This window comes from Chelonia mydas, chromosome 1, assembly GCF_015237465.2.
Source record: "Chelonia mydas isolate rCheMyd1 chromosome 1, rCheMyd1.pri.v2, whole genome shotgun sequence".
NCBI lineage: Eukaryota > Metazoa > Chordata > Testudines > Cheloniidae > Chelonia > Chelonia mydas.
In genome coordinates, this window is record NC_057849.1 from 95,340,943 (window position 1) to 95,445,961 (window position 105,019).

General features: G+C 43.1%; 1 protein-coding gene across 2 annotated transcripts; it reads left to right on the top strand.

Annotated features, from left to right (window-relative positions):
- The first annotated feature begins 22,029 nt into the window (after window positions 1–22,029).
- On the top strand, window positions 22,030–87,253 carry DNAJC3 (DnaJ heat shock protein family (Hsp40) member C3). Of its 2 annotated transcripts, none has more exons than XM_037895900.2 (12): window positions 22,030–22,371; window positions 33,840–33,950; window positions 38,955–39,079; window positions 41,698–41,772; window positions 60,303–60,455; window positions 62,812–62,993; window positions 65,522–65,641; window positions 68,050–68,155; window positions 68,240–68,360; window positions 79,742–79,874; window positions 81,497–81,645; window positions 86,183–87,253. In XM_037895900.2, exons 1-12 carry the CDS (start codon window positions 22,290–22,292, stop codon window positions 86,335–86,337), a joined length of 1,512 nt encoding a protein of 503 aa, XP_037751828.1. In that variant the 5' UTR covers window positions 22,030–22,289; the 3' UTR covers window positions 86,338–87,253. The 2 variants fall into 2 exon arrangements, with proteins under 2 accessions (XP_037751828.1, XP_037751850.1); XM_037895922.2 differs by having other exon boundaries at window positions 22,076–22,232.
- Window positions 87,254–105,019: the final 17,766 nt, after the last annotated feature.

Sequence of the window (105,019 nt, forward strand, 5' to 3'; positions counted from 1 at the left end):
ATTTAGACTCCATTTTATATGTATAGTTGAGATTATGCTTTCTAGTGTGCATTACTTTGCATGCATCAACATTATATTTCATCTGCCACTTTGTTGCCCAGTCACCCAGTTTTGAGAGAGCCTTTTGTAGCTTTTCACAGTCTGCCAGGGTCTTAACTATCTTTAGTAATTTTGTATCATCTGCAAATTTTGCCACCTCACTGTTTACCCTTTTTTCCAGATCATTTATTAATATGTTGAATAGGACTATTCCCAGAACAGACCCGAGGGATACCACTATTTACCTCTCTCCATTCTGAAAACTGACTGTTTATACCTACCCTTTGTTTCCTATATTTTAACCAGTTATCAATCCATGAGAGCACCTTCCCTCTTATCCCGTGGCAGCTTACTTTGCGTAAGAGCCTTTCGTGAGGCACCTTGTCAAAGGCTTTCTGAAAATCTAAGTACACTATATCCACTGGATCCCCTTGGTCCACATGCTTGTTGACCCCCTCAAAGAATTCTAGTAGACTGGTGAGGCATGATTTCCCTTTACTAAAACCATGTTGACTCTTCCTCAACAAATTATGTTCATATATGTCTTACAATATTGTTCTTTATTATAGTTTCAACCAGTTTGCCCGGTACTGAAGTCAGGCTTACAGGCCTTTAATTGCCGGGATCACCTCTGGAGCCCTGTTTAAAAATTGGCATCACATTAGCTATCCTCCAGTCATCTGGTTCAGAAGCTGATTTAAATGATAGTTACAAACTACCATTAGTAGTTCTGCAATTTCACATCTGAGTTCCTTCAGAATTCTTGGGTGAATACCATCTGGGCGTGGTGATTTATTGCTGTTTAATTTATCAATTTGTTCCAAAACCTCCTCTAATGATAGCTCAATCTAGGACAGTTCCTCAGATCTGTCACCTAAAAATAATGGCTCAGGTTTGGGAATCTCCCTCACATCGTCAGCCGTGAAGACCGATGCAAAGAATTCATTTAGTTTCTCTGCAATGGCCTTATCGTCCTTGAGTGCTCCTTTAGCACCTCAATCGTCCAGTGGACCCACTGGTTGTTTAACGTAATTTATTAGCCTGGCTTCACCAATCAGTTTCCAGATATTAGCATGATTGCTATTTTTGTCTAGTTCCTCCCCGTTATGTCATACTTATTTTTAGATAGCTATGCTCCTCCCCCGACACCATATTGGTCAGAGCTCCTTCCCCGATGCCCTCTTGGGAGAAATGCTGAGTCATTCCCCAATAGTTGCTGGAACTTTCCATACACTAATCCTGTGTCTTTCATAGAGGATTATTGCATCTGTCATTTTGGATTTCTACCTTTAAACTATCACTAATTACTATTTATCTAACGTCTTATTCTTAAAACTAACTGCTGTTTTATGCAAGTCAAAGTGTCCTGATACTGTCACCACCTTAATTGTATCAATGGGGAGGTGTGAAATTTTTACGATAATTAAACTCCCTTTGCAATTTTCCTCTATCAAAATGCTGCAAGGTTTTTCAAAACAGCTAAATGCAAAATCTCTCATTACACTGGATTGATGTGAATACCTCTAAACATTCAGAGGAGAAATTACACTTCTCTCCCACAAGATGTGAAGAGGAGTATAGATGGGACTTAAGGTGATATCAATTAAAACCAAGATTTTAGGATAAAATAATGAAGACTTGACACTGCATGGTGATGTGTTCCTGGCAACAGATGTGGCACTTTTTTTTTTTTTGGCAGTGCTTTTCTAAAGAGCCTCACAATAGGATACCAGGCTTTTGAAAGCATGATCCCCTTTCCATTGATGGGGGCTCAGCTGCACAGGAATTTCCCTAAACCTGTACGGGGAGACTTTGGCAAATCAGTAAAGTGCCTGAAACCACTATGGCTTATTGCTAAAAGCAGCCAAGTCAGCAGGCTGTAAATTGGCCATTCAGCAGTCTCAGTTTAACCACGGGGGCGGGGGGTGGGGTTGGCTGCCACAGAGAGGGCAGCTTGACCCCTGTCCTTCCTGATAAGAATTGTGTTGAAGTTGCTGATACATGCATTTTAGAAGAGCAGGATGTGCCCCAGGAACATCTATTGGGGCCTCAAGGCTGCAAACTCTGGAAAAACCCACACCTGGTTAATCAATAATCAGAAGAAAGCCTCTTACTTTACCATTGAAACTGCTTACTTGACAAGTTTTCTTTAGGGGACATGTCATTCTATTACTAATGTATAAATAAAGGGGGGAAAGTTTGAGGTGGGGGGACTCTTCAGGACTGGACTCTCCCTCTGGATGCACCTTGTGTTCCCCAGCAGCAGACAGGCTGCCGCTGTGCCACTCAAGAGCCACACTCAGCTTTGGTAATTACCAAAGGTTGGGGGTGTTTTACGAACCTGTTGTGGACGTGTGTGTAAGTGCGTGAGACTAAGTAAAGTTTAGCTTTAAGTGAAAGCACTCTTGTGTTGTCTTGTTTGTGCCAGCCATCTATCGGTCGGATGGCTGTGTCTCCCCTGATTTATTTCCTGACACCACCTTGCAGAGTAAAAGTTACCAAGAGCTTTGGGTTGAAAGAACTCCAGGTAACAAACCCTCCTCCTCCTGAACTTCTCTGTACTCCCTAGTGGTCAGCTAGGTACATTAGAACCTCAGAGTTATGAACAACCTCCATTCCCAAGTTCATAACTCTGAAATGTTTGTAATTCTGAACAAAATGTTATTGCTGTTCTTTCAAAAGTTTACAGCTGAACATTCACTTAATATAGCTTTGAAACTTTACTACGCAGAAGAAGAGGGCTTCTTTTAATCATCTTAATTGACATGAAACAAGCACAGAAAACAGTTTCCTTAGCTTGTCAAATCTCTCTTTTTAGTAGTTTACATTTACCACAGTGCTGAACTTTTTTTTTCTTCTCTCTTTTGGTCTCTTCTGGTGCCCGATCACAACTGAAGTGCTACTGTATATGCAGCATTCCCAGTATAGATATTTTCCAACCCCACCCCACCCTCTGTAAATTCGAACAACCTCTCTAATTTCAGGACATTCAGGATTGTTCTGGTGATAGCTAAGCCCACTTATGTCTTGGGGAAAGAGTTGGTGCAAGTAGCAATTTTACTGGTCAGCACAAGTAAAAATGGAACCACCAGGAAATTGATACAATATCATCAACGGTCTCCAATTATCTATGTACCCATGAGGGAGCTCTTCCACTTCGCATCAATCAGAACCCAAACATGCAATGCATGTCTAGAGAGAGAAAGGGGCATAATAAAGCTAGAGGGCCAAGTTTGCTTTCCATTACACTGGCACAGCCCCACTGATGAGTAGGATTTGGCCCTGGGAATGGAGAGCATTGACTACAGTGAGAGATCCAGCAAAATGCAGGAATGTTCCTTGAAGATGTGACCCAGGAACCTCTTTGTAACCAACGGGCAAGGGGCACTGAGGGGATGCATGGGTGTTACAGGGATCTCCTGACTCAGTATGTGCATTCTAGTTCACTAAAGAATGTGAGGTCTCATAAAAGTGTGTCTCACAGGTCATCAATATCATTGTGAAATGTATGTATGTATGTATACACTGAAAACATTCTTAAAGTCTGTGTCACAGTTCAGGGCAACTGCTCCTGTATTTCCTCTTAGTGGTCCAGCAAGAGCACCCACACTCAGGCTTCCAGTTCTCCAGCTGTCGCCTTGCTGGGTGAAGACCCGCATGTGTCTCCTTTCAGACCAGAGTATTTCCAGGCTGCACAGTTCCCTGCCTTCACTGAGTTATTCCCAGCACAGACAGGGGGCCTAAGGACACCTACTTGCTTTCTTTTCAGAGATGGCTAACAGGTGTAATTGTTCTGATTATAAGTACTATTCACCTCTGTCATAAATATAAAGGGAAGGGTAAACCCCTTTAAAATCCCTCCTGGCCAGAGGAAATCTCCTCTCACCTGTAAAGGGTTAAGAAGCTAAAGGTAACCTCGCTGGCACCTGACCAAAATGACCAATGAGGAGACAAGATACTTTCAAAAGCTGGGAGGAGGGAGAGAAACAAAGGGTCTGTGTATCTGTCTATATTCTGTCTTTGCCGGGGATAGACCAGGAATGAAGCCTTAGAACTTTTAGTAAGTAATCTAGCTAGGTACGTGTTAGATTATGATTTCTTTAAGTGGCTGAGAAAAGAATTGTGCTGAATAGGATAACTATTTCTGTCTGTGTATCTTTTTTGTAACTTAAGGTTTTTGCCTAGAGGGGTTCTCTATGTTTTGAATCTAATTACCCTGTAAGGTATTTACCATCCTGATTTTACAGGGGGGATTTTTTTTTATTTCTATTTACTTCTATTTCTATTAAAAGTCTTTTTGTAAGAAAACTGAATGCTTTTTCATTGTTCTCAGATCTAAGGGTTTGGGTCTGTGGTCACCTATGCAAATTGGTGAGGCTTTTTATCCAACATTTCCCTGGAAAGGGGGGGGTGCAAGTGTTGGGAGGATTGTTCATTGTTCTTAAGATCCAAGGGTCTGGGTCTGTAGTCACCTAGGCAAATTGGTGAGGCTTTTTACCAAACCTTGTCCAGGAAGTGGGGTGCAAGGTTTTGGGAAGTATTTTGGGGGGAAAGATGTGTCCAAACAGCTCTTCCCCAGTAACCAGTATTTGTTTGGTGGTAGCGGCCAATCCAAGGACAAAAGGGTGGAATATTTTGTACCTTGGGGAAGTTTTGACCTAAGCTGGTAAAGATAAGCTTAGGAGGTTTTTCATGCAGGTCCCCACATCTGTACCCTAGAGTTCAGAGTGGGGGAGGAACCTTGACAACCTCTTTCTATATAAGCCTTTGTTATTCTTAAGGTAAAAAAATACAGGAAAAAACATTAACAAAAAAATCCATATGCATGCTAATAAGCTTACCAGAGTTCACCCAATCCTAACATGGATTCTGGCAGGAGCAGTCCTTGTGTCCACAAGGAATCCCCTTGGGGGTGGTTCAAGTTAATCACAGCCTCAATTTAGACTTAGCACACTAACATGTTTAGTCCACCCTTCTATACAGTCCAGGGGGTCTTTGATCTGAAGTTTCCAGGAGCAGGTAGACAATGGGTTTTCCTTCCCAGGGCATAGCTTCAAAAGGGTGAATTTGAAGTGGGTCACTTGTTTTCTCCAGGTATTGTCCCCAAAATTCCTTTGAAGTTCCTAATATCTTCAGAGAAAGTATATACATACAATACCATAACACATACATAATTGCATTTTAATACAATGAACCCCAGCAATGTTAAACTTAATTCAGTAAAGTTTGTCCAGGAAGTTGTTAGTCTGTCACAGTCTGTGTGTATGGACTGGTCCCAAGCAAAGGTGAAAAACAGGTTCTTTCAGGTAAGAGATATCTATCCAGCTATCTGTTTAGATGTAAATTAAATGTCTCATTAACATTTGACTTGAACTGGTGAGTGGTGACCCATTGTGAATGAAGAACTGGCAGGGAATTCAGAAAGAAAGAGGAAAATAGCAGGAGAGGAGAACAATATCTCGGGACACACCTCAAAGGCTACTCTACTACTGTCAGCCTTAACTGAGGAGGTTGGAGGATAGTGAGTTAGCTTCATGAAAAGGATCTCAACCAGGCCTGGTTGAAAACACTGGAGACATCTTTGGGTGAGATAAACCTCTTTACAGAGGACGTTCAACTGTTAGTGAGTAAGAATGTTAGAAACATGGTGTTGCATATAAAACAAAATCATAAGATGCTTTCTAGAGTCTAAGCTATCACCAGAATCTGTTCTTTGATTAGAAACTTATTCTTGTTTTCACTAAAATATATTTAAGTGCTGTGGTGTTAACTGAAGTGGTGATCCTCAGCTGACTCCTACAAGCTGGTGTGTACTATTTCTTTGTGAGCAGCAGGCCCAGTCATTCGGAGAGTGTTCAAGTGGATTGGGGGGCTGGACACTGCAGAGAATGCTCAGAAGACTCAGGGAGTGGTATGTGCCTATCACTACCTGTACAGAGACAGCAAGCCCAGCAGGGGCCTGGAAGGCAATGCTTGTGTTGCCTAGGGCTGCCAGGCGTCTAGTTTTTGACTCTGGTCAGCACTGCTGAACGGGCCATTAAAAGTCCTGGTGGTTCAGTGGGGCTGGTAGGCTCCCTACCTGGCTCCCAGGAAGCTGCCAGTGCAGGGGCAGTCAAGGGGGCTTCACAACCCTGGATACTGCTTGGAAGCATTACAAAAGAAATTTCAGCAGCCCCTGTGTACTGTGTCATTGACTACTATTTGTCCTTTGAGTGGATGTTACTGACACTGGCTCCTATTGTGCACTCCCACACGGTCATGTTTTTTGGCTAAAATTTGCTAAACAGAACTGTGACCTCCTGGACTTCCCTGTGCCCCTTTTTTCTTGTGAGCTCCTACCTTGTTACAGTTAACTCCCTGACCAACATGAAACCGTTACTGTCCTACTTTATCTGCCAGAGCGTCTCAAATACCATCTGTCTCCTTAATTTAAGCCACACAAATTCCTTCTCCCTTGTTGTTAAGCAGCACCCGAGGTTTCCTGGCAGATATGGTGAAAGACCCTAATGAATGAACACATTTCACTATGCTAGCTCAAAAGGGGGTATTTGAGCGGTTGAAATCAAGTAAGACTCAAATTTTGTTGATCTAAAATGCAGAGATTAGTGTTAACATTTGGAACTTTTCATGTACTCAGTGCCTCATAATCAGTGTGCATCAAGTGTGAGGAGTCTAGCTCAGTGGGAATATAGAAATTGTCAGAAAATTGATTCCTCATCTGTATCGTATTTTATAAACAGCCAATATTAGTGATGACAGCCTACTTTTCTCATCCACTCTAGTTTTCCTGCACCTATGTCAAGGTGGAGCTGGAAGTATAAAGGGTTGGTGATAAAGGTGGTAGGCCTGTAGGGTGAGTTAGGAATTGTAGGGCCCAGGCCTCAGAAGGATTGGAACCATAGGCCGTGGTCTACTCTGGAGTCTGGGGCCAGAGAATTGCTAGGTCAAGTTTTGGAGCAGGATTAGAAAGACCTGGAAGCTTTGCTTGGAAGCACTGGGTTTCTGGGGTTTGAGGGGAAGATTGATTATGGGCAGAAGCAAGATTGACAGTGGTATAGCTGTTTACGTTCAAGAAAACTTATAGGTACAAAAAGAAAAGTAGTACTTGTGGCACCTTAGAGACCAACAAATTTATTTGAGCATAAGCTTTTGTGAGCTACAGCTCACTTCATTGGATTTGTTGGTCTCTAAGGTGCCACAAGTACTCCTTTTCTTTTTGCGAATACAGACTAACACGGCTGCTACTTGGAAACCTGTCTGATAGGTACAGTGACACTGGTAGGCTAGGTGCCAGCTCTTGCCAAAGCTCTAGGTGTGTCAGCTGAGTATTGACAAATTCATAGCTGGAAACCAGACCAGTTCACCTATATATTAGTATTGTTCAATATAAGTGTTAGACTTCTAAGAATGTGTTTAGACTATAAAACGCTTGTAAATTGCTGCATGCATAATCTGACTTGTAATGTCTGTATCCCATGCTATAAAGGTAATATGAAAGTTGTTTTATAACTGTAAAAATACCTGCTCTGAACTTGTGAACCAGGCAGAAAGGGGTTCCCTGCCCAAAGAGGACTATCAAGACTAAATGGGCCATTGTAGGATGAAAACTTCATTGATTTCCCCATCCACCCATGAAGAAGTTGGTGCAGAGTGCTCATCCCCAGAGTTTGAACTCTGGGAGATGGGCACATAAAGATACTCACAAGAAGAAATGGGGATTTCTTTACTGTTCCAACTCTTACAAGGGCTGGAGCTAAGAAACAAAAGCAGAGATCCCCAGGTTCAACCGGGGTTACCACTAAAAGACATTCAGTGGACAGATTACTACATTTGTCACCTTTTGGAACCATAAACTAACTCATTGGTGCTGATATGTTAGATGCTTTAACCTGTAAATAATACATTTATTTTCCCCAAGTTAATAAATCCTTAGTTAACTATAGAACTGGCTACCAATATTGTCTTTGGTGTGAGATTTAGGGTACCAATTGATCTGGGACAAGTAACTGGGAACAACCTGAATATTGTGTGATTTTTTGGAGCAAGTGACCATTTAATCACTAAGTCCAGCTGGCCTGGGTGACCAGATAGATTGGAATGCCCAAAGGGACTGTCTGACTCCATGGTAAGACTAATACAGTGATCCAGGAGTTCACATTTGTTACTGGGTTGGTGAAATCTAATTATAGAACACAGCCAGTTAGAAGTGTCTGCCTTCTTTTTTTGTGGGTCTTCCCTGAGGATGGTACTCATGGTCATGAGCCACTCCAGACTGCATGACAGGTACAATTCTCCAAGTAAATTTGGGTGTCTGGGGTATACCACATCTCTAGATGCCAGAGGATAGTGCATGTAATCTAATGAATTAGGTATTTTAAAAATGTTTCTCTTAAATGTTAGGGCCTCTAAACATTTGGGATAAACACCTAGACGACTCATGAAATTGCAACGCATTCTGTACTGAGCCATTTAGAGCCCATATCTGCATTTCCCTAATTTCACTGGATCTAAAAATGTCTATTTGGCTTGAGCTAAGGTTTAGTCAACCTTCCTTAGCAGTTTGTAATTCAGGCCCTGATAAGCAAGCAGACAGAGGGTTCTGCCCAAATGGAGGAAGCTACAGGTTTGCAGTCTTGGTCACTTATAGGTAAGTCTGCGTGTGTCATGGATTCTGTGACTGTCTGTGACTTCTGAAGTGGAGCAGCACATGGGCCAGCAGCAGCAGTTTGGATGTGGGAGGGGGGTCAGGGCTGGGGGTTGAGGTGCAGAGGGTGTGCTTACCTGGGGAGGGTCCCCGGCTCCCACTGACATGGCCCTGCAGCTCCTAGGCGGAGGGGCTCCACATGCTGCCTGCACCTGCAGGCACTGTCCCCAAAGCTCCCATTGGTCAATGGGAGCGATGCCTGTGGAGCGAGCGCTTGTGTCAGGAGCAGCACGTGGAGCCCTCCTGACCGGAGCTGCGGGGACCCACCATGCAGAGCCTGCGAGCCCCACCAACCCCCTTCCCCCGCACCAGCAGGGGCCTGCCCCCACCCCAGAGCACCCATGGGGATCCTGGGCCGCCCCCACCATAGCACTCCCGGGCCAAGTTTTAGTAAGGGGTATATAGTAAGAGTCATGGACTGGTCACAAACCATTAATTTTTCTTTACTGCCCGTGACCGGTCCATGACTTTTACTAAAAATACCCAAGACTAAAACAGAATCCGTGACACACGCAGACTTACCTATAAGTGACCAAGACTGCAAACCTGTAGCTTCCTCCATTTGGGCAGAACCCTCTGTCTGCTTGCTTATCAGGGCCTGAATTACAAACTGCTAAGGAAGGTTGACTAAACCTTAGCTCAAGCCTTATTTATAGGTAGTCATGGTTTTCCAGATTCACAACTTTAAGTTTGAAGCTAGTCCCATATGCATCAAGTGAATCAAATTTCCGATGCTTTATACGAATAAAACAAACGTCACTTGTACGTAAAGTCTTGTTTACTAAAATCTCCAAGTTTATCTAAAAAGTTGTATCAAAACTTCAGTTTTCCTTCTCCTACTATATTACTTTAAAGCTGCTGGGTCTGCCATGAGGAAAACTGTCATTGCCTACACTATCTATAGCCTCTGTGGCAATGAAGAAAATTTCAAATTATTGTGATTTATATCAGCTTGTTACAGTATGGGGTGCAATCCAGACCAGTGAACAATTTGTCATCTTTTACCCTATAATCTTTAAGTGCATTAAAGCTTTGCTATCGTACCTCTTTGCCTGGGATGGTCACAGTCCACAACAAGCGTGCACTCTATGTCTAAATATTTGGCAGCCTTCAATACCACAGACTTCTATTTGTCTCCACCAGAACTGGCAGGGTGACTCCACACTCTCTCCAGTCCCAAATTTCCCCCAAAACATGTGTTCTGAAATGCCCAGCCCTGGTCCTGGAATAATCAGAGGAATGTTAAGGTTTGTTGTTCCTTTAAAGAGTTAACTTCCAAAAGTTTGTTACTTTAACTGGAGTTACCAAACAGTTCAGTTCAAACACAGCACTGGACTGGTTTAGATTAAAAATAAAACAAGTTAATCTATCTCTGTGGAACTAAATAAAGAGAGTACAAGTATAAGGATCAAAAACAGAAATGGTTACAAAAATAAAAACAAAATGCTTTCTAATAGCTAAACCTTAAGAAAGGTTAGACACAAGGTAAAATCCTCACTACGTTTCCATCAAGATGGCTGACCAAACTCTGGGGTCAAGCTCTATATCCCAAAGTCAAAGGGCTGGTACCTTTGTCTTAGGTGAAATATACATAACTTGTGGTTTCTTTGCCTCTCTTTTATGGTCAATGGTGCTGGAACAATTTTTATACTGGGGGTGCTGAAGGCAGAAATGACGTATTTGGGTTATTACTGCTTCAGGCCGGGTGTGTAGTAGTAACCCCAGCACCTATGTTTATAGTCCAGTGACCACTTAAAATGGATTCTTCTGAGGGTTACGCCTGGATAAAGCTCATTCAAGCCATGAGGAAGGTGACCTGGAGTCTCCTGGTAAAGAAGTTTTCTGCTGGGATTATCTGCTAAAATGCAAGTTTTTGTTTCTGCCCCCTCTGCATGAATATTAAACATGTGATTGTCAGTCTCCTCCCCCACCATGATGGTGTGAGGTTTACTTTGGCATTAACTCCCAGGTGAAAAAAACAAAAACTACACTCCTTGGTCCAGCGCGGAGCAACTCCTGCATGGCGGGCAAACACATTTTAAGAATTATAATTTCAGTTTATGTTCATAATTTTGTATCAATTGCTTGCGCCTACATTACACAATAACCAGTGAGTCATGAGCTTTTCATTGACACTTTGAATGACACTTACCAGAAATATTTCAAGACGTTAATGAACCGGGGTACACTTGAACTGGTTATACCAGCTCCAATACATTACCAGCTATCTGACTGCCCTTTGCCCTTGCGCTGTTCTGAATGTCAACAGTTTCTTTGTAAAGCCTGTGAATTTGGAGAAAGTAACTACTCCACTTTCATTGGATATAATTTCTCACATCAATAGTGTTTAGCAAAGTCCTGAGGAGTCCAGTTTGTCAGGAGGGGAGACAACACATGTCTACTAACTGCATAGGCATGAAGCTAACTCACTCCATTTAGGTTTCTGGAAATATTTTGGTTCATTAGGCATGCTCAGAAGTTTAACAGATATTTGTTAACATGATATCCTATCATTAGATAGTATTGGTATGAGCACACAACACAGGGGCAAAGATTTTCAAAAGCAAGTAGAAATTTTTAGTGCTTCAATTTTGGGGTGCCCTACTTGATACACCTTGAAGGTGTCTGATTTTTAGAAAGTGAGTGTTCTTAAGTTCCAATACACGGGTTCTCTCACTGGTCACTTTTGAAATCTTGTCTCTGTTAGCTGAAATGTAGTATAAAAAAGAAGAGCACGTGGGGGCAGGGCTAAAGAAAAGTGTGGGAGCACAGAGAACTCTGAAGATGGAATGCTCTTAATGTTACACCCTGATCTTGGCTAACAGCAGGTAGCAAAAGGGGGAAGTCCAGAACTAAAAGCATAAATCTCCATAGCTTGTGTTAAAGAGTTAGGCTCTACAGGTGGGAGATATAACAGACTCACATCCTCTGTTACTCAGGCTTAGAGGGGGATGCATAACACTGACCACTGGATTACATTAACAGTTGGAATACATTACTTTCATTGAGAGACTATTCCTGTGGTGGAGCTGGCAGGGTCAGATACACCACCTGGTGCTGTGATTTGGCCAAGTGGAGGCCATTGCCTTCCAGAAAGCTTCTGTAAATAAGCTGTGACCACCGAGGTACCTCAGATCTCTAGTTCTCAGCTCTGACCCCCAGGCCCTTCATTCTTCTCATTTCCCAAACTCTAATATCCTTGTTCTTTTACTACTTTACAGAAGTGCATTTAAAATATACTCTGCCCATTAAGTGGCATTAAAGTTCACCCCAGCACTACAGTTACATTCCTCAGTTTAGTAATTTTAGAAAAAAAAAAAAAAAAGTCATCACCACTTACTTATCTGAACTCATTAGATCGTGTGGATTTGGGGACCTCTAGTGGCAGTATGAAAGCATTACTGGTATGTTAAATTTGAGGTAGCTGGTGTTGTAGGTTTTTCTACACTCTTTGAATATCTTGAAGTGTTGAACACTTGTACTATTTTAACAACAATAATGCAGAAGAGAGAAGTGGAGTAATTGATTGTGTGGTTGAGGGTAGGGAAGTTCATTTTATTAGGGGAATGAATGGTTGTAAGGAAAGCTATGAGCCTTGCGGCTAAGAACTGAGGAAACAAATGTGTGTTGAGCAAGACAATTTAGCTCCAGCGAGGTAAAAATCAGTGTGTTGCATGTATAAATTATTTATGAGGTTTATGAAGGATATTCTCAGCTAGTGAACAGTGTTGTGTGCGGTTTTGGGGTGTGCGCATGTGTAGACTGGGAGAATTTTTTAGGGCTTGGGAAATTTATCTTGCTAGTAGTGGGGGAGGGTGTTTTTGTACATTGAAAAGGGTTGAATAAAAGTTATTTGTACATTCTGTGGAAAAGAGGATGTTATCTGTCTCATAAAAGATTTTTTTCTTACGTTAAATGGAGAACATTGAGTCATCTTGGGCTGTGTCTGCACTGAATGCACAAAGTAAGCAAAAATAGACTGTAGTCTTTCATTTATATAATTTTAGGTTTCAGAGTAACAGCCGTGTTAGTCTGTATTTGCAAAAAGAAAAGGAGTCCTTGTGGCACCTTAGAGACTAACCAATTTATTTGAGCATAAGCTTTCGTGAGCTACAGCTCACTTCATCGGATGCGTACTGTGGAAAGTGTAGAAGATCTTATTATATACACATAAAGCATGAAAAAATACCTCCTCCCACCCCACCCTCCTGCTGGTAATAGCTTATCTAAAGTGATCACTCTCCTTACAATGTGTATGATAATCAAGGTGGGCCATTTCCAGCACAAATCCAGGGTTTAACAAGAACGTCGGGGGGGGGGGGGAGGGTAGGAAAAAACAAGGGGAAATAGGCTACCTTGCATAATGACTAAGCCACTCCCAGTCTCTATTCAAGCCTAAGTTAATTGTATCCAATTTGCAAATGAATTCCAATTCAGCAGTTTCTCGCTGGAGTCTGGATTTGAAGTTTTTTTGTTGTAAAATAGTGACTTTCATGTCTGTAATCGCGTGACCAGAGAGACTGAAGTGTTCTCTGACTGGTTTATGAATGTTATAATTCTTGACATCTGATTTGTGTCCATTTACTCTTTTACGTAGAGACTGTCCAGTTTGACCAATGTACATGACAGAGGAGCATTGCTGGCACATGATGGCATATACCACATTGGTGGATGTGCAGGTGAACGAGCCTCCGATAGTGTGGCTGATGTTATTAGGTCCTGTGATGGTGTCCCCTGAATAGATATGTGGGCACAGTTGGCAACGGGCTTTGTTGCAAGGATAGGTTCCTGGGTTAGTGGTTCTGTTGTGTGGTATGTGGTTGCTGGTGAGTATTTGCTTCAGGTTGGGGGGCTGTCTGTAGGCAAGGACTGGCCTGTCTCCCAAGATTTGTGAGAGTGTTGGGTCATCCTTCAGGATAGGTTGTAGATCCTTAATAATGCGTTGGAGGGGTTTTAGTTGAGGGCTGAAGGTGACAGATCTTAAACATAAAAAAGAAACTTACAAGAAGTGGAAGGTTAGACATATGACCAGGGAAGAGTATAAAAATATTGCTCGGGCATGTAGGAATGGAATCAGGAGGGCCAAATCGCACCTGGAGCTGCAGCTAGCAAGAGATGTCAAGAGTAACAAGAAGAGTTTCTTCAGGTATGTTGGCAACAAGAAGAGAGCCAAGGAAAGTGTGGGCCCCTTACTGAATGAGGGAGGCAACCTAGTGACAGAGGATGTGGAAAAAGCTAATGTATTCAATGCTTTTTTTGCCTCTGTCTTCACGAACTAGGTCAGCTCCCAGACTGCTGCGCTGGGCATCACAGCATGGGGAGTAGATGGCCAGCCCTCAGTGGAGAAAGAGGTGGTTAGGAACTATTTAGAAAAGCTGGACGTGCACAAGTCCATGAGGCCGGACGAGTTGCATCCGAGAGTGCTAAAGGAATTGGCGGCTGTGATTGCAGAGCCATTGGCCATTATCTTTGAAAACGCGTGGCGAACGGGGGAAGTCCCAGATGACTGGAAAAAGGATAATGTAGTGCCAATCTTTAAAAAAGGGAAGAGGAGGATCCTGGGAACTACAGGCCAGTCAGCCTCACCTCAGTCCCCGGAAAAATCATGGAGCAGGTCCTCAAAGAATCAATCCTGAAGCACTTACATGAGAGGAAAGTGATCAGGAACAGTCAGCATGGATTCACCAAGGGAAGGTCATGCCTGACTAATCTAATCGCCTTCTATGATGAGATTACTGGTTCTGTGGATGAAGGGAAAGCAGTGGATGTATTGTTTCTTGACTTTAGCAAAGCTTTTGACACGGTCTCCCACAGTATTCTTGTCAGCAAGTTAAAGAAGTATGGGCTGGATGAATGCACTATAAGGTGGGTAGAAAGTTGGCTAGATTGTCGGGCTCAACGGGTAGTGATCAATGGCTCCATGTCTAGTTGGCAGCCGGTGTCAAGTGGAGTGCCCCAAGGGTCGGTCCTGGGGCCGGTTTTGTTCAATATCTTCATAAATGATCTGGAGGATGGTGTGGATTGCACCCTCAGCAAATTTGCGGATGATACTAAACTAGGAGGAGTGGTAGATACGCTGGAGGGCAGGGATAGGATACAGAGGGACCTAGACAAATTGGAGGATTGGGCCAAAAGAAATCTGATGAGGTTCAATAAGGATAAGTGCAGGGTCCTGCACTTAGGACAGAAGAACCCAATGCACCGCTACAGACTAGGGACTGAATGGCTAGGCAGCAGTTCTGCGGAAAAGGACCTAGGGGTGACAGTGGACGAGAAGCTGGATATGAGTCAGCAGTGTGCCCTTGTTGCCAAGCAGGCCAATGGCATTTTGGGATGTATAAGTAGGGGCATAGCAAGGAGATTGAGGGACTTGATCGTTCCCTTCTATTCGACATTGGTGAGGCCTCATCTGGAGTACTGTGTCCAGTTTTGGGCCCCACACTACAAGAAGGATGTGGATAAATTGGAGAGAGTCCAGCGAAGGGCAACAAAAATGATTAGAGGTCTGGAACACATGACTTATGAGGAGAGGCGAGGGAACTGGGATTGTTTAGTCTGCAGAAGAGAAGAATGAGGGGGGATTTGATAGCTACTTTCAACTACCTGAGAGGTGGTTCCAGAGAGGATGGTTCTAGACTATTCTCAGTGGTAGAAGAGGACAGGACAAGGAGTAATGGTCTCAAGTTGCAGTGGGGGAGGTTTAAGTTGGATATTAGGAAAAACTTTTTCACCAAGAGGGTGGTGAAACACTGGACGTGTTACCTAGGGAGGTGGTAGAATCTCCTTCCTTAGAAGTTTTTAAGGTCAGGCTTGACAAAGCCCTGGCTGGGGTGATTTAATTGGGGATTGGTCCTGCTTTGAGCAGGGGGTTGGACTAGATGACCTCCTGAGGTCCCTTCCAACCCTGATATTCTATGATTCTATGACGGCTAGTGGCATTCTTTATTTTCTTTGTTAGGCCTGTCCTGTAGTAGGTGACTTCTGGGAACTCTTCTGGCTCTATCAATCTGTTTCTTCACTTCCGCAGGTGGGTATTGTAGTTGTAAGAATGCTTGATAGAGATCTTGTAGGTGTCTGTCTCTGTCTGAGGGGTTGGAGCAAATGCGGTTGTACCGCAGAGCTTGGCTGTAGACGATGGATCGTGTGGTGTGGTCAGGGTGAAAGCTGGAGGCATGTAGGTAGGAATAGCAGTCAGTAGGTTTCCGGTATAGGGTGGTGTTTATGTGACCATCGTTTATTAGCACTGTAGTGTCCAGGAAGTGGATCTCTTGTGTGGACTGGACCAGGCTGAGGTTGATGGTGGGATGGAAATTGTTGAAATCATGGTGGAATTCCTCAAGGGCTTCTTTTCCATGGGTCCAGATGATGAAGATGTCATCAATATAGCGCAAGTAGAGTAGGGGCGTTAGGGGACGAGAGCTGAGGAAGCGTTGTTCTAAATCAGCCATAAAAATGTTGGCATACTGTGGGGCCATGCGGGTACCCATAGCAGTGCCGCTGATCTGAAGGTATACATTTTCCCCAAATGTAAAATAGTTATGGGTAACGACAAAGTCACAAAGTTCAGCCACCAGGTTAGCCGTGACATTATCGGGGATAGTGTTCTTGACGGCTTGTAGTCCATCTTTGTGTGGAATGTTGGTGTAGAGGGCTTCTACATCCATAGTGGCCAGGATGGTGTTATCAGGAAGATCACCGATGGATTGTAGTTTCCTCAGGAAGTCAGTGGTGTCTCGAAGGTAGCAATAAACAACTCCTGTTGCAGTTCTGAGCCAGACATGCACCACAAGACATATTAAAAAGAGTCCAGTCAGATTCTCAGTTGGATTAATGCCCCTCCCCTTTTCAATTTTAACACCTTTAGTTACTTCATTCTTTCAGTCTCTCCCTCACTTGCATGGAGAGAGAAACTACAGTATATTTTTTTCTACTTCAGGAAATTACTGCTACTCAGTTTACACTGGAAAAATTCTACTATGACTCAGTTTCTCAGGGCTTATTTGTTATCAGAGTGAGTCCAATACACTCCCAGCTTTCTTTCCCACCATGCAGTTCACAAACAAGTGCAAAAAGCAAAACTTCAGTTTGAAGAGAAGATTCCAGTTCTACAATCCCATTACTGGGAAAGAGGGGAGCAAGTGGATATTTTGAGGCCCTCTGGATGTCACTAGTAAGTAAACAAAACCTCCCAGGAGTCCAAGGTCTAGTTAAACCCTCAGAAAAATCCTGGATTTTAAGAATTTTTTGAAAAGTAAACTTTGAGTAATATGTCAATATTTTGCTGTGATTTATAATTTATAGAAAGGATGAAGACTACACTACTTAACATTGGATACCTTTGTACAATAATTTGACGGGAAATGCCCCTTCTCCCCCTTTCCCCCCAGTACTGGGCCTGCTTTAGACTTCTCTGTAACTAGATCCTCTTTTTCTAAGGCCCAAGTGTCTTTTCAAGGCTTGTTTTCAGTTAAAGTCAGCTGACCTTACGGAGTCAACAATAAAGCTCAGCTGCTGGGCATTCCCTTACTCTCAGACGTGCCAGAGAGGCAGGCAATTTCCATTTATTTTTCAGAAGTATCGTGCAGAAGACTTGAGAGTTTTAATTTGGGATTTCATACCTAGGTATTAGCGATAGATCCATTAGAAGTGTTTTGCTTCCAGGGACTACGTCAGCAAAATCTGAAAGCAAGATTTGTTATGAAGCCTGTATTTCCTGGGAGTAGCAGGGCCAGTGTTTTCTGGCAATAAAAACAGTAATTTTCAAAGCTGTATATTTTGGAAGTTTCAGATATGCACTGTAGTAATACAAAAGAATATTGTATTGTAATACTGAGGGCAAGAGCCAGCAGTGTGCTGGGGGGAAGAGAGCAGGGGAGAAGCACTATGGATGCTGCCAAGAGAAGGTGCAAGTGCCATCTGCTCTGCAGCAAAGTGAGGGAGCCTGGCATCAGAGTCTGGTGCCCTGCCCACCACGGGGAAGTTCTGCAGTGGTTTTGCCAAGCCCAGGCATGTGTGAGGAGGGGAGAAGTTGGCAGCAAGTCTCACCAGCAGCTAGCCCCCAGCCTCTGCCCTGCACCCTGGAGCTGGGGGGGGGGGGGGAAGGGGAGGGGAAGTCAGGTGTCATCTCTTAAAAGCTAACCCAACCTATTTACTGAAACAAAGTAGTGGGTGCTGGAAGGTGTGCATATATTGGGAGTGGGTATTTGGAGGGTGTTGGAGGGAGTACCTGCAGCCTCACGTTCAAGGTGGAGGGGCAGTCATGTTCCCTGTCACGGTGAAGCGCAGATCTGGGACGCAGCACCAGCCCATCAGTCAGTACCTCCTTGTGGGCCTCTTCTCCTCCCCAGGACAGGGAGCCATGGCCTGGCCTGTCACCTCTCAGGCAGAAATCAGGAGGGGTGGGGGGAAGAGAATGAAGTGACCCTGCATGCTCTGCCCATGTGTTGCCTCTGCCCCAACCTCTGTCCTACACCCTGGATATGAGTCAGGTGTCTCCAGGCAGAAATCTGGGGTGGTGGGCATGGCCCCACATGACCCACCCACCTCTGATTGGGAATTCTGGAAATGAAGAGTCATTTTGGTGGTGGTGGTTGGGGGCCAATAGCAGCAATTTTCAGAAGACACCAGCCCTACTTGGGAGGGTCCCTGTGCCATGGCTGGTATTCTTCCTGCAAGAATGACAGGGAATTACAGAAATTTAGAACAGGAAGAGCAATACGAGTGAACCCCAATGGGCAAATACTATTGATTCCTGAGATTTTTTTGTCTTGTTTCACCCTCCTATTGAATACCTGTTTCCAGATCCCCCCTACTCCATGTTTCATACTTTAAACTTTTACAGGTTGAACCTTAGTTATTTCACGCTAGTGTTGCCAACCTCCCAGATTGGCTGGAAGTCTACTGGAATTGGCTTCAATCTCCTGGTGACTACTGAAAGCAATCCAGGAGATTTTAATAAGTACAGTACAGTTGACATTACATCATGCTGGGGGGGGTGGGGATGGGAAATCTCCTGGTATAGTTTCAGTCAGAGTTGGCAACCCTAAGCATGAAGTCTAGAATGAGGCAGAAGAGAAAGGGTGAGTAACCTCCTGGAGGGAGAAGTCTAGATTATCAGTGTTACTGTAGTGCCTAGGAGCCCTAGCTATGATGCTGATATAGAGCATGCTAGCAGAAAGAGTTAGTGGCTGATCATAAAAGTGGCTTTTCTGTTTCTTCTTAACAAGAAGATCTAACTAGACCTTGATGTTTGTATTCCTCTTGCTGAAGAAAAAAAACTGCAATGCACAAGATTCCGTGGCTCATACAGAGTGAGTAACCTGTATAATGTACACGTTCCTTTGTAGCTCAAAACTTGACATGTATATTGTATTTGAAACATCTAGCCTTCCTGCTGTGTGGTACTAGTATTGGAACTAGTGTAAATCTCAGTGATGTTTTGTTTGGGCTTTAATATACCCCAGAAGGGGTGGCGTTTTTAGTTTGGCTGAGGGCTAACAGCGAGTAAGAGAGATTTCAGCATAGCTGAATCACAACAGCAAGAGGTAAGAGACCCTCGCATGTGGTATTATAATTGGGATTGGCAAATACATCTCAGAGGAGAAAAAGAATCAACTTTGAACAGCTCTCACTACTTAATGCAGATAATACTAAAAAGTGAACTGTTGCAAATACCCATGAAGACAGAAAATTAAAAAAACCTCAGCAGAAATACGGTGTTGCCAACTCTCACAAGTTGCTTGCAAGTAACAGGATTTTATCTGGAGCTGGAACCACTCCAGAAGTCCAGGCCTCCCCCAGATTTCAATCCTGCTTGGATGGAAAAAACACCATCTGATTAGCTACCTTCCGCACTCACCTGCCTTCTAGGGAAAAACAGCCAATCAGAGCTCTGCAGGAGGAAGACAGAGCTCTCCCAACTCCCCTCAGGAGCTGTCACAAGCAAGACATAGGCAGTCAGACTAGTGGTCAAAGCAGGAGCTGGGAGTCAGGCCGGGTCACAAACCAGGAGGTCAGAGTCCAAGACAGTCCAGAGGGAAAACCAAGAGTCCAGTGTCAGGAGGCAGGCAGGATCAGGTTACCAAAAGATCAGAGGCAGGAGACAAACCTGAGAGCAGATCCACAGATTGATAACCAGAGTCAGGATACCAGGAAATCAAGCCATGGGAGTGAGTGCAGAAAGCACAGAGTCCACAACAGTGTGAATACTAGTTGCACAGACAGCGTCCTGTTCCTGTGCTGGGTTTATATAGGAGCTGTGGACCAATCAGGATCCCCCGCATCCTGCCAGTCAGGTTCCAGGACTGAAGTCCACTATTGGGTTTCAGCTTTTATCCTAGCAACTGTTACCAGGTAGCAGTTTGGTATTTATGAGCATCTAAGAATCCTGTAGACCCAGGTTCTAGACCCATGGTCCCGGACAGGAACCCAGAGGCATTTTAGGGAGGGCTGAGGAGAGGAAGCAATTGACACCATTCTCACAGGAGGGGAGACACAAGGGAACAGAAAGAGCTCCATTGTTACCAGAAGAAAGTAGGGAAGATATTTTAATAAGGACCCCTGCCTAGAAAATAAGCCCAAGCCCCTGAATTAGGGTCTATCACCTATTACTCGCAACAGGAAACTAAAACAAACAAACAACAACAAAACCCCATTCTTAAAGGGATGAACCAAGAGGGACTTATTAACTGAGCAGGATAAAGGATAGACAGAGTGGTAAATGCAAACAGAAAAAAAAGCTCAGTGGTTTACAGAATAAAAGTAGGCTTGAAGCCTAGACTCAACTAGAACCAAAATGGACTTAAATAAAGTTTCAACGTTACTCAGTTCGTTGCTGTAAAGGGCTGTAGACTGGATGGAGTCAGCTCACATTTCCTCTCATTCAAGGGAATCAGGATTGGGTCCTCAAGGATCATGTCACCAGAGATCAGGACCATTCGATGGGATGGAACAGGTAAGTGGTTGACATTTCCTCTTGACGATCGCCTAACTGAATCTAGGCTGCCTTCTGAGCGGACAGCAGCCAGCATATATATCTTGTATATATCTCCTGTTGCCAGACAGATTACCTCCTGGTCATGTGACCCTTTCTCACCCTTTTCCTTCAGACTTTCCTGCCTCTGCCTTGTTACCATGCAGGATAGTTCAAGCCTTATTCAATTGAAGACAAGCACCTCTGAGAGGGTGCTAAACTATAATACAATAAGGTAAACCAAATTTAGAGGGTGAAAGACAACAACAAAAAACCCAAAATGGCAAAAATCCTTAACACCACAACTCAGGGATGTGCAAAATGGGTCATTGTACTCCACTCCCTTCTCTATCCCTGCAACTCCAGGCTCAAAAAGGGGAGAAGAATCCCTGGAGTTGACCCCCACCAGCCTGAAGCCTGAAAAGGGGGACCCTGTTGTAGCTGCCTCTCTGGGCCTGGGATGTGTGTGTTACAAAATCCCTAGAGCTGCAAGAGGAGCAGAACTGAGGCTGAGAGGAAGTGCATAATTAATTGATTTGGGGATAGGAGGGCATAATTGATCTGGGGGGTAGGCTGAGGGAGCAGAATTAATGAGGTCACAGGAAGTAAATAATTAATTATTTTGGGCTGCATAATTAATTGATGGGGTGGGAGATGGACAGATGGCGGATACAGAATTAATTAATTAGAATTTGGGGGTTTGGTGAGAAGTGGGAAGCTCTGCACCATCAGACAGTGAGAGCTCCTGGAGCATGGCCAAATCACCTGAATACATTGGAAGAGTTGGCAAATGGCAACACTAATTCTCCCCCCCACACACACACACTTTGGGGGTGGGGTTGGGTTCATAATCATGAGATAGACCAAAAAAAAAAATCCAATATATCTTTTATAAAAGAAAGTTGGAGTGGTGTGTGGCTCATGATTTCCGAGTTTGGGGCTGGGAATACTGCTTTAGCTGGTAATGGCATTCCCACGGCTCTCTGTCCTGAGGACCCAAATCCCACAATCCTGTCCACTCAAATAACTGTAGGATATTTTCCCCCCCTTTCTATGGGTCCTGGCCCAAGAAAGACTGAGTACCTCTGAGCTAAAGTTTTGGACCAGATTGAGGCTTTAACGAGTCGTCCCTGGACAAGCTGCAAAGCATTGACACACTGAGCACATGCACAAGCCTCTCGCTCCTGCTCCCCCTGCCCTACTCTCCCCCACTTACTGCCCCTCACACGTCCCCATTCATTCCGCCCCTGCTACCCGCCCACGAGGAACGAGCACATTCTCTTGTCGGGAGAGGGCAAAGGCAGGGCAGCAGCCTCAACTGTGGGTCCTGCGCATGCTCGGGTCACGCCTAGCGCGCAAGCGCAGTACCGTCAGGGGAGCGGCGCCTGACACTAGTCCGCGGGCTCTCCACGTTTCCCTAGAAGGGGGCCGGGCAGGCGGCGGCGCGGCCAATCGGAGGCGCCCACGACCCACCCCACCGAACTTGGAAGTGGAACCGCGCTGAGAGCCCTGCCAGAGGCGCGTGGCGGGGTCCGCAGTCGCGCGGGGGGTTAGGGCGCGCGTGGCCGTATCGCCATGGTGTCGGCCAGCGCCTGCGCCGGCCAGGTGGGCGCCGTGCTGCCTCTGCTGCTGGTGCTCTTCGACCTGCTCGGCGAGGGTGAGGGGCTGCGGGGCGAGCCCGCGCTGGTGCACGGCGCTGCACGCTGCCGGGGGGAGGGGACAGGGCTGCTGTTGCTGGCGGGGCGGGACAGGGCAGTGCCAGCCTTCTGCCGGGGGAAGCTGCTGCCCAGCGTGCAGGGGGTGATGTGGTGCTGGGACGAGGGGCTCGGAAGTGTGGGTGAGCTTGGGGGAGGTTGGCACTGCGGGGTGCGCCGGGCTGGTGGGGGGACGAGGCGAAGGTTAGAGTTGGTGCCTTGGTTTGGTTTTCAGTGATATGTAATCATGCTCACCACAGAGAAGCCCGCACTTACCACATCACAGGGTTATTTACCATCACAACAGCACCGTTGAGTGGTTTTGAATATTATGCCCCCTACCCCTCAACGCGTCAGGAGGTTATCACCGCAGCAGCGCTGTGCTGGGCTCTAGTGCCAGGATGCCACCTGGGAGGGAGAGCAGATCTGTGTGGACTTGGGGGCAATGCCAGCCTGTGGGTATTGAAGGGAGATAAATCTGTGATGGGCAGGGAATGTCAGCCGGAGTTGGGATTGTCAAAGGTGCACTGTCATTAATTCTGGGTACAACCAGAGAATGATGGCAGTAAAAAATACAAAAGTTTGTAACTTTTCTAGTTGGGGGCAGTGGACAGTCACTTTGAAAAGAATAAGTGTTTCTGAAAGTTCTAAATTCAAATAGATTTTAATACAAATATGATGACTAGAAATAAATGCAGCCATCACCATTAATTGTTGCTTTTAAAAATCCTAGTATTTAATTAATGATATTTCTAGTTTTGTGTTGTAGCTTTGTTTTGTTGAAACTGCAGCAAGTGCAGTTCTATTTATTTTGGTTTCTATTCTTAGACCTTCTTAATCTGTTTTCAAAAGAAACTAGGGAAATTGGTAGGATGCTAATTACTGTATGATTTTAAAACTGTGGATCTAGCTTAAAGAATGGCCATGTGGAAATGGTATTATGAAGTTCCATACTTGTGGTGTCTCACTGATTTCCATACAGATTTGCTCAGTTTCCAAGTAAAAATCTTTTTTTTCTAACTTTTAGCCCTGTAAGGTTGCTCTGGGCTCTGAAAATCAAGTTAAGTTTTGTTTTGGGTTTTTTTAATCATTCATTGCTGCCAAGAATAGTGGTTCTGCAGAACAAATTATTCCCTCAGCTAATGGGGTTGCACAGGTGTTTGTGAGGGCATATTTGAAAGCTGGTTGTACAGATGTATCAGAAGACACAATTTGGCCTGCAAAACTCGCATTATTGCTTGTAATGAGTGAGATAGAAAGAAAGAAAGAAAAAAAAACTGCTTTACTGTCACAGCTCAGTGAATCTGGACCTTTATGAGGGCTGTGTCACTCTGGAGGTTAGAAATGTACTTTGAAGTTGTATTAAATGAGAAGTCTAAAAAGTGGAGTGTCCTGGCTGAATGACAATTTAATATTGAATGTAATGTGGCAAAGATACATTGTACTGTATAAGTATATGCTGCAGGATTGTATTGGTTTTCCCCCAGCTGCTTCTGCTGTAATGTTAAAGGAAGAGTACTAACACCAGATGAATCAGTCTAAGCCAGTGATTCCCAAGCTGCTTCCAGCAGCTCCCATTGGCCTGGAGCAGCAAACCATGCCTACTGGGAGCCGTGATCAGCTGAACCTGCGGACGCGGCAGGTAAACAAACTGGCCCGGCTTGCCAGGGGCTTTCCTTGCACAAGTGGCGGAACAAGTTTGGGAACCACTGGTCTAAGCATTTGTACTTGTTTTTAAGCATCTGTAGATAATTCATCTTCCAAATATGTTCCCTATAGATGCAAGGAGCATGGATGACCTTGGTGCTTTGTTGATTGTGGCCTTGGTAGTTGCAAGTTTACTTTCTAATTTTGTATATATTTTCCTAATAGCAAACTTTAGTAGATTGTGAAATATTCTCCCAGGAAAGGGTGCCATTTAAACCTAGACTGGTCAAAGCACTCTAGACAAGGAACAGTTCTACAGATACTTGGCAAAATATGATCTATTAGGTCTTTTTCGTCTCTAATTTCTATGTCTTAATATCTCTTATGAAGTAATATTTTATTTTAGTATATGAGTGGTTAATGTAATACATGACTCACATTTTCCATAGCTGTGGATCATTTTGTACATGTACATTTTTAGTTTCTTCTTACTCTTTCTATAGTGCTGAAAGAGTTAAATAATGAAATGGAGATTTGTAAATGGGAATGGTGTATTACTGTGAGGTTTCAACCCTCCTGCAGGCTGTGTTCATCTCTTCTTCTCTTGGAACAGAAGCAGTATTTTAAGTCACAATTTCCCTGGTTTTAAGAGGAGTTTGAGATTCTCTTGGGGGAAGAGATGATGCTGGAGTTTACTATTAGAACTAGTTAAAAAATAACTATTTCACCAGCTCATCTTCCAAGAAAGTCAGTCAGTGCATGTTCTTCCAATTCCACACCTAATACTTTCTGGTGTTATACCAATAAAACAAAACCCAACAAGATCTTTTAAAATGCCGCGTTTATTGTGAATACAAAAAGAGGCACAGTAAACAAGTAATCATAAACTTTCTATCCTATGTACTCACACAAAATACCAAAAGAGGCAAAGCAAGTAAACAGTCATATTTACTACATCCTATTCACTCTTACACATATACACATACAGGTTCTGCAAAGTTGTTACAGTTACCAGCCTAGAGGTTGCTCATGCCAAGTTACTGGCCAGGTAACCTGGGCATGAGGGTGGAGCCGAGTCTTTGTCAGATGCACATCCGATGCTCCTGGAGGGCGGTTGTAGAACCAGACTCAAAGTTCTTAGTCTTTAGGGTCTGTTTTTATAGGAGTTTATTCCTATGCTAGTCTGTGGACAGGGCCGTCTCTAGGCACCAGCAAAACAAGCAGGTGCTTGGGGAGGCACATTTCTAGGGGCGGAATTCCAGCGCCAGCCATGCGGCCCCTAGAAATGCTCCCCAGCTCGCCTCCGCCCGCTACCCTGAGTGCGTCACCGCCACTCCACTTCTCCCCCTCCCTCCCAGGCTTGCTGCACGCGAAACAGCTGTTTTGCACAGCAAGCCTGGGAGGGAGGGAGGGAAGGAGGAGAAGCTGAGCGGCGGCACGCTCGGGAGAGGTGGTGGTGGTGGAGTGGAGGTGACCTGGGGCGGCGAGTGGTTCCTCTACCCCCCTTCCCCCGTTACTTCCTGTGGTCCCCCCCCCCCCCACCCTCACTCACCTCCGCTCCGCCTGCTCCCCTGAACATGCTGCCTCTCCCTCGCCTGGGAGGGAGGGAGGAGAAGCTGAGTGGCAGCGCGCTCAGGGGAGGCGGTGGTGGAGCGGAGGTGAGCTGGGGCGGGGAGCGGTTCCTCTAAATCCCCCCCATTACTTCCTGTGCTCCCCCCCCCCCGCCGCTCACCTCTGTTCTGGCTGCTCCCCTGAACGAGCTGCCTCTCCTTCACCTGAGGGGGGGGGGGGAGAAGCGGAGCGGCGATGTGTTCAGGGGAGCAGGCGGAGTGGAGGTGAGCTAGGGCAGGGGGTTGCAGGTGGGGGGAGCCGCAGGAAGCAATGGGCGGGGGGGAAATGCGGCACGCTCTGGGGAGGAGGCGGGGCTGGGGATTTGGGGAAGGGGTTGGGAAGGAGTGGAGTTGGGGTGGAGCCGGGGGCAGGGAGGCATGGGAAAAAAGTGGGGGTGGCCAAAAATTTTTTTGCTTGGGGCGGCAAAAATCCTAGAGCCGGCCCTGTCTGTAGAGGTGGCTTCATCCTGCTGTTGCTGAATCAATCAGCAGATGACACATCCCTGATGGCTCCATGCTGCCATATGTTATCTTGTTCTTCGATTCTCCAATCCTTGAAGCTGTTGGGTGGATTCCAGTCTGCCCTCTGGGGGTCATTCTTCGGCCAATTGATACTGAAGTGGTAACTCTAAGGCTGGCACTCCTAACCATCTATCTTTTATTTACGCACAACATCCATTCACACGCATTTTCGAGCTTTATTTCAACATATATTGCTTCTAACTTTAACAACTCTTAGGGTGTAAGGAAACTGCTTAACCCCCTTACCATATAACATACATAACAAGCAAGATAAAGAAGGTGAGAAGGGTGGGAGTCTCTGTGTGCTGTTCTGAGGAACAGTTGGTTTTGAAAAATCTTATCTCTTCTGAGAACAAACTCTCTGTCCCAGGATGTGCTGAGCAGTTTGGCCTTGCAAACTGCTCACAGAGAAAAAGGAAAGGCCTTCTAATTAACATTACTTTGGGATCTTTAAACTATATAAAATTAAAAATCATACAGAAATTCTCTGGTATATTAACATTGGTACCACCAGTCGAACTGTGACTTTTAAATGATGTCAAGTATCAGAAGGGTGGCCGTGTTAGTCAGTATCCACAAAAACAACGAGGAGTCTTGTGGCACCTTAAGACTAACAGATTTATTTGGGCATAAGCTATTGTGGGTAAAAAACACCCACTTCTTCTCCTCATGGTTTCTGTGACTTTTAAAAAGTTCCCTTTGCAACTTGTTAACTTGCTGTAGAAGTTCATATTAGCTGTGTAAATATCTGTAGGACGAAGGAGCGTATTTTAACCTAAAGTCTGACATGGCTGCTGGTATTGTACCTCAGATGTCTATCTCAGGGTTATGAAAAGGTTCCAGAACTTTTGGAGGTGAACTGCAGCTTGCACTGCCATTTCCCTAGTATTCTAGTACCTGACTGAAAATGAGCCCCAGTCTTCCTTTGGAATTCTTTTGACTTAAGAACATGAGAATGGCCCTACTAGGTCGGACCAAAGGTCCACCTTGCCCAGTATCCTGTCTTCTGACAGTGGCCAATGCCAGGTGCCCCATAGGGAATGAACAGAACAGGTAATCATCAAGTGATCCATCCCGTCGCCCAGTCCCTGACTTCTCCAGCAGAGGGGCCTTGTGCCAGATTAAAGCCTTGTGGATCAAAGATATTCGTCCACCCCAGGCTAGAGCTGGGAAGAGAGGACTAGATGGAAATGCCCTGTTTCTCTTCTGTCCCTCCATCCAAGTAGAAAAGCAAATTGGTCATCAGGAGGGGGAGAAAAGATGGGCCAGCTCTGCCGGCAGCTTAGCACTCAGAGCTGGCTTCATTCTCCGCTAAGCTTCTGGGAACTGCTTCTCCTTATCACCCTCCTTTTTCCTTCCCCTCTCACTAGATTCCTCTCACTGATCCCAGGCTGCTGCAGATTCTGGAGGGGAAGGAGGGTCACTGGTGACTTTCTTTTGCCCCCCACCCCTTCCCAATGTCACTTCCATCTTTGGGAGTGGAGGGGATTTCTGCTCAGTTGCTACTATCGAAAGTTACTCCGTATCCCTAGTGAGTGGCACAGGTGTTCCTTTCTCAGTCTCTTCCCTTCCCAAACCTCCTTTGCCTAACTGCTTTTAGAAGCAGCTGTGCCTCCCTGCTACTGAAAGGCAGACCTACCTGAGTAGGGGCAGGGCTCTGTGAATGGGGGAGGGTTCCAGACCCTGGCTCGAGCCGGAGCCCAGCTATCTACACTGCGCTGTTGATGAACATCTTTGTGCTATTCCTGAAAGGTCCTTGTGGTGGGCGCTCCTCTTCCTGTTCTATACACACTAGAGTTTCACCTCAAAAAAACTTTCCACAATACGTAGAAACATTAGAAAAAGAATCAGCAGTTAATAGCAAAATGTCAGACTGTCATTTTAAACATCGCACTTTCATGTAAAATTCTTTTAACCTTTTCTAGTTCCATGTAACAACTTAAATTAGTGTTACTGAAGATGTATACATATTTTCTTTATTTTTATGGCCTCTTACTTTGTGTACAGTCAACTTCACTGTTTTGTTTGTATAGTCACATAACTTCCCTTGTTGTTTGCATGGGCCTTTCACATGCCACAGGGAAGAAAGGTACATTTTGGAGGAAGAAAAGAAAAATGCTATGGAAAAATCTCAAACTTAGCAGGGAGACTCGGACATGTCCTGCTTTGAGCAGGGGGTTGGACTAGATGACCTCCTGAGGTCCCTTCCAACCCTGATATTCTATGATTCTATGTGAAACTTGAACCTGCTTTAAGGTGGGTTTTTTTTTTTTAAATGGACTAGATTTCAACTTGACTGAGTCCCTCTTAAGGTTATACATAGAGATTTAGGGGATTTTTAAAGTTTGTACATTCTAAAATCTAGCATCAGACATTCTAATAATAATTCTCTGCTCCCAGGATACAGCTACCAGGAAACCTAATATTTAGTTTCTTGAGTTAAAGCAAGTAGAAATAAACATTACTGGCAGGGTTACAGGGCTAATTGCACCTCGCTTGCCTTCTGTCTCTGAGTGCACCCCCTCAGCTATCAGGCCTGATGCCTTTACCTCTCTTTGGGTGGCATTCTGCAATTCTCCCACTCCTACTCAGTTTGGCCTGAGCTACCCTATCAGTCATCCTTACCCTGCAGGTCCAGCTGGGTTTGGCACCTGCAGTTCTTCCCTTCAAAAGTCTGTGACCAGTGCTGCCTATAGTGACAAGACAGCCTTCTTACAAATCAAATCATTGCTTTGTTTCACTGTTGAAATTAAACAATTAGAAAAAATGAAAAAAACTAGAAAAAAACAGCAAATAGACAAGCTCATGAACTATCTTAACTATAGGCTTACCATTCCTTGATGGTAGCCTAGTCAGGTCTAGTTTCTTCAGACACCCCAGAGGGTCCTGGATGTCAGTCTGTTCCCCTCCAACATCTTTCCAACAACTGCCTTACCCAGGGGGAGAGGAAGGGAGGGGGGGAGAGAGTGAGTGAGTGTGTGTGTGTGTCAGTCTCTCTCTCTCTCTCTCTCTGTCTCTCTCTCCAGCCAGAATCTTAATTACTATCAGTTCTTGTGCTTTTATCCATCTGGACCAAACCGGTCTGGTAAGCTCAGCAAGAGATCGAATCAGACTCCTCAGAGCCAATATAGCTTTTCCACTGTCTCATAACAATCCTCCAGTTTTTACCTTGGGTGGCTTGTCAGGGGCCATTGTTTCCTTACTGCACGTTATTAAACTAACCACTGTATTCATACAGTAAACATTCCAGTAACCAAGTCAGCATACAGTATTCATAACTTATTATGCTGCTGCTCCATGTCTTTCACAGGTGGCACTAAGGGTTCCATTCTGTGTCCCCTTCCCCCACCCCCTAATGGAGCTGATTGTGCTATGATACTTTCACCTTGCAGGTCGGGTTGCCAGAGCCCTCACCACCTCCCACACCTCAGCCACCTGCCAAGCCTAGATCCCCATTCCATTCCCCGAACCCTTCATTTCTGGCCCCACCCTGCAGTCCGCACCCAGCGCCCATATCCCCTCCCATACCCCACTGCCCTTCCCCAGCGTGGAGCCCCCTCCTGCACCCCAAACCCCCCACCCCAGAGCCTGCACCCCCAGACAGACCTCAACCCCTCCCGCACCCTTGGGCCTTAGAGAGGGAGTGGGGCAAGGGTGTTCGGTTTTCTGCAATTAGAAAGTTGGCAACCCTACTTGCAGGATCAGGCTGTAATCTGCCTACAGTAACTGTATTGTAGCAAAAAAATACCTTAAAGGTTCAACATGCACATACATAAGGTTGGAGGTGTGGAATTGTGTTGACGCTACACAACTGTATTCTGTGTCCAGTACTGGTATGTTCCTAAGCATAACTTCTTGCAGTACATCCCTTCTATGTTAGGTTTACGTGATCTAAAATAGCAGAATACCTGCATTAATCCTTCCCAGAGTGAGTAGAAATTATGGTCTTCTGAGTGGGGCTTGGGTTCTGCTGTCCCTTTCTGTTGAGGTGATGGGGAGAGAAGGATCAGACCAGTCTGCATGCTGCTTGTTCTTCTTGAGGAGAAAGCCAGCACTTTCCCAGAATGACAGAGAAGACAGAGAATGGAGTAACTTCTTTGCCTTTGTCTAGACTAGGATTTAAAGGTGTGTTAGAATGTATTGGCTAATAGGTTCTAAGAGCCTAATGAAGAAAGGCAATATGTACTTCAACACATGTTAAGGTTTAACTCGAACAGCTAAGCGGAAGCACATGTTACTTTTGTCTACACTTAGCTAAGGCAGTCTAATGTTTACTTCTGCTTAGCTGTTTGAATCAAACCTTAACGTCTTGAAGTATACGTTGCCTTTCTTCATTAGGTTCTTAGAATGTATTGGCTAATAGGTTCTAACATACCTTTAAATCCTAGCTTAGACGCAGGCCAACCTGTTCTTTTCACAGGATGGAAAGGGGGATCAGGATCACAGCATCCTCTCACCTGTTGCTTCTTTAAGAGCAGGTGCTGGAACTAAGGAGATCAGTGGGAGTGGGCCCAGAAGCTGCAGGCTTGAAGTCCTGTAAGGAGTTGGAGAGCCATCACTAATTAATTAACAGCAAGAAAGAAATATCATTGGAAATTAAATCCCCAAGGCTTTGGGGACTTTACTCTGGGTGTGGCTGTCCCTGCTCAGAACTTTCATTTGCTCCTATTGTACTACTCTTGGTGTAATTCTCCATCACCACATCTCATCTCTGTTCCTTACACCAATGCTGTCAAGATTTTGAATGTGCTGCTTCTTTCAGTTGAACTCTGCTGAAATCCTTGTGCATGCCTTCATCTTCTGTATGCTGTACTGCATGTCTCTTCTTGGTAGTCTCCCCAAGTTCCAGTTCCGCAAACTTCTGCATTTATGTAATGTTGCACTGTTTTTCTCAGGTATACAAAGAATTATCAAATCAGCCCCATTCTCAAACAATTTCACTGACTTCCCATTTCAGAATCCAGTTCATAGTTGTCGTCTTTGATTTATAAAACACTCTGGACTTACTTCTGCGTGTTTCACACCTTGTTTTTCCACTCTCCCCATCCAAGTTCCTTCTGCTCATCTAGCACTGGGCTCCTCTGTCGCTTCTGACAGTGTGGTTACTGTAGAGAACTGTCCTTCACATCTCTTGCATTTGGAACAGCCTTCTTATATTTCTCCTTGAATATATTTGTTTGCCCTTGTCTGTTCCTTTTAATTTTACTCTCTCTGGCATGATAGCTGAATTGTATTATATAACTCTTCTTAAAATTATTTTGAGACACTTTATATGAAAGATACTACCTAGAACAAGTAAGTCTTACTGTATAAACTCTATTCTTGGAGCTGTACTGACATGATTGATGATGAATCAGGAACAAGGAAGTGAAGAAAGCTGGTTCAGATTCAAGCACCATTCCAAAGACCAAGAGAAATCAATCTTTTCTGAATTAGAAAGGATAAAGCTGGTAGAGAAATGTTGTGTTCGTCATGCAAACAAAATTGAAGTGTGAGGACAAGGGGGTGAGGGGGGAGCCCCTGAAAAGTGCTGTCTCCATTTAGAGCTGTGTTATTGTGAAGGACCCTATTTATTATGACCTGCTGCCAGTGTGGTTTTATTGTTAATGAATGTATGTTCATTTCAGTGCTGTTTGTTTGATTCTGCTGTTGTCCATAGCCAAAACTGTCTTTTGACCTCAGCTGAAATGAAATGTGATCCAGTAGAATATCTGACTTTTCAAAAAGGGCTTTCACACTAAAGCAAATTTGAAGTGGGACATTCTGTACAAGTGACTCACTCTCACTAATTGTCTCTGTACCATTTGTTGCTGCTGCAGCAGGTATTTATAGTTTATTAAGTACCTCCTTCCAGTTGACCAGCATCTGCTTGATCCTGCAGTGACATCAGAACCCTGCCTTTATTGATAGGCCCACCTGTCTAGAATCCCCATCTGAGTGTTGGACATACCTGTAGTTTTTGTTAATCTAGTGATATGTTTGAGGTATCAGTTTTTTGAGTTAGTATTTCAGGCCAGTGAAGTTTTCTCAGTGACCTGGTAGAGAGGGGAGATTTGTTGGTAGGAGGGGATCAGAGCCATGGAGTGGAGCTACTTCAGCAGTGTAATGAGGGAGCACAACCCAAATTCCCAGATGATGATCTGGTTTGCAGAAAGTCAGTTCACAAAGAGGCCAAAATCTTGTTTTTTAAACAAAGTGGCTCTTCTCTCCAAGAGACTTCTCTCAGAATTTGGAACAGAGAAAAGGAGAGTGACCAGCCATTGTTCAACTTTAGAAATTTCCATACTGGCTCTGACCACTTGTTCATCAATCGCTGCATCTTGTCTCTGAAACTGACTCGTATCGGATGTTCCAGAGGAGGGCACAAGAAATTGTGTGGTTAATAATTATGAAATAACTTGCCTATAGGGGAAGTTTCTCCCCATTCTTGCCATATATTCTTATGCCCTGAGACATTAGTGTTCAATTTTCCTCACGTTCTAAAGCCTCTCTTACGTAGCTGTGGATGTCATACATACAGATGTCTAAACCTTTTCTAAAGATAGAAGAATAAAGGACATTCAATTAAATTAAAAGGAAACACATTTAAAAATGATGTAAGGAAATGCTTTTCACCATTACACATGCTGGGCTTGATCCCGCACCATGCAGTTGATTGGAGTTCCCCCATTGATTTCAGTGGAAGCAGGATTAGATACAGAGTCTCTGCAGCAATAACAATTATAAACTCAAATTATACTGTAATAATTATACTGCCTGCGTGATTGAAAGTGCTTGGCTTTGTTCACATTTCATAATATACTAGGGGCTGACGTCTCTTGTACAACTTTGCTCTATAGGTGTTACTGTACTTGAATATTGCATAAGGGAAGTCTGACTCTTGGCAAACAGTTTGCCTTGGAATATGACACATTGTTCTTGTCCGTGTTTGTTTAAATTCCTTTTATAATATCAAAATATGTACAATAACCTGTATTTAGGACTTGAATTTGTAAAGATCCTTAAATAAAAGAGCATGAAATAAAGTTAAAGGGAACTTCAAAAATTTCTGTGTGGACGCTCAGTGAAGAGAATACAGAGTTATCCATCACACTTTCATGATCAGGTTATTGAAGTAAATTTTATATTTAAAAAAAAAACTGCTCATGTTCATTCTGTTATGCACAGCATGTGATCCTTGTATTTAGGATTTTAATTACAACAGGAGAGAACAATGTATTTTGCTACCTTATATGGATGTAGAGAATCTTGTATGTGCAAAAGCTAGGTAGAACGTAGCTAGTGATGCATATTCAACAGCTGCTTTTAAAATGGTGGCTTACAGTATTTAGACTTTCTTCATTATAACTGGGTCTTTGGAGAGGGGCAGAAGAGTTAAGTCCGAAAGGAAAGTAAGATGAGAAATGTAGCATTTTATTTTCATGTGCTTCTGTATCAGCAATTTATTTTTTGGGTAGGCAGCTCTTGCCTGGTAACAAAATATGAACTGTCCCTTATGATTTTTATGTATTATGGAGGGAGGGGCAGAGAGAGAGAGAACACTCTATCCATCCCTGCCCTTTCTATTTATTTATTTATTTATTTTATTTAGGTAGTGTCAACTTTGCTAGAATCAAACTGTGTGATTAAAAATGTTGACTCTTCTATTTTAGGAGTCGAATGTGGAATAAATGCTGAAGTAGAAAAACAACTTGAAATGGGCAAGAAGTTATTGGCAGCTGGACAGCTAGCTGATGCCTTGTCTCACTTCCATGCTGCTATAGGTGTGTATCTGAAGATAAAATTATTTGACTGCTTGTGGTGCAGAATTTTTGTATTGAAATGCTCTATCCTTCACTCTTCCTCATAATTTGCTTAATTGATAAGCCTGCAATTCACAGTGTGTGGTTGGACTGCCGTGCCCATGTGGGACCACATGGAGCCCTACTGACCTCATGGATGCAGCAAATGGGACCCCACATGGGTGAGGAAAATTCCAGGATCAGGGCTCAAACCTAGAACAGCCATAGAGTATGTGAACACCAAGTCTGGGAGGTGTTGCAAAGCATGAGGCAAACTAACTGCTTGTAACCACCTGGATTGGTATATACCTTATTACATACGAGGGCACATAAACCTAAGCACAACATTGTGTAGGCCAAACAGATTTTACATATTTTGAATAAGATTTACTCACCTGTATTTATATTTTAAGTAGGCTGTTTCTAGGTGCAGTATTGTGTATTTACCCACTTGTGTAAATGTGATGACAAAATGCTAAAGAATCTGCTGTTAGTATATTGTTTTGAAGCAGGCTGTGGGCCTTATGAAGTGTTCTGGTGGGCCTTGTATGGTCCATGGGCCGTAGGTTGGGCACCATGGGTATAATCTGGTAACATGTCCCTGCTATTGTCTTGTCAAGATTAGAAAAGAAAACCAAGTTCACAACAACAAAAAAACGGGGGGGTGTATGGGAAGGTGGGGTGGGACTTATCCCTGTTTTCTTCCTCTACCCTTCCTTCCAACCCCATAAAAAATCAAGCACATACTTTTTAAAAATACTACATATTCCTTGGGTGGGGTAATCTTCCTGATTTAAGAGAAACTGTAAAGTGTTTTGAGACCTCTAGTACTGGAATGTATTTTCCATAACTTTTAAATTCACACACATCCACTGGTGGAATGGAAGACAAGGATCGTTGCAAGTTCATGCATTTTTGAGTGTGTTCATTGCTTGGGTTGAATGCAGACTGTGCTTTGGAATTTTTATAATCTTAAACCTGCTATTAGTTATGGGGACCAGATGTCCCATTTTTAAAGGGACAGTCCCGTATTTAAGCCCTCCTGCAGGTATCCTGACTTTTTCTTAAAAATGGCCAAATTGTCCCATCTTTTCTGTCTCCTTCCTCCACCCCCCTCAAAATCAGTACTGGTGGGTCCTGCTGCTGGCGGATCCCTACTCGCCAGCTGCCCGCCCACCAGTGGTGGGGGCACGGTCCAGTGGCCGATAATGGGGGTGGGTGTGCAAGGCTAATGGTGGGGCAAAGCTGCAACACGTAGGGCCGGCTGCTCCTCCTGCTGGTCCATCAGCACGGTCCCCGCTGCGTGCTGGCTCTTGGCCAGCAGGGCTCCTCCCTGCTCTCCCTCTTTCTGTCTTCTCCCTGCTTTGCCTCTTTGAACCCCAGCCCCGCAGCTCCTCCATATCATCCCCAGCGGGGCGTGTCCCGCTCCCAGCGCCGGGCACAGAACCAGCCCCTGGCCAGAGTGCTCAGCTCATCAACAGCCTGGCCGGCAGGCTCCTTCCTTCCCCCGCACTGCCTCTGCCCGGGCTGGGCCAGTGCCCCGGGAAAACTCAAGACCCTCTGACCCAGGGCGCTGGCTAGGAGGAGCCAAGCCCTGTTTATGCCAAAGACCCGCACAGCACTGGCACTGGGAAGCCTCTCCACCCGTCACCTAAGCTCTGGAGTGGCGGAGGAAGCGGGAAGCGTTTTCCAGACTGTTCGTGCCCCGACCCTGCAGGCTCCAGAGCATCCCCCCAGGCAGGGGCTTAGCACCCTCTTCACCTGCCCTCCGCCGCCCAGGGTCCTGCCCCGGGGAGCGTGGGGCTGCCCAGTCTCCTAGGCACCCTCCACTGCTGAGCCACCTCTCTGGCTGGATACGCTGCAGCCCCTGCAGTCAGGTTCCCTGGGCCCTGGTACACAATGCATCCTTAGAACTTAACCCCTTCCTGCCTGCGCTGTAGCCGGGGGACACAGGGAGTCTGGGTTATGTCGTCCCGTTTCCCCCCCCCGCCGCCGCCATTGTGTTGCCTCGGGAAGATGCAGCACCAGGTACCAGGAGAGACGGTCCCCGGGGCCCAGCCAGGCATGGAGGGTGGAGAGCCAGTCAGCCCCACTGTGGGAGAGAGGTGTACGGGAGTGTGGGTGTGTCCCCATGTGTTTGTGTGGGGGAAAGGGTTGTGTCACCCCTCCCAGTGTGAACCCTAAAGCCTTAAAGATAAGATAAATAAAAAGAATCCCACTAGGCAGTAGTTCTTTTTAACGGGCTCATGAAACTTCTTGTTAGTTTGAATGTTTGTACTGCATAGTTCTGATTGATTGCTGTTTGCTTGAATATTAGTAATTTTACCAGGTGTCCCCTATTCAGCATAGGGAAATATGGTCACCCTACTGTTAGTTCTGTTCTTTCCTGCTGCCAATCTCTTATTTTCATGTTATTCACACCATTGTATAGGATGCATGCATACTACAGTTTTCCACTCAGACTTTTTCAAATGGAATTAATTACACAATATAACAAAATGTAGCATTTTGTGATCGTGAAAAGAATAAATATCCATATGTGCACCTGCAGTAATATCAGACCTTTGAGATTTAAATTTTCATTCAGGACTACATGCAAAAGTGTGCAGACAGCATGTGTATCTAAATATTGTTGGCTTAGTATTTGCTTTCAGTTTAGTTTGGATAAACTATCATTCATCAAAGTAGGAGAGTGGGGAAACTTTTTAATTCTAGATCATTCCATCCAATTACTCTTCATGGTTATAAGTGAATTTAAACTTTTATTGGGTTTGTTTTGAAATATATAGTGATAACTATAGTAATAACTAATCTCTTCACTCTATGTGACTAGGGATTAGTAATTATTCATTGCTACCAATGTAAAACTTGAATCTCTTGGTTAGAATTTGTTGGCTGGAAAGGAAAACAAAACTAAAGTTTAAATATGTGAGATTAGTTGTCTAAAGCTTAGTGGGTTAACATTCTATGCAATATTGTGTTCTGTGTTTCAAAGGATCAGAGTCCCATCTAAAAGTCTTCGACGAGTGTTTTGATCATTTTATCCCATTGGAGTTATTAATACAGGAGCAGCCTTGAGCTAATCTTCACCTTCCAAATCTTTTATTGTCTGTAGTTTTTGAATCTTCAAATTTTCTGAAATTTTTTTGGGGGAAGTATAATTTACGTATTACTTGAGGTAACTTTGCCAGGTGCACTAAGACTAAGACTGCTTTTTTTTTTTGTTACCAAGCAAAGAACCTCTCATTTCTCCAAGCTTTTTGCTTGCTTTGCATGGCAGGACTAACATGTGGGCAATAGCTTTTTTTTTTTTTTTTTTTTTTTTTTTTTTTTTTCCTTCTTCTTCCTCTTTAGATCACAGCCATTGCAATGTTCTGGTCGCAGACGTCTAACATGGTAAAAAATCAAGCTGCTTCCTGCTTTACTCTCTTCAGTTCTGGATCTTAACATATGCTTCAGGCTGTGACTGATTGTGTTCTCTGTATGGATATCAGAGCTATTCATTGCTGTACTGGGGGCTCTGAGGCAGAATCATTTTCTGTCTGCCAGAAGTTTTGTATCTGGTCGTGGGACAGCTCTCTCCTGCCTCGGTTGTTTTAACCCCTAATATTTTGTGTGTGTGTGTGTGAATAGTGTATTTTGCTAGGTGTAAGAATTACAACTTGAGCTCTACATTTTTTTACATAATCTTATTTTGTAACGGGATATGTAGTCTATGGAGTAGTCTGTGGTAATGGATGATGACTATTTTGTTTTGGATAATAAAAATAAATGTAGAAGTCCATAGCACTAATGCAGAGTGGCCTACATCATCAAGGAAAGTAAGTAACCTTTAGGCCGCTGTCATTTTTCCACTTTAGTAGCCAAATGATTTTAGAACGAAACGGAGAATGTCTCTCCTTGGTAAGACGGCCTCTGGAACATTGCTGATAACAGATGAAAGCTATGAAGCTCAGTTGCATGCCTTGAAGTTTTACAACAGTGTTCTTAGATTCATTTGTTAAACTTTGCATTTTACCCTTAAGATCTACTAAGTGAGGGTCACAGGCATCTATTTTGTGCTTCAGATGTGTTTTATTCTTGTATCCAAACCCTAGATTTGTTTTAATAATACATTTAAAAAGTTTAGTGTCCTTTAGAAGTAGAAGATACCGTTCACTAGTGAGTAGGCTGTGGTCCCATCACTATTCTCCTCCTCTTTGAGCTAAGGACATAGCATTATTTTCCTGTATCCTTTCAGAGAAATATGCCCAGAAGTTCCTCAAATGGGTTTCCAAAGCTGGTCAGCATGGTGGGATTCAAACAAGAGTGAACATATCCTGAACAGCATTGGCAAAGAGAACACTGGAATGGAGCCGCAGAGTCACATAGTTCCATCACGGGCATCACTTTGACACTAAGCGGATAGCTCTATCTCCAGTCCCCTAAATGTCTGTCTTCCATTGGGATAGAAATAACAGTTCAGTTAAACGAACTTAAAGTTAAACAAAATATGAAGTTGCTACTGTCTACGTGTAAATTATAAAGTTATGAAAACATTGGACTATGTAAAACAATGCTGGTCATCAGTGGAATGATGTGTATGGCTTCCTTATTTTGTGCATCTAGTATCAGATGTAGAGACCATGGCAAACAGTGAAAACATTAAATATGCATCCGAAAGTAGGCCTGCAATTTGAGATAAAAAGGGCTAGTATGTTTTAGCTTAACTCCACTGCAGAGCTGAAATATCCTTACACATTCACCTTCAAAACCCTTAGTAACATTGCTAATATTTATGTTCACATCCTATTTTCAATAATGTTAACACGAGCAAATTACATGTGATGTAAAATATTATTGTCTATAAATGTTACTTTTGCTAATTGTTAAATATAATTGTCAAATTGCTTAAAATCAGGTAATGCTGCTCTTATTATGGTTGCAGCTTAACTGTACCCAAAATACATTGAGGCGGTTTTGTGATTATTTCTTCTTTGCTTGCAGAAGGGGACTCTGATAACTACATTGCCTATTATAGAAGAGCCACAGTGTATTTGGCCATGGGCAAATCTAAAGCTGCAATTCGTGATTTAAGTAAAGTGGTTGAACTAAAGCAGGATTTCACATCAGTAAGTAATGATTTTTCAGGATTCCTTCAGAGTAAAAGAAAATGGTGTTCCTTTTTGTTTTCCTGTTTTGTTTAAAAGGCAGACTATTTTTTAGCTGGTGGTATAGTAAAAAAGAGAATTTAAATATCCCATATTTCAGGAAGTTTAAGATTAGATACCACAAGATACTAGTGCATGTACGATATTGAACACTCTTACACTGGATGAGAGAGAGACTAGTCTTGTCTCACTTTAACTTCTAATTTTATACCTGGCCTACAGTAAAATGCCCAAATCCTCTGCTAGCATATCTAAGGGTTCGTAATGAATTATGAGTAAGGCTAAGTTTTATTCATGGGTATTTTTAGTAAAAGTCGCGGACAGATCATGGGAAGTAAACAAAAATTCACAGCCTGTGACCTGTCTGTGACTTTTTTACTGAAAATACCCGTGAATAAAACTTGGAGGCTGCCTGCGGGTGCTGGGGGGAGCGTTAGCGCTGGCAGGCTCCCTACTTGACTCCACGCCTTCCCTTCCAGCAGCAGCAGAGTTTGGGTGTGGGAGGGGGCTGGGGGTTGGGGCACGGGATGGGGTGAAGTGGGCTCTGGGTGGCACTTACCCTGGGGGGGGAGGGGTCCCCGGAAGTGGCGACATCCCCGTCGCTCAGCTGCTAGGTGGAGGCATGGCCAGGCAGCTTTGCACGTTGTCTCTGCCTGCAGGCACCACTCCTGCAGTTCCCACTGGCTGTGGTTCCCAGCCAATAGGAGCTGCGAAGCCAGTGCTCCGGGCAGAGGCAGCCCACAGAGCTGCCTGGCCACACCTCCGCCTAGCAGCTGAGTGAGGGGGATGTCGCTGCTTCCAGGGAGCACCACCAGGTAAGCGTTGCCCAGAGCCTGCCTCACCTTGTCCCATGCCCCAACTCCCTGCTCCCTCCCACACCCAAACTCTGTTGCTGGGGAGTGTGGGGGACACGGGTGCATGGTGGCCCGAGACTGCCCCAGCAGCGGCTAGTGCGCCTGGAGCAGGGGCTGCCTGAGCTGTCCCTGAGCCAGCGCACCGGCTGCTGCAGAAGTCACGGAAAGTCATGGAAAGTCACAGAATCCATGACTTCCATGACAGACTCGCAGCCTTAACTACGAGTCATCTATAAGCAGTAACAGTGGTTGCCAAATCAAGAAATAAGTTACTTTTTAGGATTACCACCTACTTTACCAAAGCTCTTTCAGGCTAATTACTGGGAGATTTGTGACGCTGGAATTAGCCATTTGACCAGCCTCCCTACCTGCAACCCAATTTTTTGTTCTGAACTGCAGTTTATCTCCTCAAATTTTAAAAATAACTATTTGGAAAGATTGAGTCTCACACAGTTTGAAAGGTAAAGATTGACTATCTATTTCTCTTAACAAAAATGATAGTTTATATAATGTTTACAGTCTTGTTGTAGCCATGTTGGTCCCAGGATATTAGAGACACAAGATGGATGAGGTAATATATTTTATTGGACCAACTTCTGTTAGTGAAAGGGACAACTTTCGAGCTTTCTCAGACCTGAAGAGATTTATGTAAGTTACTCTGAGCTAAATACAAGGTGGAACAGATTTGTTATGTAGTTAAATCTGTTCCACCTTGTATTGAGCTGTCACACTCGGAGTACCTTTTCCTGACCTGAAGAAGAGCTCTCTGGAGCTTGAAAGCTTGTCTCTCTCTCACCAACAGAAATTGGTCCAATAAAAGATATGCCCCCCACTTTGTTTGTTTTTATATAATATTTGCTACTATGACAAATTTGTCAAGTTCTCTCCTTTAAGAGATGAAATAATTTTACAACAAGATGATGCCTTTTAAATGACCTTGTTCTAGTGAACAAATGGAAAGAGTTTCTGTTTTCCTCTCCTCCCCACCAGATTAAAACATTTGGTATAAGAACGGTCTTTAAAGTCCCAGGACTAGTTTAGCAATGTTACTATCAATAAATTGTCTTGTAGTCATTAGATTTTTATTTAACTAACTTATTTAAGAAAGGGGGACTGCAAGTCTTAATTAACATTAATAGCGCATCTAAATTAACTTGCATGAAAACTTTCTTATCCTGAATAATCAAAATTTCAGTTAAGATCCTTCCAAAATAATCTGCACTGACTTTTACAGTGACTTCTGCTAAAGAGTCTTCATTAAATTTTCAGGTTAATAGAAGTATTAACAATAAGGACTTCCATACCCTTTTGCTGCAATCTATTGAAAAGGCTGTGAATTAAGAAAATCAAAACAGCGTAGCAGTGTTGACTAGTTATCTTACAAGTTTAAACAGTTGTTTTTCTTGGTGCAGTTCTCTGATGGAGGAGTTTGGGTGGTAATTGGAGCTACACCTACATTTGCAATGATGGGTAATTACTGATCTAAAACCCTGATGTAAAAGGCCATAATCATTTTTGCTAAAGCTGTTCTTGTAAGAACACAGTATAGAGAAGGGATGGAGTGAGCAGACAGCTTCATATCTGCTTTTGGTTCAGTTTGTTAAATGTGGATGGGGGCTGAAATTTTCCATTTTATTAAATTTGGGGAAATTGGGTTTTAATTTTTCTTTTTGGCTACAAATAAGAACCAAGTAAAGTACAAAACTGGTTACTGTTCCATTTCAGGCAAGATTACAGAGAGGCCATTTACTTCTTAAGCAAGGAAAATTTGATGAAGCAGAAGACGACTTCAAAAATGTGGTAAGTAGGAAGCATAGAAGACTACACCGTTGGCTTTAAATTCAGATTATAAGATTCAGGTATGGAATTTTCTCAACCTAAATCCATTGTCGACCACATACATATGTAGCTGAGTTGCAGACTGCTTTTTTTTTTTAAAGATGTTGCAGCAGAGCTGAGCTAGTTTGTATGAACAAACAATGGAAAAAGTAGTAATAGAATAATTGTAGCACCTTTTTAATGAAGCTCACAATACTTTAATTTTTCTGTTATAAAGAAACAGTTCAGTTGCAAATGCCACTGCATATAAGATGTTTTTCTAAACAATATAATGAAAATAAGGCTGCCTTTGTATGGTTAAGTTGATTTTATTCTGTCCCATTTTGTGTGTCACTTCAGTTATTTGACATGAGAACAATTGTGTAGTGTAGCATTTTGAAAGATATTGTCAGGTTTAAACATGTTTACCCCTTCATCATTCCTTCTTGACATCCACACCAGGGAAAAATGTGTGCCCACAGAGAGGAAGGATGGTACAGACGTTACTGTGCTAGCCTGGGACTTGGAAGATCTAGGTTCAGTTTCTTGTCCACAGACTTCCGGTGTGACCTTTGCAAGTTACTCAGTGTTTCTGTGCCTCAGTTCTCCAGCTGTAAGATGACCTCCTTACCTCACATGGGTATTGTGAGGTTCTCAGATACTGCAGGAATGGGGGCCGTACAAGTACTGTAGAGGGTTTTTTTCCCCCTAAAAACACGTTTGGTTTATTTTTTATCTTGTCAAGTAAAAGGTATTTATAAACCTTAAGCACACTTACAAAAAGTAAACTACTTAATCTCAAATTAACTGAACTTCCATTCTGATATAACATACTAGCCTCTTCCTTCTCTTCTTGTCACATCAGGCAGGTTAGGTCTAGGCCACTGAGCAAAATTCCAAAAGGTATGGGAATAGGCTGTGTTTGCTTTGCTTTTCTTTCTTACGTAGAGTTGTGTATTTTAATGATCAAGCACTTAAAGCTGTAAGGGATAGGCATTTTTTTATAAGACAAAGTAAAGAAACCCTATAAATGAGTGTAACTATATACTGTGGTTCCAGCTTTGTTCATGGAACGTGTGCATGTACAGAGATTTGATGTTTAATGGAGACCCTACCCATGAGTGCTTAAGACAAAAAACCTGGTGGTCATATTCAACAATCCTTTAGTGGTATGGAAGAGAGGAGAGAGACTGGTTTTACTCTGGTTAGCTGAGTGTCTTGTCATTGTAATGGATTTTAATACTATCAGTGATTAATTACTGGTTTTGTGCATATGCCTGTGTGTGAAATTTAATGTTTCTCCAGACATTTGCTGCTAGCACCACATTTGGAAACTTTTTTTGTTTTTTGCCACTAAATCAGCAAAATAGTTTTTATTCCCAGCCAAGCTTCAGAGCTCTAGAAGAGCAACAGAACACAAAGCTTAACTTTACTTTTCAAATCCTGGCTAATATAAAGTTGTGTTTGGCTTAAACCTATTGAGTATCATATTAATAAAACTAAATGACTAGCAATTACTGCTGATATGATAGAGTGGACCATTATGCTGGAAAAGTACAGTAGTATCAAGCCTATTACAAACTAGTTATGAATATCTGTAGAAACCCATTTCAGTTAACTAAAACATCCCACCAGAATATGATCATCAAATAATAATTATGAAAATATACACGTTTTAAAATATTTGGGAAGCTTCAGACTCCTATGGTCTCTACAAGGTAGTTGTACGTGTTCTATTTCTTTAGTTCTATAAATAACACAAACACAATGGATTTGCTTATGTGCATATAATCACTTTTACTGTTCTCTGAATTTACTGTTAAAAGCACAAACTTCAGTTAAATATGACACAGTATGTTCCTGACTTTTTTTAACCTAACAAGCTGATAATTGTATAGGATAGTTTAGAAGTGTTGCTTGAGTGAGTTTTAAGCTGTTTTTTAGCTGATGTTCTGTGTTTGTGGGAGGCTGGGAAAGGGGGGGAATTACCTAGCTCTCTGAAGCTGGGGGGTTTAGACCACCCTGGTGGTTCTGCCAAACGTTTTGTGTAAACTATTTAGTGTTATTGTGTAGACCTATATAAACTAAGCTTCTCAGAAGATGAGGGAACACACTTATTAATACTATGCATTTTTTTTCTGTTGGTTTGTTTGTTTAGGAGTTTGTATGGAATGTACTTAGACGGGATAGTCTTTCTGAATGACTTCCAAGACTTGTGTATGGTAATTCCACTTTATGACCAGGGGAATGGGGAATATCTGTTACATTCATTATTAGAGGGCTGTGAACCATAGCATTAAATCAGCTGCTGAGCAGCAGAAGAGTAACCAGTTGGACCTTGATGCTGCTGTTTGAAGGCGTCCTATTGAATATGGATTGGTGCAGTCCAAGGGAACACAAAGGAGGACCTTGGGGTAACTTTTACAAAAGCATTTAAGTGACTTCGGCGCCTAAGTGATTTGTGTTGGAAAATTTTACCACTGGTCTCATCTGTCCTTTTCTCTCCCCTCCCCCCGCCCCCACCCATTTCCTCCTTGGAAACAACCATTGGTTCACCTTCTAAAGCAAGATCCTTCCCCTTCCTTTAAACATCATGGGGAAGACCATATCCCTCAGTCAGAATGTCCTCTACAAGGGGACAGTCATCACAGAACTCGTGGCTCTGTGTCAGGAGTCATATACCATACGAAGGCACCTTCTGACTTTCAAAAAAAGTTGCTTTGGCTTCTTTTCCTCATTCGGAAGCTGAGGGTGGGAAAAGTTTTGTCCTTATGCAACCAATGGTATTTTACCAGCAGGAGTGTTGTATGGAGGAATAGAATTTTCTCCCCAGGAGAACAATTTCCCTAGCATCCTTGAACTGAGGGGGAATCTATCCCAGCTGACTCAAACCATGGAAATCTGAGTGATGACTGGAATGTAGAACCCTTTTTGATTCCCTGTTCTTAAGGATGTTTTCTCACTGTGAATCAAAGAAACCAGTCTTTCAATCCCTCCAGGTAAGGGTCGGGGGCTCAGGGGGAGAGTCCCTGTCTAGGCTAGTCTCGTGATCTAACTACTCCCACCCCTTTATCCTCCTCAGGGAACTGTCGCTACACCTTTAAGGGGCGAGGGAGAGAAAAGCAGGAAGACCCTTCTGGATACTACAGTGACAGTAGGGGCTGCAGAGACATAAGGCCCAGCCTAAATTAATTCAGTTGGGGTTTGGATGTGCAGGGAAGACACTCTTTTTGTGGGGAAGCAACCTCATTTTCCCCCTCCCCTTAAAAAAATCCAAAACAAACCAACAAAATAGCAATGCAGGCTGCTCATTCCTCCCTTCCTTCCTTATAAAACAACTGTTGGCTCCTCCTGCGCAGCTCAGATCTCTCCTTTGGAAACTCACTAATGTGTGATCATTAAATATTTATACCCATGTTGGCACCTGGTAAAGCCTATTTTCTTGTGTGAGTGTGGGCAAGACAGAGCCACATGTTAACCCAGGGGCGGGCAAACTTTTTGGCCTGAGGGCCGCATTGGGTTTTGGAAATTGTATGGAGGGCTGGTTAGGGAAGGGTGTGCCTCCCCAAACAGCCAGGCGTGGCCTGGTCCCTGCCCCCTATCCCCAACCTGCTTCTTACCCCCTGAGGACACCCCCCCCCCGGACTCCTGCCCCATCCAACCCCCCTGTCCCCTGACCGCCCTGGAACCCCCACCCCGACTGCCCCTCACCACCCCATCCAACCCCCTTGGGACCCCCGCCCCATCCAACCACACCTTCTCCCTGACCACCCCCAGAACCCCTGCCCCTTGCTGCCCCATCCAACCTCCCCTCTCCTTCCTGGCTGTCCACCCCCCCCCACTGGGGACCCCTGCCCCCATTCAACCCTCCTGTTCTTGACCCCGAACTCCCCTGCCCTCTATCCACACCCCCCCCCCCCCCCCGGCTCCCTGCCCCCTTACCGCGCTGCCTGGAGCACTGGTGGCTGCCGGCGCAGCTGCACCAGGACAGGCAGCCGTGCTGTGCTGCACAGAGTACCGGATCAGGCCAGGCTCTGCCGCTGCGCTGCCTCAGGAGCTTGCAGCCCTGCTGCATAGAGCATTGCGCTGGCCGGGGGTAGAGGGAACACCGGGGGAGGGGCCGGGGACTGGGAGCTCAAGGGCCTGGCAGGAGGGTCCCGTGGGCTGGATGTGGCCCACAGGCCTTAGTTTGCCCACCTCTTGTGTTAACCAGAGGTCCCTAGTTAGCTCTAGAGAATTATTGTTCAGTGGAAGGCTATTCTGTCTCTTTGTACAGCTCCAAGGTGTTGAATAGTCAGTAGGGTTCCTCAGATGCTTCATATCTAATGTTTCCTTAGCAGACACAAAGTGAAAGTCACTAGGAAAAGAGTTGGAGGATATGTCAGCGCCCTCTTCTGGGCCCTGATCCAGCACTGCACTTAGTCAAGCATGTGATTAATTGTATTGATATAAATGGGAATATTGATGTGTTAAGTGGTTTGCAGGATCAGGGCCTCTCTGAAAAAGGGAGGCTTCATTAAATCACATGGTACCTTTCTCCATGTGTCTTTCAGCCGCCCCGGAAGAATACTTTGGCACTAGTGTGAAGAAAGTCTTTCCAAAAGCAGATGGATGATATGTGACAGATATCAAGTTTGCTGCACCTGAGCCACGCAAAAAACTACTGCAAAGGGCCTTGCTGACAGACTTGTTTAAACTGCTTCCAATTGTGGACATTTCATTGCACTGCAATGAATATGTTGTGAATAGAGATGCTCTGTCTCTCTTAGAGATGAATTTATGGGTTTTTTTGAGCGTGGAGGAATTATAGATATTTAAAAGCCATATATTGAAGATTCTTATAGTTCCACTAGGTGTCAGCAAAGACTAACCAACTTTGAACGTTGTGTGCTTACAAATTATTTTTATATTTTCCTAATTTAGCCCAGGCTTCAGTTATAAATGTTACAGTATTTATCCATGGTCATCCAGTGTGTGTGTAGGTCTATTTTAGTTGTGGATGAAGCAAACCGTCCTCTTCTAGTCAAATACAAACTCTAACACCATTATTTCAGGCAGCATTAGAGCAGAGGTACCAAAAGTGCTATCTTCTCTTTCTCAGTCTCTGAGAGGTGCACCCCATGTTGATATTAGACTAGGTCCCCAAATTATTTGCTCTGTAGTAAGAGTGGTAGCAGCAAATAGAGAAGGCAGTCTAATGCGCAATTTTTGGGGAGAGCCATTCTCCCCTCACTTTAATAATCTAGCATTATTGTAAATATCATAGATGGGAAACGGGGAAGGGAATTTAATTAAGTTGTGTGTATCCCCCTGCCAGTTCAGGACTTTCCCTTGGAGTATATTCTAGTGTGTTTCATAATTTTTAGTAACTCAAACAGTGGGGTTTCTTCCACTTTCCTTGAGACTGTTCCACAGCCTAACAGATCTCCCTGTTAGATGAGTTTTCCTTCCATCCCCCTGATATTCAGCCTGCATTTTTGTTTGCTCAATGTCATTCCATTACTCCTTGGACCTGTCAAAAACCGTTCCTCTCTCTGTGCTTGGCAGCCTGTTGCTGCCTCTACTAGGCACACTGCCGTCTGTCTCTGTGCAGTTGTACAGTATGGAGGCCCTCTCACCCTGACTGTGTCCCTCCTTTTTAACGTTCACAAATGCCTTCCTCTGTCTACAGTGTCACTGTAAGCCACACAATGCAATCTAATCCATCCACCTTCTCTTTAGTGACTTAAACACCTCTGTATTTATAACTCTCTTCCAATAAGGATTCCAGATCCCAACCCACTTAGATATGAGAGATCCTCCCTCACCCTACCGTTCTCTAGGTACAAGCCATACCTACTTCCCTATAGCTAGGTAGACAGGCCATGGTATTACCTGTTCCACACAGAGGAATTGACCTGTACATTCAATATGCTGCTTTAATTGTTAATTTCAAACATGTGGAAAGCAGTTGCAGTACTTGCAGTCATATATCTATGAGGTTGGATTATAGTCTGGCCAGGTGCAGAAGCATAGCAAAGTTCGTGAGTGAAACCCCAACTTTGGATTTTTTGACTCTTCAACATTTTGTGCTCTAATCAAACTTTGTGTATATATAATATTTAGGCTTGGCAGAATTTTATTTTTATTTTTTATAATTTTGACAGATGTTTAAAACATTTGTTCCATTTTTACTGGTTTTTTTTTTTTTTTTTTAATTTTTGCAGTTGTGGGAAATTTATGGTGGGGGGGTCAGGTAATGGTTGTGTATCAGAAGAATTATTTAATGATGGTAGATTCTGAGATTTCAAAAGTGTAAAACTTTATAACCGTTAAAACACAACTTGTCAAAATACACAAATTAAACATCCTTAGGTCAAACTCTAAGTTCTCAAGCAGATTTCTTACTTTGCCTATCAGTAAATTTTGATTATTATCAATGGAAATATTTTTTCATCAATTTGCATATGTGGTGGAATTGATGTTTATTGATATTTCCCAATAAAATCAAATCGTCCCAAGCTGCCTAATATTACTTTCTCACTCACACTCACACACTCACACACACACACACACACACACACACACACACACACACACGTTAAAAACTTTACTAAGGTTGCAAAGTCAAGCATACAAAAGTTAGGAAATACCAGAATTAAGGTTGCCTGTGCAACTTTTAATTTGGCCCTTTATGCATATGCATTATGATATAATTAAAGACTGTAAGATCACATGCTATTTTTTATAGAATCCCTGCCTCATTCAGCACACAAGATGGATCACGTGCACTGAATGAGCAGCTGTATAATATTTTGTTTCTTCCTCATAGTTCAGTGGGTGGCCCCAGGCATTATTTACTGCATATTGTTCAAACCCTCCTCCAAATACACAATTATTAGTTTACCCATGGGCTTGTCTATGGTGCTTATCAGTGTAATGTCAGGTGCTTCACAAATATTGGACTTATATTTACAAAACCCCTGTGAGGTGAGGGGGAGTGGTATTACCCCCATTTTACAGATGTGGAAACTGATGCACAGAGATTAATGGGTATTTAATTTTGGAGGCCCAATTTGAGATGCTTAGGACCTGGTTTTTTCAGAGTACCCGGCATTCTATAGCACTTCATGTATTCAGGCACAGCTTCCATTGACTTCAGTTGCAGTTGTGAGTACTCAGTAGTACTACTGTACATTGGGCCCCAGGATCCCAAGTCAGGCACCCAGAAAATGAGGAACACACAATTAGGGATTAGCTGTGAAAAGTCTGGGTTGTGTGACTTAACTAGCATCATGTAGAAACCCAGACACAGTCAGGGATAGGATCCAGTTCTCCAGGGCATCATTAAACTGTCTTAACCCTGAGACCATCCTTCCTCTTCTTGCAATCCCCTGCCTCGTTCAATATATGCCTTCCAACTTAAGGCACCCTTTATTCTGGCATTTCCTAACTTTTGAGTGCTTGACTTTGCAACTTTAATAATGTTCTTTTAACATAGGTTTTTGGGTGTAATTTTCTACCTTTTTTAAAAAAGTAAACTGAAATAAACCTAATTCCATCCTGTCGTTTCATATTGAGACTGACATGGGTCATTAGCAGGGCTAGACCCTTTAGGTCCACCACACCAAACCTCTGCTGCTTAAGGTAATGGAGTAACTGATAGCAGTAGTAGGTTGTTATCCTCTTTGTGGTGCGGGAGTAGAGTGGGATGGGAGACTTCGCTGGTGGGTTTCACAGATAGTTGCTGAAGGCAAAGGGATGGTGAAAGTCAAGAATCTTGAGTTCCATTTGAGGCTCTGGAGAGTCTGCCTGTTCTTCTGCCCCATCCCCTCTGACCTATCAGTGTCCCAGTACTGTCTCTTCCTCACCTCTGGCTTCTTGTCCCAGTCTCTTTGTGCAGCAAGTCCTAGTCTCGCTCCTTCAGACTCCCTTCCCTGACTACTCATCTAGTCTTTGTCACTCGCCTTGGCCACAAGTCATGCCCCTCCCTGCTATGCCCAGGTTTCCTGTCCCCATGAGTTCCCAGTTCCAATCTTTCTTCCTAGGTTCCTCATCCAGTCTTCAGGTCTTATCTCCCCACCACACCGCCCCCACACTTCGTTCCTTAACTCAGTCTCTTTGCCCAGCCAGTCCCAGTTCTTCCTCCACATTCTGCCTCCTCATCAGATCTGTCTCCTCTCTCTTCCCACCTCTTACTAGTTCTCATTCCCAGTCTCCTTTCCCAGTCAGCCAATATTAGCTTTCTCTGCTGTTGTTCTGATCTCATTCCCCCTATAGTTCCCCAGATCACCACCACCTACTGGCTCCCAGTAGATTTCCCACTGCCCAAGCTTCTTGTCCCAATCCACTTTCCCACATCCCTTCCCCCTGGCAGGTTTTATCCCCTCTGCTTTCAGATAAGATGGCTTCCTTTTTCATGCTATGTGGGTCCAGGAGGGGGATCTTTGAGGAAGCACAGGAGAGGCAGTTCAGGCACCTGGACCTGGCATGATCCACAGCAGCTCAGAGCTGCAGTTGCTTCAGACATAGGGTAAGCAGGGAAATTCCTGCTCAGCCTGTGTCTGAAGCATGCTCAGTGTGGATGGAATTTTCAGGGACTTCATTTGCTAAAAATCTAAGACATCTGTACTGAGTGTGTGTGAATTTGACTTCTCTCCCCGCTCATCCCCAAGAGGCTTATCACTTGGTCAAATTTGAGCAGATTTTCATGGGGAAGGCAAAAGACACATCCCTGACAAAGGCTGCCCCCAGCCAAATTTCAGGTATCTACTCCAGAGCATAGGGGTGCTAGAACTCTTCAAAGAAAAGATTGCCAATTCTTTTTGACATGAGCAAACAATGTATTTTTCCCTACCCTGATCTTGGAAAGGGCTGAACTGTTCTGACTAAAATTTTCCACAGAAATCAACCTGAGGCAGATGCCTAGCATGGAAAATCTCAGCCCAAGTGGTTAAAGTTTAGCAAAAGTATACGCAACTGAAAACAAGATGTTATAATGGGAATCATTGGGCAACGTTAATAGGTAGAGTGGTAACATTTCCTACTTCAGCTACTGTAATGGAGTTTTGGGATTTAGAGAACTTTTTTGTATAGCACCATAAAAGCTATAGTGGCATAGCTTTGCCGAATAAATAACACAATCCTAACCCAAATAATTTATAATTCCAAGGAGCAAGTGGATTCTACACAGTGCAATAAATGGTTGAATTGCCTCGGGGTGACACATGATCACTTTATGCACTGGGCTTGCTTAGTTAAACTAAAGAACAAATGGTTTCCATGTAGTTTATTTCTAAAATCATTCTAGTGCATTTGTGCTGCTTTAGTTTTATGGCACTGCTAACATACTAATTAAACTGTAATAAGAGATATCTTGATTACCTACATTATCCTATGAAGGTAATAGAATCATGAAAATGTAGTGTTGCAAGGGACCTTCACAGGTCATCAAGTCCAGGCCCCAGCACTGGAGGCCAGACCAAGTCAATCTAGACCATCCCTGACAGGTTTTTGTTCAAACTATTCTTAAAAATCTCCAGTGATGGTGTGACACGGAGGCCCAGTGGTGGTTCATGACTCTGTCAGCAACTCTTGTCACGCTTGACATACTCATTACACCTAACACACTTGTCATGAGATATACCCAAATGGTGGCATGGAAAACTAATAACTCACTGATCTTTAATATTCCTGCATGATGTATGTGTGGGGTGTGTAGACCAAGTTATGGATTTGTGCTAGAATTTTATGTTCTTAAAATGTGTTTGGCACATTCATAAGCCCAGTCTGCTCTAGATAAAGGAATGTGTATTTGCTTGTCTGACCAGCATGGCCATTAGGCAGAGAGAATGAAGGTACACATACATGCAAGGTAAAAAAGCCATCAGGAGAGCAACCCGAGGGAAGATGACCACTTAACAGTCTTCCCCCACTTAACAAATGGAGGATGGAGACTGCACTACCAGGAAGTCTTCCTGCCTCTTAAAGCAGGGTCCATGTACTTGGGGAAGATATAAGGAGAGAGAGAAAATGCCATTTTGGCATCCTTCACAGGAAGAGACAATGGAAATGAGCACTATGAGATTTGTGAAGGTTCCTGGCCAGAGACTCTGGTCAGCCGTCGTGGAAAAGACTTGGTGAGAAACACTTCTTTGAACAAGACAATCTAATCTGTTAGGTTTTAGTCTTAGAAGCATATTTTTATTCTTGTTTGTATGTAACCCTTTCTATCATTATTCCTTATACTCGGTATCACTTAATCCTATGTCCTTTTGTTAAATAAACTTACATTATTTTTACTGTGTTCAGTGCACTGATTGAAGGGAACAGTGTGTTAATACCAGTTAAGCTAACAGGTTGCAGTGTATTGTCTCTTTAAAGGAGCAACAAACTTAATTACTTTTGTGAGTGTTCAGTAAGAGGGCTGGATGGTGTAGAGAGACGTCTCTGGGGAACTTCAGTTGGGGTTCATTGTTCCTTACTGGCAAGACAAGGTTTGAACTGGGAGAGTTCTAACGAGTTTGCTTGCAAGGCAGATAATCTGGCAAATCATGGGGTTGTCACACATTTTAGCAGTAGTAAAACTCTTACCTGCTGACCCTGAGAGGGGCAACGCAGTAACTCACAATTCTGGAAGTTTTTGCAGATGGGGATTCCACAGCCTCCCTGGGAAGCCTATTCTAGAGCTTAACTATCCTTATAGTTAGCAAGTTTTTCCTAATATGTAACCTTAGATACCCCTTGCTGCAGATTAAGCCCTTTACTACTTGTCCTACCTTCGGTAGACATGACAGGTGCCCCCCTGTCCTCATTATAACAGCCCTTAACATATTTGAAGACTGTTATGGGTCGTTGTCCTTCCCCCTCCCCCCGTCGTCTTTTCCTCAAGAGTAAACATGCCCAGGTTTTTTTAACCTTTCTTTATGAGCCGGATTTTTGAAAATTTTTATCGTTTTTGTTGCTTTCCTCTGGACTGTCTCAAGTTTGTCCAGATCTTTCCTTAAGTGTGGTACCCTGAATTGAACACGATACTCTAGCTGAATCTTCACCAGTGCTGAGTAGAGTGGGACAGTTACCCTCCATGTCTTATATATAAAACTCCTGTTAATAAACCCCAGAATATTAGCCTTTTTCACAGCTGCATCATATTGTCGACTTGTATTCAATTTATGATCTACTGTAACTCACAGATTATTTTCAGAAGCACTGCCCCCTAGCCAGTTACTTCCTATTTTATGGTTGTGCAGTTAATTTTTTTCCTTCCTAAGTAAAGTACTTTACACATGTTTTTATTGAATTTCATCTTGTTGATTTCAGACCAGTTCTCCAATTTCTCAAGGTCATTTTGAATTCTAATCCTGTCCTCCAAAGTGCTTGCAACCTCTCCCATCTTGGTGTTATCTGCATATTTTTTAAGCATACTCTCCACTCTGTTATCCAAGTCATGAATGAAAATACTGAATAATACTGGACCCAGGACAGATCCCTGTGGGACCCCTCTACATGTGTCAGTGAACCATTGATAACTACTTGTTTGTTTTTCAATCAGTTGTACACCCATTTTACACTAATACCATTTAGAGTACATTTCTCTAGTTTGCTTATGAGAATGTTGACAGTCCCACTTGATAATCTTACTAAATAAAAATCAAGACATATCACATCTACAACTCTATCCCTATCTGCTGGGACAGTGACCCTGTCAAAGGAGGAAATTACGTTGGTTTTGCATGATTTGTTCTTGACAAATCATGTTGGTGATTCCTTATTACACTATTATCTTCTAGGTGCTTACTGATTGTTTAATAATTTGTTCCACTATCTTTCTATGTATTGAAGTTAGGCTGACTGGTCTCTAATTGTCCAGATCCTCTTTGTTCCCCTTTCTACTGTTAGGTACCATGTTTGCCCTTCTGTAGTCCTCTAGTTACCTTTTTAATGAAGACTGAAGCAAAATAGCGATTAAACACTTTGCCTTTTTGTTGTCCCTGCTAAGTAGTGGACCTATGCTTCACTTAGTCTTTCTCTTGCTCCTGTTGTATTTATAGAATCTTTTCTTGTTGCCTTTTATGTCCCTTGCTAGGTGTAATTCATTTTGTGTGTTAGCCTTTCTGATTTTCTCCCTACATGCTTGTGCTATTTCTTTGTACTCCTCCTTAGCAATTTGTCCATGTTTCCACTTGTTGTAGGATTCCTTTTTGATTTTCATTAAAGAGCTCCTGGTTGGAGCCATATTGGCCTTCTGCTAGTCTTCCTTTCTTTTCTTTGCAGAACCGTTAGAGTAAACAGGTAAACAGCTGTCCTTTGCATCCCTAGTTCTGATAGGGATCTGGATGTATTCCTTTCCTTCCCCAACCCCCTCCCTCTTATCTCTTCCAAAGGAGGAAAAGGTAGAGAAAACTGTCCATAATTCTTGGCTTGCTTGTTAGGTGGAGTGTGGAGGATGACTTCGTTCTCCTAGTCGTCTCTTCACTTGGAGAAAGTTTTTATTTTTTTTTATTTTTCAGTTGTACTGTGAACATTACATATAAATCCTGTCTAGTGCACCTAGTGGGGAAACCTTATGATGAAAAACATTGTTTCAGTAATGCTTAAAGCCTGCTTTTGTCTCATTGTGTATGAGGGGGAAGGAAATAGTTGTCACTTGGTAATCTGTATCTGGTTGGGTGAAGTTATCGTTAAACATGGCTGTCACTTACCACCACAACTCCAGCTGCAGTGCTCTTTTGCCTGCAGTGGATCAGCATCTGAACTGTGTAGCTATAACACTGATGCTTCAGATTTATTCACCGTTTACTTTAGCATCAGCTATGTGTCTCCAGGAATTTTGGTTTGCATTACGTGCTCTGTAATAGCTCATAATGCAATAGCGGGGTGAGGGTCAAGGAACAATGCTATAACTGCACCCATTTACTATAATTAATTAACAAAAACTTCTATAGTTAGAAATTCAGTTAAACTCATTTAAAATTAATTAACTAGTGATTTTTTTTTTTAAGGCAACATTAGCATCTTGGGCAACCTTGATTCACATGCCATGGAGGGGTATTTTGGGGGAAGGAAAGAATGGGGACCTAGAGGATGATTAGGTGGGGTGAAAAGCGGGGAGGGCAAAAGTATCAGGCAGCAGAGGGATAGGCAGAGGTGGTAGAGAAAGAAGGACCCAGAGGTGGGGAGTGGAGGGCACTGGTGAGGGAAGCAGGGACTCTTTGTATAGTGTTTATTGGCTTAACCTTTGTAATATAGACTGTGGAAGGAAAAGGGCCTGTGTGCATGTTTGTAGAACTTCCTAGCCAGGACTTGTGGGGCAGGAAAGGGAAGGGAAGTTGTCATAAATATAAAGGGAAGGGTAAACACCCTTAAAATCCCACTGCTGCCACCATGTCAAGGTTTCTTCCCCACTCTGAACTCTAGGGTACAGATGTGGGGACCTGCATGAAAACCTCCTAAGCTTATTTTTATCAGCTTAGGTTAAAACTTCCCTTATCCTAGCTTCTTAACCCTTTTACAGGTGAAAGGGTTTTTCCTCTGGCCAGGAGGGATTTTAAAGGTGTTTACCCTTCCCTTTATATTTATGACACGCCCCCCAAATCACAGATAGGGTGAAATGCTGGCTGTGATTTCTTCTTGGAGCTCTAGGAGAAAACAGAGTTAATAAGACAAGTGCACCTCTAAATATACTACCAAGTATATAAAGGCTAACAATATATTCCACATCTCAAGGACGATTTTAACCAGTTGATTCTGGGAAACTTTCACGGGAGAGTGCATCAGCCACTTTGTTAGAAGCTCCTGAGATGTGTTGGATGTCAAAAATCAAAATCTTGGAGAGCTAAACTCCACCGAATAAGTTTTTTCTTATTTCCCATGGCGGTATGAAGCCACTGTAGCACAGCATGGTCGGTTTGCAGGTGGAAACGCTGTCCCCAAACATATGGATGTAGTTTTTCCAGAGCGTAGACAATGGCGTAACGTTCTTTTTCACTGACTGACCAGTTGCTTTCCCTCTCAGACAGCTTCTTGCTAAGAAACACTACAAGATGGAATTCTTGATCCGGTCCTTCCTGCATTAAAACTGCTCCCACACCATGCTCGGACGCATCTGTGGTTACTAGGAACGGTTTGTCAAAGTCTGGGGCCTTTAGTACAGGGTCAGACATGAGTGTCGCTTTAAGCTGGTTAAAGGCCTTCTGACACTCTTCGGTCCACTGAATGGTGTTTGACTGTTTCTTTTTGGTTAGGTCTGTCAGTGGGGCGGCGATTTGGCTGTTTTGTGGTACAAATCGCCTATAATAACCGGCCAAGCCTAAGAGGGATTGAACCTGTTTCTTTGACTTGGGGACAGGCCACTTTTGGATAGCATCCACTTTGGCCTGTAGGGGGTTGATAGTTCCTTGACCCACCTGGTGTCCTAGGTAAGTCACTCTGTTTTCTCCTAGAGCTCCAGGAAGAAATCACAGCCAGCGTTTCACCCTATTTGTGATTTGGGGGGCGTGTCATAAATATAAAGGGAAGGGTAAACACCTTTAAAATCCCTCCTGGCCAGAGGAAAAACCCTTTCACCTGTAAAGGGCTATGAAGCTAGGATAACCTCTCTGGCACCTGACCAAAATGACCAATGAGGAGACAAGATACTTTCAAAAGCTGGAGGAGGGAGAAAAACAAAGGGTCTGTGTCTATCTGTGTGATGCTTTTGCCGGGGACAGAACAGGAATGGAGTCTTAGAACTTAGTAAGTAATCTAGCTAGATATGCGTTAGATTCTGATTTCTTTAAATGGCTGAGAAAATAAGTTATACTGAATGGGATGTAGATTCCTGTTTTTGTGTCTTTTTGTAACTGAAGGTTTTGCCTAGAGGGATTCTCTATGTTTTGAATCTAATTACCCTGTAAGGTATTTACCATCCCGATTTTTCAGAGGTGATTCTTTTTACTTTTTCTTCTATTAAAATTCTTCTTTTAAGAATCTGAATGCTTTTTCATTGTTCTTAAGATCCAAGGGTTTGGGTCTGTGTTCACCTATGCAAATTGGTGAGGATTTTTACAAACCTTCCCCAGGATTTTGGTGGGAAAGACTTTTCCAAGCGGGCTCTTTCCCGGTTATATATCTGTTAGATGCTTGGTGGTGATAGCAATAAAGTCCAAGGGAAAAAGGAAAATAGTTTGTACCTTGGGGAAGTTTTAACCTAAGCTGGTAAAAATAAGCTAAGGAGGTTTTCATGCAGGTCCACACATCTGTACCCTAGAGTTCAGAGTGGGGAAGGAACCTTGACGGAAGTATAAGAGGGTCCTGGTGGGAGAGGAGCATTGAAATTCTGAGGTCAGGAGGGATCAAGAGCAGGTTAAAGAATAATTGGAGGATAAAGGACCAAACAGATCTGAGTGCAGGGGCTGGAGAGTGTCTGTAACCCTCCACAACCCCTGTCTCTGACCCCTTCCAGTTCTGTTATGCCTCCCCCACTCCGTACGCTTTCCCTCCATCTATCAAATTGCTTCAGGCAGAGGCATTTCTCTGGTACCTTCTGCTGCTGCTGGCACATCACTGGCAGCAGCTTCATATGTTGCTCTCTCATTGGGTGTGTAGTTTGGCCTTCAGACCCTCTAGTGTGCCACCCTCTAGTAATGCCCACATGAATTTGCAGGAACCTGCACTCCACAACAAACTCCCTTATACCTCCAGTATACAGCCACCCATGCTGAACACCTCCAGTTGTGCAAAATTACTCTTTCAACCTCTGCTCTAACCACAGCATTTTGTAGGTAGTAATAATAGATTAGATTTTTGGAAATAAAAAAAGTATTTCAGTGCATAAATACTTTGACGCTGCAGTTGTGACCTCTAGTGGCAGCAGAGGAATCAAAGGGCATTGCATGTTATGGTAATCAGTATTTGACCTGGAAATATATATTAGAAACTTCGCTATGTAGTGAAGCAAGTATGTGGCAGGTGAGAAAGATATATAAAGTTAAAACAAACCCTATGAACAATACTCCTCTCACACAAGTTCCTGACGTTTACCTTTGTGTGCATTATATTTTTGTCAGATTTTGCTAAATTGTGTGTGCTATGAGTTTTGACTTCTGAAGTAGTTATGTAATCCTGAGAAGCTGAAATACGTTTCCAGTCCCAGCTTGAATTTTAAAGCCTATTGTTTCATTCATTCCTACTGGAAGAGAAGAGATTACACCAGTACCTGTTTTTTTTTTTCTTGATGTCTCATTCATAATGCATCAAAAAGGCATTGTTTATATACTTGGTAGGGTCTATTCCTTGCTAAAGTAACCATAGAAAAGATACAGGTTTTGTTAACCTGACAAGCAGTCTGCAAAAGGGAACATGTTGTAAAATGCTTTCCCTCCCTTTTCCCTTTCTTCATCCCCATTCTGCACCCACCTTGAAGTCAGGCTCGTTTTGTTGGGTAATCCCAATACATATTAGGACTTGAAATAAAATAAATGATTCAGTGCAGAAAAATACTGAATTGGGGTGTGTACTGTTTTGGAATGTCTGCATTGATAGAAATGTACTCGAGGATCATCCTGAGTTTTTAGCCGGTTGTATACAATGATTTAATGTAGTCAGGGCCTTGCCAAAGCGCATAGAAAACAATGCGATTTGGATCAGACCTTTAGTTTATATCACTAATCGACAACTCTTCTCTCACCACACAATATGATGATCAGTTCTTGTGATCTCTGAAGCTTTATCCTTCCCCCTACCGATCTGAACTCTGTCAGGGATTGTTTGTGATCCCTCACTTGCTTGTCCCTGCATTCAGTTGGTAAAGGGAATGAGGAAGATGCCCGGCTATTTCATTCTTGCTGGCTGTAGAGGAATTCCCTAATCATAGAAAATTTTTTCAAACTGGGAGAATAAAAATATATTCTTTATGACCACAAGCTCAGACTTGTTGAGACCTCAGAATGTTGGAAGCAAAAACAAAATAACAATGGCAAACAAATTATATTTTTCTAATTTGTTCCAAAAACCTGAATAATTGATGACTAACTCTACCACTATATCTCATTGATGGGTGACAATTATGTCTCCTCTTCAGAAAGTTTTTGGGTTTGGATACATTTCACCTAACTGCACTACCTGAGCAAATCAGTGTGTCTCACTTTGAATGATTACTTACCTCAGAAAAATATTTTACTTTTCTGTGGACTCAAAATAGTAATTTGATTCAGTTGTTTGCCCAGTTTACACTACCGATAACTCTCCAAGTTGCTGCATTTGGATGGTGTTCTTTACTACCCTCTACTAAAGCCTTTTGTTTAGTGTTCTGCATAGAATGTTTGCTTGCCTTTTTTCCAGTTATGTGATCTGTTTAGAGAAATGAAGATTTCCCAGCTAATGTAGTTGGCCTATTTTTTGGCAGATGAAGAGCCCAATCTCCCTACTGAGATAAAAAAGAATCTGGATGTTGAGATTAGGGGAAGAATGAATGGGTCCAAAAGAGTTTTGCCATTGACTTCAGTGGGGCCAGGATTTAACTCCTGGCCTCTGCCTTGATGAATCTTTATCAGGATTTAGGTAACAGAATAAAGAGGCCTCTTCCCCAGTGCAAAATGAAATGTGTCTGACATTGGGTTTGGATTCTTATATACTTTGGAGTATAACCTACATGACTTAATGGCAAATCTGATCACATCCACCTGACGACATTGTGTAAAAATCTGTTTTGTCATTGAGTGCTTTGGGACCACTCATCGTGATCCATCCCTCTCCAGCTCTTGTTGTACGCTATGATCTTCATTCCTGCCAAATGCAAAGCCCCAACCCCACATATGGACAGATTCTTGGGATAAAAGGGGACAGCCAAAATACACCCTGTCTCTTCAAACAATAAATTGTCACAATAGTGTCCGAGAATCTGTATTGGTTGTTGTCTGGTCAGAAGGAGAGCGTCTGGGAACCAAGGGCCTTCAGGCTTTGTCTAAAAGAAGCTTTATGTGAAGTCTGACATTTCTTGGTTTCCAGAGTCCAGGAGTTCTCAACTGACCCATATGAACCCTCCCTGGATTTAAAACATCTGTATCTATTGCTATGGCATCCTTTCTAAGGAGGTGTGAAAATTGCATCTCTACAGTAACATTGAACTAGTCACAATAAATTCATTATGTAAATATACCTGATTTGCAGTGAGGCTTCTAATACATCAGACAGGTAAATCCTCTACTAACCTTGAAGTACTGTATAAAATAATCCTGTATTTTGTGTCTGCCTAATGGAAGAGATGGATTAAGTAGAATACAGTTGAGGGGGTATACTACATAGGAATGAAGTGTCAAAGTGATAAACTTTTAGTACAGAGCAAAAGGAACTGGACTTTTCTGGATTATAACAGTTTATGTAGTGGCAAAGAACTCTTTCATCCCAACTAGAAACATTTCAAAGGGAGTTTTAAATGATTCAGTTCACTTCACTAGCATCTTTGGTTTGTTCTCCATGGTACAAGATGGTTAATAGAACAAAATCAGACCTCCAGCAACCGGAGTTCAGTCTCTCTCTTTTTGTTATATTTACAGCTCAAATCTAATCCCAGTGATAATGAGGAAAAGGAAGCCCGGTCTCAGCTGATGAAATCTGATGAGTTGCAGCGCCTGCGTTCACAGGCACTGTCTCTGTATCGTCAGGAGGATTACAGGACTGCTATAAGTCTTCTTGATGGGATTCTAGAAGTAAGTTCTACAGGAAATATAATTGAAGAGAAATAAGAATTTCTATCTGTGGTAGATGTGTATGTTTCTTTCTTAACATAGAACTGTAAAGTCTGCACTGATGCAAAAACCTTATGCGTTGCTGGCTGTATCGTACCGAGCACCGTCAACTCCCATTGGGATCGTTGGGAGCTGAGGGTGGTCAACGTCGGGCAGGACAGAGCGCTAAAGAAAGGGAGATTGTGGATTTATGTTGAGGAATTGCTCCATTTTAACCTAGCCTTCTGGTGTAGATGACTTTTTGTTAATACTTTTTTGTGCTTAAATTTCTTGTCCTTTCCCTCAGTCCAAAGTTCAGTATTCTTGGGACATGGTGGTTTGAATGGAATTTTACCAGTATGAAAAAGGTGTCGCATAATTTAAATTTTCTCAGTCATACTGCAGTTATCCAAGAAACTCACATGCGTTGAACTTAGTGTGTGTGTGTGTGCATCCTCAATGAGAACTGTGTACTTTCCTCACTTGGGGAGGTAGGGGAAACTGGTAAGAGAAAAGTAGTGAAGGATCAAAAATAGCATGCAGCTAAACTACACACTGGTATCCATATGCACATCCGTATCCTCAGATACCTGAATTGTAGTATCCCATCTTGTTGTTTGACTCTTCAGTCAGTGGTCACATATTCAGATGTGGGCAACTCTAAAGTGTACTAGCATGCTGTTTTTTCATTTTTTCTAAAAAATGCAAGAAAACATTAAAAGAAATTCCTGGCCAAGATTTTTACACGCATTCTGTTATGGTGCACAAAACATCTATGCATGACATGCATGTAATATAAGAAATACATGAGACAAAATTAATGTTGCTGTGAGATCCATAATTTTGAATGTTTTCACTCTTGTTTGACATTTAATGATGATGGTAAAGTACTGATAATGCAGAATTGTCAGCCATTATCTGTACTCATTAAATTACACAAATTTGGAATAGAAACACTTAGATTTATGTAAATGTAACTTTTTTTGGGTCCAGGATGTAAGTTAAATACCAGAATTAATATTGACATTTTCTGTAAGCTAAAGATTAGGCATGCTTGCTTAATGATAGTTCATTACTGTGCTTCTGAGAAGTGTCGTTTATCTACAAAATAAATTACTCTTATTTGCCTTTATACTCAGTCTAGCTAGGACGGAAATTGTATAAATGACTCACGTACAATTCCCTGAGGAAGAATTTTAATAAATAAAAATGTGTATACTCAATTCCTAATTTAAAGTTTGATCTGGTAACCTAGTTGCATCTTGTAGCTTAGTTGCACATACTCTCTATTGCTTTATTAAACATTTTAAATACCGTCTTTTCATATGTCAGAATATGTACACTGCTTTTATGCACCGTTGAAGTTGCTTTGTATGGATATTACAGACAAATCCTTCAAGCTCAAAGCAGTAATAAAAGAATTAGTGGGTTATCTGTTGAAGGTAAATGTAATTATATCTATATTACAATCATACTTGTACAATCTTATTTTGGTCATTATAACTATTCAGAGTAAGGTGCTATCTCCCTGAGTCCCCTTTTGTTAGATGTAATAAAATGAGATGCTATTTGAGGGTATATCACATTAACTTCGATCATTTGTCAATTGTAGCATTTATTTCATAACTGTAAAAGAGTCAAAGTGTGGGAAGGGGTGGGATGGTGGGAAAGGGGGGCTGTGTTATGATTAAACCTAGCCCTGTAAAACTGAGAGTTAAGAAGAACATGAAATGTTTTGGTTTTGATACCTTGTCATTTTTTGACAGCAAACCACCCCACATATTTATTACAGAAGGAGAAACTCATTTTTTTTATATCCGGGAAAAACATTAACAGTTGATTATTCGAGAGGTATGGTTGTTGTCCCTCTCTAAACCTGTACTGCCAAAAGTATTAAGGACAGACCTGCACACCATGTTGATATAGAAGCCTCCTTCAGATGTCTGTTTGGACAGTAGACACCTCAGCCATCACAATTCTTATCTTCCATAGTAATGGGGGGAGGTTGTAATAATTTAGGATTCCAGCCACCCTCCTTCAGGCTCGCACTGTCCCAGTTCTTTCCAGCAGTGGTGAGAGTTCAAGCATGCCTCCCTGAGTGGGCTCATCTGCTGGGTTACAAATCACATTTCTAAATAACTTGTTTTCTGTAATCTGTTGGAGGAATGGCTTTGAAATATCTCTGCTCTCTGGGAAGTGCATTGATGTTAAATTTCAAGCACTCTGCACATGACTAGAACACTGATCCATCACAAGAGGCAATATGAAATTAGGTAGGATTTAAAAACAAGTGAAATGCTTACAGATCAAAGTCTAGTTTTCATTTTGGTTTCTCAAGGTTTGCGTTTGGGATGCAGAGCTGCGGGAGCTTCGAGCTGAATGCTATATAAAGGAAGGAGAACCAGGCAAAGCCATTAGTGACTTAAAAGCTGCTACCAAACTGAAGAATGATAACACTGAAGCCTTCTATAAAATCAGCACAATATACTACCAGTTGGGGGACCATGAACTGTCACTCAGGTAAGTTTACTATTGTCTGTAATAGCAAAAATTAAAACACAAAGCCCATGGCAAGGAAGTTCGACCCATCTGCTATAGTGAAATGCATAATGAGTGAGTGGTAGGATTAGTGCAGACACTTTTGTCAACATAGTCGTGTGGAAGTACTCATTGGCCTGTCTCTGTACCGTTCTTGTTTTGTTTCAGTGTTTTAGCACAAGATATGGTGCCTGGAACTCTGCATAAGATGTACACTAATAATTAAAATAACCTAATAAAGTCTGGTGTTTGTTGCATCTCTATGGGTAGAGACTGCAGCTCCTCTAGTGGCTCAAAAAAAGCCAGCTAGTCTGTCAAACAAAAGAAAATGGGCACAGTGAAAAATAGTGAGAAAGGAGGAATTAATGAAGAAGGGTGGCCAGATTGGCCAAGAATGAACTGATCCAAATAGAGAAAGGCCTTCCATGGTGGGCTCTTGTGAATGTATTTGGAGAATGTTTCATGGACAGTCTCTAAGTGGAAAAACCTACTCTCATATGGGTACAGATGAGACTTTGGTATTGAGACTGGAGACAGTCCAGAGGATCTCAACTGCTTTGAAAAGACCATGGTCATTGAAATACTTTGGGTTTAGAGATCAAGGACTCTGTATACGATCAACAGATACTTTGCTTTTCAGTGCCATCTGTATTTTCTTCTCTCTTCTAGTCCCCAGATCATTCAAACCCCATCTGACATGTACTCAGATTGAAGTTCATTCAGACCAAGTCTGGCTAGAGTTCAGCCTTTGTGCTCTTGTACTTTGACAAGCTGTGATGAATTCAGGGCAGTGAGAAGGCAATGTCCATTGCTTTCACTCGCATAATAAAAGGTGAATAGAGGGCATCATTAGAATCTTCTGGAAGAAAGTCTGCCCCCTGCTATCTGTCACACAGTACTTCTACTGAAAAGCAGCTACTGAGTTAGAGATGGGGGAAATTGAGAGAACAGGGAATTGCAGCTTTACTATCCTGAGCAATGTTCCCTCTAATTTTTGACAGGCTGTGTGTGCAAAAAATTTCTTCTGTGCAAATTTTTGTGCGTGAGGTGTTTTGCTGTGCATGCGGGGTTTAGGATCTGTGTGCACGCGCACAGCTTAGAGGGAACAGTGATCCTGAGTTGTCTTTTTAGGTTTCTCTCCCTTCCTTGTTAGTAGAGTGGATGTCAGAATGGATGGATGAGGGCAGGGATTTTGGAAACCTCAAATGAGTGTGGTTTTCTACTTAAGCCTGGGTATTTATTTCATGCTAGCATAGATCACCTTCCAGCAGGTATGGTATCTCTAAGGGTGAAGATTGTATCCCCTCCTGGCCCCCCACTTTTTTGAGTGACCTTGGATAGCTATACATCAGTGAACCCCACTTGTTGGGGTATGGATCAGCATTCACATCGCACTCCCTGTCAGTGCCTGGGCCAGGGAAGCTAATGATCCAACAGGTGGACTAAATTCAGTGATGAATCCTGGTCATGGGCCACCTGAGGCATGTTGTGCATATGCTAAGAAGAAGACCACCCCACTTGTTCTCTTTTCTTCAAGTATAGAGAGATTATTTTGTCTCCTAGGACATTCAGGCCACATCAATTTTCTTCCCATTCATGGCCAAATCCAAGCTGTAAGTGCAATTAAGCAAAACACTGAAACATACAGTGGAGAGAAGTTATCCATAAAAGCAAAAAGAACTCACTTTTCTGGGATGTGAAAAGCATGCTAGAGTGCGTCAGGAGATTGTTAGAAAGATAAAAGTTTTGGAGCTCTGGGACTTCATGAGTTAGGTTACTACTATTCCTCAGGCCCCCAAGTTCATGTCTGTTCCTCTGTTTGTCCCTTCCTCCTTAGGTTGTCTTGGCTTCATGCAGTAAGGACTTTACTTTGCTCTTAGCAGAGACATATGTCAGCATTTTCATTATTCTTTTGAGACATGACGTAAGACATGACATGATGACAGCTGTACCAATCCAAGACTTTCCTTATTAGACCACTGCATTTTGAGAATTTCAAAGAACACTGGCCTATTTTAAAATATAGTGTTCCTGCCGGATGGGTTCCAGGCAAATAAGCATTTTCTGAAGACATTTTTTGACTCAAGTATCCGAGTCCCATCAGAGTGGTCAGTTCTGGTTTAGGAGGCGTACAATGTTTTTATGCTTACATGGACTGTAATGGTATGCGTGGAGTAAGAATATACTCAAAAATAAGTCATCAGAGATAGTTGTGACAAATAACTATCAAATGCCAGACAAAACAGTTGAAAATATACACTAGAGAACAATCTATTGTAATATATAGTATAACTTTATGTGGAGTATAAATTTCTGGCAACATAAAGTAATGGGGAAAAAAGCTGTAAACTCAGGAGGATGGTTTTCATTAATTTTCACACGTTAACATGCTCTTGAATGGAAGAGAGAATGCCATGTAGAAAAATCTGTCACTCCAGACAGCTTTTTAAAAATACTGTCCTCTACTTCTATTTGAAATCCCTTAATGTTTCTTTTTCCTACATGAAAAGTGAAGTCCGAGAGTGTCTGAAACTTGACCAGGACCATAAGCTGTGTTTTTCTCACTATAAACAAGTAAAGAAACTTAATAAGCAAATCGAGTCAGCAGAGGAACTCATCAGAGAAGGCAGGTAAGAGCACTAGACATTTACTGAATGATACCAATGCTATGACTCCTCCTGAAGCAGTAAAACTTCACAGGTTTTGAGATAGTTTGCTTTGTTTTGTGTTTGTCATGTGGGATTGAACACTGAGCACGGCCATGAGAATTTCAATTTAAAAATAGACACCAACTCACATGTACCATCAGTAGCATTTGTTCCTTCTTATTGTTACCTGCTTCCCTTCCTACTCTCCATGGCCTATTGCCATTTTAGTTTGCTCTTTGCATGAAATAAATTATAAGATCAAGGCACAGATAATGTTTGTATTCAGCTCTCAAATGTCAGAGCGCCATATAACTAATAAATAAAGATCAATGCTACTACAAATTGTCCCTTGATAATAGGTGCGCTAAGCAAATGAGGCTCCCCATCCCAACCCTTAAATGTGATTAATAGTCCTTTTTTAAAATTTCTGCTCCTTGCTGCTTCTCAGTTTTGTATGATTTACTGTCAAACACACAACCGTAGTTGTACTAGGTGCTATGTACAGTGATCGAGTGGAGGTAGCTCTTCATCATTTATCTGGATTTCAAATGTAGTGTGGTAGCAGATTTCTTTTTTAACTTTGAGAATGAAATCTGGAATACTTAAATTCTCAAATGTGCATTTCTTATACTTAGTAGTATGTGTGTAGGAAAACTAGTTTGCTTTACAGTACTGCAAAATGACAAAGAAAGCAAAATTTTATCAGCAGAGTTGCTGATAAATATTAAAAAAAAATCAGTACACTTTTTGAGTAATTTTATTGGTTTACTGTGTGGCCCCTCTGGAAAGCTGTATGTGGTTATTCATTTCACCGGTAAATTCAAGTGTCAGTGCTGTTAATTTGCGTTAAATGTTGTCTTTTATTTAAAAGTGTATTTTAATGCACCAGTGTTTAAAAGTGGAGATCACAGCATATTTGCAAATAAAATATCACCACGGCCTTCAAATACATTTTTCATGAGTTTGTCATGACTCGGAAAGCAAGAAAATAATTACTGGAGCCTTGAAAGTTGCTATATATGTAATGTGCTCAGAACTTTTCTTCGGGATGCTAACACGCACAACAAACAAAATTAAAATAACTCTCTCTGATGGGATGCCAGCCTTAATTCATCCCAAGTTTGTTTGAAGGAGCCTGAGACCAGCTCACAATGAGGTGCATAGTAATGTATTGTTTGAGCTCCTGAATCTAGGCACTATGTGATTAGTTAGGGATGTAATGGAAACTTTAACCCTGCACTTCCGTTTGTGTTTCAGAAAAATCTTACATTTCAGACAAATGTTAGTTTCTGTGCATTTAAAAACATAAACCTTGGTTCAGCTCTTTAAGCTGTTGGGAGTCACAGGAGCATGATAGTCACTCTCTTTTGGTTCACTTGAATTGTTCATCAAATGATGCTTTCATTCTGGAGCCTCCCTGAATATGAAAGTATGCAAAGGAGCATTGTCATGAACACTGCAGAAAAACAGACAAGCCACTGGAAATGTGATTTAACTAGTCATAACTTTATTAAGTAACACATCTGGGAACTCTCCAGCAATAACTCATCCAGTGCAGGTTGTTGTACCTGTGTAATCTGTTCCCCAACTGACCTGATCCCAGCCCATAGCTGGGACTCCACTGCCTTACCCTTGTGTGAGGTTTAAGGGGGTTATCTTCTCACTGTACTGGACCTTAGGAGCACCAACGCCATGCTCACCTTCTTTAGGAGATGCTTTCTCCTAATCTCGTCTAATACCACTTTTTCAGGGAACTAGACTTCCTCTTGAACAAGTACCTGCACTGGGCACCTGTTAAGTAGCAACAGTGTGAATTTTTCAACCTAACCTAACCACTGGATCCCTGGGCTGCTGAAAGGAAGGCAAAAAGGTCATTCTGCTTGGCCAAGCTGGCAGTGAGGGAAAAATTCTTTACATGATACCCACAGCAAGGCCCCAAAACTCTGTCCTCCTGTAACCCCAAGGCAGGGAGGGAGGAACTTTTCTTCCTAATGCAGAATGGTGCTTCCAGGTGGGGGCGGGGGGAGGGCTTATGAGCCTTCCCCTTTCCGTGTGTGGGAGCTAATAGGCTTATGCTGCATGCATCTGTCCATCCAATCAACCAAAGAGCCCCCTCCTCTTCCTCTTCTCAAACCCATGAAGAGGGGATGGGGGTGAAGCTCTTAAAGGGGCTAAGGGTTTTCTTTCTCCTGCTGGCCCAGGCACAGCCTCTGAGGCTGAGAGAGGCATTGCAAGAGATGCACATCATGCCAAACAAAATAAATCGCCCAGTGACCGTTTCCAAGTTACTTTGTATGAGTTAGTACATTTAATGACCACTGAAGAATTGATACAGTTGCTTAGAAAATAATTGTGTTTAAATACTCAGTTTATTTTCACAATTAAAATAGGTACACAGATGCCATCAATAAATATGAATCTGTAATGAAAACTGAGCCAAAGGTCCCTATTTACACTCCTCGTGCCAAAGAAAGGATCTGTCACTGCTTCTCAAAGGTAAAAAAGAACATTTTTACCCTTGTGAGTAAATAATATTTCACAAGAAAACCAAACACAAACATTTTTCCTTCCCCTTTCCAGAATGAGCAGGCTGCTGAGGCCATAAAAGTTTGCACAGAAGTTCTGCTACTGGAACCAGCTAACGTGAATGCTTTAAAGGACAGAGCAGAAGCCTATTTATTAGAAGACCGATATGAGGAAGGTAAAACTTTGACTTAAGTTTTATGGTTTCAGACTTTAAAGAATATTACAAGAATAACTCCTCCAGACCTATACACAACTTCTGCTTAAGAGTTACTGGCAATCTTCACAAATGTTTGGATGCTACAGTACGTTTTGTGGCATCCAATCAGTGCTGATACTTGGGGTTTTTTTTAACTGAATTGTTATTAAGACAGCAGTACATGCCTATCTTTATCCTATGCAAAAATGTCTTAAAAGCATATGATAAGCTAAGGGCAATTAAGGGCTTGTCTACAAGACACAGCAAAGTGTGCCAGAGGAGTTCTTAACTTAATACTCTTAACTGCCCCATGTAGGTCTTGCTGGCATGCTCTGAAAAGTGCCAGGACTACATTAACGGAAATTAGGTATCTTTTAGAGCACACCAGAAGGGCCTACACAAGGCAGTTAGAGCACTTTACAAATCCTACCCAACGACAGTGGTTTGCTGGTGCTACGTAGACAAGTCCTTAGATGGTTAGAGGTTTGATGTGACATATTGGAGAGATTGCAAAGACTAGATTTATTAAGCCTTCAAAGAAGAATTAGAAGAGACTTAATTGGAGTACAGTATTCAGCTTCCACTATGCCCTTGTCAATTTTGATGACCCCTTTCTTTCTTTTTATCCTGTCCCCAAATATGAAATAAGGGATACATAATGAAATTAGGTGGCAATATAGAACTAATAAAGATAAATGATGTTTGATGCATCAGCCTATGGAATTCACTGCCACTAGAAATAGTTACTGATGATGGATTTTTAAAATAAATGGATAACTTTATAGCCATTAATAACACTTCAAGCTATGTAAAAGGAGGTAGTAATAAAATTTCATGGCTTGGTGAGCTAATTTCCTTTAGTGGGTAGGAGGGTCCCCATGCTGCCACTCCCTCAAATATAGCACAACATAACCTGCTACATATATTCTGAGATGGGACTAATCTTCTGAAGTGTTGCTCAGAGGAGGAGTGTGAATAGGATTATAATGCCCAAGCAGCAGTGACTAGATTCAGTGCACTTGCATAGAGAATAGTTGGGCAGAAAGCCCCTGGGAGGGGAGCATGCTTAGAATTGACATTCACTATATCTTTAAGAAGGTACAGTGTGTACTTTCTTTCAGTGCTAGGTTCACTGCACTCGGGTCATGCCAACAGGACTCCTGATCACGCCTCTCTTGAGGTGTGCAGCACTAATTGTTCCTATCCCTTCCACTCTTTCTTCACTAGAGAACTTACATGCCTGTATTTTTACTATTTGCAAAATCTAAAAAAGTTAGTCACTTAAAAAAAAAAAAAAAAAGAAAAGAGCGTTACTAACCTTTCTGTAACTGTTCTTCGAGATGTGTTACATGTGTCCATTCCAATGTAGGCGTGTACTTGCCCTAAGTACAGTTGCCAGAATTTTTCCCCTAATGGTATCCGTGGGGTCAGCTCCAGTGCCCTCTGGTGCTTCCTGCTCATAGCGCCAGTATAAAGGGCCCTGCCGACCCTGTGCTCCCTCAGTTTCTTCTTTCTGGCTGACTTCGATAAGAGGGGATGGAGGCTGGGTTTTGGAATGGACACATGCAACACATTTCAAACAACAACAGTTACAGAAATATTAGTAACTGTTCTTCGAGTGCTTGCGCATGTTCATTCCAGTGTAGGTGACTCTCAAGCAGTTGCAGAGGAGGTGGGCTCTGAGTTCACGAACAAGCCGGTTGCAAGACTGAATGGCCAAAGTTGGCATCATCTCTGGCCTGCTGGGTGATGGCATAGTGTATTGAGAACAGGTGCACCGAAGACCAGGTTACTGCCCTGCAGATGTCCTGAATAGGAGCTTGTCCTAGGAAAGTGGCCAAGGAGGCTTGCGATCTTGTGGAATGAGTGGTCAGGTTAGCTAGAGGAGGAACACTGAGCAGCTTGTAACATGCACGAATGTATGATGTAATCCGGGATGAGATTCTCTGGGTGGAGATGGGAAGGCCTTTCAGCCTCTCAGCTCTCGCTATGAGCAACTGCGTTGAAACAGCTTGGTTCTTGGTATATAGAATGCCAAGGCACGTTTAACATCTAAGGAGTATAGATGTTGCTCCTCCCTGTTCACATGCGGCTTTGGGAAGAACACTGGTAGGAAGATTGCTTGATTGCAGTGGAATTGCGAAACCACTTTCGGGAGGAACACTGGGTGCAGATGCAGCTGCACCTTATCCCTAAAGAGGATCGTATATGAAGGCTTCGATGTGAGGACACAGATTTCCGAATCCCTTCTGGCTGAGGTGATGGCCACTAAGAAGGACGCTTTCCAGGAGAGATGAACCAACGAGCATGTTGCAAGCTACTCGAACGGGGGAGCCGTAGCTTTGATAAGATGAGGTTTAGGTCCCAGGGAGGAATAGGCTCTCCTACCTGGGGATATAACGTCTCCAAGCCTTTAAGAAAACTAATAACCATCTCATGCAAAAAGACAGTCTGGTGGTTGACCTGGGGATGGAAGGCTGATGTCGCTGCTAGGTGAACCTTGACTGAAGAAATAGCCGGACTCTGTTGTTTGAGACGCAAAAGGTACTCCAACATAGTTGCAATGAGGACTGGGTGAGCAGAACTCTCCGTTGGGAGGACCAGATGGAGAAGTGCTTCCATTTTGCAAGGTAAGTAGTCCTGGTGGAGGGTTTTCTACTGCCTAGCAGGACTCCATGGACTTGCTCAGAGCAAGCTTGCTCCTCAGGGTTCAGCCATGGAGCTTCTAGGCTGTCAGATGAAGAGAGCTGAGGTTTGGATGGAGAAGCCGATTGGTCTTGGGAGATCAGGTCCGGGTGTAGCGAAAGCAGGAGTGGGGTGTCCATCAAGAGGCCTAAAAGGGTGGCGAACCAATGCTGCCTGGGCCATGCTGGGGCTATGAGAATTACCCATGCCCAGTCCCGCTTGATCTTCATCAGAACCTTGCGTATCATCTGTATGGGGGAAAGGCATAATACAGGTGATCTATCTATGATAGCAGGAAGGCATCCATAAGAGACCTTGGGCTGTGGCCTTGCAGGGAACAGAACTGGTTCCTGTTGTTGTAGGTAGCAAGCAGGTCTATAAGGGGAGTCCCCCACCACTGGAAAATGCCCTCTGCAATGTCTGGCCAAAGGGACCATTCATGGTGAGAGAAGAAAGACCTGCTGAGGTAATCTGCCAGCTGGTTCTGCTTTCCCGGTAGGTATGATGCCTCAAAATGGATTGAATGCGTTATGCAGAACTCCCATAGCTGGATTGCTTCCCGGCATAAGGGGAAAGAGTCAGCTCTGCCCTGCCTGTTGATATAGAACATGGCAGTCATGTTGTCCAGGAGAACTGAAATTACATTGTTCATAATGTGGGGCAGGAACGCTTGGCAGGCTAGACGGACTGTCCTGGGCTTTCTTACATTGTTATGAAGAGAGCTCTTCTGGAGACCATAGGCCTTGAGTCTTGAGGGCCCCTAAGTGGGCTACCCAATGCTGACACATCCGAGACTAGAGAGTGGGGCCACAAAAAGGGCACTCCCGCACCGACCATGCAGTTGTTCAGTCACCAAGTCAGTGAACCACGGACTTGAGCGGGCATAGTGAGCACTGAATCCAGATGATTCTGGGTAGGTGAATACATCCTGGCCAGCCACACTGGGAGAGGTCTGAGAGACAGCCTCATGTGTTGCACTACAAAAGTGTATGATGTCATGTGGCCCAGAGGACTCAGATGTTTTTGAGCAGTTGTGACCTGGTGGGTCTGAAAGGACCTTATCAAAACTGTAATTGTCTGAAACCAGTCTTCCAAAAGCAAGGCTCTTGCCTGAATGGAGTTGAGAACTACACCAATGAACTCTATCCTCTCCACCAGGACAATGGATTTTCTGTGTCTTTATCAGTAGGCCTAGGGCCCAGAAGGTTAATTGGATGAGATGGATGTTGGATTCCACCTGAGCTCTTGACTGGCCTTTGACTAGCCTGTTGCCGAGGTATGGGAAGACATGCACTCCCTGTTTCCTGAGGAAAAGCTGCCCCCACTGCCATACATTTGGTAAAAACCCGTGGAATGGCTGACAGGCCGAATGGAAGCACTGCAAACTGGTAATTTACTTGGTTCATGACAAATTTTAGGAAACTTCTGTGGCCTCAGAAAACCGATATGTGGAAGTATACGTCCTTTAAATTGAGGGTGGCATACCAATCCCTCGGCTCCAGAGATGGAATGATGGAAGCCAGAGAGACCATGTGGAACTTTAAGTTCTTGAGATAGCGGTTGAAACAACGCAAGTCTAGGATAGGTCTGAGACCACAGTTAGCTTTCAGGATTAGGAAATAACAGGAATAGAACCCCTTTCATCTGAAGTGATGGAGAATCTCTTCTATGGCTCCCACCCAAAGGAGGGATTGGACTTCTTGTACCAAAAGTTGCTTGTGAGAAGGGTCCCTGAAGAGGGAGAGTGGGAAGTCAGGATAGACACAGACTGGAGGGTGTATACCACTTCTATTGTGGTGAGTACCCAAGGGTCTGAAGTAATGAAAGTCCAAGGTCTGAAGAAGTGGGACAAGCAGTTCGAAAACAGGGGTAATTGGATCCAATATTGCGGGGATAGAGTGGTCTACCTCAAGCATTTTGTCAAAAGGAGTGCTTCAAGTTCCCTGACTGTCTGGGGGTGGCCTGCATCAGCCCTGCTGTGAAAGCCGGTGGCGGTCTACACCTGAACCCCTTGTTCTTCCTCCTCTGCAGGTCCTGTCTGGCTGGGCAAAGTAACGGCAGTCTGTTGGGGCCTATAATGCTTCCTGGATGCCACTGGGGTATATAGCCCCATGGATTTCGAAGTCGCCTTAGAATCCTTAAGCCTGTAGAGCCTAGCATCAGTTTGCTCCAAAAAGAATGAGGACCCTTCAAAGGGGAGGTCTTGGAGGGTTTGTTGTACCTCCAGGGGAAAACCCGATGACTGCAACCGTGAGCTTGTGTGTGTGGTTGCTGCTGTGCCCATAGATCTGGCCACAGAATCAGCCACATCCAGGCCACCTGCTTTGGTAAGTCTTGGTAAGCCTTGTGGTCATCTTGCAGAGGGGACACACCCAATGCCACCACAGCCTCATCTGGGGAAGAGGAGGCTAGGACTGGCTGAAGGGTCACCCACCCCACCCTTTGTATCAGCCGGGACCTGTGGGGCCTATTCTTGAGGCTCAATGCTGGGCTCGGTACCGGAGTCTGGATCTGGGGTCTCATGGCGAGGTACGAGAGGTGCTCTGCTTTATACCGGCCATACGAGTGCACAGCACCAGAGGGCACTGGAGCCAACCTGACAGATACCACTACGGGAAAATATTCCAGCAACTGTGCTCAGGGCATGCTCACATCTACATTGGAATGGACATGTGCAGGCACTCGAAGAAGAAAATGTTTTACTTTAAACTCTTAGTTGATAGCAGTGTACTGTAGATGTACTTGGCATTCAGTAAAAATGAGCAATTTGTTACACCAAGTCTGTAATATTCATTTGTAAGAAATTCATGATGGGACATACCCTTTCATGTTCTATGGAGCAAATTAATTACACTGGTGCTTAGCATTATGGGGCAATAAAGCAGTGTAATGGAGAAGTCCCTGCATTTTCATTATCCTCAGCAGATGCAGTAGTGTATATATTATGGGCTGGTATAGCCTGCTGTGTTTTTAAGTGACTGGACAAAGTATTAAACAGCGGCAAAGTGCTTTGGTTCAAGTGACAAATCAGTGGGGCTAGCAGATGACCTAGCCATACAAGAATGAATAGAAATCTTATTTGTGCTTTGTTTGTAAAAGATAGTGTGAATCACTGGGGCATCAGAAGTATTCTTTCTAGCTTTTGTTTTTGAATACCTTACTTGAAACAAAATCACACTCTTGTCAAGTGTTTAATATAAATTGGCTAGCCCCTCCTGCTGTCTTGCACAGAAACAGCAAAAAGATAAATGTAACACCTGCTGAGAAATAACATCTGCTTGAAAATAATCTTGATGCAAAGACTTTTCTTACTTAGGAAACATAAGAGTCTTAGACCTATAATGAGACTCTCAAGATTATACCACAGTGAAGGGGAAAATGCTCATTACACATAAAATGCAAATTAGGTCTACTGAAGAATATTAAAATTTGAAGTCTAAGTATTTCATTTATTACTTTATGGCAATAATTCAATTTTCTTATGAAGAAATGCTTTGTTCTTCTAAAAGAAGAAATCAAATCTAGAAAGAATACTTCTAATGCCCCAGTTATTCAACATGCTATCTCTTATGAACAAAGCACAAAACAAACTGCATGCCTCTTCAAAATGCCTAATCCCTTTGCACAAAGTCATTACAGTATTTTGCTTATGTATTTGATAAAGACTGCATGCTGTTGAAATAAAAACAGTATTCATCTGATGAAGTCAAAGTAGAAGCATATATATTATGTATGGGATTTAAAAGTAAAATTTTATTTATATACAATATTGTTTCTTCCTAAACAAATACAACAGTATGGTACGTAAATGTGTGCATAGATTTCAGATGATTAGCTGTTCTATTTCCATAATAAACCCATGTAAAAGGGGGCCTTGTAGCATATGCTGCTCGGGAACCAAGGGCTGAAAACAACTGCACATTGAAGATAGGTCCTATGTAATGCAACCTCCGACTGCATTAAGCATTTGAGACTAGTGGTATAACTGCAGTCGCCTCTCTTTCCAGTGCTAATGGTTGCAACCTGCCTGCCAATTGCTGTATACGTCCTAGCTGCAGAATGCTCTCATTATGCCTTTGCCTCTTCTCTATTTCTCTTTCGTTGCTGAAGCATAGATTCCAAAGCCATAGGACTATGGTGATAATCTAGTCTGACGGCCATAGGACTAGCTGAATTAATTCCTGTTTAAATTACAGCATATCTTTTAGGCAGAATATCCAGTCTTGATTTTAAAATTGCCAGTTAGGGAAAATCCACGATTACCCTTGGTAAATTGTTTCAATGGTTAATTGTTCTCACTGTTAAAATTTTTTGCCTTATTTATTTCGTGTCAAGATTTCTCTAGCTTCACCTTCTAGCCATTGGATCTTGGTATACCTTTGTCTGCTAGATAAAGAGTTTTTCAAAGTTTTGTTCCCCATGTAGGTATTTAAGGCCAGAGCTACAAAGGAATTTAGGTGCTGCTGAGATCCATACTCTCTTGCATGGCTGCTGCCTAATCCCGTAGGCATCTAAATTGGTGCCTACATTTTTGCTGTAAAAGTCCCCAATGTATCTGTTTCTGCCTCTGGGCATGCACGCTGCTTTCTCATTCTAGGCACCTGGATGAAGTCCCAGCATGAGCCACAAACTAGATAAACTAGATACAGACTAACACGGCTGCTACTCTGAAACCAGATAAAGACAGGTGTTCTCCCACCTATTTTGCATACAGGGCCCAATCTGCATGCTTAGAGCATGCCTACCAGATGAAAAGCCCATTTAAAATCAAGGAGGTGGAGGTTTGGTGCTGTAGTAATAACTGGGCCTACAGATTTACTCTAATGGTTAGCTCAGCTGTAAAAAGTAAGTAAAAGTTCATAAAATGTCATTGTAACCTATAACAATAAAATGTTCATGGGGGAAAAAGTGCTAAAGGGAGACAAAAAACGTAATTAGTCCAAACAAAAAGGCCTATTAATATAATTCAAGGCCTGTGTTAAAATCATTCCTAGTAAATAAGAGACGTGTGGGACCAGAAACAGATGAACCCAAATTAGTGTGCCAGAAATAAGGCCTAACTGGTAAACAAAATAATAAAAGGACAGTCTGTTCCACCTGCTACTCCCTTTTGGAGCCCTTACAAAGAGGCTTAAGGTGGAGAGGGAGAAGAAATTTTTTTACCATCACCACAGATGCAGTAGACGGATTTTGGGGTGACACCAGACCTTAATACTCCACTGGGATGCTAGACCATTATCGCTGCACCAGTGAGGACCCCAGCCTAATGTGTGAGATCCTACTCTTTCTTCTTCTCCTTTGTGGGTCTCTTTCTGTCCTGCACTGTCTTCCTCCTATACACTCTCTCTGCTTTTTATCTGATCCTGAAATCAACTGCACTGCATGGCACCCGCACCACAAGCTTTGCTCTGCCTGAGGACCAGTGAAGGAGAGGGACCTGCCAGGCCAACCAGATGGTGTCTCTGCCTAGGCAGGTGACTTGGGGTACAGAGTAACAGCTGTTGTGATGGACCTTGCAACCTAAAGCACCTGTCCATGACTCATATGCCACCCTGTATCCTGAGAACATCAACAAAAGCCACATTTCCTCCATCTTTGCTATCCTGTCTCTTCACTCCCTTGTGTTTCTGTTGTGTCAAAAGCAGAAAAGTGACTCATTTCAGATTCAGAAGTGAACCACAGAGCTAACCTTCCCCACTAAAAGGGATGGTTTAACAAAATAAGACACTAACCCAGTGGTTCTCAAACTTTTGTACTGGTGACCCATTTCAAATAGCAAGCCTCTAAGCCCCCCTTATAAATTAAAAACACTTTTTTATATATTTAACACCATTATAAATGCAGGAGGCAAAGTGGGCTTTGGGGGGAGGCTGACAGCTCATGACCCCCTGAGGGATCCTGACCCCCAATTTGAGAACCCTTGCTCTAACCAATATTCATCCTTCTGAAAAACAGTTTAATACAGAGGTCCCCAAACTGTGGGGAGGAACGTTTGGGAGGGCGCAGCTGGAGCCTGGGCAGCCCTCACCATGGGCCAGGCGGGAGTGCCACCCAGCTCTGCTCCTGGCCCTGTGCCCAGGGCCCCAGCCTTGGCCCCCTTGCCTCTCTCCATGTCCCCACCTCCTGTAGCTGCGGCAGTGCTCCTGCTCCTGGTTCCAGGGAGGGTGGGAGGGCATGGACAGGGATGAGAGAGAGAGTGTGTGTGTGAAAGAAAAAGTTTGGGACCACTGCTGTAATAGGTTTTGATTAACTTTGTTTTGCATTGTCACTCAATTTTGCTTTTTGCCTTGTTTTAATCAAAACATTTCTAACCTGTGGCATGTATTTTCTCATGTGTTTGCCATGGTAGTGAGGAGGCTGAGGTCTCTCTATACCAAACCTTGTTTATCATTGTCCAATAGTGCTAGGCTCATGTTAACACCTTTTACCTTCTGGCCCATATATTCTATCTAAAGTAATACAACAGTGCCTCCCTTATAACTAAAAGGAGTACTTGTGGCACCTTAGAGACTAACCAGTTTATTTGAGCATGAGCTTTCGTGAGCTACAGCTCACTTCATCGGATGCATAGCATATCGTGGAAACTGCAGAAGACATTATATACACACAGAGACCATGAAACAAAACTTCCTCCCACCCCACTCTCCTGCTGGTAACAGCTTATCTAAAGTGATCATCAAGTAGGGCCATTTCCAGCACAAATCCAGGTTTTCTCACCCTTCCCCCCCCCCCCCCCCCACACACACATACAAACTCACTCTCCTGCTGGTAATAGCCCATCCCTCTTTGAAACCTCTCTTTATAATGCGCATGATAATCAAGGTGGGTCATTTCCAGCACCAATCCAGGTTCTCTCACCCCCCCCCCCCCCACACCCAGGTGAGAAAACCTGGATTAGTGCTGGAAATGACCCACCTTGATTATCATGCGCATTATAAAGAGAGGTTTCAAAGAGGGATGGGCTATTACCAGCAGGAGAGTGAGTTTGTGGGGGGGGGGAGGAAGGGTGAGAAAACCTGGATTTGTGCTGGAAATGGCCCTACTTGATGATCACTTTAGATAAGCTGTTACCAGCAGGAGAGTGGGGTGGGAGGAAGTTTTGTTTCATGGTCTCTGTGTGTATATAATGTCTTCTGCAGTTTCCACGATATGCTATGCATCCGATGAAGTGAGCTGTAGCTCACGAAAGCTCATGCTCAAATAAACTGGTTAGTCTCTAAGGTGCCACAAGTCCTCCTTTTCTTTTTACGAATACAGACTAACACGGCTGTTACTCTGAAACCTCCCTTATAACTGTTATCCCAGCGGTTAGAGCATGTACTCGGGAGGTGTGGGAGCCCTGGGTTCAATTCCCTCTTCTCTGCCTGATAGGGAGAAAAGCTTTGAATAGGAGTCTCCCATCTCTCAGGAGAGCACCCTAACCACTGAGTTGTGGGCTATTCTGATGCGGGGCTCCCTCTCTCTCTCTCTCCTGCTGAAACTCTTCCACTGTGGAATACCTACCACCTCTGGCGTTTCTTGCAAGGCGCCTGAGCTGAGTGGATCACAGGCAGAGGAGAGGCACCTCCTGCAACCCAGACTTTGGCATCAAACTCTGGGAGGGTTGAGGCTTAGGACACACGTTTCATTATTGCCCACTGGTGAGTTTAGGGAGCTTCACACCTAGCATGCTGGCTTTTGTGGATTCTATTTTCAGTTGCCTGTCTCTCCCTTTGCATTGCATGGAGAGCCTAAGCTTTGAGGATTCCTGTGATTTTTATAAAAGTTGAGTATTACAACACTGAGGGTAGCAACACCAAAGTCCTTTTGAGGATCTGGGCCTTACATACTGTGATCAAGTGATCCCTTATCTTTATCTTGTTTAAGCGAAACTGTTCAAGTCTCTGGAGTCTGTCACTATACGGCATGTTTCCCACTCTTTTATTCAACGCACCCTACAAGGAAACTTTGTTCTGACCAACCACTAAGTCCCATTTCCTCCCTTCCCTACCCATTCAAAAAAGTGCTTGATCCTGACTTTCCTTAGATCCGGTTAGGGCCCCACTTCAATCAGAGTCTAAAATTAAAGTCAGGATCTTCACATAATCCCTCTCCCAACAAGTACTCGGTCCTGAATTCCTTCTCTCCACCCTCTTTGCCCCATCCCAAACAAGAACTAGATCCAGACTTCCTTCTGATGCCATGGGATGCTGCCAGTTTCCAGGTGTCCTCCATATTCAAAGGATTAAAAACTACAAGTTAATTTCCTTGCTTTGGTGAGTTAGGCCTTGCCTACACTGAGTTAGCCAGGAGTGCAAACCCCTTAGTATAGACAAGATTTACTCTGGGGCATCACAATTTATTCCAGAGTATCTGAGGGATTCCAAAGTGCATTAAGAAACCATAGGCAGATAAATCAATGAACTTCATTGAGTAGGAGTCAGAATACAGTTCTTGTCTGATACTTACAAATACCAAGGAAAATGACAAAATTAAGACTTTTTTCATGAAGTTTTAGCAATTAGTTTTGCTGCTTACAAATAATAGTGGCAAAACATCTGAGTTCTAGGGATAGGGTTAGTATCTTAATCTACCTTAATCTACCTGCTTAATCTAAATTGAGTGTTGTTGTTTTTTTAAGTAAGGTTGATTTAGTGAGGTATATAATATGCTCTTACATTCATTTTTATGGGCAGCTATTCAAGATTATGAAACTGCTCAGGCCAACAGTGAAAATGACCAGCAGATTCGTGAAGGCCTAGAGAGAGCCCAGAGGATGTTGAAGCAATCTCAGAAGAGAGATTATTACAAAATTTTAGGAATAAAAAGGTGAGATGAATGTCCAGAATGTTTTTACATTGGGGTGGGCAAACTTTTTGGCCTGAGGGCCACATCGGGGTTCCAAAACTGTATGGAGGGCCAGGTAGGGAAGGCTGTGCCTCCCCAAACCCTATCCGTCCCCTCCCACTTCCTGCCCCCTGACTGCCCCCCTCAAACCTCGACCTCTCCAACCCCCCCTACTCCTTGTCCCCTGACCAACCCCACCCCCTATCCAATCCCCCCTGCTCCCTGACTGCCCCGACCCCTATCCCCGCCCCTTTCAGAATGCGGCCCTGCGAACACGGGCAGAGAACTCAGGAGGAGCAGGGGCAGCCGCGCAGCAGGAGAGAAGCGGCGGTTTCCCCTTCAAAGCGCCGCTTCTCTCCGTCTGGCTGCACTGGCGCCCGGTGTTCCTCCTGAGTCCTCCGCCTGCGTTCACCGCGCTCCTGCCACGCGCACAGCCCGCCTGCTCCCCTGAGGATGCAGGTGAGCCTCCCTTCCTGCTCTCTCCTGCCCCCGCAGTGCAGCCCCCTCCTGCGCTGGCGGTGCGGTGCGCTGAGGCTGCAGGAGAGGGGGGATAGCAGGGGAGGGGCCAGAGGCTAGCCTCCCCAGCCGGGAGCTCAAGGGCTGGGCGGGAGGGGCCGGAGGCTAGCCTCCCCAGCCCGGAGGTCAAGGGCTGGGCAGGACGGGCCCGCGGACTGTAGTTTTCCCACCTCTGTTTTACATAGTCAGTCACTAATCATATAGTCTAAGATTTGCCACTTGTATTTTATGCTTTTTTGGGTATGTTTCCCTATTCTCTCTCCCTCCACTTTAAAATTGTTGAGTTTTTATGTGGTCATAAGGGGTTTTTCTGAGCCTCTAAGTAGCATTTGCTCAGAAAATCCCCGAATAAAGAATAAAGAAGTGCTAACTGGCAATAAACGAGGAGACAATCCCTCATTAGCAAAGAGTTCCAAATATAATGGAGCAAAAAGGTAGGCAAGCAGTTTGGGAAACCAAAGAATGACAGAAGAGAATTATGGAAGGGAAGTAAAAGGAAAATTCATGTCCGAGAGCACAGTATCTTGGCACAGTTTAAGAAGACTTGCTGGAAAAAAGCTAGTAAATACTTCTGTCATGGGCCTGATCGAAACAAACACAATGATTTTTATTTAAAACAAAACAAAAAAAACCCCATCCTGTTCTGCACATTCTTTACCAATCTTATTTTGGTGATCCTGCTTCCTTTCCTCTTTCAGTTTTGTGTTTGACTCAGTCATCTCTGAATCTATTGTACACTCTTCAGCTCAGAGACCTAAAAAAAATGTGAAGATACTGAACAACTAACATTCTCTTGAGTACTTAATAATAATTAATAAATTATGAGCTTTCTGAGGAAAGTAAACTGAAAAATTGGGTTTGTTTTACTTAAAATCGCAACCTGTTTTCTACTACTCTTATTGGAGGAAGCCATTATTGTCTGAGAAATCTTGACTGCCAGCAGCAAAATGTTAACTAGTGAATATTTGGGTTTCTTGGTGCCTGTTAGTCTGTTGTATCACCATATTTATAATTATATTGCAGACTCATTAATGTGGCACATGAACAGTTGGAAACTTTATAAGTAATTTAATTTCCTCCCTCCCCAGAAATGCGAGAAAACAAGAAATCATAAAAGCATACAGAAAGCTAGCATCTCAGTGGCACCCTGATAACTTCCAGAATGAAGAGGAGAAGAAGAAGGCAGAGAAAAAGTTTATTGATATAGCAGCTGCTAAAGAAGTACTTACTGACCCAGGTATTGATTAAATTTACACAGTGGTTCTTTTCAGAATAATGGATGGAACAAACACAACTGTGATGTCCATTATGACTTATTATGATTTAGTTGGTGTTAGTCCTGCTTTGAGCAGGGGGTTGGACTAGATGACCTCCTGAGGTCTCCTCCAGCCCTAATATTTTATGATTCTATTTTTATCATATTATCTGCCATGAAATGGCAATACAAGAATATCATACTATTTTTTAATGAATTTGATAAGAACCCAAAACAGACTTTAAACACACACCTGCATAGTAAATGGAAATAGGGAAGCTAGCCATTGTAAGCTACATATGATCACCTTGTATTTCCCTCTCTCCTCTAACCAAAATCCAAGTTCTCAAAAAATAAAACCAAACAACTGAATTTCAAAGGTATCCTAAATTAAGATAGATTTTTTTTTTTCTAGAAAGCTGAGGGAAGTTGGATAAAATTCGTGTGGTCTTGTTCCATTTTAATGATAGTTTGGCTTAGAAACTCTGAACTTCTGTTTTGCCTTCAGCAAAGACTGGTAGTTTTGTCTAGTTTGGCAAGGAGGTTGTTATTTACCTATAAATCACCTGCACAATATAAAATCCACTGAATTGCTAAATCTACATCACAGATTTTCTGTCTGTAAATTACAATGTCTGCATTGGCCAAGATAAGGAAATAAAGAGGGTGAGCTACAAATGAGCTGTCAGGTCTGGGGGAAGGAGGAGTAGGCATGCTGAAACCACTGAATGGCATGAGGACTGTAATGAAGCTGTTGGATTAGTCCTAGAGAGTTTACAACCTCTGTCTCAATTTGAAAGGACCCTAGTCACTGTGAGAAGTTCTTAAAAGGTTTTAATGAAAAACATAAGACAATGCCCCAAGGAAAGTCTTCTAATAGTGTAGTAGCTGTCCTGATATTTTTCATCTGAGAAGTGGCATAGAGGCGAGGCCCTGTAATTCCACCACAAATCAGTGGAACATATGGTTAGTAGCACAGGGTAGGAAAGACCTGTTCAGACTTGCAATGTGTTTATAACGGGAAACTAAAATTCTGCCTCTGTTAGTGGAACATGGCACAGAATAACAGGTTGATCTTAACTTTTAACCCGTCCTTTTGGCCAGGAATAACATTAAAACTTCAAAATGGTTCTTACTCACTTATCTTTAAATTGAGTGTTAAGACATTCCTGGGTTGGTGTTTTATTTTCTGTTATACATGCCACACGTGTATTGTAAGGCATAAGGTCACAAGCAGAATAACTTCAGCTGTCCGTGGAATATATTAATGGACTGAAAACACACCACAGAACACCTTAATGCTATTTTAATGACTTGCATTTAAAAACTGAATACAAGTTATTTTTCAGAATTCTCTTTCTGGGACTCATCTTCCCGCATGATAGTGGAGAAAATATTAAGGCACAATTTACTCCCATCAAGTTTATGTCCAAAACCAAAAATTCCTTGGAAAATACTCTGAGGATTCTAACATTTAATTTTGAAAGTGTCCCTATTAAGTATAGGTCTCTCTTCCCCTTTCTCCCCCTATCCCTAGACTTGTATTTCCAGTTGTGCTCTGCTCACCTCTCCCTTCAGTTAGCCCATCTCCTCAGATGGAATAGGGCAGAGGCTAAATCAGAAGCTTCTTGTGTTCCTGTCTTCTGAAAAGCAAAACAATCCACCACCTAGTCCAGCTACCCATGAAAAGTGGTTGGGACTGTGATATGGTCACTCTGTGGAAGTGATGTGAGATCTCCTCCCCACCATCTAAAGGAACTGCTCTTCAGGTTAGGATGGAAGTGGTGGGGGGGAGAGGGAGAGAATAGAGCAGGCAAAAATAGGAGGCAGTTTTTCACTAATAGCTGATGCTGGCCACTGTGTTTAGCAGCTCTTCCCTGTAGCTGAGCTGCTGTCAATACCATGTTTATTTGGAAAAGCTACATCAGGAACATTAATCAGCCCCAATTTATCATCAAAACAAACTCAGTTTTGAAGGTAGAACAGCTTGCAGTGGTGCTAGTGAGCGGAATGACATGGGGGAGAAGAGAGTATAGCTTTTAGGTTGTCTCTCCCCGCACCCCCCACTTAATACCTTTCATATGATGGGGGCTGAGAAACGGAATGACAATTAAAAACCTATTTTATTTACATGCTGGGTGTCTGAGGTATTGATTAAACAAGTACATCTCAGTTACAGAGTACAAATCACAGGTGTGACCTCATCAAGAAGACCTAACCAGCCAATTGGAACACTACTTTGCAGAGGTTCCAAATTTTGTCTAGTACACTTTCCTCCCCAGCTTGTTTTGTGCTGCTCTGGGAGGGCAGGAGACTTGCACTTTCAAAACAAGGCCTGGAGGGTGTTCATAAACCCTAGAACTAATTCAGTGACTACAAACCTTATGAGGAAACTAACACAAATTATTGTGAAGAGGCTTTCAAAAGGCTGTCTAGAACCGCAAACCTGCCTGCCTACTCAAGACTCTGTGCAGAGCTCGCAGCAAGTAGATAAATTTTCTAGCTAATGATCAGTTGGGTGATGTGTCAAGGGTTGACTAATTGGGAAGATCTTATGTGAAATTTAAGAGAATATTTTTTTCATTTTTTATGTCGGGGGGGGAGGGGAGTTGGCATATTGCTTTTGCAAGCCGTATTACAGGCTTTAAAGCCCTTTTATACTAAACTACTTGGTTAAGATTTTCAGAAGCAGCATAATGGGTTTAAATTAGGGCTGTCAAACGATTTAAAAAAATCGCAATTAATCGCGAGATTAAAAATAATTATTAATTTCAGTTTTAATCGTACTGTTAAACAATAATAGAATACCAATTTAAATTTATTGTAAATATTTTTGGATGTTTTTCTTTTTTCATATATATAGATTTCAGTTACAACACAGAATACAAAGGGTACAGTGCTCACTTTATATTTTTGATTGCAAATATTTGCACTGTAAAAAACAAACAAAAGAAACCGTATTTTTCAATTCACCTCACTTTATTGTGAAAGTGCAACTTACAAATGTAGAATTTTTTTTTACATAACTTCACTCAAACAAAACCATGTAAAACTTTAGAGCCTACAAGTGCACTCAGTCCTACTTCTTGTTCAGCCAATCACTAAGACAAACAAGTTTGTTTACATTTATAGAAGATAATGCTGCCCACGTCTTATTTACAGTGTCATCTGAAAGAGAGAACAGGTGGATTCTGCTTGATAGTGATCCAAAAGCAGTGCAAACTAACGCACCTTCATTTTCATCATCGAAGTCATATACCACCAAGAGAAGGTTGATTTTCTTTTTTGGTGGTTTGGGTTCTGTAGTTTCCACATCAGAGTGTTGCTCTTTTAAGACTTCTGACAGCATGTTCTACACTTCATCCCTCTCAGATTTTGGAAGGCACTTCAGATTCTTAAACCTTGGGTCGAGTGCTATAGCTATCTTTAGAAATCTCATATTGGTGCGTTCTTTGCGTTTTGTCAGATCTGCAGTGAAAGTGTTCTTAAATCGAACAACATATGCTGAGTCTTCATCCGAGACTGCCATAACACAAAATATCTGGCAGAATGCAGGTAAAACCATGGAACAGGAGACATACAATTCTCTCCCCAAGGAGTTCAGACGCACATTTTTTTAACAAGCATCAGCATGTCCTCTGGAATGGTAGTCAAAGCATGAAAGGGCATATTAATGTTTAGTGTATTTGACATGTAAATACTTTCCAACGCTGGCTACATCAGTGCCATGCCAACGCCTTTTCTCACTTTCAGGTGATGTTGTAAATAAGACGTGGGCAGCATTATCTCCCGTAAATGTAAACAAACTTGTTTTTCTTAGCGATTGGCTGAACAAGAAGTAGGACTGAATGGACTTGTAGGCTCTGAAGTTTTACATGGTTTTGTTTGCAGTTATGTAAAAAAATTCTATGTGTGTAAATTGCACTTTCATGATAAAGTGAGGTGAATTGAAAAATACTGTCTTTTTTTGTTTACAGTGCAAATATTTGTAATAAAAAATATAAAGTGAGCACTGTACACTTTGTATTGTTGTAATTGAAATCAATATATTTGAAAATGTAGGAAAAACATCCAAAAATAAATTTAAATTGGTATTCTATTATTGTTTAACAATGCAATTTAAACTGCAATTAATCATGACTATTTTAATTGGTTTTGTGTTAATCACTTGAGTTAACTGCGATTGACAGCCCTAGTTTAGGTACCTTTCATTAGTATGTCTAAAATCCCCTAGAGTGCTTTGAAAACATCAGCTGTTTGACTTATGTTTATCTATTATAATTTATCAGTAAAAGCATACTGGCAAATTAAACTGGCAGTTTCTGTGGTAATGGGATCCATAGACATGTCCGTAAACAAACCAAATTAATTATTGCATCTGTCTGGAGTTAGGGACACTTTAAAACTACTACTTATCTCTTCCTCTTGTCCTGCTGGAGGTACCAAAATTCTCTTGAGTGGTAGACTGTTTCTGTAATAAGATGTGTAGTCTTTTTACCATGTATGTCTATTTCCTTAGAAATGAGAAGGAAGTTTGATGCAGGAGAAGATCCACTGGATGCAGAGAGCCAACAGGGAGGAGGATACCCTTTTCACAGAACCTGGAACACATGGCAAGGATTCAACCCTTTCAGCTCTGGAGGACCATTTAAATTTAAATTCCACTTTAATTAGAACCAAGACTATTTTTCTATGGCTGCCACTGATTTACTTAACACTTCTTTAAAAACTCTGTGTAGGATTCAACAATTTAAATTTCACATGTTGCCCTTAACTAAAGAGTTACTTTATTAGAAGGAAAGCTAGCTCTTTAATATTACAAAAAAAATAAATTTTGCTGCAGTGTGAATTTAATGGTGAGTGGGTGGGCCAGGATTTTGTTAGCACTAATATATTTTTAGTAGTGCATACAGAAATCCTGACTACCACCGAGGAAGAAACATTAAGACCTGGAAAACATATAAACACATGCTTAAATCCTATCAAAGTCAATAAAACTTAAGCATATGCTTAAAGTTAAGAATGTGCTTAAATGCTTTTTGGAATCCGAATCTAATAGAGGTGTAAGAGGTTACTATGTATGCCAATCTTTATATTCACAAATGAAAATATGAGTTACTGTATACAGGGTAATGATCCATCTTTCAGTATTCTTAAAAAGAAAGACTAATAACTTGACCAACTACTGCATTGTGTTATTTTTGTCACACTGATGCCATACATAGAGAGTGAAGAGGCCACAACAGATTGGATTTAAATAATCTCTTTAAAATACTGACAGTTTGTTTGAAAATGTCTACCTACTTATATTTGTTCGGTAATCTGAAATCAGTTGGAATGATTAGTCTCTATTATAATGGCATCCGTCAAACGTAAAAGTAAAAAATTCCCTCATTTTGACCATTTTGCTTCTGAATGATATTTAAATAGCCAGAGTTTCTTGATTAGTTTTGTATTTTGTACTTCTTACACAAAACCTGCTTGAGATTTGAGCAGGGCAATTTAATGTGACACTTCCCCAAATATGCAGCAATTTACATCTGATTTTAATAAATACTTTAAAATAAGGAGAAATGTGCAAAAGGTAACTTCTGCTAGTGACAAATTCAGGATCCGTATAAGTTTAAAGTGACTGTGTAGTAAGTTATAGATCCAAAATGTAATAAAGCCTGGCATCTGTAAAGGAAAAGAGTCTGAAGCTAGGGTTGCACCTTATTAAAACCTCACTTCTCTTTGGGTGACTGGCAGACAAAATAATGTGCATCTTGCCATGCAATTGCTCTACAGGTCCTTGTGAAGCAGCCAGGCTATCAGTCCCTTGCTTGTTTGGCCAAAATATGTGGACAGAGTTGTTTAAGCACAAATGAGATACAATTGTGACTTTGTTTGATGATTGGTGCTCGTGTGACAACTGCAGACTAGAACAATCAAGTACACAACTGAGTATTCTGCACAATCTAATTGTGAAGGTAGAAAAATAATGAATGGTTAATAACTGGTTTCAATAGAAGCCACTCTTAGAATGGCTGAATTTTAAAACAAGAAAATACCATTACTATCTTTCAGCAGGAAAACAACCTAGTTAAATATGAACCTTCTCTCAATCCATCCCTCCAACTCATGTTTCGCTGAAAGCATGGTGAGGAATTGACCTCGTTAGTAAAACAAAAGTATCTTTGAGAAATTAAGCATGGTACTTGAAAGAGTAATTGTACCACACTACAGAGGCAGGTATTATCCAAGCATATGACCTGTTTTCCTAAATTATACCACATACTTCAGTGTTTGAATGTAATTCTGCAGTCACGTGGTACACTGAAATGCACTTTGACAAGTATTTAAAGTGAATGACCACATCACACCTTTAAGTGTGTGTGTGGGAGTGTTGTCTGGCTTGCAGGGAGGGATAGCACTTTATGGGTGGAGAGTGGGAGAGGCTCAGAAGCTGCTGCAAAAGGGGGAGTGGGTCAGTGTGGCAATGCTAATTCATCCCCAGGGAGTGGAAGAGTTGGGGAGTTGAAAAGGGGCAAGCCAGGCAGGAGAAGCCCCTTTTTCCCTGGACCAGGAAGATCAGCACCCACACTCCCTCTCTTTGAGGTGGCAAAACACCAGGTGTGGTCAGGACCTGCTGTGGGCATTGCGCTAGCTGCTCCTCTTGAGGGGGGCTAGGGAGGACTTTTCCCCTCACCACCAAATTGGCCAAGGTGGAGTTGGGGTTTTTTTTGCCTTCCCCACAGCAGCTTTGCGGGTGGGGCTTGTTATGGTGAGTAGGGAGGGGAGTTAAACTATGATGTAACAACTCGTTATGTAAGTGTGGGGCAGATGTCCAGTGCAGGTGCTTCATCAGAAAGGGATACAGTGGCTGGATAAATGGCTTGGTAAAGGACTTAAAAAGGTGTTTATTAAAGGAGCCGAACTTTGGGGGAGTTGGGAGCTCTTATGATTGGTATGGCAGTGAGCCAACCGCCCTTTCTTATAGCCCACCTTAACCTTTGTTTGTGGGGGAGGGGGATGGTAAGGTCCCAGCACTAGGTTGGCTGGGGGACCTGAATGGAAAAAAAGGGAAGCTGGTGTAAGTCCTCGGGGTGTATATTGAATGAACATGGAGTTACCTGCGCTGTACACTTTTTTTTGCCAGATAGTCCCAGCCATCTATAATAAAGTTGCTGCCTGATTAAACCCATATCAAATGTCTCCTGTCCTTTTTTCGATATAGCAGGACAATGTTATTTTCTTCCCCTTAAGTTCATGATTAAACTGAAAACATTGGTCCCTACTTTGTACAGTAAGTTTATCTTGTCAATAATATTTTGTAACACCTTGCCACCCACAAACCCCCCCACCCCCCAACAAAGTGAAATGTCAGTCTGTATCTGAGCTAAATTATTTCTTGTCCAGAACGTTGACTTACCTCTTTCAGATCTAATCTAATCCATCTGGCTTTCCTGCAAAAGGTAAACAACTCAATGCTTTTTTATGCTGTTCTAAGATAGTTTGGCACATAGGTCTATTACTGTGTGTAAAAATAGTTGTTTGCCTTATGTAGTGGGTAGAGGTCTAAGTTACTTTTATTTCAAGGCAACATTTAAAATAGTTGTCTACACAAGCTAATTTCAGTAAGCCCAACAAACAGCATTGCCTCTGTGCAGTAGAGCACATGCAGCATACAACTATAGCTGGATTACAGAGCACTGCATATTTTCTTTCAAAAAACCCAAAACATTCATTTAATCTCTCTCCCCTTTCCACAGGCTGTGGCTGAGGAAAGAGAAAGTTACCTTATGCAGTAATGATGGTTCTTTGACATGTCTCTCTTTCTGGGTGCTCCACTGTAGGTGTGTTTGCATCCCTGTGCTGCTGATCAGAGAACTTTGGTGTCAGTATTTGTTAGGCCCATACATGCGCTATCTCTCCTCGTGCCCTGCCATGAAGCTAACACCCCTCAATTCCTTCTCTACTGTCGAGTCATTGACAAGGACTCTGAAGTAGGGAGGAGGAGGATGGATTGTGAAGCAACCATCGGAACACACATCTCGAAGAACCATCGTTACTGCACAAAGTGAGTAACTTTCTCTCCGAGTAGTATCCCTATGGGTTCTCCACTGTAGGTGACTCCCAAGCAGTATCCCCACTGGAGGGCTGGGTCAGTTACAGATGACAATACTATGGAGCTGAAGATCGCATCAGAGGCGGAGTTCCCAATAGTCACATAATGTTCTGTGAAGGTATGGACTGATGCCCATGTCGCCGCTCTACCTATTTCTGAGATGTGGACATTCTTGAGGAAGATGACGGATGAGGAGATTGAAATCGTGGAGTGGGTTGATCTGTAGGCCCAAGTCTATTGTGGTTTTAGTAATCCTGTGAGCCTCAATGAAGGAGCAGGCTCTGAGGGGGCAATAATCCAGGTAGGGGTAGATCATGATCTTCTGGGAGTGTAGGTGAGCGGCCACTACTGAGAGAATCTTGGCGAATACCCTTGAGCCGACGATAGTCCGAAGGGGAGTACTCTGTACTGGTAGTGGTCTTGTCCTAGGCTAAATCTGAGGAACCGTCTGCGGGACGGTACAATTGAAATATGGAAATAAGTGCCCTGAAGATTGGGGTTGAAACCCAGACTCCCTGTTCCAATTCTGAAATAATCATTGTTAGAGTGATCATCTTGAATTTTTGAGCTTTGACAAACTTATTGAGTGTTCTGAGGTCTAGTATGGGTCTCCAATCTCCCTTCCTCTTGGGTATTAGGAAACAGCAAGGGTAAAAACTTTTGCCTTGTAGATGTTGAGCTACTGGTTCTGTGACTATTAACTGGAGGACATGAGCTATTTCTTGTCACAGTAAACTCTCCTAAGAAGTGTCCCTGAAGAGGGACAGGGAAGGATGTTGTGGAGTGGGGGAAGGTAAGTGGATGGAATACCCATTGTGAATTATTTGCAGGACCCATTGGTCCAATGTTATGTGTTCCCAGGTACTGCGGAACATGGTAAGATGGTAGCCAAATGGGTAGGATAGGTTGGTCAGTTGTAGGGGTTGAAGGGAGTGAGCTGATACCTTGACCAACACATCAAAATTGACGTTTGGAGGCACATTGTTGTGACATGGAAGGTGCTGGACCTGACAGTTTGCATCTGGAGAACCTAGATTTCTTTCTGTGAGGTTCATAAAAACGTTGTCTGGTACTGAGAAGCATGGGATTTATGTTGGGGCTGCAGACTAACTTTTCTCTTTTGTTTAGGTATGTAGATACCTAATGAGCAGAGTGTGGCCCTGGAATCTTTAAGGGTTGGAGGGATGCATCAGTCTTCTCTGCAAACAGCTTGGTGCCTTCAAAGGGAAGGTCTTCAACAGTCACCTGCACCTCTTTAAGGAAGCCAAAAAGGTGTAACCAGGATGCAGACTGCATAATGACTACTGTGAAGATGGACTAGGCCACTGTATAGGCTGCACCAGGGGCTTACTGGAGCATTGTTTTGGCTATCAACTGCCCTTCCTGGACCATAGCTCATAATTGGTCATGCTGTGACCCTGGGAGCTGATCAAATAAAGCTGTGGAGTTTTGAATAGTTAACATAGTCATACTTTGCCATTAAGTCTTGATAATTTGTGATTCAAAACTGCAATGTGGCTGAGTAAACTTTCCTCCTGAAGAGGTTCAAGTGTTTCCAATGCCTGTGATAGGGATTGGATCTCATTTTGTGCTGATGGCTCTGGGAGTTTCATCTCATCCACAGCAATTGAGTTTGGGGAAGAATGGGGGGGGGGGGGGGGGGAATTGATCTCCCTAGCCGGGACATAATATTTTTTTATCAGCCCATTTACAAGTAGGCATCACTGATGCTAGGGTTTGCCATATAGTTTTTGTGGGGTCCAGTAGAGCCTCATTGATAGGGATGGCTATTCTGGAGAATGGCGAAGACTGTAGGATGTTAAGGAGTTTGTGGTGAGTGTCCTTGACTTCCTCCAGAGGTATCTGCAACCCAAGTCCTGGAAGAGCTGAAAGTCATCAGTTAAGGATGGTGGCAGGAGCATGACTGCCTCATATGAGGAGCAGGAAGATATGTTGGTCTTTGGAGTAACCTCTTCCTCAAATCTGCCCTGTTCCTCCACCATCTCCTCTGGAGATTCTGAGGTTCTGGATGCCATAGCCAAGAGAGAACATCTCGGGGTCTCATGGGTGAGGCTCGAAGCCCGCATACTGTGAGGGTGATATGCTGCCAGGGATCCCAGTATGGCCACTGGAAAAGGTGGTGGCACCCATGGCTGGCCATACCATGGCAGTGGTGGGGCAGGCTGAGGGTAAACCTGAGGAGCCTCTTGATAGTGGCTATCATAGGGAGCTTGGGAGGAGTAGTGAGAACTAACCTCTTCTGGCTCGCTGTCTGATTCACCACTAGAAAGTTGGAGGTGCATGGCAGGGCACCGGAGAAGATTGCTGTACTTGGAAAAGACTCAGTATCCAAGCTCTAGTGCTGAGAAGAGGAGACTCTGGTATATTAGATACCCTGAGTTCTCTTGAGTGCTGGAATTCCAGCAGTGCAGACCGCCCCGGTATGGAGGGAGTCAGGTACCTTGTCCATACCGGACACCCCAGTGCTGGGTGGGGGCAGTGATGGTGCCAAATGTACAGTGAGTACCAGCAGTGTCTTACTGGAGTGCTCGCTACTCCTATCTTTGTCAGTCAGTACTGTTGGCTCAGTGCCTGTGCCCATCAGGGCCTTAGGTGTGTCAATGGTATCTGCTGCTCTTTGTGAGCCATGGGTACTGGGTTTGGACTGTCTCGGTACCAATGATACCCAGCGTGCCGGAGATCTTCTGCGGCTAGCTCGGGGCTCATTCTGGAGCCTCACCACTTTTTCTGATCACTTACGAGAGGGGTCTGTGGCTTTCTTCAACCCACAGTCCCTGGATGTTGAGGGCTTTAGGGAAGACTCACACCTTCCGGGTGACTTCTGGCACGGATCCAGGGAAGTTTGGAGGGCTGTCTCCATGAAGATGATCTTCTGTTTCAACTCCCTGTCTTTTCAAGACCTGGGTCTGAGTTGTTCGCAGGGACCACACTCCTGGGGAACAAGGCCTTCCCCAGGACAGCATATGCAGCAACAGTGTTTTGTCTGCCGCAATGAAGTGAGCTGTAGCTCACAAAAGCTTATGCTCAAATAAATTTGTTAGTCTCTAAGGTGCCACAAGTACTCCTTTTCTAATTGCAAGAGAGGCACTTCTTAAAGCCCGGTGAGCTGGGCATACCCTGTTTGGGGGAAGGGGCCCCTGATGAAAAATAAGTGGGGGAGAGAAATCAAGGGTTTTTGTTTTGTTTTCCAAAGAGAAAATAAGACTGAGGAGACTAAATACTAAAAATGCTAAATAAGCTAATGATTGCAAACAGACGGCTAATGGCTCTGTCAACAGCCAGGGGCAGTTGAAAAGGAACTGAGGAGGGGTTAGCCCCAGTGCTGGTTAGCCTGGTGGCAGGGCACAAGGAGAGACAGCACATGTGCAGGCCTAAGGGATAGTGCTACCAAAGTGCTTGGATCAGCAGCACAGGGATGCAAGTGTACCTACAGAAGAGCACCCAGAGGGACACAATTCAAAGAAGAATCCATTTTTCTAATTTGGTATCTTTTGCAACAGAAGCAAAAGAGAATTTTTTTTATCTGCATGTATATCATTAAATGAGGAGGAGCACTAAATATAACTTGAAGGGACAAAGTTTAACATCCCTTTCAGACAAATGGGTCAGTGTGCGTTCATTCATGCTATCTGGGGCACTCTGACTGGAAACTTGAAAAAGATTATTCTGTGTTGACATGCTGTGGAAACTGTCTGCAGCATGAAGGGATACAACAGGTATAGAATGTTAATGGCATAAACCACACACACAAGATGAATAAAAACTCTTGTCATAAATATAAATGGAAGGGTAAACACCTTTAAATCCCTCCTGGCCAGAGAAAAACTCTTTCACCTGTAAAGGGTTAAGAAGCTAAGATAACCTTGCTGGCACCTGACCAAAATGACCAATGAGGAGACAAGATACTTTCAAATCTGGGGCGGGGGGACAAAGGGTCCTCTGTGTGTGTGTGTGTGTGATGCTTTTGCCAGGACCAGAGCACGAATGCAAGTCAGAACTCCTGTAAAGAGTTAATAAGCAATCTAGTTAGATATGCGTTAGATTCTGTTTTGTTTAAATGGCTGATAAAATAAGCTGTGCTGAACGGAATGTATATTCCTGTTTTTGTGTCTTTTTGTAACTGAAGGTTTTGCCTAGAGGGATTCTCTATGTTTTGAATCTGACTACCCTAGTATTTACCATCTTGATTTTACAAAGGTGATTTTGTTACTAATTAAAATTCTTCTTTTAAGAACCTGATTGCTTTTTCATTGTTCTTAAGATCCAAGGGTTTGGGTCTGTGTTCACCTATGCAAATTGCTGAGGATTTTTATCAAGCCTTCCCCAGGAAAGGAGGTGTAGGGCTTGGGGGGATATATTTTGGGGGGAGACGTTTAAAAGTCTCTTTGTGTAACACTTTGGTGGTGGCAGCTTTTAACCTAAGCTGGTAAGAATAAGCTTAGGAGGTCTTTGATGCAGGTCCCCACATCTGTACCCTAGAGTTCAGAGTGGGGAAGGAACCTTGACATGGTGGCAGAGCAGTGGGATTAATTTGAAATCATTTTGACAATGTTTTTTTGGAACCAGAAGCACAGAAGGATTTTAAAAGATTTTAAAGGGTTTTGTAAAAGGGGACAAAGCAACAAGCATAACAAAAGGGAGCTTGCTTTTGTGAGCTGGCGTTTCTCTACCTAAAGGCAGGGTAGTTAACCTCCTGCAGGGAAATTCACAAGTCTTCACAGACCTGAATAGGGTTTTTTTGGTTGTTGTTGTTGTTTTTTTTTAGCTAAGAGCACCTAGAGAATTTTTATGTCTCTTTGCCTGGAGACAAAGGTGTTAGGTTTTTGTTTTTTTTTAAAAGGATTTTTCTGTAAGCTGAGAATACTATCCGAGAACATAGGTATCCGGTTACAGCACAACATATTTTTTTGACAAGCCAAGTTTTTTGTTTGTTCATTTTAGTTCTAACTCTCGGGTGTAAAGTTAGTTAAAAACAGAGAGGCAAATGTGACAGAGCCCAAGGCAGAAAAATCAAAGAGGCTGCCCACAGGAGAGAACTGGAGGCAGCGAAAGAGGCAGAAAAAACCCGAGGCTGCCCACAGGAGAGCTATGGAGGCAAGGGAAAAAGAACTGGAGGAGAAGGAAAAAGAGAGGAAGTATGCTGAGGAGGAAAAGGAAAAAGAGAGGAAGCATGCCCTGGAGATAGAGAAGGCAAAGGCTCAGCAGAATAGCAATCCTTCTCCAGGTACCGCTTCACATCGCAGGAAGTTCCCCACCTACAAGGCAGGCGATGATTCGGAGGCCTTCTTAGAAAACTTCGAAAGGGCCTGCCTTGAGTACAGCATCTCTACAGACCAATACATGGTAGAGCTGAGGCCGCAGCTCAGTGGACCCTTAGCCGAAGTGGCAGCTAAAATGCCTAAGGAACACATGATCAAGTATGAACTGTTTAAAACCCCAGCGACAGTCAGAATGGGGCTAACATCCAAACATTCCCGTCGGCGGTTCAGAGCCCTAAGGTGGAAACCAGACGTGTCATTTACCCGACATGCCTACCACATTGTGAAACATTGGGATGCCTGGATATCAGGAGCAAGTGTTAAATCTCCAGAAGATTTGCCCTTCCTAATGCAAATGGAGCAGTTCTTAGAGGGTGTTCCTGAGGAAAGAGAACGATACATCCTATATGGGGAAGCCCAGAACTGTAATCGAGGCGAGGGAGATTAGAGCCAAATGGGTGGAGGTGGCAGAAAAGAAAAAAACTGGTCGCAGTTGGAGCGGATACCAGAAGGGACAACCTCAGAGACCACACCCTACTACCGGGGCAGCCCAAGGCCCCAACTACCCCCCCAAGGAACCCTCCAGCCACCTTATCGTCCCGCCACACCATTCTCCAGCAACCCACCTCGCCCCAGTGACCCGTCAGCTGGATGATGTTTTAAATGTAACGAACCGGGGCATGTAAAGGCCAACTGCCCCAAGAACCCAAACAGATTACAGTTCATTGCACCGGAATCACACCAGAGGTCCTCAGGCCCAGATACCTACCAGATACCCTCAGAGCGGAGGGAAACTGTGAGTGTGGGCGGGAAGAAGGTCACTGCGTGGAGGGACACTGGAGTGCAAGTGTCAGCTATCCAAGCTTCCTTAGTGGACCCAAATTTAATCGACCCAGAGATCCAAGTGACAATTCAACCCTTCAAGTCCAACTCTTTCAATTTGCCTACAGCCAAATTGCCTGTCCAGTACAAGGGCTGGTCAGGAACATGGACTTTTGCAGTCTGATGATTATCTCAACCCCATGCTGTTGGGGGAAGACTTGGCCAATCATGTGAAGCTAGCCAACAGGGTGGGAATGGTCACCCGCAGCCAGGCTAAGCAAGCAGTCACGCCTTGCTCTGTTCCGGAAACTTCTACCAGGACCCGGTCAGAGGTGATGGAACCGAACCCCATGACAAAGTCTGCAACATCAGTAGTGGATCCAGTCCCAGAGACCCAGACAGAGCCAGTCCCAGAACCGGAACCGGCGGAACAACCAGCACCAGACCCATTGCCAGCACGGAATCCAGTACTTGCAACCACAACACCAGAGGGCCCCACCGAACCTGCACCAGCAGCAGCTGATAACCCTACACAAGAGGCTCAGCCAGAGCCTGAACCCCAACATAATGCACCAGCGGAGAGCGGTTCACAGTCAGCAGAAACAGTCCCATCCCCTACGTCGCTTCCAGAGGGATCAAGCCTAGGTCCACAATCCAATGAGGAACTGATGTCTCCAGCATCAAGGGAACAGTTCCAGACCGAACAGGAAACAGATGAAAGCCTCCAAAGAGCTTGGACGGCGGCACGGAGCAACCCACTACATCTCAGCTTTTCTAATCGATTCAGGTTTGTTGTAGAAAGAGGACTTTTATACAAGGAAACTCTCTGGTGGACACCAGGAAGACTGGCATCCTCAGAGACAGTTGGTAGTTCCAACTAAGTACCGGGTCAAGCTCTTGAGCTTAGCCCACGATCATCCTAGTGGCCATGCTGGGGTGAACAGGACCAAAGACCGGTTGGGGAGGTCATTCCACTGGGAGGGAATGGGCAAGGATGTTTCTACCTATGTTCGGTCTTGTGAGGTATGCCAAAGAGTGGGAAAACCCCAAGACCCGGTCAAAGCCCCTCTCCAACCACTCCCCATCATTGAGGTTCCATTTCAGCTGTGGATATTCTGGGTAGCTGTGGATATTCTGGGTCCTTTTCCGAAAAAGACACCCAGAGGAAAGCAGTATATTCTGACTTTCATGGATTCTGCCACCCGATGGCCGGAAGCAGCTCTAAGCAACACCAGGGCTAAAAGTGTGTGCCAGACACTTTTAACAGACATTTTTGCCAGGGTAGGTTGGCCCTCCGACATCCTCACAGATGCAGGAACTAATTTCCTGGCAGGAACTACGGAAAGCCTTTGGGAAGCTCATGGGGTGAATCACTTGGTTGCCACCCCTTACCATAATCAAACCAATGGCCTGGTGGAGAAATTTGATGAACTTTGGGGGCCATGATACGTACATTCGTAAATGAGCACTCCAATGATTGGGACCTAGTGTTGCAGCAGTCGCTCTTTGCCTACAGAGCTGTACCACATCCCAGTTTAGGGTTTTCACCATTTGAACTTGTATATGGCCGCGAGGTTAAGGGGCCATTACAGTTGGTGAAGCAGCAATGGGAGGGGTTTACACCTTCTCCAGGAACTAACATTCTGGACTTTGTAACCAGCCTACAAAACACCCTCCGAACCTCTTTAGTCCTTGCTAAAGAAAACCTACAGGATGCTCAAAAAGAGCAAAAAGCCTGGTATGATAAACATGCCAGAGAGCGTTCCTTCAAAGTAGGGGACCAGGTCATAGTCTTAAAGGTGCTCCAGGCCCATAAAATGGAAGCATCGTGATAAGGGCCATTCAGGTTCGAAGAGCGCCTGTGAGCTGTTAATTATCTCATAGCATTCCCCACCTCCAACCAAAAGCCTAAGGTGTACCATATTAATTCTCTAAAGCCCTTTTATTCCAGAGAATTAAAGGTTTGTCAGTTTACAGCCCATGGAGGAGATGACATTGAGTGGCCTGAAGGTGTCTACTATGAAGGGAAAAGTGATGGTGGCGTGGAAGAGGTGAACCTCTCCATGACCCTTGGGCATATGCAGTGATAGCAGATCAAGGAGCTGTGCACTAGCTACACGCCGACGTTCTCAGCCACCCCAGGACTGACTGAATGGGCATACCACTCCATTGACACAGGTAATGCTCACCCAATTAAAGCCCAACCTTACCAGGTATCTCCTCAAACTAAAGCTGCTATAGAACAGGAGATCCAGGATATGCTACAGATGGGGGTAATCTGCCCCTCTGGCAGTGCATGGGCATCTCCAGTGGTTCTAGTTCCCAAACCAGATGGGGAGATAGGTTTTTGCGTGGACTACTGTAAGCTAAATGCTGTGACTCGCCCAGACAACTATCCAATGCCACGCACAGATGAATTATTGGAGAAACTGGGTCGGGCCCAGTTCATCTCTACCTTGGACTTAACCAAGGGGTACTGGCAGGTACCGCTAGATGAATCCGTCAAGGAAAGGTCAGCCTTCACCACCCATGTCAGGCTGTATGAATTTAATGTGCTCCCTTTCGGGCTGCGGAATGCACCAGCCACCTTCCAAAGACTTGTAGATGGTCTCCTAGCGGGATTGGGAGAATATGCAGTCACCTATCTTGACGATGTGGCCATATTTTCGGATTCCTGGGCAGAACACCTAGAACATCTACAAAAAGTCTTTGAGCGCATAAGGGAGGCAGGACTAACTGTCAAGGCTAAGAAGTGTCAAATAGGCCTAAACAGAGTGACTTACCTTGGACACCAGGTAGGTCAAGGAACTATGGACACCAGGTGGGTCAAGGAACTATCAACCCCCTAAAGGCCAAAGTGGATGGTATCCAAAAGTGGCCTGTCCCAAAGTCAAAGAAACAGGTCCAATCCTTCTTAGGCTTGGCCGAATATTACTGGCGATTTGTACCGCAATACAGCCAAATCGCCACCCCACTGACAGACTTAACCAAAAAGAAACAGCCAAATGCTGTGCAGTGGACTGAAGAGTGTCAGAAGGCCTTTAACCAGCTTAAAGCGACACTCATGTCTGACCCTGTACTAAAGGCCCCAGACTTTGACAAACCGTTCCTAGTAACCACAGATGCATCCAACCGTGGTGTGGGAGCAGTTTTAATGTAGGAAAGACCGGATCAAGAATTCCATCTTGTAGGTTTCTTAACAAGAAGCTGTCTGAGAGGGAAAGCAACTGGTCAGTCAGTGAAAAAGAATGTTACGCCATTGTCTATGCTCTGGAAAAGCTATGCCCATACATTTGGGGACGGCGTTTCCACCTGCAAACTGACCATGCTGCGCTACGGTGGCTTCATACCACCACGGGAAATAACAAAAAACGTATTCGGTGGAGTTTAGCTCTCCAAGATTTTGATTTTGACATCCAACGCATCTCAGGAGCCTCTAACAAAGTGGCTGATGCACTCTCCCGTGAAAGTTTCCCAGAATCAACTGGTTAAAATCGTCCTTGAGATGTGGAAAATATTGTTAGTCTTTATACGCTTGGTAGTATATTCAGAGGTGCATGTGTCTTATTAATTCTGTTTTCTCCTAGAGCTCCAGGAAGAAATCACAGCCAGCGTGTCACCGTATCTGTGATTTGGGGGGTATGTCATAAGTATAAAGGGAAGGGTAAATACCTTTAAATGCCTCCTGGCCAGAGGAAAAACCCTTTCACCTGTAAAGGATTAAGAAGCTAAGATAACCTTGCTGGCACCTGACCAAAATGACCAACGAGGAGACAAGATACTGTCAAAGCTAGAGGGGTGGGGCGGGGGTGGGGGTGGGAGAGGGGACAAAGGGTCCTCCGTGTGTGTGTGATGCTTTTGCCGGGACCAGAGCATGAATGCAGGTCAGAACTCCTGTAAAGAGTTAGTAAGCAATCTAGTTGGATATGCGTTATTCTGTTTTGTTTAAATGGCTGATCAAATAAGTTGTACTGAATGGGATGTATACTCCTGTTTGTGTCTTTTTGTAACTTAAGGTTCTGCCTAGAGGGATTCTCTATGTTTTGAATCTGACTACCCTGTAAGGTATTTACCATCCTGATTTTACAGAGGTGATTCTTTTACTTTTTGTTTAATTAAAATTCTTCTTTTAAGAACCTGATTGCTCCATAATTGTTCTTAAGATCCAAGGGTTAGGGTCTGTGTTCACCTATGCAAATTGCTGAGGATTTTTATCAAGCCTTCCCCAGGAAACTGGATGTAGGGCTTGGGGGGATATTTTGCGAGGGGAGACGTTTCCAAGTGGGCATTTCCCTTGTTCTTTGTGTAACACTTTGGTGGTGGCAGCTTTTAACCTAAGCTGGTAAAAATAAGCTTAGGGGGTCTTTCATGCAGGTCCTCACATCTGTACCCTAGAGTTCAGAGTGGGGAAGGAACCTTGACAACTCTATAACAGGTGTTTGCAGCACAATAGCGTTTGATTAAAAAAACTGCTCAGCCCTGCAGTTTGAAAATTAAAAAGTAATTTTGACCATGTAAACCCCTAAAATCGACAGTTTCATTATATTAACCTCACTGCTAGTGACTTTATTTTCTATTTTATTTTTAAATAAGTTTCCCAACTTTCTTTTTAAAAATGGAAAATTGACATGTTAATGCTTAAGACAATATTAAAATGTGTAATACTGATTTATGGCAAATCCAATATTAAAACAGCCTTGCAATGAATTTATAAACTTGTGACAGAGCTCAAAATTGCCCATGTCACATATTGTCAAGAGCAGGAAAATACCAATTGTAACTAGACTGCTTTCAAGTATGTCATAAGTGAAACTGTGAGCAGCATTTTTCATCATTATCAGACGCCTTTTGAGGAAAGGGATTACAGTTTTCTATTTAAGGAGGTGATTGATAGGAGGCATCACTGGCAATTAGCCAGTCTGGCAAAGCAAGCTGGTGATGTTTAAAACTAACTGTCTTAATGTGATAAGGAACTGTTTGTTCAGCTCTGCAAAGTAGTTTTATCTAGAAGATTATTTTTAAAGAGTAACATCTTTATTTATATAAATAGAAATGTACATTTACTTTTTTACATCTAAAGAAATAGGAATCACAAATGTTAAAACCAATATTGGTAAGCAGCAAGAAATATGTCCTTGTTTCAAATTAGATGTCTGTTTTCTTGCCAATGGACCATAAGTCTTTTTACAGAGGATCTTCTACTCACACGTACTCATTTTAGGCTAGTCACGAAGACTTTTTTGAATGAATCACGTGCTGTCAATCTATACTTTCATGAACTTTTAACCAATAATAAAGACAGGAGAAGGTAATTTGTTTGCCCAAAGTAGCAATTTTATGCTTTAAGAATGAGAAACCTTCAAGTCTAACTTTGCTTATTCAACATCTGAAATTGTAGAATTTTTTATATAAAATCAAAAGAAACCTAAAATTTTAAGAATTTCTGTTCTCATGTCTAGAAATTTAGGAACTATTTTTGTAGCACTATATTTTCACATTAATTAAATATATTTATGGTGACTGATTTGTATTACTGTATTAATTTATTTTCAAGGTGGTAAGTTTCAGATTTGGTCATGAATGCAACAGAAGGCTATGAAAAGTTCACGTTTCTCATTAAACCAAAATCTGAAAACAGGTAATAACAAAATTCACTGAGCTTTAAAGATCAGAATATGGGGTGATGTAGCAGCTGTACCAGATTTTATATTTGGGTTTGAATATGTAACCTTTGTGAATAATTTCTCTCCAGCCTGGTGGTGAATATCATTGGCTAAATTACATACAAAAAATTAATGTATCTCTTTTCAGCTTTACGAAGGGTGTATATTTGTGTGTGGAGAAGAGGTACTAACATATAGTAGATCCTTCTAACAGGATAAGAGCATTCTGGAATCCCAACATTGATGAACTACCTCAAACAGGAGAATATTCCGTTGTCCTCTTTTGAAAAAAACCTGCTTGACTGTACTTACCCTACAATAACCATGGTTCTTTGAGAAGTTGACAACATTTATTTCATTTCTGCAAATGCATCCTGTGCATGTGACACTGGAATAATTTCCAGTAGCAGTGTCATTTGGGGCCATAGCTATGCCCTGGATGCTCACCTACTCTACATAGTTGAGGGCATAAAGGATGGAGCAGCACCAACTGCCTTTCTGTTTCTTCAGTAAAACAGAATTGAGGGCATCAAGTACTCTATAGTAGGGGGAAAGAAGGGCAGGTCCTGGAGTACAACACATCTAGAAGAACCACAGTTAACGTAAGGTAAGTAACAACCATTCTCTGTGATTGTCCCCAATTCCACTTCTGATGACTCCAGCAGTGAACTCATGGCCAGAAGGTGGGTGCTTGGAGTCTACTGGAACAATGACTGTACAACAGCTCTGCCAAAAGCGTGACATTAATTCTAGAGCCCTCTACCAAGGAGTAATCTGGGTGAAAGTGTGAACTGAATGCCATGTAGCTGATCTACAAATCTCTGAAATTGGAATACCCCATAGACAAGTTGCAGAGTCTCCTTTATATGTGGTGGAATGGCTGTAATAAGTGCAGCTGGGTCCAAAAGCAAGCTATTGTGTTTTAATGCAGTCAGAAACTCATTTAGATAATGTTTGGATGGATATTGGCTGGTCCTTCATTCCAAGCCAAAAATTGACTAGAACTCATGAATGATTTTGTCCTGCCCAGCTAACAGCAGGGAGTCCTGCCAACATCTAAAGTGTGAAGTTTAACTTACCCCCTGGCTAGTAGGCAGCTAGATCAGTTGTATGAGGATGTGGATCTCTTCTATTGTTTGAGCTGAGGTGATAGAAACAAAGCTGTCTTCACAGACAGGTGGTATAAAGAACAGGTTGCTAAGGACTCAAAGGGCAATTCATAAGTCTGGATAACTCAACAGTGAGGCCCAGATAGGTGGAATCTGACTGGAGGAAAGACATGAATAAGGAACCTAGCAGCTGCTGGCTCTGAGAAGACCATTATGACCTTTGATAGGAGGAGGATGAGCAGAATTATCTGCTAAATGTACTCTTGTGGAGCTGATGGACAATCCTGAATGCTTTAGAGCTAGTAAGTATCTACTGAGGTTTCTAATGCAGTAGGTGCTTTTGTGCTCCCACACAGAGAACCTCTTCCATTTCCCTGCATAAGTCTTCCTAGCAGAATCCTTTCTGCTACCAGCCAAAATGTTTTGGACTTCCATGGAGTAGGTTCTGTCCATGGCCATTAGCTAGCCAGCGTCTAGGCTGTGAGGTGCAGCAGCGTTGGGTCTGGGTACAGGATCTAGCCTTTGCTCTGCATGAGCATGACGGACAGCACCAGAAGTATGATTTGGGGCTGTGTCAACATTATTCAGAGCAGAATACTCTGGGCGATGCTGGGGCTATCAGTATAATCAAGGCTGCATCATGCCTGAATGCCCTCAGGAGTCCTGGTATGCAGTTCTGGCCCATGGAGAACACAAGTACTCAAGCATTTACTTTTGCAAAAGATAGAGTCCTTGATAGACTGTTCATAACTGTTTTGAGTATTGTTTTTAGAGCTGATCCGCTAAGGTGTTTTGCAAGGATCCAGACATGGAATGACTAAAATAATTCAACCCTGTTGGAGGGGATTTGGTAGCAACTATCTGCCTTCTTTAAAGTTGGTGCCTGTGAAGTTGGGGTTTCCCACAGCTCTCCTAGCTAGTTCCAACAAGCCTTCATTTATTTACATTGCCAATCTACTAGGGACTGACCACAGGATGTCTAGCAGTTCACCTGACTTCTTGTGTACTATTTCTGCTAGAATTTTCAGGGTATCTGCCATGCACTGGAGAAGTTCCAGGAAGGATCCAGCAACTGACAGCCTGGGTTGGGATAGTGAAGTAACAGCCTCATCAGATAAAGATGAAGAAATCACCATAGCTAAGCTGGACCGCTGTCTCTTGCAGATCATCCTGTTCAGCATATATCACGTGACCAAGTCACTGGACCAATTGCCTTCCTGAGATCTGAGAGAGGAAGGAGAGCTGGGTTTAGAGGCAGGAGCAATGCATGGATCTCTTTTGACAGTTGTACCCTCATGGGGCCCAGAATGGCCATGATTACATAGGATATGGGTATGGTGCTGCAGGCCATAGAGATTACTATGTTCCTCTCAAGACTTCCTGATGCCCTCTCTTGTAGAAGTGTCCTCTGGAAATCTAACTATGTTAATAACTATAACACTAAACTAATGAGAGAGAAAATCTGTGTGAAGAGATGGAGGTGATACAGAGGTTCCATCTCACAGCCATAGGCAATAAGCAGGAACCATAGGGTAGTTGCAGCTGCTTCACCCTTTATGTTCTTGGCTACAGGATGCAGAAGGGCATCCAGGTGCATATAGGGCCTCAACAGACACCACTATTGAAAAATATTCTGATCTTGTGCACAGGGCAGAAGAACTTACAGTTTACTAGCTGTAACTTGCTCATTTTACATATGTACCTGTCAATATGGAAGAACTAGTGGAGGTTACTTCTACCCATCTGAATGAGAGGTCGCTTAGTTGAGTATATTGCATCTGATTATCTTTCCCCTATAAAACTTCAACAGAGCAAGATTATAAAGACTGAATTAACAATAAATTAGATGAGAGGGATCCTTTCATCTTGCTGGATTTGTATGCTATGAGAAGATCAATTCTCATCTGTTCTTACGTTGACATGCTGTGTTCAATGAGCCAATACACAGCTTCACCACAGAGAGATTAAAAGATGTCATAACATGTTGTTCAATTGCTAACTGTTCTTCACTCAATCCATTTGTGCCTAGTAGTGGCTTTCACATGTGTGACATCCATTGTTGGTGATGGATTAAACTGAAAAAGTCAGCACTAAATTATTAGTAATTTACTGCACTCATTCTCTGAAAGAAGGGTGAAAAATATCCAAACAAGTTATTTTAAGGTTTTAATACCTTTAATGTAAAATAGCTGAAATAGACATGTGCAGAAATTGCTAAGAATGAAAAAGGTGAAAATCACCCTCTGACCTACAAACATGTAATAGACAAGGTTTGATCTCAGTTACAGCAATATTAATCTAATTATGTCTCTTGAAATTGATTTTGTTAATTCAGTTTACACTATGTAAAAGACAACTGACCAAAGGAAAGCAACA

Coding starts and splice junctions, on each gene's coding strand:
- DNAJC3 (XM_037895900.2), top strand. CDS start 22,290: ATGGTGTCGGCCAGCGCCTGCGCCGGCCAGGTGGGCGCCGTGCTGCCT. Junction 41,773..60,302: donor AAGACGACTTCAAAAATGTG/GTAAGTAGGAAG, acceptor TTATATTTACAG/CTCAAATCTAATCCCAGTGA. Junction 65,642..68,049: donor GAACTCATCAGAGAAGGCAG/GTAAGAGCACTA, acceptor CAATTAAAATAG/GTACACAGATGCCATCAATA.